General features: G+C 44.4%; 4 protein-coding genes across 15 annotated transcripts; 2 read left to right on the forward strand and 2 right to left on the reverse strand.

Moving 5' to 3' along the window:
* Positions 1-18,457: 18,457 nt before the first annotated feature.
* epsti1 (epithelial stromal interaction 1) lies at positions 18,458-30,890 on the reverse strand. Its single transcript, XM_010880167.4, has 10 exons — positions 30,512-30,890; positions 30,011-30,069; positions 29,644-29,727; positions 29,473-29,546; positions 28,746-28,829; positions 25,896-25,969; positions 25,477-25,561; positions 23,232-23,867; positions 22,761-22,966; positions 18,458-19,534 (listed from the first exon to the last, which is right to left on the reverse strand). Exons 1-8 carry the CDS (start codon positions 30,682-30,684, stop codon positions 23,685-23,687), a joined length of 816 nt encoding a protein of 271 aa, XP_010878469.2. The 5' UTR covers positions 30,685-30,890; the 3' UTR covers positions 18,458-19,534; positions 22,761-22,966; positions 23,232-23,684.
* Positions 30,891-32,423: 1,533 nt separating this feature from the next.
* Positions 32,424-43,497, forward strand: dnajc15 (DnaJ (Hsp40) homolog, subfamily C, member 15). The gene is made up of 6 exons (XM_010880168.4): positions 32,424-32,560; positions 33,565-33,616; positions 35,102-35,175; positions 38,517-38,596; positions 38,933-39,003; positions 42,819-43,497. Exons 1-6 carry the CDS (start codon positions 32,456-32,458, stop codon positions 42,887-42,889), a joined length of 453 nt encoding a protein of 150 aa, XP_010878470.1. The 5' UTR covers positions 32,424-32,455; the 3' UTR covers positions 42,890-43,497.
* Positions 43,498-56,550: 13,053 nt separating this feature from the next.
* On the reverse strand, positions 56,551-116,243 carry enox1 (ecto-NOX disulfide-thiol exchanger 1). Of its 9 annotated transcripts, none has more exons than XM_029113479.2 (16): positions 115,731-116,239; positions 90,652-90,750; positions 77,817-77,932; positions 77,529-77,678; positions 73,123-73,293; positions 72,793-72,999; positions 71,876-72,109; positions 69,409-69,621; positions 67,909-68,015; positions 65,829-65,946; positions 64,780-64,970; positions 62,612-62,719; positions 61,716-61,769; positions 60,695-60,797; positions 58,794-58,879; positions 56,551-58,701 (listed from the first exon to the last, which is right to left on the reverse strand). In XM_029113479.2, the coding sequence occupies exons 3-16, from the start codon at positions 77,824-77,826 to the stop codon at positions 58,570-58,572; spliced, it is 1,884 nt and encodes a 627-aa protein (XP_028969312.2). In that variant the 5' UTR covers positions 77,827-77,932; positions 90,652-90,750; positions 115,731-116,239; the 3' UTR covers positions 56,551-58,569. The 9 variants fall into 9 exon arrangements, with proteins under 9 accessions (XP_028969312.2, XP_028969310.2, XP_028969311.2 ...); XM_029113477.2 differs by having other exon boundaries at positions 77,529-77,681; XM_029113478.2 differs by having other exon boundaries at positions 77,773-77,932.
* A 3,822-nt stretch (positions 116,244-120,065) lies between these two features.
* lacc1 (laccase (multicopper oxidoreductase) domain containing 1) lies at positions 120,066-125,013 on the forward strand. Of its 4 annotated transcripts, none has more exons than XM_020054557.3 (6): positions 120,066-120,712; positions 120,797-121,280; positions 121,377-121,555; positions 121,663-121,831; positions 121,931-122,156; positions 123,014-125,013. In XM_020054557.3, exons 2-6 carry the CDS (start codon positions 120,995-120,997, stop codon positions 123,228-123,230), a joined length of 1,077 nt encoding a protein of 358 aa, XP_019910116.2. In that variant the 5' UTR covers positions 120,066-120,712; positions 120,797-120,994; the 3' UTR covers positions 123,231-125,013. The 4 variants fall into 4 exon arrangements, with proteins under 4 accessions (XP_019910116.2, XP_034153540.1, XP_019910115.2 ...); XM_034297649.1 differs by having other exon boundaries at positions 120,802-121,280; XM_013137804.4 differs by having other exon boundaries at positions 120,068-121,066; positions 121,163-121,280.
* Positions 125,014-144,179: the final 19,166 nt, after the last annotated feature.

The following is a 144,179-nucleotide window of genomic DNA, read 5'->3' on the forward strand; positions in this document are numbered from 1 at the left end:
ACACGCAGTTTGGTTATTTCTTTGACAACAAAGAAATAACTTCTGAGCAACAATCCCATGAATGCCATTTACGTTTAATGTTCTTCTCATTGTTAAAGCATTCACAGTAACTTGAGGTGCATGAAGGTCTTCAACTAATTCCTTTTTGGAGGTCTTTAACTAATTTCTACATGCATGGTTTCCTCTAAACCAAAATATGGAATTGGTAACTATAAACCTGTTACTGTATGTCAGATAAAACATGTTGGTTCTGATTAAATAAAGATGCCACAGTGAACATTGAAAACTCATAATTTAAAAAATCATAATTTTTACCCCAAACGTATATTACCCCAAAAAGCATGCACGGATGAGTACTTCGACCATCCACCAAAAAACAGTCGCCATAAACAGTTTTATTTTAGGCTTGCTATAAAGTAGCTACTGAAGGTTGTAACCAGCGAAGCTTTTGTCTGTCCTGACTCAAAAAGCGTGCACAGATGTGTAAGTTGAAAATGAACCAGAAATAGTCGCAAAATAACGGCAAACAGTTTGATTTTAGGTTTACTACAACATAGCTACTGTAGGTTGTCGCCAGTAACGTTTTTTTTCAATCCTAATGCATCACTTGTTTTGAGGCTCAAACATGGGACCTCTGGGTTGATAGTCCGCATCTCTAACCACTACGTAATTGAACCAGGGATAGCCAGTCAGTCAGTCACTCACCCACTCACTCAGTAAGAGACATTCACTCTTCTTGGCTAGCTCTGCTTACGCGGTCCGGCAAAAACAGAGGAGAAAGACAGATGATGGTGTTAGATTTGAAATGTAATGTTGTTAGATTTAAAAGATGATGGGGTAAGATATAAACAGAAGATGTTGTTCAATTTAGACAAATGATGGTGTTAGATATAAACAGATGACTGTGTTTGATTTAGACAAATGATGGTGTTAGATATAAGCATATGATGGTGCTAGGCTTAGACGAATGATGATGTTAGATTTAAACAGAAGATGGTGTTCGATTTAGACAGATGATGGTGTGAGATTAAAACAGATGATGGTGGTGTATTTAGACGGATGATGTTTCTAGATTTAGACTGATGGTATTGGTGGCTGTAGACAGATGATGGTGGTAGATTAAAACAGATGATGGTGGTGTATTTAGACAGATGATGTTTCTAGATTTAGACTGATGGTATTGGTAGCTGTAGACAGATGATGGTGGTAGATTAAAACAGATGATGGTGGTGTATTTAGGCAGATTATGTTTCTAGATATAGACTGATGGTATTGGTAGCTGTGGACAGATGATGTTGGTGTATTTAGACGGATGATGTTTCTAGATATAGACTGATGGTATTGGTAGCCTTAGACAGATGATGGTGGTGTATTTAGACGGATGATGTTTCTAGATTTAGACTGATGGTATTGGTAGCTGTAGACAGATGATGGTGGTAGATTAAAACAGATGATGGTGGTGTATTTAGGTGGATGATGTTTCTAGATTTAGACTGATGGTATTGGTAGCCGTAGACAGATAATGGTGGTGTATTTTGACAGATGATGTTTCTAGATATAGACTGATGGTATTGGTAGCCGTAGACAGATGATGGTGGTGTATTTAGACGGAGGATGTTTCTAGATTTAGACTGATCGTATTGGTAGCTGTAGACAGATGATGGTGGTAGATTAAAACAGATGATGGTGGTGTATTTAGACGGATGATGTTTCTAGATTTAGACTGATGGTATTGGTGGCTGTAGACAGATGATGATGAAAGATTAAAACAGATGATGGTGGTGTATTTAGGCGGATGATGTTTCTAGATATAGACTGATGGTATTGGTAGCCGTAGACAGATGATGGTGGTGTATTTAGACGGATGATGTTTCTAGATTTAGACTGATGGTATTGGTAGCTGTAGACAGATGATGGTGGTAGATTAAAACAGATGATGTTTGGTGTATTTAGACGGATGATGTTTCTAGATTTAGACTGATGGTATTGGTAGCTGTAGACAGATGATGGTGGTAGATTAAGACAGATGATGGTGGTGTATTTAGACGGATGATGTTTCTAGGTTTAGACTGATGGTATTGGTAGCTGTAGACAGATGATGGTGGTAGATTAAGACAGATGATGGTGGTGTATTTAGACGGATGATGTTTCTAGATTTAGACTGATGGTATTGGTAGCTGTAGACAGATGATGATGGTAGATTAAAACAGATGACGGTGGTGTATTTAGATGGATGATGTTTCTAGATTTATACTGATGGTCTTGGTAGCTGTAGACAGATGATGGTGGTAGATTAAAACAGATGATGTTTGGTGTATTTAGACGGATGATGTTTCTAGATTTAGAATGATGGTATTGGTAGCCGTAGACAGATGATGGTGGTAGATTAAGACAGGTGATGGTGGTGTATTTAGACGGATGATGTTTCTAGATTTAGACTGATGGTATTGGTAGCTGTAGACAGATGATGGTGGTAGATTAAGACAGATGATGGTGGTGTATTTAGACGGATGATGTTTCTAGATATAGACTGATGGTATTGGTAGCCTTAGATAGATGAAGGTGGTAGATTAAGACAGATTAGTGTTTTAAATTTAGACAGTTGAATCTTCTAGTCAGATAATGGTTATACATTTAGCTGTTTCCAGTCAAAACTAGTCTTTGACGGCGCATTGCTCGGAAGAAGTGGAGGTGGTAGGAAGAGCCTTGTCAAGTAGATAATAGAAACATTTGCCTGTACCTCTAACCACAGAAATCCTTTGAAGATAGCTGGTAGATCCTGTGGACTAAATTCTAGTAAACCTACCCCTCAGATGAGCAACAGGTCGGGAAATGAGTGTCTATGTATGTCTGTGTGGGTGACACCGCACATTCTTGTTCTTACAACATCATTAGAAATTAATCTCCACCGTGGGTGTGACATTCACATCCGTGTCCCTGGACTGCACCACAGACAGACACGTCTGCACAGACACACATAGACACAAATGAACACTCCGGACACACTCACAAATACACCCAGACGTGACTGAGTATCAGTCTGTGTTCGGAAACCCTTCTTTTCCAAGGTGTGCCTGAGTGCTTCTCAGATCCAGACATCCAGTGAAGTCATAACAGCAACTCCCTTCATCATTTGGATTAAGAAAGACTGATTATCGCCATTGGAACCGGGTTTTTTCCACTGCCGTGGACTCACTTTGAATGGAAATACAATGATGATGGTGTTGAATTTAAGTCTTAAATTCCCCAAATTGACATCACATCAACAGCAGTCCTCAAGAAGCTTGACCCCAGCCACACCAGTTTGCTCTTCATAGATATCTAAAACCTTTGGTGCTGGAAGAAATGTCTGTCTGCCCCACTTCAGCCGCACCCACTAAACAGTAAGCCTTTGGGCTTAGAGCACTCACACAGAACACAGAGTAAGAAGGGACCATACAAAACCTCTTGGAGGGGCATCGTAGGGTTTATTAGGCACAGTGAAGAGTTGTAAAAATGTGTCTCCTTTGTTTTCCTACACAATTTTTTTAAAGATTTACAAACTGCATAATCGATTCTTCTTTGTTAACCTAGCATCTTAATGAATTATTATTTATTTACAATACGCTCAGCAATGTGCAACGCAGCATGACAGTGGGACACATTGCACACTGCAGTTACATGAAACGTCACTTCAAGAATGTTAAAGGATATTCTGAAGGTACAACAATGAGCATGAAATATTGGCAAAATTATTCCCCATTTCTATGGCATATTTTGTCTGGTCTACTTGTAATAAAATGAGGGCAAACCTATAGGTTTAAAAAAATCACTGACAGATTCATGTTTTCAAAATGTAGATGACCAGGTTGATGATGTGTGGTGTATAACAGGCACTGGCCTCTCCGTCCGACCATCGGGAGTAATGACACGAGGCAGGAGATCGAGCTCTTCCATGGTGGTCGGCAAACCACGTCTACAGACACAGTGTTGCCCACCCTCCCCCCAAAAAACATTTTGAACTGTCTGTTACTGTTTATGAAGATCCAAAGGGTTTAAACCAACATGATCTCAGGCAGAACCAGAGCGCCTTTTTCTCAGAAAATAAAATGCATGAACGGAAGACGTGATCCCTGCGGTGTTGTCTTTCTGAGGAGCCAAAGTCTGCGCGCGTGTGTGTGTGTGTGTCTGCGTGCGCGTTTGTGTGCGTGTGTGATTGAAGAGAGGAGTTGTGTTTGTTTAGACAAACGGATTATGGTACAGTCTCGATCCAACACACAGACGGCACTAGGATCTGTGCAACACACAGACACACAGAGGGAATCTGCAGCTAATTGAAGCAGAGAGGAGACACCCACAATGTAAACACAACCAAAGGAGAGGATGGAAATCAGCCGTAACCTAAGAACTGAAGTAGACCCATTAAGTTCACTGTAAACACAATTTGAACACTGGCTGAATTCCGATTCGCCAAATGAGCGCAAGTCCTCCTCACATGCTCAGTTCTTTTATAGACTGGGGATGTGACGGACGCTGGACATTCAGATGAATAGCCTTGGTGGATTGTGGGCAACCTGGTTGTAGACTGGTTGTGTGTGGGGAAGAGGACTTGGAGAAACATGGTAATTTCTAAGGAGGTTTTACATGCCGCAACAGCTGTAAGGGGTGCAACGTTTACAAGGTGCCAGTGGGTGCTAGCCTATTCGCATGTTAAGCGCATGTGTTTCCTAGGCTCCCAGGCTTATTAAGCTGGTACAAACCAAAGCCTTGTCATGAGTTCAGACTCATCAGCGAGGATACAACAGAGACAGAGAGACCACAACCTTGGTCAAGACACGGTCAAGTCACAGTCCTGTGGGGTGGATAAATGAAGTCAGTGGGTTTATTGCATGGGATGTTTTGGTAAGAGCAAGCTGACCCGTGCTTGTGGGTTCATAGTACTGTCAGCTGTTTATGTTGTTGTTTTCTTTTAGCCTTCAGTTCTGCATGCAGGAGAGAATTCAGATTCCTGGGGTCATAGAGTGTTTGTTTTATTTCAAAGTTCAGTGTGAAAGAATGTTTGAGGACTAATTTTACCTCTCCGTGACTACTAGTGTAAAGCTAACCCCGAAACACCGGGGCGTGGAGCTGCAGGTCGTGGAGGACGTCAAACCCTGGGCTTCGAAACGAAGTTTGGGTTGCTGGAGGATTTGAATGGGTTGCATGTGTCAAAAAACTAATAATTTGAACAATGAATATCAGGTAGAAGGTGTGTAGAAATCATTATGAACGTATGAATGTTTACATCCAATATATTTATTTTTTATTCACCCGCAATATGTGAAATATAAAGCAAAACTTTTGGGCAGCAATATTTAGCATATTTTGTGGTCTAAAACCACTGAGCTTGCCAGCATTGTTAATCAACAGCCTGAGCAATATGGAGTTATACACAGTGTAGGAGGGAATGTTTAATTCCATTGTTATATTTACCCTCAATGTGATGTTTTATTGAGACAGCACATACACAGTAGATACTGTGAATATTTAGAAATTTGCCAAGTAATTGTTGGGTTCAATTTGGGTCCTGAGGTCAAGCGTGGTGAGAGCTATTGCTTAACTTCTGTCTCGCTATCTTTTCCTATCTCACCAATTATCGCTCCACATCTCTCTACCTCTCTCTACCTCTCTCTCTACCTCTCTCTACCTCTCTCTACCTCTCTCTCTACCTCTCTCTACCTCTCTCTCTACCTCTCTCTCTACCTCTCTCTACCTCTCTCCACCTCTCTCTACCTCTCTCTACCTCTCTCTCCACCTCTCTCTACCTCTCTCTACCTCTCTCTACCTCTCTCTACCTCTCACTCTACCTCTCTCTACCTCTCTCTACCTCTCTCTCTACCTCTATCTACCTCTCTCCACCTCTCTCTACTTCTCTCCACCTCTCTCTACCTCTCTCTACCTCTCTCTACCTCTCTCTCTACCTCTCTCTACCTCTCTCCACCTCTCTCTACCTCTCTCTACCTCTCTCCACCTCTCTCTACCTCTCTCTACCTCTCTCCACCTCTCTCTACCTCTCTCTACCTCTCTCTACCTCTCTCTACCTCTAACTCCCTCTCTACCTATCCCACTATCAATCTCTCCAACTATCTCTATATTTCTCCCTACCTCTCTCACCCTCTACCTCTCTCTCTACCTCTCTACCTCACTCACTCCATCTCTCCACATCTCTCTACATCTCCCCACCTCTCTCAGAAATAACAAATCCATCATTCAGTTCTTTTAATGTACGTACCTCATATGTGGGGAACCTCCGTTACTTCATTAAATTCAGCCTTATATGAGAGCCGTAGGCCCTATCTGATATTCATGGATCATTGCAGTGAGGGATTAACAGTTTTTCCAAGTTGTGTACACTGTGACCGAAAAACATACACAGAGTGATCAGATGTTCAAGCTAAGATCCCAGACCAATGAACCATTTATGTAGAACCAAGCATACATCCTAGTTGCTTCAACTCAATTTGTGAGTCCAGTTCACTCATGTTGCAGAACAATACACACAAATCTCAATGTGCGAGCACAGTTGTCATTGAGCAAACACCTTTGCCTTTTGTGAGAATACATTTTGTCACTAGACAAAATTCAAAGTGCCAATGAATACAACATATTTCAACTGTGCAAACCCAACAAACCAAGTTGTTCATTCAGTTCTCTTCATTCTGTCAAGTATGAAAAAAGGCACACAAAGACTCATGACTGTACAGGAAAAATGGAGCAACAAAGAACATGAAGGGGAAGAGGTGGGAGAAGACACATAGGACAAGGAAAGATTCAATCTGACCAAGAGGAAGTGCTGGGTAAGGAACTAAGGCTACCAAGCAAGGGTGGACCCTGGCCATTGCATCACCATGTATGGAAACATCACCATGTATGGAAACATCACCATGTATGGAAACACCACCATGTATGGAAACACCACCATGTATGGAAACACCGCCATGTATGGAAACACCACCATGTATAGAAACATGACCATGTATGGAAACACCACCATGTATGGAAACACCGCCATGTATAGAAACATGACCATGTATGGAAACACGGCCATGTGTGGAAACATGACCGTGTGGAAACATCTCCATGTGTGGAAACATCACCATGTATGGAAACACCACCATGTATAGAAACATCACCATGTATGGAAACACCACCATGTATGGAAACATCACCATGTATGGAAACACCACCATGTATAGAAACATGACCATGTATGGAAACACCACCATGTATGGAAACATGACCATGTATGGAAACATCACCATGTATGGAAACATGACCATGTATGGAAACACCGCCATGTGTGGAAACATGACCGTGTGGAAACATCTCCATGTGTGGAAACATGACCATGTGTGGAAACATGACCATGTGTGGAAACACCACCATGTATAGAAACATGACCATGTGTGGAAACACCGCCATGTGTGGAAACACCACCATGTGTGGAAACATGACCATGTGTGGAAACACCACCATATGTGGAAACATCTCCATGTGTGGAAACACCACCATGTGTGGAAACATGACCATGTGTGGAAACACCACCATATGTGGAAACATCTCCATGTCTGCTGCTGTCAGTTAGCAAAGGGTTGTCCATCACCATGTCACTCTTGGCCTCCTTACAACACAACACTCCTTCTGCAGTTCCTTGAAGCAGTGTCTGACCTTTATTTCCACCCGCAGAAAGACAACAGAGGGTCCCAGGCTCATCAACAACCCCCAGATCCAAATGGTTCTCCTTCAAACATTCTCCCTCTTCCTCTTTGTGTGTAAGGTTTTGGAGATGTGACTTTTTAATACGGGCTTGGTGTGAACAGTGTAGGGATATTGGGGTATTATTCAGAGAATAGTGTGCATTCAATTGGGGAAAACTATAACAGCATTTTCAGTTTCGGTTTTTCCTTGATCACACGCATTTGCTGAAACTTTGGCACAGTCCCTAAAACTTTAAACCAAACCACAAATACAAAATGCAAAACTCTGTCTACCAACCAACAGCATACTGATGTGCTCAACACAAAACATTACTATGAATATCCCCTCAGTAGATTTATGCCTTGCATTATCATTGTTACACTGTAGCCGGTTGTAAAAGATTGTTTCAGTCGTATATACATACTCAAGTACACATAAATAAACACCCACAAATGCAATAGAGTAATAAAAACATTGTCATTTATTTCCAAAATGCTATATTTTTGAACACTTGCGTTTTATATGTAACACTTTCCATATCCAACAGGAGAAAACAGCCTCCTAATTTGGATCACATTCATTTTAATCATATCGCTTGTGATTAAAATTAATCACAAGCGATGTTCTCCTTGGCTAAACATCAGGGAAAGAATCTCCTGGTGTCACAGATACGGCCGCTGAAAGACCCCAAATCAACTTCACCTCATGCATCCTTGACTGCCTGGAGAAGAGGCATGCATGCTAGGGGATGGTGGTCATAAACCTAACATCACCATGCTAAAAATAAATTCAATTTGGGGTTAAGAATGGGGAATATGGTGGGAGGTATAAAACAATAAATTGTGGGTGGTCGATGAACCAGTTGCAGACCAGAGCAGCCTTGTGGAGACTCACGTTGCCCCTGATGACAACACACCTGGGCTTCTCTGGTCCACCCCTCTGCTTGACTGGACTGAGGTTGCCATATAATGTGTCCAGGAATGTGATGAGATGGGCAGTGTTGTAGGGACCATGGTTGGCATAGTGATGGAGGATGCCTTACTGCCTAACGGCTGTGAAATGGTGATATTCCCTCCACACTCTCCAGGGACATTCACATGGTGATATTCCCTCCACTCTGTCCTGGAACATTCACATGGTGATATTCCCTCCACTCTGTCCTGGAACATTCACATGGTGATATTCCCTACACGCTGTCCAGGGACATTCACATGGTGATATTCCCTCCACGCTGTCCAGGGACATTCACATGGGGATATGCCATTCACCTTGGCCTGGCCGTCTCTCAGTTCTGCAGAAAATCCACATATATGATATGACAGGGTTACAGTAAGCTAAAACAATCAATAAAATAATCAATTTATTTCGATATGATATGACATTACTGTAACACGGGGTTACAATCACTGAGCAACTTAGGCCTACTGACATGTCAGACTGCAGTACTCTACGGTATACATAAAGAGCGTGGTGTAGATCATAGGTCATTTACCGGTTCTCATTTTTGAATGTGTGGGTGAGAGATGCAACACTGTTGTGGCTCAGGTTGGGCTGAACTCTCTGTCCCGCTTCCTTCATACTCAATCCATGGCTGAGCACATGGTCAACCAGTGTGGCCCTGATCTCATCTGAGACACTGTCATTCCTCGTCCTCTTCCTCCTCTCACTCGCATTCCTTGCCCTCTAGCTCTTGCTCTTGCTTCACCATTGACTTCCATTTTCCACCAGTCCAGGAAAGCTCATCTGTGGCCTTTTATATAATGCTAAAGCTCTGATTTCTAAGTGAACAATTCCCCAACAAGTGTTTACACCTGGGAGGAGTGGGCGTTTCCAGTTGGTGTGTTGAGCTCGGCATTGTGATTGGTGATGCTTTCCAAAGGGCCTAAAGAGATTTCAATTTTGAATGTTGTGTCTAATGTAGAGGACTGTGTGCAGTGTTTTGCAAGAAGTCCGACTGAGTCTAAAGCAGGAATTGCAATTCTGTTGACTTCTGTTCTGTGCTTGCAATTCTGTTGACTTGGTGGTGATTGCGTTTCAAGTTCCAATATCAGTGTGTAAACAACTGGGATTTCTTTTTTAAAGAGGCAAGAACCATCAGAGAGTTCAAGAACTCACACTCACACATAGTACCAGGAGTGACTCTGTACTCTACAAATCGATGTCGTCACAGAGTGCAGAGTCAGTGTTAACTGAGATGAACACAGGACCAGTGGTCATGCACTGTATGTATGTTCGTTAGTGTTTGTGCGACTGCATGTCTGTCTGTGATGTGTGTCTAAAAGCCCTGCTGCCAGTGGAGTATCTAAAACAACTCTACTTCACTGAGGAAAGTGTACTTGCTATTTTTTGGTCATGTGCATGCCCTCTACTGTAGCTATCTAAAAGATTAATGCATTAGCTGTTATTTGCTCTGGATAAGTGTCTACTAACTGATTAGAATGTCTCACGTCAGCCATGAGCTCATGTTGTCATCTGATTCCTAAAAACATGAAGCTAAAAGCCAAAACTAAAACTAATGAAAACATTTTCCTACACCTGTATTTCATAGATTATGGTGTGTTTCTGAAACTGTCCTTTACAGTTAGGTCAAGTTTTGTTATTTGGGATGTTTATCAAAATATATTCAAGTTACAGTTAAATAATGAATATGGACTTAATTTGAGGTTATTCACATCCAAATTGGAGGACAGGTTTAGGAATTACAGCTCTTTAATATGTAGCCCCCTCTTTTTCAAGGGACCAAAATAATTAGAGAATTGACTCAAAAGCTGTTTCATGGACAGGTCTGTGCTATTCCTTCATTATTTCTTCATCACTTAAGTAGATAAAAGGTCTGGAGTTGATTCCAGATGTGGCATTCGCATTTGGAAGCTGTTGCTGTGACCCCAGAACAAAGGAGCTCTCAATGCAAGTGAAACAGGCTATCCTTACACTGCAAATAAAAAAAAGAAATCCATTAGAGAGATAGCAGGGACATTAGGAGAGGCCAAATAAACAGTTTGGTACATTCTGAGAAAAAGAGAAAGCACCGGTGAGCTCTGCAACAAAAAAAAACCTGGACGTCCACGGAAGACAACAGTGGTGGATGATCGTAGGATCCTTTCCATGGTAAAGAAAAACCCCTTCACAACATTCAGCCATGTGAAGAACACTTTCCAGGAGTTAGGCATATCATTATCCAAGTCTACCATAAAGAGAAGACTTAGCGAGAGCCAATACAGAGGGTTCACCACAAGGTGCAAACCATTCATAAGCCTCAAGAATAGAAAGGCCATATTTTGAAAAGAAACATCTAAAAAAGCCAGCCCAGTTCTGGAACAACATTCTTTGGACAGATGAAACTAAGATCAACCTGTACCAGAATGATGGGAAGAAAAAGTATGGAGAATTCATGGAACAGCACATGATCTGTTATGGAAATTCTTGAACTAAGGTACATTTGAGAAATGTCTGCTTTTCTATTACATGGTATGTAACTCTTTTCTTTGTTTGTGACACACGTCTTTATAATACCAGAGGATTATTAGGTACTCTGACCATCTGTTTATCAGCTTAAACCGATAAGGGTGTCTGTCCTTTGTTCCTTAGGAATGTGGTCCTTGGGGGAAGTAGGGGCAATTGGCTCATTTGGGTATGACCAACAGTAAACATTATGGCAGGAAGGATAAGGTGGTGGGGGACAGCCCACCATTTGGGTAAAACCTATGTGACATAAGACAGCAGGGCAGTAACTTATCACACCCCTTTTAACTGTAATAAATATGGACTGTTCATGTATCGACCTCAGAGATTCCTCAGAGGATTATTCTGTAAGCTTTTGACGTGTCTCTATTTGCAAATAAACTGCTAATTGTGCCAAGAGAATTTTGTCTCTGTACTTACTGCTTTAAGTTTCTATCAATGGAATTATCATCACAGATCCCAAGCAAACCACATCATCTGTAAAACATGGTGGAGACAGTGTGATGGCATGGGAATGCATGGCTTCCAATGGCACTGGGTCACTAGTGTTTATTGACAATGTGACAGAAGACAGAAACAGCCAGAAGAATTCTGAAGTGTGCAGGGATATGTTGTCCACTCAGATTCAGCCAAAGTAGAATCTTCTGCAATGGCTTAGTCAATCACTTGATCTCAACCCGACCAAGCATGCATTTCACTTGCTGAAGACAAAACATAAGGCAGAAAGACCCACGAACAATCAACAACTGAAGACAGCTGCAGTAAAAGGCCTGGAAAAGCATCACAAAGAAGGAAACCCAGTGTTTTGTGATTTGTGATGTGTTCCAGACTTCAAGCAGTCATTGCCTGCAAAGGTTTCTCGACAAAGTATAAAAAATGACCTTTTTTTTTATGATTGTGTTAATTTGTCCAATTACATTTGAGCCCCTGAAATAAGGGAACTGTGTATGAAAATAGTGGCAATTCCTAAACGTTTCATACGATATTTCTGTTCAAATATCTTTCCGGACCTAACTGTATGTCGGGGTGTACCTTTGTTTTACAGTAATGAACTAAAACGAATGAAAACATTTTCCAACACCTGTACATTATACCGTGTTAAGTTTTTCCTTTAATATCATCCAGATATGTAGGGGAGCATCTGAATCTGTGTATTCATAGAGCTGGTGTTTTCCACAGTGTACCACTCTGACCTCATTCATTGCGGGAACCACCCACAGGGAATCCCCCAATACACTGACGCGTCTGTGCGTGTGTGTGCATGTGTGTTTGTGGGTGTGTGTGTGTGTCAGGTCATGGGTGTGTGTGTCAGGTCATGGCTGCGTGTGTGTTAGTGCATGGGTATGTGTGTGTGTTAGCGCATTTGTAATAGCTAATATCGAGGTGAATTAATACTGATTGCTGTGCTGCACCTTCACCCAAAAACAGGCCTGCAGACGGTTAAGATGACCTGCCCTCCCTGGTGTGTTAAACAGCTGCAGTGGATGAGACAAAAACATGGATGTGACACCTTTCAAGTTCTCTCCAGTTTATTAGAAATAATTTCTATCCTGATCCTGATTCTTCGGAATAAACAAACATGCATATAAACACACACAAACACACACACATTTACACATGTATTCAAATGGGGACACCTTAAAAATCCTACTCATATTAATCCTAACCCTAAATCTAACCCAGTATGAACCCTCTTCACACCAGTCATCAAGGTCTGATCTCCTATCCATCCAGAGGGTAAAGACAAAGGTTTGTAGTCCTAACTAGTCCAAATGCCTAAACCTAACCGGTAATGCTTAACCCTAATTCCAACATTACTCCCAATGTTGATTTTTGACCAAAACATAAATACTGAAGCCAAATATCATCATCATCATCATCATCATCTTCCGCTTATCCGGGGCCGGGTCGCGGGGGCAGCAGTCTAAGCAGAGATGCCCAGACTTCCCTCTCCCCAGACACTTCCTCTAGCTCTTCCGGGGGGACACCTAGGCGTTCCCTGGCCAGCCGGGAGACATAGTCCCTCCAGCGTGTCCTAGGTCTTCCCCGGGGTCTCCTCTGAAACAGATGCCCAAGCCACCTCAGCTGACCCCTCTCGATGTGGAGGAGCAGCGGCTCTACTCTGAGCTCCTCCCGGGTGACCAAGCTTCTCACCCTATCTCTAAGGGATCGCCCAGCCACCCTGCGGAGAAAGCTCATTTCAGCCGCCTGTATCCGGGATCTTGTCCTTTCGGTCATGACCCTTGCGGCTCAGCTCTTTCTTCACCACGACAGACCGATACATCGACTGCATTACTGCAGAAGCCAAATATCAAAATCAAAATGGCCACATAAGTCATGGTTTTCTGATTTAACCAGTTCGTGAATATTCTATTTCTCTGTAATATAGTTGTCCCAGTGGGTGTGTTTCCTAGCCATAATATAGGTTAGTAATGCACACACACACACACACACACATACGCACACACACACGATGGTTGGACCACCAAAGGATCCCAGTCACCCACTGTTCCAAATTTTTGGGGCAGGCTGGGTCAACAATGAATTTAATGAATCCTAATAAATCCTGCCACCACCTGCAAACCATCCTATAGCCCACAGCAACTGACAGAGTGGGAGAGAGAGAGAGAGAGAGAAACAGCAATAGAATGACCAGGGTATAATAACAATTGTAAATGAAAACAGTATTTAAAGAAAACATGGTTTGGGTGATTTAAAAAAACACATCTCCAACCCCTCCATCATCAGATCTCCTTCATACTCAACACTTGGTAGTGATAGCTAGATTCCCCTCCACCATGTCCACGAACCCCTGTCTCTCTATTCATTTTTGTCCCTAGACTTCCAGATCAGCTTGGCTGCCCCTTACATAATAATAAGGACTACCACAACCCCGAGAGAAGCCAAAAGCCTGTTTAGGAACTCTCCCTGTCCATAGCCCTCTGCACAACTTATTAATTTCACCCCTTCTGGGAAGGAGACATGCAATCCCTTCACACACAACATTGTTTCTCACTACTTGGAACCAATTCTTAGGTCATGAAGGAAATCAGAAATCCACATACCACACCCACGTGACCTTCAGCTTGTGGGCAACATTACCTCTGCCCTCCTTCCATCAGTTATTGTATGACATGTTAGTAATTGAAGATCAGTTGCTGGCAAGGAGGACTCAGTAACAACCTGCTTCAGGTGATGATCAGGTCCCCAGTTGCTTCATCACCTCATCTTCCTCCGCTCACACTCACTGAAAACAAAGACACTCACTGAATACAAAAACACACACTGAAAACAAACAGTTTTACTGCAGCATGGGATCATGGATTATGAAGCAATAGCTCTCAAAATAATCACATCCTTGTGGATGAACTGGCCCTCAGAGACATTAAAAACACTTTGTATGACAGACTGACATAACTGAGGTTCGATTCAACACGGTCTAGCTGTCAGAAGATCAGTCACATGTCCATACCCAGCAGGCCCTCCCTCGACAGCAGTGAGTACACTGTATCCATCCAGCCAACATCTTCCTGACTTACGGTATCTCACAAAAGTGAGTACACCCCTCAAAATTTTGTAAATATTTGATTGTATTTTTTCATGTGACAACACTGAAGGAATGACACTTTGCAACAATGTAAAGAAGTGAGTGAGTACACCCCTAAGTGAAAATGTCCAAATTGGGCCCGAAGTGTCCACCATCATTTTCCAGCACTGCCTTAACCCTCTTGGGCATGGAGTTCACCAGAGCTTCACAGGTTGCCACTGGAGTCCTCTTCCACTCTTCTATGACGACATCACAGAGCTGGTGGATGTTAAATACCTTGCGCTCCTCCACCTTCCAATTGAGGATGCCCCAAAGATGCTCAATAGGGTTTAGGTCTGGAGACATGCTTGGCCATTCAATCACCTTCACCCTCAGCTTCTTTAGCAAGGCAGTGGTCGTCTTGGTGGTGTGTTTGTGATCGTTATCATGTTGCGGATCATGCTCTGCTTCAGTATGTCACAGTACATGTTGGAATTCATGGTTCCCTCAATGAACTGTAGCTCCCCAGTGCTGGCAGCACTCATGCAGCCCCAGACCATGACACTCCCACCACCATGCTTGACTGTAGGCAAGACACACTTGTCTGTGTACTCCTCACCTGGTTGCTGCCACACACGCTTGACACCATCTGAACCAAATAAGTTCATCTTAGTCTCATCAGACCACAAGACATGGTTCCAGTAATCCATGTCCTTAGTCTGTTTGTCTTAAGCAAACTGTTTGCGGGCTTTCTTGTGCATCATCTTTAGAAGAGGCTTCCTTCTGGGACGACAGCCATGCAGACCAATTTGATGCAGTGTGTGGAGTATGGTCTGAGCACTGACAGGCTGACCCCCCACCCCTTCAACCTCTGCAGGAATGCTGGCAGCACCCCTACGTCCATTTCCCAAAAATAACCTCTGGATATGACGCTGAGCATGTGCACTCAATTCTTTGGTCGACCATGGCAAGGCCTGTTCTGAGTGGAACCTGTCCTGTTAAACCGCTGTATGGTCTTGGCCACCGTGCTGCAGCTCAATTTCAGGGTTTTGGCAATCTTCTTATAGCCTAGGCCATCTTTATGTAGAGCAACAATCCTATTTTTTAGATCCTCAGAGAGTTCTTTGCCATGAGGTACCATGCTGAACTCCCAGTGAGGGAGTGTGAGAGCGTTAACACAAAATTGGGAGTGAAAATGGCTAATTGACGCCATTTTGGACATTTTCACTTAGGGGTGTACTCACATTTGTTGCCAGCAGTTTAGACATTAATGGCTGTGTTTTGTCTTGCATGTGAAACAAAGGCTTTCAGCAAATGTTATACAAGCTGTACACTCCTACTACTTTACATTGTAGCGAAGTGTCATTCCTTCAGTGCTGTCACATGAGAAGATATAATCAAATATTTACAAACATGTGAAGGGTGTACTCACTTTCGTGAGATACTGTAAACTGGCTGTGGCCCTTGAAGGATTACTCACTAGACCCCTGCAGTGGAAGGTAGGGGGCCGCAAATTGCAGACCAGATGAATTGTCAAGCTTCCATTCCACCTCCTGTATCAACCCTCCAGGTGGCTATAACACTGTTCGTCTGTCTCACTGAACGGAGGCAGCTGTGTTGTCAGGGAGAATGAGGGAGAGAGAGAGAGAGAGAGAGAGAGAGAGAGAGAGAGAGCAGCTCTATGTTGCAATTGAACAGAGATGAATCACGCTAGAGTACTCAGGAACCCAGGAGGGTCTGGTCACATTTTAGAACCCCAGTACCTTACACTGTAGACCTTCTGTTATTCTGTTCTGTCCACACATGTAGTTTAAATATGAGAGAGGGAAGGAGCTCAATCCACTTTAAAGCGGTGGGAAAGTCTCGCACTGTCGGGTATAAGGGTCAGATTGGGCAGGAATATTTTTTTAATGCCTCCCTCCCCAAATCTCTCCCTTCCTGCTGGTTCTGGAACTGTCTGGCTACCAGTCACTTTATTTTTCACCTCCTCCCACAATAGGGAGTAATTTGTCATCCGGTTCCTATGTAGTCGAATTAAGAGTTTCTAAACAATTGTAATTTTTTTTTGAATGTATGTCTATGTACCATATGAATTTGAATCTGAATTAAAAACATGGATGGGTGGATTTATAAAACAATACAATGCATTATACTAATGAGGATATGTTTGTTCACTCAACAATAAATGTCTCATTTCAGCTCTCAAACTGGAGCAAGCAGACAATAGGAACATACCCCACTGACCTTTAAGTCCACAGCTTCCTCGTGTGTCTGCCACCTCTGCAGGTTGTCCACTCTCCATTGCACAGAACCAGGTCCCAATCCAGCAACCGCACTAATCCCAGATCCCAATCCAGCAACCGAACTAATCCCCGGTCCAAATCCAGCAACCACACTAATCCCAGATCCCAATGAAGCAACCAAACTAATCCCAGGTCCAAATCCAGCAACCACACTAATCCCAGATCCCAAATCCAGCAACTGCACTAATCCCAGATCCCAACGCAGTAACCGCACTAATCCCAGATCCAAATCCAGCAACTGCACTAATTGCAGATCCCAAATCCAGCAACTGCACTAATCCCAGATCCCAACACAGCAACCGCACCTATCCCAGATCCCAACATAGCAACCTCACCAATTCCAGATCCCAACGCAGCACCCACACTAATCCCAGGTCCCAGTTCCCCTCCCTGTCTCCAGACCCATGACCAGACAATTCACCAGCCGCAACACCAACACCACATGTAGCCGACCATCCCACGTTTCCTGGGCATGCAAGGCCTGTCAACGATCATACACACTCCACCAGTCTGCTGGTACCAGATGAGCGTCATCTAATGCATTATTATGGCAGGGTCTCAACAAGACAATGCTTTTCCAGTAGTAATGGTTTGATTATACTGTGTGCTGGTTTCTATTACCATGTATTCATCCGTGTATTCACACAGTCTTCTTGTAGGGAGAGAATTTGTTTTCCACTCTGCCACTAACACGATATTACCGCCCACAGCATTTAAAAGCATGTTGCAAACTGCAAACTGGACAAATATGAAAGGTGTATTCAGCTGGCTAAAGAAAACGGAAATATAATTTCCGTCTCCACTCCCCTGACGGTTTTACAAAACTGTTCAAGCTTGGTCAAGTTTTTTTGGGATTGTTGTTGGACAGTTGTCTTGTCAGTGTTGAGATTGGTTACATGAGGACGTTCACCTTTTTATAAATCAACAACTCCACTGTACAAGGTTGTCCATATGTGTGTAGGAAAAAAACAACATTTGGCAGAGTGATGTTGTTTGGCATGATATGCCTCCAAAAGGCTAGAGGCAGCACTGTCGGACTTAAACTGGCCCAGTTGAGCATTGAGAAGAGGAAAATGTCCAGATTATCTCTAAAGACTCTGTGGTGTCACATTTACCACACAGTAAATAATTCCATTACAACTAAGGGCGGATTTGGTTGGCAGTAACACAACACTGGTCCATGCAAAAGTAGGCCTATCACTCTGTTCTTTGTCCTGTTCATTTATAACGACGCCTTTGACATCCTTATTGTCTGCTAATCATTGTTAAAAGTGACTTAAACTCACCTGTGTTTCAGTGGCTTTTCCCCCTGCCTGTAAGCTGTCTACATATATTGTTACACATATTGTATGCTGTTCAATACTGGTTCAACAGACAGATTGCTTTGGGAGTACCCTTAAGTAGCCTCAAGCATCATTACAAAAAGATAATTATTAATTTCAACCATAAGTAGTATTATGTTATTTATTAACCAGCTCTTCATAGCTGACTCACAACGTAAAATACTGATTTTAAACCAAGGAGGAATTGGAAAAATACAGTGAAACGTACAACAACTCAGTGAAAAGGCAGGTCACACAAATCATCAATACTAAAAACATAGCGCATTTACTGGGAATGTCAATCTCTCCAAATGTTTTTTTAATAAAAGCTGTATTAGCTTCTTCCAAATTGAATCCAGGCCTTTATCATATTATCTAATTGGATACATCAGGGGAGATGACTGTCCATTCTTCCAGCTGGGAAGTCCTTGTCATGAATAGCCAGAACACGCTATAGTGATTAGCCTTTATGAACACAAACACAAAAACAGTCTCTCTCAACAGATGTTTCCATCACAACACATTGAGCAAAATGAAAAATAGTCCCAATATATTATTATTAGGGCTTATGAAGCGAGAGTGCCCAGTTTTAATCTTGAGTTCCTATTTTCATGCTTTTATGTGTAGTTGAACACCTAAAGTCATGGTCATGCCATTATGCACATGGATATTATGAAGCGAGTGAAAGTCACAAAGGCAAAAACCACGCCCTGCTTTAAACATCAGTAATAATCTAGATTCTAGCTCACACATTTAGAGGTTCATAAACAATTTTTAGAAGGTAGTTGTTATCAGATCTTCAAACGACGCTGCCCCTTTCAAATCAATGCATGAATATATCCAGAGACTTGCAAGAGTGAAAAAAACAAGACAATTCTACTATCAACACAGACAAAGTTAAAATGTTGATGTCAGACCATAACATATCATTGAGTACATATCAAATCAAAAGAAAAGTAATTGTAAAAATTATCCATTATATGTCCCCTTCATGCTGAATAACAGAGTAGGTGCCATTAAAGTTATAAATGGGCAGTACATGTTGAATAAGTGTTTTCAATGGAATACTCTACAGCACTAGTTCAGTAAGTCATATGCTTTTTGGTAGTCTCCATCACACTGAATTACAATGTCTTCTAGAAAGGGTCTGTCATACCACGAGAAGATGTTCTGGAGTTTCATCACCACCCACTCAAGGTCTGGACCTACAGGAGAGACGCGCAGACAGAGTTCAGTGTCTATAACATAGTTGTTCTAGCAAGGATTTGACATGTATCCATATGCATGGTTTTTCATGTCATGTTAGGACAAACAAAGAAAGCCTTTGTTTCACAATCTTGACACACCTGGAAAAGCAAGACAATTATTCTGAATGACTTTCAAATCACCCAAGTTGTGAATACATAAACGTCAGGCTAGTCTAGGCAAAGGCACCACATACAAATTTAAAATAAGGGCATTCAGTGGTTTCCACTTAACAGAAGTGCAAAGTAGAATAGACTATAGAACACTTCATGAGTTTTAAAACGTTCTGAAACTCAGATTTCGGATCACTGTTCGGTGTAACAAGAAACGATGAAAGACCCACTGTAGGCCAGCTTACATCCTCGCCCGCTCCCACACTGGCCCTGCCAACCGGATCCTCTAACTGACCACATTCTACCGGGCCCTTGTCGGTGTGACAAACACGTCTTGGCAGTGTGCGGAGCCTGGGAAGGATGGCCATCAGCCAGCGCCTCATCAAGACTGCTGGAGTGTCATCGTGGTGAAGGACCAACAATCCTCTAACATCGACATCACTGCAGCCAATCAGTCAATGGAAGCTTTCTTCCAAAGCAACTTCCACTTGACATCTGTGCGTTACCCCGTAATTACTGTGAGGTGGTTGCCAAACACGGCCATTTAAAACAGCCCTGGCCTCGAAAAAAAGCCGCGACGCTGGCATTTCCATAGCCACTGCTCCAAACCACGCAGCCACCCGAGCCAGTTCACACGCCGCTGCCAACCGGACGGAGAGGACGAGCAGGGTCGAGGGCTGCGTGAGTCGAGGCGGGGCCTAAGGTAACGCGCGTGTTTTCGCGGCTGTACCGTGGGAGTGATGTGGATGTGGTGACAGGCAGCAGTCGGTTGGACCTCACCGTTCCTAAAATGAAGGGTGAGGTCCAAAAACAACATGGTCACAACACCAACAACTACGGAAGCCTGAGAGCACGGGAAGGGAATCAAAGCATACCTTTAGCATGCGGTAACTTAGTAAAACAGCTGCCGAACAGCTGCCGTGTGGGCTTTGGCTGCACAATTAATGGGTTCAATTAAGGGATTTTGTGCCCTGCACACGCACCTACACACAGGCATTCTCACACAAATACACAGGCTCACACAGACACACGCACATAGACACAGGCATTCTCACACAAATACACAGGCCTTCTCACACAAATACACAGGTTCACACAGACACACGCACCCAAAGGATGTGTCCTATCTGATTCTGAGGCCTTCAGGCGTTGGCCCAGGGAACATAGCGGCAGTAGGAAGCATCTGTAGGGAGAACTTTTAGTTCTTTCAGTGGCCTTACTGTCACTGCTGCAGAAATTAATTAAGGATTATATGTTGGCCACACTGCATGACTGGCATTTTAATGAGGGGAATTACCGGTCCAAACACTCCATGGGGGGGGAGTTGACAGCCACAGGTAGGGCATAGGAAACCAATCCCAAAGCCAATTGGCTCAAGCACACACATACAGTATCCAGCTGTCAATCACACAGCACACCTGGCATTCTCTAACAGAGTCACACTAAAAGAGCTTTCTTACCGACAGCCTGGCTCGGAGCCAGTGTCATGGCACACTGAATGGCAGAGAATTTCCCTTCCTTACTGAAGGAACACAGAATATCTGTTTCATGTATCTGTATGAGATAACTATCACTATTCCTCCGTTTCCATGGAGACGGATAAGGTACCAGGCACCACCATCCTGGGGGGACGACCTGCCACTCCTGCCATTACAGTAAATGAAGTGATCACTTCTCTGTCTGACGACTTAAGGGAAAAATCTCAATAGGACAAATGTCAGCAGGACATAATAAAAAAATATGACATAAATTGAATTATCAGGTATTTAAACAGCCTGGGGAAAAATACAGAGATTGTCAAACTCTTCACCCAAAACGTTTTGGATTTGCCTGTTCTGGCTGAACTCAGAAAAAGAGGTGATAAGTACACGAGAGAGTCACACGAGAAAGTCTTGAAGAGGGAAAGAGAGAGTGTGAGAGCGTTGGCTGAACAAAAGCAGAACAAAAAGCAGCAAGGAAATGAGAAGATAAGGAAACAGCAACTGGAGGTGGTGTGAGGAGAACCGTCTGTGCTACAGACTCCAGTATCAACATATCCTCAGGTCACATCCATGTATCCTCACACAGAACTGAGGAAGACTGCTGAGAGTGCATCCCTGTGGGACCCAAGATGGGAGGAGCCAACAGGCTACCCATTGGATGATGATGATGATGGTGATGATGGTGACGATGAGCACACAGATTATCGTCTCAGGCCTCTGTGCAAGACTGTGGTGAAAGAAGATAAGGACTGTTGTCATTCTAGCACAGCCAGACAGAGACAAGAATCTGACTCATTGCTCATCTGTGATCAGAGTCATTCAAACGTCTGAGGATTCTACTGATTCTGAGAAGAATCAATGAGAAGACAACAAACAAATCAGGACAAAACAACAGAGGAACCAGTTCTGATGACATCACCTTAGTGCAGCAATACAAGACACTCTTGTCGTTGGGTGTGGCCTAGAAACCTAGAAGACTCCCTCTTGCGCGCTATCCCTGCTGGTGTACGTAGAAAATCTGATGGCATTCATGCTAATTCTTCTGATAAACAACGTTGACATTGAGTTCCTGGTGAACACCAGAGTTGAAATTACTGTGTTGCCAGCCCAGATAGCTGAACTAATACTCCCACAATACATCAGTAAGACGAAGAAAGCGACAGGAGTTGAGGTGGGGACAAGCATGATACCAACTAAACCGTTAACGATTTCTATTGGACCATTGATAATTGAATCCAACATGTGGGTGGGGCCATTTGAAGAACCTTTTCATGGCCTTGATCTCATCATGCAGCTTGATTCCACGTTGGAATTCTCCCAAGGTAAAGTGGCATGGAACATCAGGAGAACAAAGATGTGCACCCTAAAGATGTGGTTCAAGGGTTGTGGAGGGGGCCCAAGCATTCTATCCAAGTAGCAACAGATCATCGTCAAACGGTTTCCAAGATGGGTAGAAGCCTATCAAACAAAAAAAGGAAATGCAAAACACACAGCAAAGATCTTGGTCCTGACTGATTAATAGTGTGTGTGTGTGTGTGTGTGTGTGTGTGTGTGTGTGTGTGTGTGTATGTATGTATGTATATGTGTCTTACTTGTCTCCTCTCCCCATTCTGATATGTCGTGTGCCGGGCCAGTTCCTGGAGGCGCTGAAGAGTCCAGTGGTCTGGAAGACTGGCTATGGGTCTGCCAGTCCGTGCTGTTCTCCTCCACGACCACAGGGGGGTGCTGTACCTCCCCCTGCTCCACCGCAACCCCTGCGCCTCCGCCCTGCAGTCGGTTGAGAAACGCTAATCGTCCCCTGCAGCCACATAAGCACGTGTCAATGTCAGGATCACTCTGTTATGTATTCAGTATGATAATGTAAGGCTGCATGTCATATATCCTCAGGGCAATAAAAAAAAAGGTATGCTAAACTCATAGTGCATGCAACCTTAAGATCAAAAACAAATTATTGATCCTACTATTGAAGCTAAACATACAAGGAATCAAATCTCCAAACTGATTAGTCAAAATTAAATTAAGTTGATAATGGTGTTGTTTCATTGTTGATAATGGATGCAAACCTTATCAATTCTTTCCTCCTTTCCTCCTCCTGATCTCTCTCTTTCACCTCCAATGCCTCACTCTGAGGGGAAGAACAGAGAGAGAGAGAGAGAGAGAGAGAGAGAAATGCAGACAAGCAATAAGGACTGAAGAAGGGCAAGGACACTGAAATACATCTATAAAGGTAATAGTTAGGGAACTCCAGCCTCCAAGCCATCTGATCGACTCTAACAAAATGATGGAAAAAGCACATAACATAACAGTGATTTATGACCCTGTCATTCAGCAGAAAGATTTTTGTCTCTTCATTCATAAAGCTATCATATGATTACAAGACTAATAAAACAATGATGACAGACAGATTATTCCTTAATTGTTGTGCCTGGATGGTTAGTTGTTTGTTTAGTATTGCTCAGTTTTGTTTGATTCCTGCTCTGACTAAAATAGCATTTGTTAGCAATGGCTACCAATAGCTAGAGTAGCCTGTTTGTTTGCTGTATGGGAATGAAACTGGTTATTGACCACATCCTTTTTTCACCGGTAATGTAATCAGAAAAGCAGATATATTTCACCATCATCCTCTGTTTCTCTTTCTTCAACTGTAGTTCAGCGTTCTCCTCCTCTTTCCTCCCCTCCCTGTACTCCTGGGACTTGGCCTGCAGGAGAGGAACATGAGTGTTCAGGATTTAGGGCTTCTATCTTATCTCTCTTCTCTGTCCTCAGGATTCAGGTCACACACACACACACACACACAGGATATTCAGAATATGAATTGGCCTTAAGGTACCATATCTCTGACAGAGCAACAAATCCCCCAGACCACCATAATAACCACATCAACCATGCTCTTTCCTCCCTCTCTCTCCATGGCTCTTTCCCCCTTTCTGACCGGAGGCTTTGATCACTAGGACTATGACGCTGGTTTAACTCGGAGGGATCCATTACCTCAGGCTGGAGCACCTCCAGAGAACCAGGTCAGTGAAGAGAGAATCAGGAACACAGACATCCTGCCACTCCTTCACTGCCATGTTCTCAGGGGAAACCAGCAGAGACTAGTAATAAAATGCAAGTTCTTTATGGCAACTGATTTCGTCTTTGTTGTTCCACAGACATTTTAACTGAGTCATGTCTCTCTCCCCCTCCCTCCTGGAATTGCTAGTTTTCAAAATAATATTAGGACTATGGGTCAAATAAAAACTTGCACTTTGAAAAGCCACACAAGTAAACTTTTCCTCTGTCTATTTGTGTGTCTGTCCATCTGCCTTTCAACCACAGGAGCTTAGAGTTCGATTTCCATATAGATGTCTGTTGCCATGTACTGTAAAACTGTCATTGTCTGGTACCGTAAGAAACCCTGACACATAAATCCTCAAACCCTGTGGCCATAGCCCTGCCACTCCCATCGTTCTGCTGTCTGCAGCATCACCACGACACGACACCATTGAAACCAGACTAATGTTGAAAGCAGACAGATCGAATGTACTATTATCACCAAGACATATATTATACATCGTTAACTATAATGATTTATGGTCAAAAAACATTTCTCCTTCCTCACAGAGTGATTGGTTATTCTGGAGCTTGTTGACATAGCAACCCGGATGACATAGCGAGGATGACCTTTGGCAGGTCTATTTACACCCTGGCCTCTCATTGGCTGTTATCTGGCACTCTTCCAGGTACTTTCACCAGAGCTACGCAGGTTATCCCACCCTTGGTTTGCCTGCAGTGAACTCCTCCTCTATCTCTCGCTTCATCTCTCTGTCTTCTTCTCTCTCCATCTCTGTGTACTTTCAGTGAACTCTGGGAAGTCCCTTGAACTCTGTGAGCCTCTCAACTCACCAGCTTCCTTCCTCTAATAATGAGGTTTTGGGGGGGATGAGAGAGACGGAGCGAGATAGAAGACAGAGAGCGGGGGTAAAGACCCACAGAGACCGAAAGACAAAAAAAAATTGTCTGCACCCCGACTGTTACTCACACACACACAGTGTTCTCTGTACTGCTCTGACCAGAGGACAACAGAAAGAGGATGGGTCCACTCCCTGGACTGGAACCGCCGTTCAAGGGGTTACGTGTATCCCCACTCTCAACCCAGTGGATCAGAGCTCCAGAGCCGGCCATATTTATTTAGAAAACAAGGTTCACAGGGAAGTCCGTTGGTGTGAATAATCCCGGACTAAAGCCTGAATCAGGGGCCCTTTCAAGGATACACACACACTTAAGCACACTCACACACACACACACACACACACACACACGACCTACCCAGGGTGAGGCACGTAAGGGCAAAGTTGACGCCACTGGAGCTGTTTCTGACCTCTCCACCCTTTGAAGGAAATGCTCGGTCCTCCTGCAGACATATAATACACACACACACACACACAGTGTTAATATTCTCCTCAGAGTCTCCTGTTTCCTCTCCACAGCGGGAAGCCGATTCACAGTAGAGTAAGCTAGCTCCTTTATCCTGGTCTGGGACGCATTCGGTCTTCATCTTTTGTGTTAGCTCTGTTTACCCATCTCTGTCCTCATCTATAACTCCCAACTGTCTCTCTCGCCTCATACTCTGTGCTTGACCCCTGACTGACCCCAAATGTAGGTTTTTCATTCTCCCGTGCACCTGTAATAATAAGTTAAATGATGAATTCATGAGAGGAAAAAAAACACCTCTCAGAAGTGCTGACCTGAGATGGTCCTGTTGGAGTACTTCTCTCCTCTGCCTCTCCTCCTGTATTCTCCTCTCCTCCAGTCTCTCAGCCTGTAACACAGTTCAACTTTTTCAAACACATCAACAACATACCACTGCCTAGTGGTAGTGCCGAACATTTTCTCTCAGGTCACGGCAGAAGACTGGGTTGTGATGAGAAACATGGCTAACTTTATTAGTTCTTGAAGTTTTATTCAGGCCACAGCCATTCAAAGGCTTGACAGCTAAAGTACAGTTTAAGAGCTACTGAGAAATATCCAGCTGGAGTGTTGTTATTTTCCCACCCTTTGGATGCGCATTAAAGATAAGGACCTATGAAATCCAATGCCTTTTTTGCCTGATACAAAACCTCAACAACGGACGTTGTAAGTCCACCACCACACCTAAACCACAACAGGAGATGACCTGAAGAGCTCCAGAAAAATCATAGGACTTTTGAATGCTCGGTCTGATCATTAGAAAACCAATGTAAAAATCTTTCTAGCAGCCCGGATTGGCTGACAGGATGGTCAGGAGCCTAACCCCTTATTACCATAGAGACACTCAGCGAGGCATTGATTAATATGACCCCCAGGTAGAGTACAGGCCTCATGTTAAATTGCCTACTGTACTGTACTCATAAACCAAAGGTGTGTTGTTTTTATTGGATATGGTTCTATAATGTGTTTGATAAGTTGGTATTTTTTTTAAACAAACCTTCATGTTGTCTCAATCAACAAACAACAGTACACTAAAAAACACTAATTTTTATCACTTTACAAGGGTAAAAATGTCAGCAAAAAGTGCATAAAATGTATGATACAATGATCAGTTGAATAGGCAACTGCTCCATGTTTTCTGGTTACGCACCATAACAATGATAAATGTATGTGTTTGAAGCACTTTTTTGCCTGTCTTTCTTTGTCAACACTGAGCCATAAGTCAGCAAGAGACCATTACATGCTGTGTTTCTGTAGTGTGCATGCAATTGCAGTTTTTGCTTTATAAATTACACTGTCCTATTAAATTCAATACATATTTATATGCTGATGAATTCTGTATAACATCTAGATGCTGTGATTCAGTTCTTGTTATCTGCAATGCAGATTTCCTAAATGGCACTAAAAAGGGTTATTTCCTTAATTTTGACGGGTGTGTATGTCCCTTTCTCTCCCCCTTTTGCGTTCTCTGCTTTGCCCTCACTCACTACGCATTGAGTTTTGTGCCAGCTGTCTGCAGAGACCTCTGGTGGTTCTAAGTGGTATTACAGAGAGAAAAACTGAATTAAACAAGCAATTTTAGACCACTCAGTGGTTGCAAAATGGATCGCCCCTCATGTTGCCATGGCTGAACAAAATTATAAATGTAACCCTTTAGTTTTTGCCACCAATCATGAGCTGAACTCAAAGATATAAGACTTTCTCTAAGGACACAACAGGCCTATATCAAATATTGTTCACAAATCTGTCTAAATCTGTGTTAGTGAGCACATCTCCTTTGCCGAGATAATCCATCCAACTCACAGGTGTGGCATATCAAGATGCTTTTTAGACAGCATGATTATTGCAAGGTGTGCCTTAGGCTGGCCACAATAAAAGGACACTAAAATTTGCCGTTCCATCACACAGCACAATGCCACAGATGTCGCAAGTTTTGAGGGATCGTGCAATTTGCATGCTGACTGCAGGAATGTCCACCAGAGCTGTTGCCCGTGAATTGAATGTTCATTTCTCTACCATATGCCGTCTCCAAAGGTCTTTCAGAGAATTTGGCAGTACATCCAATCGGCCTCACAACCGCAGACAAAAAACAAAAACAAAAAACATCCAGTAAATATAGTTGAGGAGACAGGTCGAAAAAGAATGGTAAAAATCGCACAAACACACACCAAAAACAGGACAGTAAGAATAATAATGGTGAGATATAACAGTGGGATGTGGAGCAGTATCCCTCAACGGCAGATTACCAAACCATGTGCCACTTCTTTTAGCTAAAGACAGGAACAACTTGTTCCAGCGGGGCACGTGATTACCAAATACTAGATCATTTAGGATTGAAAAACATTGCCCTTTCCCACGATTCCTAGCTCCTGTTGCGTAATGCTGACAGCAGAGTTATGACTGGAGAAAGCAGCATGATCCTTGGACCCACTCTGTCTGGTGTCAACAGCACAGGCTGGTGGCTTTGGCGTGGAAAAGGTTTTCCTGGCACACTTGAGGTCAGCGGTTCCCAATCAGGGGTACTAGGAAGACAAGGCCTATCTACAGGAGGAATTTGAGAAGAGTCATGAGAGCATGGGCTTACTAGAAAGATTAACATGGATAGCAAACTGGTGGTAAGGTAATCGCAAAAAAGGTTGGGAACCAGCGCTCTAGGTCCCTCGGCACCAACTGAGCGTCATTTGAATGCCACTGCGTATCTGACCAATCTTTCTGACAAGTTGCGACCCTTTGTGTCCACAATTTCCCCTCTTCCCACATGGAAACTTTTCAGAAGAATAATGAGTTGTTTCACTTAATATGTCAGGATAGTTTCAGGGACATGACAGCAAGTTCAGTTTACTTAAATAGCCCGCACAGTCCTCAGACCTCAACCCAATGGGGCCTGTTTGAGAAGACTTGGATGGGGCTTTTCCTAGCCTGACTGTAACATCCTCCTCCAATCTGCTGCAGCAGTGTGAACCTGTGGCGTCAGCCACGAATCTACACTACCTTGTAGATTCCATGTCCTGCAGAATGCAGGATGTTCTACAAGCAAAGGTGGGTCCGAGCCAGTGCTAGATGGGGATACGTTATAAAATGGCTACTCAGCATGTTTAATTAGTGCTAACACTCTATGCCTCTTGTACCTTCTCCCGCTGTTTAGCCTTTATCCTCTCATTCTCTTCTTCCTCAGACTTTCTCTGCTGCTGGTCCATCTCTTCTTTTCTCAGCTTCACACACGTGTACGCACACACACACGCACACACACGCACAAACACACACACACACACACACAAATAAGTCGAGAATTAAGTCTGTAAAGGGCTATTTAGAACGCATTATCAAGAGATTACCTGATAGATCTGGTAAAGGGGTCAATGGAACTTGATCAAAACAATGGAAATACCATGGAAATGAGTGTGGGATATATGTCATTGAGGAATGATGACATCTCCTCATTGACCCATGTCAAAATGTTGAGATAAAAATCGCATTTCAACGTCAATAAAATGTATGTTCATGTCATTTCATAAATGAACTGAATTGAATAGACAAGATTACTTTCTACCACCAGTGACTTGACTTAAACCTGAAAAACACAACTACTAAATTACAGTAGCAACATTTTGATTTATTGCTAATTCTAAACTGAGTAATAAAATTCTGAATGCTGTTGGTTAATAAAAGCTGTGGTATATGACAATGTATTCCAAGGTTATGACAAAGTATCACTTTTTAATGTTTTAATTATGTTGATAACCAGCTCATTAAGAAATAAGGCATCTCTAGGAATTGTTTTCTGTTACCAAAATACCGGTGTTAAATTCTGCATCCTAATTGTATTACTTTAAAATGTGAAGATGAGGTAGCTACCTTTTTCTGCAATTTAGATTGACGTAACTCCACCTGTTGCCTCTGCCTCACCTCAGCCAATGACACTTCACCACCTAATAGAGATACATGTGTTATAGGATGATATTGCATGCATGTGGGAAAGTGTGCCTGCATCCGTGATCAAGCACATGTGAGGGTGCTGGCGTGTACCTAGCTTAGATGGGGCCAGCTGAATGGGACCAGGTCTGTTTTCTTCCTTCCATTTCAGGTAGTCCTCCTCTTCTTTCTGAGCCACTGCAGGTTTAAAAAAGACATATGATATTCCAGGTATATTATAATATTTTATTACTAGTTTTACTACTTGGGAACCAGAGGGAGTGAAGGAGAGTGAGGGGAAGAGAAGGATGCATTAAGGAGTTGAGGAAGGCCCAAAGAGCGCGCTATGTGGAGTGCATTGGCCACATACCACAACAGTAAAAAGTAGTTCATAACATAACCGTTATACACCGTCTGATATTCCATTAGCAAATCCCTTTAGCAAATCAGCAACCAGGGCCCAGTTCATAATGATACTTACTACTCTGCAGTTTTCTCCGTCGCGTTTCAATGGGTGTAATCACGGTAAATCCTTCTGAACTGAGAGAAGAAAAAAAGGGAAATGTAAATGCATTCACCTGATTTTAGTAAGGCATTTCAGTAAGCTTCTTAATTGCCCGCGTCAATGGCTTATCAGGCGTAGCGCTGAAAGTTATAAATGCTCACTAGCGCACCCAAAAAACAAGCGTTTGTCAATGCGCGCATGCGTGCGTCTCTTCCTTTTCCAAAGCCGAGGGACAAGAGCATGAAACGAAACTGAAACTTACATTAAACTAGAATATAATTTTCCATACATATTTCTTTTAATAAACTATTAATTTTAATTATATTATATGACACATGTTTTGATATCAAATTATATTGGCGAGAAAATAATTTTGCCGAGAAATGCAGGTGAAAAAGAATATTCACAGCCCGAATGACTACAATTTGAAAACGTATCTTACTGAAAAAGATAATAAAGATAATGCACACTACTCACTATTGAGGTTGAGTTGGATCCTGCTGTATTTCTGGGTCGGTATTTTTTACGGGGACTGGTGGTTCAGCTTTGGCATCAGGTTTGGGTTCTTGCCATGAGTTATTACCCGACAGCCTATTTGTTCTCCGATTGTCATTATTTATCCCATTTCTATAATGTTCTTGGTCGTCCATGGTAGGCTATCTTCCTGTGTTACTGATCGGAGATGCAAGTCCTGTGGCAGACGTGTGGAGGGATTGTTACAGTACAGGCTTCCCAAAGGACACCACTTCACCCAAGGCAGACACATTTGCTAAGAAGTAATCGATAGGCTCTCACAGAGAAGCGTCATATGTTTAAAGGAAGAATACACAAATCGTTAACTTGGTGTTGCTCTGAAGACTGCCTTTCATTCAGAAAAATATCTTACACTTTCCTCTATAAACGCTAAAAAAAAAACGAGTGACCCTACCCCACGCCCAAAATATTAACTTCACCCAGAACTTAGTCGCTATAGTTTACAGAACCAAAAATTAATGTGGAACATTTTTATAAAGCACTGCATGCATATTATTGAATTTAAATACCATAAAGTTGCTCTGAAAAGGATTCAACCCCACCTGGACGTTTGCACATATTAATTTGTTAAATGAAAATGAATTTAGGGTGGTTGCGGTTGGTGGGTGTCCCTTTGGTTGATGCTTGGCAATGTGGCTGGTTTGATTTCCTGCCTGTTGGGCCCTGTACGGGGCCTCCCCCAGATAGGGCCACAGTGTCACCGGACCCCCTGTTTCAGTCCCATGGTCTTATGCTGCTATATTATTGTGCTGGGGGAGTAGGGTCAGTTCTCCTTCTCCACTATAAATCCTTGTTGATATGAAGAATCCATTTTCTGAATTTTCCCAGTCTCCTCCCGTTTTGAACTTAGGAGGTCCTGGCCCACATCTGCGGAGTACTTGGCTTGGGGGACCTGTTGCTGTCCCTGTCCAGAGTCCTCCTGTTTCTGTTGCAGATCGAGACGATGCCTGACGATTTCAGCTGCCACTGTGCTAACTCCTCCCCCTCCCCTGTGTTGTCCCTGTCCTTGTCCATCTGGTCAATGCTTCCGACCTGGACTAAGTTTAAATAGACTATAGACTCAGCCCACTTGCCTTTATTAATTATTACAATTGTAATCTTAATATGTTCACCTGGCACAGCCAGAAGAGGACTGGTCACCACTCTGAGCCTGTGTCCTCTCTAGGTTTCTTCCAAAATGTTGACATTCTTAGGGAGTTTTTCCTAGCCACTGAAATTCAACACTACTGTTGTTTGCTCTTTGGGGTTTGAGGCCAGGTGTTTTGTAAAAGCACGTTGAGGGGTCAGCTGAGGTGGCTTGGGCATCTGTTTTTTCGGATGCCTCCGAAACGCCTTCCTGGGAAGGTGTTCCGGTCCCGTCCCACCGGGAGGAGACCCCGGGGAAGACCTAGGACACGCTGGAGGGACTATGTCTCCTGGCTGGCCTGGGAACGCCTCGGTGTCCCCCCGGAAGAGCTGGAGGAAGTGTCTAGGGAGAGGGAAGTCTGGGCATCTCTGCTTAGACTGCTGCCCCCGCGACCTGGCGGAAGATGATGATGATGACAATGTGACATCTGGTGATATAAAAAGGGCTTTATAAATACATTTGATTGATTATAAATACATTTTATTGATTTAAGTTTTTGCCACTAATCAACACAAAAGTCAAATATAACAAATATAAAACAGAAAATAGTTACATACATATTGATGAACATAGTAATTTCCTGTATTTATTTTATTCCAGGTGAAGCGCTGAATGTTTTTGTTTGTTTAGTTCATTTATTTATTGGTATTTTACACGTTTATGAATGTTTCGCAAGGTTGACAAACAATGCATTTTCATTACGACAATGCGGCTTGTCCACTTAAGCGACCCGTAGACGTCCTTCAAGTGTCAGCAGAAGCATGGCGAACGCTAGTGGTGTAACCATGGAAGGAGAAACTATGCGCAGTACTGACTATAATCCTCAGTCCTACATCAGGAGTGACACAGAAATCGACAAACGACTTGTAAGTTTCGCAGATATGTACTTAGCTGTATAGTAAACAAGCGCTTGTTACACAAGCCTTGCTGAACATGCCAAGTTAGCTAGCATGCTAATGTTACTGCAGAACCTTCTCCCTCTTGGCATTTATTGTTGTAGAATTAACGTTAAAGTTAGTGGATAGCAATACAAAGCTCACCATTAGGTGGTATACATTTGTAACCTGTTGGTACAGGTCAACAAACTATAACGTTACAGATATTGGATAGAAAATGCGCATTAAATGTGTACAGTAATGACACCACTCCGGCATCCTTGGCTGTTTATCCTGGTGCAGCGCATTAATGACGCCGGGCTGTTTTGGTTAGACTTGTGATGGAATGGGCATCGTTGAACAGTGGCCAAACAAGCATTGAAGTGTTTGATATTAACAACCGCTGTAAAAAAAACAACAATACGTATTTTATGTATGCAATGTCTCGAATATTGCAAACCCCAGTACTCTGTCCACTTATTTTCGCTTGAACGCTGTTCCCGTGTTCTGTCCTGTTCAATTCGCTTGAACATTTAGCTTGAACGATATAGAGTAGTCGTGGACATCCGTTGTCCATAGCTTGGAAGTTCTTGAACAGACTTTGTGGTATAGCCTTTTCTCATTTGTGTTTGTTGCTTTCTTTTCACACCACTCATTGGTAAAGGATAGAACGGGGTAACATCTAGGTTTGAGAAAAGGCCAATGAGTGATTCTGCTATAGACAAGAAAAACTGAATGTGTATGCGCAAATATTGACGTACTTTTTTTTAGTAAAACACATTAATCGAATACTTCTCTGGCCATTCCTGACAACCCAAACAATGCCCATTTCATCGCAATTGTCTACTGATTTTTGATACCCATATTAACAATATAATGTACCACAAACAACGTCTAGCTGTAAAAGGCAAAGCATAAGAGAGTGGCGTATTGTAACTCGAAAATACACTTCTTATTGTTGTTGAAGTGGTTATATTTATATTATGTTTTTTCAGGGTGGCACTTTGATTGCGGTTGGCCTTGGTGTTGCTGCCGCCAGCTTTGCAGGTAAGATATGACAAACACAGTACACTAGCTTTGTTTTAGTTTGTGCTTAATAATAAAGCATGTTATACGTTGAAGAGCAATGGAAAAACACTATCATTTTCAAACTGCAGCAAAACAGTTGTTCTTATAGAGTAATACTGGCTAAGCCCCAGATGTTCTGAATTTTTTGTCATTAGGAATATGTGTGCATTACATAGTTGTATAGATATTAAGTGCCATTTAAACAGGCAGACGAATTCTGATCTTTTTTTTTTTAAACTACTTAGTCTTGACCAATCACGCATTTTCCGTCAAATCCAAGGAAGCCATTTGATTGGGTTGACATGTTGTGAGTTTTTGAAATGTTTTGTTTACAGTATGTTTGCAAGGCCTGGTCTAAGAGGCAACCAAAACCCTAGAACTATATCAGGTTGTGTTACTGTCTTAGCATCTAGCTAAGTCAAGTAACTTGTCAGAGATGTGATCTGCATCAACAGCTGGCAAAGTATAATTTTAGCCACAACCTGCTGAGAAAATACATCACAGCTGTTTCAGTAGAGTTTGTTTGGATTTGTAATAAAATAAGCCAGTGAGAATGCAGTTACCTTGCAGAGTAAAAAGGGAGTAACGGGACAGTGTGGGAAGTAGCATGTGAAGGACGATTTATATAGAAAGCAGAGTCACTATGGACATTTATTTAGAGGGATACTATGGGATTTTGTGGTTTGGGATAATTTCCTACTTCGAGTTAGACATACTGATGCATACCATTTTCATTTCAAAAGCAGGGAAATTCTTCAGTATTTTCAGGCTAAAAAAATATTCCACCTCAAAGTCGCCACCCACATTCTTGAAAATATTGAGGCAGTCACTCAATGATTTATGTTGGATGTAGTGATTACAAAATAAATGACATTGTGGTTTTACCAGTGGCTTACAACACTGTAAAAACAAAAGGTTTTGTTTTTAAAAAGAGTGTCCTTTAGTTTGAAACTGTGGTGGAACTCCTATAGGCTGTTCATGGAGAAAGGTGGAAAGGTATTTTGAAAGCTATAAATACTGGTTACTAGCTAAAGAATCTACCACAAAAGATTATTCAAATTCATTTGAACACAAGGTGAATAATTATTAAATGCGCTGCATATCAATGGGCCCATTCACAGTTCTTTTCAATTATCATTCAGATGTACAAGACATTTTGTGTGATTTGCTTCTAACACAGACAACTCAGCTTATTTCATAAACTTGTAAACATAACTGCTCCAAAGTAATAGTGACTTTTATAGGAAATAATTTAGGCAGGATCCAGCTGCTTTGTGACACCTGTTGTTAGTCACTAACTTGGTGAAATGAAGCTTCAGGTGCAACATATTAAACTTTGTTTGCAGCAGTGTTTAGTAGCATCTCTATTTCCTAGTTGGAAAACTGAAGGCACCCACAGCATGGTTCCACTTCTTTGCTAAGATTGTACAAGTCCTGCTTCAAAATAGTCTGTTTATGTCTCAGGTCGTTATGCCTTCCAGTTGTGGAAGCCTTTAGGACTGGTCCTGTCCCAGACCGTTAAGAAGATGCCCACCTCAGTAAGTAACTAAGCCCCATTTCAAACACTGCCCCATCATTGCACAAAACTGGTTCAGGCCTTAATCCAATTGTGTTTGAGTGTCTGGGCACGGGCTGGGTTTGCCATCTCTCAGCCCTTTGTTGCTTCCACTTCTCTCTTCAACATCTCCTAATTCTCTCACGGCGCCTACCGGACCAGGATCCCGCACCTTTGTTTTGAACTGTTTTGTTCCCAGACTTATTTACCAGGATGTTGTACATCTCCTGGCATGGAAAATGCATTCATGTTTGCTGTGTAACCATTAACAACTGCCATCTCTCCACACTGGCTCAGTCAGTGACACTGGAAAGTGTTTTTAGGTCTATCATTTTCTCCTCATAGTGTTTATGTCTCCAAATAGGCTATTGAGGTATTAAAGATATGGTCCTTTTTCTGATGTCAGATTATGTTTGCAACTGCCATAGTAGCCTGTCATTTTAAGGTGTGTGGCGTTAGAATAATTCTGCAAATAAAATCTGATAAAATGCATTCAAAAAAAGGCATTGTGTTCCCCTCATCATGGTCATATGATTTTTCCTTTTGTATACACCTTCTACAGTTAGCCCTGAAAATATTTGGACACTGACACCATTTTTATTATTTTGGCTCTGTACTCAATGGATTTGAAATAAAACAACCGAGATGCAATAGAAGTGTGGACTTTCAGCTTTAATTCAAGGGGTTGAACAGAAATATTGTATGAAATGTTTAGAAATTGCAACCATTTTCATACACAGTCCTCTTATTTCAGGGGCTCAAATATAATTTGACAAATTAACGCAATCATAAATGAAATGTTCATTTTTAATACTTTGTTGAGTATCCTTTACAGGCAATGAATGCTTGAAGTCTGGAACACATTGACATCACCTATCACTGTTTCCTTCTTTGTGATACTTTGCCAAGCCTTTACTGGACCGGTCTCCAATTGTTTGTTCATGGGTCTTTCTGCCTTAAAACTTTTGCCTTCAGCAAGTGAAATGCATGCTTGATCAGGTGATTGACTTGGTCATTGCAGAATAATCCACTTCTTTGCCTTAAACTCCTGGGTTGCTTTTGCAGTATGTTTTGGGTCATTGTCCATCTTTAAATTGACACGCCATCCAATCAACTTTTCTGAATTTGGCTGAATCTGAGCAGACAATATATCTATGAACTTCTGACTTCATCCGGGTGCTTCTGACTTCTGGCACATCATCCATAAAGACTAGTGACCCAGTTCCATTGGAAGCCATGCATGCCCATGCCATCACACTGCCTCCACCGTGTTTTACAGATTGTGGTATGCTTGGGATCATGAGCCGTTCCAAGCCTTCTCCATACTTTTTTCTTCTGGCCTATTCTTGAGGCTTATGAATGGTTTGCACCTTGTGGTGAACCCTCTGTATTTGCTCTTGTGAAGTCTTCCTTTTTATGGTAGACTTGGATAATGATATGCCTACCTCCTGGAGAGTGTTCTTCATTTGGCTGGATGTTGTGATGGTTTTTCTTTACTATGGAAAGGATGCTACGATCATCCACTTCCATGGATGTCCAGGACTTTTTGTGTTGCAGAGCTCATCAGTGTGTTCTTTAATTTTCTCAGAATGTACCAAATTGTTAATTTGGCCTCCTAATGTCCCTGCTATCTCTTTTTTTTGTAGCCTAAGGATGGCCTGTTTCACTTTCATTGAGATCTCCTTTGACAAAGTTGTGGGTTCACAGCAACAGCTTCCCAATGTTAATGCCACGCCTGGAATCAACTCCAGACCTTTTATGTGCTTAATTGATGAAGAAATAGCCCACACCTGTCCATGAAACACCTTTTGAGTGAATTGTCCAATGACTTCTGGTCCCTTGAAAAAGAGGGGGCTACATATTAATGAGCTGTAATTCCTAAACCCTTCCTCCAATTTGTGAATACCCTCAAATGAAAGCTGAGCGACTACACTTTAAGCCCATATTCATTTTTTAACTGTAACTTGAATAGATTTTGGGCAACCGCCCGAAATAACCAAACTTGTGTCAGTGTCCAGTTATTTCTGGACCTAACTGTACTTAACGCTGTATGCCACTTGCGCAAAATTGTAATGTAGGCTTTCCTGTACCTCTGTACCCCCCCCCCCCCCCCCCCACAATTTTTATATCCATCCAATCTCTGAGCCATGCCTGACCGCTCTTGATTTCTATCCGCTTGGACTCACCATAAGTTTGTCGTCTTAATTGTGTGTAACGTGGTTATGTGGTTCACCACGGATCTTGGAGAGTACGAAAATCCTTAACCAATGCGTGGGATGAGAACACGTTGAACCATGCATGGTCAGTTACAGGATGTCCCCCCCTAGCCTGGCTGAACACTCCACCACCCTAAACATGCATGCATTGGCCAATTGGGGGGTTTCATGCATTGCCCCTTTAAGACAGTCACCAGACACCGATGTCTGGTTGCGTGTTTGTGGTGTATTATTTATCCCTCTGGATTGCTGCTGGGTACCTAGTGGGTGTACTGACTCATCACATTTCCTCACTGCACCTGAGTTATTTTCCCACTAAAGGTTCTAACATCAGCTTCCCACACAGGTTGATACAGCCGCTACCCTGTCTCACCTCTCTCCGACCCTGTCTCACCTCTCTGTCCCCCGTCCCTGTCCTCTACCCTTGTCCACCACCCCTGTCCCTGTCCTCTACCCCTGTCCCCCGTCCCTGTCCCCTACCCTTGTCCACCACCCCCGTCCCTGTCCTCTACCCCTGTCCCCCGTCCCTGTCCTCTACCCTTGTCCACCACCCCCGTCCCTGTCCTCTACCCCTGTCCCCCGTCCCTGTCCTCTACCCCTGTCCCCCGTCCCTGTCCTCTACCCCTGTCCCCCGTCCCTGTCCCTGTCCTCTACCCCTGTCCCCCGTCCCTGTCCCCTACCCTTGTCCACCTCCCCTGTCCTCTACCCTTGTCCACCTCCCCTGTCCTCCACACCTGTCCACTGCCCCTGCCCTCCACCCTTTTTCCTGTCATGTTTTATGACCGTTTGATTGGAGTGCACCTAGGCTGGCTCTGGCAGTGAGGGTCAGAGAGGTTGGAGAGACTGCTGCACTGCATGATGACTTGAGTGTGTAATTCCTTTTCCTGTGTGTGCACGTGTGGGCATCTGGGGAGGTGTTTCACCCTAAACTTGTTCACCATGCATAATTATCTCCCAGTTTTGTTATGATATACTGGACCACAGAATGCACTTCACATCTGTCACTTTAAATATTTACACTGTGGGAAAAATAATAGGCTTGTAAACATTCAGTGGGTGAGTTGACGTGTGTGAGTTTTCAGTTCTTACGTCTCTCCTTTGTCTCCAGGCCTTTTCCTCCCACTTCTATAAAGGAGGGTTTGAGCAGAAAATGACAAAACGAGAAGCCAGCCTCATCCTTGGGATCAGGTAAGACTGCTGAAATCTTGCAAAGGTTTGCGTGCGCGCGCGCGCGCACACGAGCGCTACTCATGCTGAACTGTATGAATGTGTGCTCACACTAAGGATTTATGAATCTGTGTCTTTGATGGGTTTATATGAGTCATTTCTCTTTTAATTTCACACTCAATCATATTAGGGATAGAACTGAACGCCACTGAAGTGTTTAGTGGTCAGAACTGGATGTTCTTACTGCAAATTGTCAGTATATGATGTGGCCAGTAGATGGGGGTATAGTCTTACTATAAATCTGTGCTGTTGGTCAGTGTCCCAGGCATTTCTCTGACCTCAAACCTTTGTCTCTAGCCCAACTAGTGCCAAGTCTAAGGTCCGAGATGCCCACCGGAGGATCATGGTCCTGAACCACCCAGATAAAGGTTAGTGGACGTGTCGAACCCCTCTGTTGACATGGTAACTGAGCGTGAGCCCTAATAACACATTAGAGATGACTGACACCACTGGTTTTACCTGCAGGATTGTGTTCCTCCCTGCATCAGGCTTATCCACTGGCCTCCTCTCTCCACTCCCCCCTCCTATACTCAAGGTTAATGGCCTCTCTCAGTTTCCCTCGGTGTGTTTGTGTGTGTTTAAACACACCCACACACACGGCTGCTGGTTTACTCCCTCCTCCCTACTGTGTTTTTCCTTTTCTTCGAGGAATGTGTGCACACCAACACCCAGTAGTTTTACTCAGTGTGAAATGAGAAATGGCCTGTGGGATTTCTATCTGACTCTGGGCGATAAGCGCTCAGGTGACTTAGAGAGAGAGGAGAGGGAGGGAGGGAGGCAGGGAGAGAGAATAAATGGGGGGGGGATGAAATATTGGGCTATAAGCTCTGTAGGGTCACCTTCTGTAGTTACATCCATCAACAATGTCACCCTTGGAAACTGCTTTTTTGGTCCTTGGGGCACAGTATCTATTCGTTTGCATGTGTTGAAGTTCTGTGTGGATATTGAGTGCACATGGAGTCGAGGGTAATTACCGCCTGTCTGTCGGAAAAGAAAGGTTAACTGATTCCTGGGTGGAATGATTGGCTAATTAATTCCTATTTCCTGTCTGTGAGCCAATGAGATTCAGTGGGCAAGATTGAAAGAGTAATTTGAAGGTCTGCCCTTTCTTTCTGCTGCTCTTTTCGTTTGGCCCATTTTCTGAGTGTAATTACCTGAGTAGACCGTCCAGACCTGTGGTATCTCCTCCAGAGAGCCTCCTGTAGGCCACGAGCCCCGCCGGCTCCGTTTGTCTGTCAGTGACTGATTAGCAGACTAGTCGAGGCCGTTGTCAGGCCTTGCTCTCTGCCACTGCAAACACTTTATCTCATTTATTACCCTAAACACACACAGTACTCACCTCCCAAAGTATTGGCACCCTTGATAAAAATGAGGAAGTAAAAATGGCTGTGTAAATAAACATCTCTGGTAATGAGCGCTGTTGCAATTTTCTTCTGTGGAGTATTGTTCCTAATTCATATTTTAAGGGAATTAGCCAAATCTACAAATTTCTCAGTTTTAAACAGAGAAATTGGCACTAAGCCTTTTCCTAAAACAAATATGAGATTTGAAAACACATTGGGAGGGATCTTCTCTTTTTACAGAATCTCTCCAGATCCTTGCAATCCATTGTCTACCCCTCAAGGACTGCCCTTTTTAATCCAAACTACAGATGTTGCCACTGCACATTTGTATCTTGTTGTGTGTATGCGCGCATGTTCAGTAAAACCATTTCTTTGTAGATTTTAACATGTTCTTGGGACAATACAGAAAAGTTTCAGCCTCCTGACAAAGGCAACCAGGGTTTTTTGTGAAATGTCCTGGTGTTTAGAGTTGATCATGGCTTGGACCTTAACAGGCCCCTCAGGCCAGGGGAGGCAGAACCGCCCTGTAACTGCAACACTCCACCAAGCGTGCAGTAATTGTAACATTCTTTTCTGAATAATGCATATTTCCTTTGGCATAAATCCTACCGCTGGTGTGCGTGGCCAAACAGCTGTGTTTTCATTTCATTGGATCGTATCGCCAGCTCCAATTCAAGTGCCAATTTAGAAAACTCCATGCATTTATATTTGATGGTTGCTCTCAAATATATTTTCTCTGGAAACCCTTCCCAGTAAGCTACTGGCATGGAGGTGGTCAACCCAATATAAAACAAGTGCTATAACTCTCCAAATGTGGAAGACTGGAAGTCCAAAGGAAGACTGGCTAGGGTTTTTTGATTTAGGATAATGTGTATATTTTCAATTGTTTGTGCTATGGAATGTAGTTCTACTATGTGCTGAATAGTTTAACTTGAAATTGTGTATTATCGCCTTTGAATAAATGAACTAATTGTTTTTCGCTGACTCTGATGTCTCGTTCAATGTACTTGCTGTTACTTAGTTGCGATGTACCTACAGTAGCTATACCCCTACAGTACTACAAGCCTGGATAAATATACAGGTGAGCACAGAACGTGCTGAAACTCAAATGAACCCTTCTGCCCTCCGTTTGTGCCTCTTCCATGTGCGCTAGTGTCCCAAAGCTGACCGACTGAAAATGATGAAGAATGTCATGGCTAATTAGGCCCTCCAGTTGCCCTCCCACGGTGTGTGCAACCAGGAAGTGGAATCTCATAAGGCAATGCGTTTTTTTTTTTTAGCTTGCCTCTTTTTACACAAAATAAACGTATAATAGTGCCTAATTATGAAACATGTATTAGTTTGTCTGATTTCCGGGCTGTAAAATATTAAAATACCTCTTCGATTAAATGTTTCAATCTTAGAGGTTTATTTGTAATAAAACACCAGGAAGGACTAGTTACTTTATATTTCATGCTAGTTTTGTTATTTAAGTTGAAGAGGAATTCCCGTCCTATTGAATTCTATTGTATGTGTCCTGAAGTGAATGAGTTTGTTGACCCACCTCACCACCTTGTTTATCAGCCACACATGATGGTAGAGATTCAGACAAAATGGGGAGTGGTTAGGGGCTAGTTTTGGATTTATGGATGGTTGTTGTCTGGTCTAGCTGATAGGTTGAGACAATGATTGACTAATGAAAGAGGAACGAAAAAGTCATTTAAGAGTTGTAAACTGCTTTTGTTATTAACTGGGTAATGTGGTAAACGTATGGTAGATAAACATGCAGTAATGGCTCAACCAGTGAACCCATGCCACACATCATTTCATGTAGTTATTTCCTTTTATAGAAGTAACTCCCTACTGAGAAACGGACAATATTGAAGGTAAATTCACTCAAACCGTGTACTTGTCCAGACCTCTTATTTGCGGCCAGTGCATAAAAACAGACCACAAAATCTAAAAATAAACTAGAATTTTCCCTTCAAATCAACCAATTAAAAAGCCATAGAGTATGATATAACCTGGGTAAGCTGACCAATCAGTCCCATGGATGTTTTTACTGACCATTATACACCAATACCATTCTTCCTCTGGGCTACTACAACCACAGCAGAAAAGCCTGCCTAAATTAATTTAGCTCTATTAAAAAGGAAAACTTACTCCCTTATACTAAATAATTCTGGGTTTCAGTTTCATAGATATCTGGAACATTGGACAGCTGCTTGAATTAAATATATACCAAACTTCCAAAAACACTAATCGCTCAACACACCTTCATTTTCCAGCTGTAGTGAAAGGGAGCTGTAACCCCAGTATGGACTGAACCTGTACTGGATGTTACTCCCCTAATTGTATTAAAGGCTAGAAGACGAGGAGAGGAAGTATATGAACACTAATAGGATGCATCCCAACCCTAGTTTTTGCTGGCTCACCACACGCCTATTCCCTTTTCTCCATTCTCATTAATGTTCCACAGTGTTAACGCACAGCTCAGACAGGCAGGCCAAGCGGCTCTAGGAGGTGATTGGATGTGACTGAGACGGCTAATGACTGAGCCTGCTGCAGTCCATCCACACCTGACCCCTACACAGTGGATCTGTCAGTCAGCAGACGTCTCGGAGGGGTTTCAGAAGGTCGTGCGTCATGTGACTGAACGTCTGGGGGGAACAGCTGGCATGGCGTATGCGGACATGTGTTACTTTGTTCTCACCTGAAATGGAAGAGGGCTGAGCGAGATGGAGCAGGAAGATTTTAATGTAGTGATGTGGAGGACAGAGGTGGGAATAGGCATGGTGTGGGAAGATACTGAGAATGAAACAGGCTGGTGTTGATGATTAAAGGGTGTGTTCTCTCTCCAGGTGGATCTCCTTACATGGCCGCCAAGATCAATGAGGCCAAGGACCTGCTGGATAAAGACCTACGTCACTGATTTATAAAAACGACATCACACACAAGTCCTCTGACCTTCCAGATCCCAACATGGGCTGTGACCTTGACTCCAGGCCTGTATAGATGTGGTTCCAGACATTGAGTATTGCGCCAATGTACCATTCCCAATCCTTGTTTGTTTTTTTCTTCTCTCTTTTCAGCTGAAGTGGACTTTTGTTAATCCTAAACTGTTTGTTTATTGTGTGTGTAAATATAGTTGTAAATACACTATATTGTAAGATCCAAGAGTAATATTCTATAGAATAATGAATTTAAACATTGTTACCCTGTCTTTCTGGGCAGGAAAGACATTATGACCTCTTTTTAAATGAAGGCTATGATTGGACTGCACAGGAACAATGTCTATCTGACCAAGGTGGGGGGATGGGGTATTACTAAAGACTAAAATGTTTAGAGTTAGAATTGGGGTTAAGGTCAGTTTTAGGTGTTTGATGAAATAGGATTTTTACGGTAATACATTTTGTTCTCGAAGAAAATCCTTTCATTCATAGTAAAACGCGTGTGTGCGTGCATGTGCGTGGTTACAACACATTGAACCATTTCTGAAATTTGCGGAATAAAGCATTTTATGTCATGATGATCAATGAGTCATTGTGTTTCTGCTTTAATGTGTTTCTGTGATTAGTCTGCCTCCTCTCCTGAAACACCACTACAGTACTAACTAACCCTACTGCAATGTCTTGATCACATGGGCAACGCTCACTGCCAGCTGTTTTTCAAGCCCCTGCAGTGGATAATGATATTTAGTGAATTCAAATGAATTACCTTTTCACGGCGCCCTAAAAGGTTTTTCCACATATATACGAGCAAGGCTGGACAAATCTGCCCTGCGTTCCACGCTTGTGGAAGAACGTTGTTCCCATCTGATGTCGCGGATAAACGGCAGTTGGTGTGATCCCTCTGAAACCACTGAGTCTGGCTATAATGCGCTGCCTCTCTCCACCGGGGTTTGGGTGGTTTTCGCCTCTCTACGGTCAGGTGTGCTCTTTAGGAAAGTGGGTTTAGGTGTGTGTTTTAATATACGGCCAGATGTCGTCAGTTGTTTTATTACCCGCTGGGAAATCTGGCGAGGTAAAGGCGGTTTGACAGTTCTCGCTTTGGAAAAAAGGCTGTTTGAGGATTATGGTTAATGGTTAGATTGTGTGTGTGTGGGGGGGGGGGGTTAGGTCTTACTGAACGAATGGGGACCAAATGTCCCAATGAGTATAGTAAAACCAGAAAAAATTGACCTCATTAGGACCTTTTGCCGGTCCCCGTGAGGCAAAAGTCAATTTCTGCCTCAGGGTTTAGGTTTTGGGTCAAACTTACAATTGATTTTATAGTTAGAATTGGGATTTCTTTTATAGTTAGAATTGGGATTTCTTTAAGGTCCAGGCGTTGTTGATTAAGTTTAGGGTTAAGGTTAGGCATTACATCAAGGTAAAGTTTGGGCATAAATGTTACTTTATTGAGGTTAAGGTTAGGGTTAGGGTTAGGTTAAGGTTAAGGTTAGGGTTAGGGTAAGGGTTATGGTTAGGTTAAGGGTTAAGTTTACGGCAAGGGAACATGCAATTTCTATTTTCTGGTCCCCATGAGGGTAGCTGTACAAACTTGTGTGTGTGTGTGTGTGTGTGTGTTAGGTCTTACTGAACGAATGGGGACCAAATGTCCCAATGAGTATAGTAAAACCAGAAAAAATTTACCTCATTAGGACCTTTTGCCGGTCCCCGTGAGGCAAAAGTCAATTTCCGGCTCAGGGTTTAGGTTCAAACTTACAATTGATTTTATAGTTAGAATTGGGGTTTCTTTAAGGTCCAGGCGTTGTTGGTTAAGTTTAGGGTTTTGGTTAGGCATTACATCTAGGTAAATTTAGGCATAAATGTTACTTTATTGAGGTTTAGGTTAAGGTTAGGGTAAGGTTTAGGGTTAGGTTTAGGGTTAAGTTTAGGGCAAGGGAACATGCAATTTCTATTTTCTGGTCCCCATGAGGGTAGCTGTACAAACTTGTGTGTGCGTGTGTGTGTGTGTGTGCGTGTGTGTAAAAAAAAGATCTTGATTTTTGGCTGACGTCTGCTCTGCTGTCCCTCCTGCGGATCTTTTTTTTTTTTAGCCATTCCCCCTGTAGAACACACTTGGCCCTCCTGAGCCAGCCTCCCTGTCCCCTCCAGTCCGGTCCTATGGGATATTTTTCCATGAGTTGGAGGGGAAATTACACATTTTTGTAATAAGTCATTTTTTTACTAGAGCCTGCCTCCTGCTGTCCAAAATATTTGTTTTGCTGGGCTTCTGCGTCTGTGCTACTGCAGTGCCAGTGAGTTATAGAGTAGAAATGACATGCCTTTATAATTCCCACCTTGTAAAAGCACATTTTATCAGCTTGTTCACCCTACATTTTCAGGGCTCTGAGAATTTTCAGGGCTAGAAATGCAATGCTTTCCATATATATTTCAGCTGATATGAAGTAAGATTAGAATGGACTTAGGAATGTGTGGTGTGTCATGCCATGTAGAATAACACCTTTCATAACACTCTACACTGGATTGATTGAATTCACTTCTAGAATTCCATTGCTTTTGCCGTTCTGCTCTCATTGGATACATTGATTCCTCAGGTCTCTGACGTTTTCGTGTGTAAATGTGGAATCAGACCTGGTTTCCTTGCCTTGATGCTATGAATAGACATTGACGGTGTGACAGACAGACAGGCAGGCAGGCAGACAGACCCACAGACAGACCAGCAGACAGGTCTTTGATCCACATGTTGGGTTCCTCTCCTCTCAGACTAGCGATCACAAAAACGTCCTCCACATGTTCCCGAGCAGCGCACACCATCAGATCCAGTCTATCTCTCCACCCTCCACTTTTAAGAGCACAATAACATGACCCGCTCCATATGGCACAAGTCACATTTAATATTTCCCTGTTTTTTTACGGACTGGCTTCAGAATGCGGTCGACGACAGAATACGAGCGAGAACAAAAGATTGAACTCAGGGTAACTACCCCAGCCAAGATCGACTAGATTCCAGACTATTCTGGCTGGGTTTGTTTGCATGCATATTCAACTTCTGTGATGATATGATGTCAGTCTCATGGTCTATTTGTTATTACTGAATACTTTATTTCCCCCTAAAAACATTACCATAACTTTTATTCTGCATTTAGCATGCAGTCTCTGCAAATGAGAAATGTTACCTATTTAATTTGTGCTGTAGAGCAGATCTTATATGGATTGAATCTAAGCCCACATTTCAATCAGTCTATACCACTCATCTTCTCCAATGCAGATTGAATCTGGGCCTGTATTTCAATCAGTCTACAGATCTTTTACGATAAGGACTGGATTGAATCGAGCCCCTAGCTTCTATTAGGAGATGTGGTGTCATCATTTACCAGTGACTGCACAGGTCTCTGTTCACAGACACTAGACAGGCCAAGCGCTCTGTTTTAGCATTCTGTCTGACCTGACACAGGTTGCTAAGCAACTATTATTCAACATTCTGTTTTTGTGTTACACACAATGTTAAAATACACTTCAATTTATAACCAACTACCAAACTGCAATCAGAGAATTTATGAAATAAAGATATTTGACAGTTAATTCAAAGCGTAGTTTTGCATTTAACTCACCTGAATTAAGGGATATTTTTTAATCCGTGAAGCTCAAGCATTACAGTTTCTGCTCTAGAAATGTAAAGGTAATTTTTGGATTGAACCAATGACATGTAGCGCTATCCATGAATGATGTCTTCGCTAATTCGGTAACAATGCTCTTCAATATAAATGATGCTGCCCTTCTAAAATAAAGCCCTCAGTGTTGTGGAGCACAAATTACACAGGTTCAACTACTCACAAACACTGCAGTCTCTCGTCTTTCACATTTTGTCATATGGATTTTGTCAAGAGTTCACTAGGGTTAAGTGCCTTGCTCAAGGGCACCACAACAAACGTTATACTTAGTTGGCTTTGGGATTTAAACCAGTGACCTTTTGGTTACCAGTCAAAAGCTCTAGCCACTTGGCTGCCACCCTTTTGACATTGAACTAAAATCTCTGATCTGTTGTACCATTAGTCCTCACCGAATAGGTCTTTGAGAATCCCTCTTCTCCTGTGACTGTGCTTTCAAATAAAAAACTTGACATCAGCCCTTAGGGTGTCAACGGTAGGGCTGGGCGTGTGAGGTTTCTGTCTGGCAGGGAGGGGGCTGGATTGGCAGCCATTTTGGTGAAGTCAGTGGGATAACTATCAGGAAGGTGACCTGTTGATAAGACAACAGCTTCAGCTGGGTGCATTCAGGCGGGCACAACCAAAGCCGTAGGTTACTGTCAGTCATGTGACAACAAGGTGGGAAGACAGGAGGCAGGCCTAGAGAGTGACAGACCCACAACCCTCGATATTTCCTGGTACAAACGCAGCAACATCATAATAAGGCCATTACTCAACGCACACTGGCCCCCAGGCAAGGATAATTCCAGACACATGCGACGAGGCCTCAGCGAAGAGGCATGACATTAGACGGGCTGTGAAACAGGGGGAATGTGAAACGCCTCGTCGCTGTAAACAAAGAAACACAAAGGCCCTTGGCTAATTACCGCTGTCAACAGACGTCATTAGAACAGGCTGCCTGGCTTCTGCACTCCCTCTGCTGCTTTACACTGCAGATATTTATAGACACCACTAGCTGATGGGGCCCTCATTTACACACACACACACACATACACACACACCTCTAAGCGGAAAGAAACAGCAACAGAATTCTTGGCCTAGAGGCATGCACATTGGCAGTCTAGCTGACAGTGTATAGCTCTTTCATTTTCTCTAGCTGTGAGTTGTTTATTAGCATTTTGGAAACGGGAGACTGTAAATAAATACTATGTAATCGAAGGTCACATGACGCAGTATTTCAGCTGTTGTCTATTATTTTAAGACAATCATTTCTTTTTGTTGACTTGTTTCTGTCGTATGGACCTAATCAGAACTGGAGTTCATAAATCACACTTTCTGAAGCGTTTGTCTTAATGATTTGGAAATATGCCCGCTGTCCCTAGACACTTCCCAAACGCTTTCAAATGCTATTGTTTTGTGTTGTCTTCACCTTTGGTTCATGTCAGCTCATGTGTGTGATAGAATGTTTGGGCTGCTTTCCACTATATTGCCTCAATCTATCCTGGGTTATTAGAACAGATCTAGAGGAAAGTCATGAAAATACAACTTGATATTGAGACAAAGTGAAGTGAGTGCTTATCCAAAATACTGAGTCTGTCTCTCATAGCCATTATTTTCTCAGACCTGAGGCATAGGAACTAGTCTACCAATTTGCTTGGGGGTCTGGGAGCATTCAACCTCGAGAAAATATCATTACTAATTATTTTAAGAGTTTTAAATGGTTATTTCTAGTGACTTTTGAGATAGACACTTCTTAGCAACAAACACTTTAACACTAACATTGAAGTCCCCTCTACTATTAAAAGTAACTAATATGCTGTATAGAATATATTTCTTCAAATATACTGTAGACGGGATAGTCTAAAGCCATAAAGAACAACCAAACAAATCTTAGATTTTTTTTTTTCAGGTCTAGTAAAATTTGGATCTCTGCTTGGGTTTCACAGGTAAAGAAACATTATGTTTTCTTTGTTTAGTCATTAGTAGAAGCTCTTATCCAGAGCAACGCAAATGCGACAGACAATTCAGAAACAACAACAGCAAATGTGGGGGAGGGGCTTCTAAGATTGAGACAAGGGAGAGAGCAAGAAGAGACGGACAGGGATTCTAATGCACACTTCTAAAACAGGAAGTCATTTAAGTCTGTCGGTCAGCATATGTAAACATAGTGTTGTGTTAGCCCTATTCTTATTGGTCCGTCGTCATTTTCCAAGAATTCATCATCATCTTCCAGGCCCAGCCGTTCAGTACCGGATGGCAAGATGGTATTTATGAGGTACCAGAACACAGATTAGAGGAGGCACATGCATCACGAACCACTACAGCGTGCAGGATGTGTACGAACACAGGGCTGACATTAAACAAATGTCTACCACTTCCTCTCAGGCCCAGAGAGAGTTGACATGAGGAAAATAAACATTTATGTGAATACTGTCCCACTAGTTGTGGAGGAAGTGGTGCAGCTTTTTCCAATGTGGTCTCTGCGGAATTTGTCACCTTGTTTACGTGAATCTTTGATGGACATATTTGGATGATACGTAACGTTAGGGTACAATGTGCTACTAAAACATAGAATATGTTCCGAATTTATGAAAACGTATGATGTGTTACGAATTTGATTTTAGGTCATGGTTAAGATTAGGCATTACAGTACTTGTGTTAAGTTTTGGGTTAAGGTTAGAAAAATGAATGACTCTTCATGGATTCAAACCTGCAACCATCAGAGTGAGGATTGTGGGTGTTCTCACCCACCCACCCACCAACCAACCCTGACCACTAAATGGCCAGTCTGTACCCTAACATAACATATCTTACAACATAGCTGTCAAATATTTACACATACTAACTTATGTTATTCTCCTGAGAGCAGCCTGCATTTTTTTTATTTACTGATCCCCTCTAGCGATTTGGTTCTTGCACAATGTCATATGAGATTTAAGTATGCTCCTACGCGTTGACTCGTGACTTCCTGGTTGACTTGGCATGGATTCCGTTGAGAAAACACTCCTGAATTTGTTGGAAGTTTCATTTTTGTGTTTAAAAACGCTGTGACAGTACTATTTTGCAATCTGTACACGCCATTTAAGCAGACTTTACTGTGCTGTGCTGACTAACAGAACCAACTGGAGCTTTGAGATGATTCCTTTTCAATATACTGTGGGGAGAACAAGTATTTGATACACTACCGATTTTGTAGGTTTTCCCACATACAAAGCATGTAGAAGTCTAATTTGTATCATAGGTACTCCTCAACTGTGAGTGACGGAATCTAAAACAAACACCCAGAAAATCACATTGAATGATTTTTAAGAAATTAATTTTCATTTTATTGCATGACATAAGTATTTGATACATCAGAAAAGCAGAACTTAATATTTGGTACAGAAACCTTTGTTTGCAATTATAGAGATCATACATTTCCTGTAGGTCTTGACCAGGTTTGCACACACTGCAGCAGGGACTTTGGCCCACTCCTCCTCAGGTTGTTGGGCTAGATCTCGCAATACATGGCCCCATCCGTCCTCCCCTCAATACGGTGCAGTTGTCCTGTCCCCTTTGAAGAAAAGCATGATGATGTTTCCACCTCCATGCTTCACGGTTGTGATGGTGTTCTTGGGGTTGTACTCATCCTTCAGACGGGCCTGGACATGCGTTGGCTTGAGCAGGGGGACCTTGCGCGCGCTGCAGGATTTTAATCCATGACGGCGTAGTGTGTTACTAATGGTTTTCTTTGAGACTGTGGACACAGTTCTCTTCAGGTCATTGACCAGGTCCTGCCGTGTAGTTCTGGGCTGATCCCTCACCTTCCTCATGATCATTGATGCCCCACAAAGTGAGATCTTGCATGGAGCCCCAGACCGAGGGAGATTGACAGTCATCTTGAACTTATTCCATTTTCTAATAACTGCGCCAACAGCTGTTGCCTTCTCACCAAGCTGCTTGCCAATTGTCCTATAGCCCATCCCAGCCTTGTGCAGGTCTACAATTTTATCCCTGATGTCCTTACACAGCTCTCTGGTCTTGGCCATTGTGGAGAGGTTGGAGTCTGTTTGAGTGTGTGGACAGGTGTCTTTTATTCAGGTAACAAGTTCAAACAGGTGCAGTTAATACAGGTAATGAGTGGAGAACAGGAGGGCTTCTTAAAGAAAAACTAACAGGTCTGTGAGAGCTGGAATTCTTACTAGTTGGTAGGTGACCAAATACTTATGTCATGCAATAAAATGGAAATTAATTATTTAAAAATCATACAATGTAATTTTCTGGATTTCTGTTTTAGATTCTGTCTCTCACATTTGAAGTGTACATATGATAAAAATAACAGACCTCTACATGCTTTGTAAGTAGGAAAACCTGCAAAATCGGCAGTGTATAAAACACTTGTTCTCCCCACTGTAGATGTGGGGAAGTAATAGGTCATCACACACTGTGTGTGCGGGTGTGCATGTTTGTGTCCATCATGGAAGTGAAGGTAGAAGGCTGTAAAGATATCATTGCTATTCCAATTGTTTCATACCCAATATGTTTTAATGAAGTTAATAACATATAAAATTGTCTTAGTTTGAGAAGAATGTTCCCATATCATACATCATTAAATGTCTTACTCTCACATGGGTCAGAACACATAAAGAAGTTACACCCACATTTACCTCCAATACACGGGATTCTTAGGGATATATAACCCACCGACATGGATTTAAACTAAAAAGGAGACATTGCATCTTTTAAGTGGCCAGATTTGGCCCCTGGAATGTGTCCTATTACAGCTAATCTGGATGTGTCACATGTCATTACATTCATGACAATTGTAACTGACTTCACTGTGCTTCACTGCAAAATTAGAACAATTATATTTGTCAGATTAAACACTAAACGTTCTACTTAGAGAACAATTAGGGTTAAATTGATCATTTCATGTCAACAAAAACAATTACTTTTGAGATAGATAAGTTCATAATCAACATAGGAAATCAAATGTGGAAAATGTTAATCTTATGATCATTTTCTGAATTTATATTCAAAAGCCATCACAGGAACGTCTAGACAATCAGGTTCTTTTAAAAAAAAAGTAATTATAATTATTGGGGAATTATGTCAAGATTAATGAAAAAGGCAGAATCTGCTAAAATGACATAATTCATTTCAGATCTGTATTCAAAGATAAATTTTAGTCAATATTTTTTCTGGTCAGGTGACAAGGCAAGTATAAACATTGTTTAATTGTCACGGTCGTGGGGTGGAAAGGACAGAGGCGCAGACTGAAGGTCACAAGGGTAATCCATGTTTTATTCAAACAAAAGAAAGAAGGACTCCAACAAAACAAAAAGGCAGCAACCAGTGACGTGGGTATTCCTTACACAGGACAAACAAAACCAAAATGAACCACGCCTTGGGGCCTACAAACTAAACTTAAATAGGGTCCCCAATTGGAGGCAATGACTAACACCTGCCTCCAATTGGGGAAACCAAAAAAAGGAGTAGAGGTGGCTAAAGGCCACCTCCTGTCCTGTCCTGGCTATGCCCCGAGCCCAGCGCAGAGATGGCTAGGGGCACAGCCAGGACGTGACAGTACCCCCCCCCAAAGGTGCGGGCTCCCGACCGCAAGACCGGGACGACCACACCCGGACCGGCGGAGGCTCAGCGCCCGGAGCCGCCGGCACAGGCCGGGGAGGCGGAGCTGCAGGGACAGGCCAGGGAGGCAGAGGGTCAGGAGACGGGAGAGCCGGCGGAGGGACAGGAGCCGGCAGGAGAGCCGTCGGCGGGTTGACAGCCGGCGGAGGAACAGGAGCCGGGGGAGCCGGCAGAGGGTCGAGAGCCGGCGGAGGAGCAGGAGCCGGGGGAGCCGGCGGAGGGTCGACAGCCGGCGGAGGAGCAGGAGCCGGTGGAGGAATAGGAGACGGGGAAACCGGCGGAGGGTCAGGAGCCGGCGGAAGAGCCGGCGGAGGAGCAGGAGACGGGGGAGCCGGCGGAGGAGCAGGAGCCGGGGGAGGCGGCGGAGGGTCCGGAGCCGGCGGAAGAGCCGGCGGAGGAGCAGGAGATGGGGAAACCGGCGAAGGGTCAGGAGCCGGCGGAAGAGCCGGCGGAGGAGTAGGAGCCGGCGGAGGAGCAGGAGACGGGGGAGCCGGCGGGGGAATAGGAGCCGGCGGAGGAGCAGGAGCCGGGGAAGCCGGCGGAGGGTTCGGAGCCGGGGAAGCCGGCGGAGGGTCCGGAGCCGGCGGAAGAGCCGGCGGTGGAGTAGGAGTCGGGGGAGCCGGCGGAGGAATAGGAGACGGGGGAGCCGGCGGAGGGTCAGGAGCCTGCGGAAGAGCCGGCGGAGGAGTAGGAGACGGGGAAACCGGTGGAGGGTCAGGAGCCGGCGGAAGAGCCGGCGGAGGAGTAGGTGCCGGCGGAGGAGCAGGAGCCGGTGGAGGAGCAAGAGCTGGGGGAGCCGGCGGAGGGTCCGGAGCCGGCGGAAGGGCCGGCGGAAGAGCCGGCGGAGGGTCCGGAGCCGGCGGAAGAGCCGGCAGAGGAGTAGGAGCCGGGGGAGCTGGCGGAGGAACAGGAGCAGGCAGAGGAATAGGAGACGGGGGAGCCGGCGGGGGAATAGGAGCCGGTGGAGGAGCAGGAGCCGGGGGAGCCGGCGGAGGGTCCGGAGCCGGCGGGAGAGCCGGCGGAGGAGTAGGAGCCGGGGGAGCCGGCGGAGGAATAGGAGACAGGGGAGCCGGTGGAGGAACAGGAGCCGGCAGAGGAATAGGAGATGGGGGAGCCGGTGGAGGAATAGGAGCCGGCGGCAGGTCGGCAGCCGGCAGAGGAGCAGGAGACGGGGGAGCCGGCGGAGGAATAGGAGCCGGCGGCAGGTCGGCAGCCGGCGGAGGAGCAGGAGCCGGGGGAGCCGGCGGGGGAATAGGAGCCGGTGGAGGAGCAGGAGCCGGGGGAGCCGGCGGAGGGTCAGAACCCTGTGGGAGAGCCGGCGAAGGAGCCGGAGACGGGGAAGCCGGCGGAGGGTCAGGGAGAGCCGGCGGAGGAACAGGGAGAGCCGGGACAGGCGAGGGCGCCGCTGAGGCCGGGACAGGCGAGGGCGCCGCTGAGGCCGGGACAGGCGAGGGCGCCGCTGAGGCCGGGACAGGCGAGGGCGCCGCTGAGGCCGGGACAGGCGAGGGCGCCGCTGAGGCCGGGACAGGCGAGGGCGCCGTGGGACGATGCGGGGGCTCCTGGGCAGGTGAAGGCGCTGCGGGACAAGGCGGCCAGTCAACCGCGGGCTCGGGCGGCGGCGGCCAGTCATCCGCGGCCTCGGGCGGCCAGTCAACCGCTGGCTCGGGCGGCGGCAACCAGTCATCCGCGGGCCCGGGCGGCGGCGGCCAGTCATCCGTGGGCCCGGGCGGCGGCGGCCAGTCATCCGCGGGCCCGGGCGGCGGCGGCCAGTCATCCGCGGGCCCGGGCGGCGGCCAGTCCACGGCGGGTCCTGGCGGCGGCGAAAACAGGGCAGCGGGAGGAGCTGGCGGCTGAGGCCACTGGGCAGCGGGTGGAGCTGGCGGCTGAGGCCACTGGGCAGCGGGAGGAGCTGGCGGCTGAGGCCACTGGGCAGCGGGTGGAGCTGGCGGCTGAGGCCACTGGGCAGCGGGTGGAGCTGGCGGCTGAAGCCACTGGGCAGCGGGAGGAGCTGGCGGCTGAGGCCACTGGGCAGCGGGAGGAGCTGGCGGCTGAGGCCACTGGGCAGCGGGAGGAGCTGGCGGCTGCGGCCACTGGGCAGCGGGAGGAGCTGGCGGCTGCGGCCACTGGGCAGCGGGAGGAGCTGGCGGCTGCGGCCACTGGGCAGCGGGAGGAGCTGGCGGCTGCGGCCACTGGGCAGCGGGGGGCGCTGGCGGCGCTGGCTGCGGCTCCCAGGCAGCGGGGAACGCTGGCTGCGGCTCCCAAGCAGCGGGGGGCGCTGGCTGCGGCTCCCAAGCAGCGGGGGACGCTGGCTGCGGCTCCCAAGCAGCGGGGGGCGCTGGCTGCGGCTCCCAAGCAGCGGGGGACGCTGGCTGCGGCTCCCAAGCAGCGGGGGGCGCTGGCTGCGGCTCCCAAGCAGCGGGGGGCGCTGGCTGCGGCTCCCAAGCAGCGGGGGGCGCTGGCGGCGCTGGCTGCGGCTCCCAGGCAGCGGGGGGCGCTGGCTGCGGCTCCCAGGCAGCGGGGGGCGCTGGCGGCGCTGGCTGCGGCTCCCAGGCAGCGGGGGACGCTGGCTGCGGCTCCCAAGCTGCGGGGGGCGCTGGCTGCGGCTCCCGAGCTGCGGGGGGCGCTGGCTGCGGCTCCCAGGCAGCGGGGGGCGCTGGCGGCGCTGGCTGCGGCTCCCAGGCAGCGGGGGGCGCTGGCTGCGGCTCCCAGGCAGCGGGGGGCGCTGGCGGCGCTGGCTGCGGCTCCCAGGCAGCGGGGGACGCTGGCTGCGGCTCCCAAGCTGCGGGGGGCGCTGGCTGCGGCTCCCAAGCAGCAGGGGGCGCTGGCTGCGGCTCCCAGGCAGCGGGGAGCGCTAGCTGCGGCTCCCAGGCAGCGGGGAGCGCTAGCTGCGGCTCCCAGGCAGCGGGGGGCGCTGGCTGCGGCTCCCAAGCAGCAGGGGGCGCTGGCTGCGGCTCCCTGGCAGCAGGGGAAGCAGGGCGCCGCGGGGTAGGCCGCGGGGTAGGCCGCGGGGTAGGCCGCGGGGTAGGCCGCGGGGTAGGCCGCGGGGTGGTAGCAGGCTGCGGAGTAGGGAGTGGGGCACGCCGACTGGACAGGGGACCACTCGTACCATCCAACCCGTGGCTGGTAGGAGGCACGGGCTGCTGCTTCCTCCTCTGGCCTCCCCTCCTACGGCCCGTCCTCTCCGTCCTCTGCATCTCCTGTAGGAGCTCCTTGACGACCCCCTCCTCCTGCCGGCTGAGGGGCTTGACACCACCCCACTGGTCCACGCCCCATAGCACCCCCCCAAAAAAGTCTTGGGGCGACCTCCGGGTTTGCGCCACCGGGGGGTCTTCCTCCACTCTCCCATACACCACATCCTCGTCGTCCGGGGAGAGGGAGTCAGCCCCCCAATCGCCTCTCCAGGCATACTCCCCTCTCAACGGGTGTACCGGAGGGGCGTAGCCGGAATAAGCGCAGAGACGCCGAGCTTCCTCCTCCGGCGTCTCTGGCTTCTCCCACAACCACAGGGAGTTGTCCCTGTGGCCATGGCGGGTCTTCCTCGTGCGTCTGCGGTTCCTTTTTTGGTGGTTCATTCTGTCACGGTCGTGGGGTGGAAAGGACAGAGGCGCAGACTGAAGGTCACAAGGGTAATCCATGTTTTATTCAAACAAAAGAAAGAAGGACTCCAACAAAACAAAAAGGCAGCAACCAGTGACGTGGGTATTCCTTACACAGGACAAACAAAACCAAAATGAACCACGCCTTGGGGCCTACAAACTAAACTTAAATAGGGTCCCCAATTGGAGGCAATGACTAACACCTGCCTCCAATTGGGGAAACCAAAAAAAGGAGTAGAGGTGGCTAAAGGCCACCTCCTGTCCTGTCCTGGCTATGCCCCGAGCCCAGCGCAGAGATGGCTAGGGGCACAGCCAGGACGTGACATTAATTCTATATTGTCCTATTTGTTAACTGTTTTACAGCTATGACTTTTCAAAATACAACCCTTTTATCTATGCATATATGTGAGGTCAACAAGGTCCAGATGTAAGCAGAGTATTCAGGTTAACATGATATTGTTCATGGACTGGTCTGTGGTCTGTTAGTTTGCCTTAAGTGGAATCATATGGAGAGCAAGGCTGAAGGATTGAAGAGACTCAGTGAGGTTGAATATAATGCACGGCAATCTCTGGAATGGACCACACTCCAATCACATCCGGCCAGCCGATCTCTTTGTGGACCGGAGTGATTGGAACTTAACGTGATCGGAACTTAACATGATCGGAGCAGTGGTTCTAGAGCCACGCATACTGTCCTACAGCGTCTGCTGTGGTATGACCCCCCCCCCCCCCCCCCCCCCGCCCCCAACACTGATTACGACTGACCTACAACCCTTCGTACTGCTGTCTCCATGGTGACCATAATTCTTTGGACCATGAGAGTTCAGAAAGGGGTCAGCTCAGAAGAGACAAGACCGGATCCTGACATATACTGGCCTGCTTACCCTGCTGTTGCATCACACAAACCGAAATGTGGTGTGTTTCCTGTGTGTTCTTGTGCATGAGTGGCGCTTTGCGTCATGCTGTCAGTGAAGATTTACCAGCGCAGACTATAGTAACATACCATGTGAAACTAGAGGAGGGGAGAAGCTAAGATGGAGCGTACAGGAAGAGGAGAAGACCTAGAGTTAAGGGGGTGTACAGGGGGAGGAGGAGAGAGGAGAAGCTAGAGTAGAGGGGGTGTGCATGGGAGGAGAACAGAGGTGAAGTAAAAGTAGAGGGGGTATACAGGGGGAGGAGAGAGGGGAACCTAAAGTAGAGGGGGTGAACGGGGGAGAAGAGAGAAGCAAGAGTATAGGGGGTGTACTGGGGGAGGAGAAGAGAGGAGAACCTAAAGTAGAGGGGGTGAACGGGGGAGAAGACAGAAGCAAGAGAATAGGGGTGTACTGGGGGAGGAGAAGAGAGGAGAACATCTAGTACATTTCCATTACATGTGAGTAATTTAGCAGATTCCTTTATCCAGAGAGTTGCACCGTCAGTACATTCATCTGAAGACAGCCAGGTGGGACAACTACACAACTCAGTCGGAGTAAAACGTTTTACTCAATCAGGTAGCTCTCAGCAGTCGATGTTAAAGCTGTCTTCTATCCTCTGTCATCATCCAGCACGCAATATAACATCACAATCTGGATCACAATCAAAAGACCTTAACACAGTACAGGGTTTCGGTCTATGCACAAGCTTGGATCTTCTGTTGTTAACAGCCTTTTCTTTGCGTTACCAGTTTTGCTGATATGAATATAGTTTCTTGCCATGCCGATAAAGCTCCTTGAATTGAAAATGTTGAATAAAAACATTTTATTACATTAGAAAACAATTTAAATGAGCAAGACACCAGTTAAACAGTGAAAGAATGCACAGCACATACTGGACACAGTGCCAGAGCAGAGGGGAAACAAATGTCCACAGATGAACCAATGGCCTACTGTCTTAAAAGCAACAGTATAACTACCAGTCCTTCGTTGGCTACTGAGACAGACAGACACAGAGAGACAGACACAGAGAGACAGACAGTGTCTGGATTAAGCTGCAGTATGTTGGGTAAAATACAGCAAACCACCCCATAGTACATGAGGGCTAACGTGGGTTTCAGACTTACATTGGTCCTCTGTTCATCCCTTCGCCTGTTACAGAATTATCAGATCATTCAACTCCCCTCATTCCCCTCCATGTTTCCACAGCAGTCCTGGATTCCGCCCATCCTAGTGGGGTCAGTTGATGACAGGCCACTTACACAACCGCTCCAAGAGCCTGGTGTCTCCAAACCAGTCCAGGCCATGACAGAGAGGGATGTTAAGAGGTCTGTTCAGGTTCTGTTGGCTGGGTTCTTTTGGCTGGGTTCTTTTGGCTGGGTTCTGGGTCACTATGTAATCGCAGAGAATGTCAGGTCTATGAACACCCCTGGCTGCCATCAGTGGATTTATTTCCACACCTTAGTCTGATGACTCACGAGGATCCTACTGCTTCAGTCAGCAGATCCTTCGCAAACAGGTCAATCTGAAAGATCCATCAGGGGATCAAGGTGGTTTGTTTTTCCAGTGTCTGAGTTTGAGTATTATCATAACAATGCCCAGTGGATGTCTATGGAACCCCCCCCACACACACACGCACGCACGCACGCACACACACACACACACACACGCACGCACGCACACACACACACGCACACAGACCTTCTTCATGTGTCCACCAGACTTTAAGGCAGGTCAGGAAATCTGGTCCTGTCCCATACATGGTCCATTTGGCCGTGTGTGTTGTGGGTCATCCAATGCGTGTGTGTCCTGTTCCATGGGCTGTGCGTGTGTGCGCGTGCGCGTGCGCGTGTTGGTGTGTGTGTGTGTGTGTGTGTGTGTGTCACACAGCGCCAAGGCTCTGGAAGCCACAGAACTTCCAGCGTTTCTCCAGCGTGGCTCCAACGCCGCTCAGTTCCTGCCTGAAGACACAGGGCAAACGGCCCATCAGAGACTCCAGCTCCGTCGCCGACACCTGGGCGGGACAGGGACACGGGAGGTCATTTCACATCCACTCATTCCATTGCTTCCCTTCCCCCTATACTCATCATTGTTTCATGAAGTGACCTTGGTGTCCAGTCTTTGTATGTATGACCACAGGTAGTCGATGTTGGCTCCAAACGGATGGACATGGAGGAAGGTAGAGATGATGCCTGCAGAGACGGAGAGATGGAGAGCGAGAAACAGAGGGAGAGGGGAAAGAGGGGTTAGGCAGAGAGACAGATACAGAGAGACAGATACAGAGAGAGACAGGGAGAGAGAGAGAGACAGGGAGAGAGAGAGACAGGGAGGAAAATGAGAAGGGAGAAAACACATTCTGTTGAGCTGCAGCACTCCTGCAGAGCTCCAATCTGCATCTTGACATCGTGCTGTGCAATAAATGCGTCCCGGGCCATCGTAAAAAACGCTGGTCCGAGCAGAAACAGCACTTGTGTTGATTACTTGTGAGAGGTCCTGCAGTGCGTCGAGACTCAGGGGGAGAGAATATACTCTAGTGTGGTCCTCTGGGAGCGCAGGGCCAATATTTATCCCCCTGATTTATATGAGGGAACATTGCCCATTACAGACAGGATTAGGACACAACTCAAATGACAAGCTACTGCAGGATACGGGAAAGGGGGAGGGCGTCTGTCTGGGGAGGGGCACAATCTGAGCATATGTGTGTTTGTGTCTGGATGTGTTGTGTGTGTATACATTCATGCAGACGCGCGCGCGCGCGTGCGTGTGTGCGCGTGTGCGTGCGTGCGCATACACGCGTCCTTGACAGATGCCTGTGTTGGTTATTAAAGGTCCAAGATGTGTGGTGGCTGTGGCATGCTGGGATGCCGGCAGAGTGGCTGGCTGGCAGGGAGATAGAGAGCTCAGCCTCTCCTCTCCTTCATGTTGGCTTTCTGTGGGCAGCGCTAAAAGAGATAAATGTTGTACTCCCTGCTCCTCTATACCTCCGCTCTCCTCTGCTCAGACCTGATTCTGGCTCTGCTTAACACCAAGCAAGCTGCTGTTACGTCCCTACAGCCCCGAAGGGACATTCGCTTTCCAGCTGCAAATCTGCAAATTGGCACAGCGCTACATTGTGCTTGTACCTACAGAATGGTTATCCATACAGTTAACACAAACAAAAGACAAGTAGGATAATATAACCACTGACTGTAGTAAAACAAACGGAATAGTGGCTGCTTTTCTTATGTGATCAAACTACATTTCTGGAAACTGAAAGAGTGGGAGAGAAGGATGGGGGGGGGGGAGAAGGGCAGCAGGGCAGCAGGGCAGATGAGAGAGGGAGAGGAGGAGAGGGGAGAGGGGATAGAGAGCCTCTGGAGAAATAGGCAATTTGTGTTCTACAGTCAGTTTCTTTCTCTCCTCTCTCCTGGAACCAGTTTGTCTTTCAGTTGGTTCTGGCTGATGGCATCCTTGTCTGTCTCTGTGTCTTCAGTGCTTTGCCATAAAGTGGCTGTGTGTGAGCACAACCCCAGCACTGCAGAGATAGTGTGTGTGTGTGTGTGTGTGTGTGTGTGTGCGGGCGTGTGTGCATGTGCCCACGCTCGTTGGGGGATTAGAATATGTGTGCGGCCAGCGCCAGCAAAGTACTGCTCAGAAACCTCCCAGCACCTCTCCCCTGAGCCCCCCAACCATCCAAACCTTCATCCCAGTTCTGCATCCAAGATGATGACAGGCAGCGTAGGCTGTTTCAAAACCGTTTCACCCCATTAACAACTGCCCCCCCCCCAGACAGAGGACATGCAATGTTGAATGCTTTCTACATCAGATGGAAAACACACATGGCACCCTACAGTCTGAACTGGGCCGGGGAAATGGTTCAGCTCGATGAAGGCTGCATATTTGCAGGAATTTCTAGTGATAAAGGACCATTAGCATTTCTATATACTGTATAGTTTTATGTTCACAAGTGGTCTGAGGGTGTTGTTGTTTTTCTTATTTTCAGATATTCTGTATGTAGCTGATGTTACCCAGTAGCAGGGCTTCTCTCTCTGAAGTGACAGGTCCTCTCATGGCTGCTTCACTCCTCCTGTCTCTGCTGTGGTACTGAGAGGTTGTACACCCATTCACTACCTATAGACACATATATATATATAAACACACACACACAGAAACAATGCTGGGTTAGTCCTTATAGACACAAACACAGAGAGACAACACCGTCCTAATGCTTGAACACACACACACACACTGAGACAACTCTGTGTTAGAACTTATAGACACACAGACACACACAGACAATGTTTTCGAAGACACACAAATGCAAAGGGAGTTGCTGCCAGAGTGCTGTACTATAAATAAAGATCATAAGCAGGGATCAGTGTCCCACAGAACGTCGGGAGTTGGGAATATAACTTGTGTGTGTGTGTGCGTGTGTGTGTGTCTGCTTCCAGGGTCCAGTGAGGATTTATTATTATTCATTATTATTACAGGAGAGGAGAGTGGCTGGAGCAACTGATTTCAATCCTCTCCCCAACATTCAACCTCTTCCTGACACTAGGAACAGCAGAAATCCACACACAGTAGGCCCAAACACACTCTAATGAGACGGACCACTTTACTGGTACCACACATCAGAACCGCCCCTAATGCACATCAGCCCCAGCCCCGCCCTTAACACATCATCAGATCTCACACTGGTTGGCTGGGTCAATAAAAGCACTCAAGAAGGCTGCTACAGAGATGTTGAGTGTGTGTGTGTGTGTGCGCATTCACATTTGACTAACAAAAATCCCCACAAGGACAGTAAAAGAAGGAAAATGTGACGCTTTTTCCAGCCCCCACAAGGAAAATTGCTATTTCTGGATGTGGAAAACCTGTAAGTTACAGTTCGGGTTATGGTTTGGTGGTTCAGTTAGGATTACAATTACGAGTTTACAGTAAGGGACAGCAGGGTTCGTGGTTGGTGTCAGGAGCTTCCGGGTCACGGTTAGGTTCAGGGTCAGTGTGTGCAGTATTGTGAGTACTGTGTAGCGGTGGGGGCAGACTGACCTTAGCAGGTGACTCTTTATTGGTCCCTTCCAACACATCCCCATTAATCAGCATCTGAAAAGAGACGGTCAGAGCTCAACCCCACTTGGTAACCCTCAGCAGTTCAGAAAGCATTGTCTTAGTAACAGTACCCAGGTAACTGTAGAGACTGTATGGACAACACTGTCTCTTCCCCGGTGGTTCTCTCTCTCTGTTGGTTCATGTATCTATCCATTTCATCCATCTATCTGCTAGCAGCTCAATACACTCGTTCTCCACAGGGGGGTTGTTCCTATCGATGTTCCCATCACAGCAGTCCAATAGCAGTCATGCAACAGTAACAGTTAGCATAAACACATGGAATCACCAAGGTTTTCATCCATCCACTCAACAGTCGGGACGGTTCTGCTAGAACATGACACTTGTTTAGTGTTTTGTGCAGCACGGGGGTGCAGAGATGGGAGGAGCGATGAGAGGGATGAGAGAGGGCAGGAGAGACGAGAGGGATGGGAGATTAGAGGGATGAGAGGGATGAGAGAGGGCAGGAGAGACGAGAGGGATGGGAGATTAGAGGGATGAGAGGGATGAGAGAGGGCAGGAGAGACGAGAGGGATGGGAGATTAGAGGGATGAGAGGGATGAGAGAGGGCAGGAGAGACGAGAGGGATGAGAGATTAGAGGTATGAGAGGGATGAGAGAGGGCAGGAGAGACGAGAGGGATGAGAGATTAGAGGTATGAGAGGGATGAGAGATGGAAGAAGATGAGGGATGAGTGATGGAAGAAGATGAGAGGGATGAGTGAGTTGGAATGTTGGAATGTTTTCACCTGAAGACTGATGAGTGGTGAGAAGTTGGGGATGCATTGTGTGTGTGTGTGCGTGTGTGTGTGTGTGTGTGTGGGTTGTCTAGGTCATCTACCTTATCTCTCAGGGCCAGGACCTCTCCCTCCAAGTATCTGTGCTGGTCTCTAGCCTGCTCTAGCTCCACCTCCTTACTCCTCAACTGCTCCTGCAGAGTCAACAGTTGCTGGAAGGAAAGAGAACTGTGTTATTTACACAACACAGTTTGGCAGTTAATTATATAAAACAGTGAGAAAGTTAATTTCACAACACAGTCAGACAGTTAATTACACAACACAGTCAGACAGTTAATTACACAACACAGTCAGACAGTAATTTACACAACACAGTCAGACAGTTAATTACACAACACAGTCAGACAGTTAATTTCACAATACAGTCAGACAGTTAATTAAACAACACAGTCAGACAGTTAATTACACAACACAGTCAGACAATTAATTAAACAACACAGTGAGACAGTTAATTACACAACACAGTCAGACAGTTAATTGCTGAACACAGTCAGACAATTAATTAAACAACACAGTCAGACAGTTAATTTCACAATACAGTCAGACAGTTAATTAAACAACACAGTGAGACAGTTAATTTCACAACACAGTCAGACAGTTAATTACACAACAGTCAGACAATTAATTAAACAACACAGTGAGACAGTTAATTACACAACACAGTCAGACAGTTAATTACACAACACAGTCAGACAATTAATTAAACAACACAGTGAGACAGTTAATTTCACAACACAGTCAGACAGTTAATTACACAACACAGTCAGACAGTTAATTGCTGAACACAGCAACATAGTTGGACACAGAGAAAACCAGTGCTTGGAGGAATCCAACAAGCCAGCAGGTGATGAACACAGAGGAGACACACAACAGTTTGAAGGTCAGACAGTCTGGTGTGTTTCCTGTGTTCTGGTGTGTTGGCTCATTCTGAGCAGGTTGTGAAAAGAGGGAATTTAAATCTGGCGGACAGGAAGTCATAATACATTGATGTCGAGCTGCACGATCACTGATGCTCCATTCTGTACCTCCTGTACAGTGGCTGTGACCTTTAATGACCTCCCGTTATTCAAACACAGGTCCAAATTTCTACAACTTGATGGCAGTGTTTACACTCATTTTTATTGGTGTGATATTACTTCCTGTTGTCACAAGCACCATCATATCAGTGTTATCGCAGGTAGAGGATAACAACCGTGTTATCGCAGGTAGATGATATCAAAAGTCTTATCACAGGTAGAGGATAACAACCGTGTTATTGCAGGTAGATGATATCAAAAGTCTTATCACAGGTAGAGGATAACAACCGTGTTATTGCAGGTAGATGATATCAAAAGTCTTATCGCAGGTAGAGGATAACAACCGTGTTATTGCAGGTAGATGATATCAAAAGTCTTATCACAGGTAGAGGATAACAACCGTGTTATTGCAGGTAGATGATATCAAAAGTCTTATCACAGGTAGAGGATAACAACCGTGTTATTGCAGGTAGATGATATCAAAAGTCTTATCACAGGTAGAGGATAACAACCGTGTTATTGCAGGTAGATGATATCAAAAGTCTTATCACAGGTAGAGGATAACAACCGTGTTATTGCAGGTAGATGATATCAAAAGTCTTATCGCAGGTAGAGGATAACAACCGTGTTATCGCAGGTAGAGGATAACAACACTGTTATCGCAGGTTGAGGATAACAACAGTGTTATCGCAGGTAGAGGATAACAACAATGTTTTCGCAGGTAGAGGATAACAACAGTGTTATCACAGGTAGAGGATAATAACAGTGTTATCACAGGTAGAGGATAACAACAGAAATAACACAGGTAGAGGATCTTGATCGTGTTATCGCAGGTCGAGGATAACAACAGTGTTATCACAGGTAGAGGATAACAACAGTGTTATCACAGGTAGAGGATCTTGATCGTGTTATCGCAGGTCGAGGATAACAACAGTGTTATCACAGGTAGAGGATAATAACAGTGTTATCACAGATAGAGGATAACAACAGTGTTATCACAGGTAGAGGATAATAACAGTGTTATCACAGATAGAGGATAACAACAGTGTTATCACAGGTAGAGGATGACAAGTGTTATTGCGGTTAAAGGATTATAACAGTGTTATCACAGGTAGAGGGTAACAACAGTGTCATCACAGGTAGAGGATAACAACAGTGTTATCACAGGTATATGTATAAGTGGTGTAATGTTGTACCTGCTGCATATTGTGCATGCTCTGCTGTAACAGGTGTGTGTGTGTGTCGAGGGAGTTTTCAGGGTCGTCGGGGCGACAGGCCTTGCCCTGCTCCTTCCTCAGCAGCTCCACTTCGTTCCTGTAGGCTTCCAGCTGCCAGCGTAGAGAGTCATTCTCCTCCCTCAGAGAGGCCCCAGACTGGCCACACACACCTGGAAAGGAGGGGAGAGAGGATTAGACACACACACACACACACCAGTGAGTCAACTGTCTACACTCTCTCTCTCTGTAGCTGTGAGCCAGTGGAAGTGGAGGTATCAATTTATGCCTCTCCTCCTGACATGTTCCGTTCTGACGACACATCAAAGGGAGCTGTTCAGAGCAGCTCAGTAAAGCATTGCTGCCTTTTCAACAGGCTCCTTCTGCAGACATTAGACACAGGCTGAGGCTTTGCAGCAGAGCAGTAATAGCTTGTGAAGTGTTCTGAGCAACATGGCACCACCACGGCCCATCCCGCTTGCTCTATTGGATACTGTTCTGCCTTTTGACTGGTCCGGTCCAGGGTTCTGGGCTTGTGTACCTGGTCAGGAGAAATCCCCCATTGCTAGGCAAAAATTGGCCACCAATATATAATCTAGCATTTTGGTGATTTGTGAGCTACAGTGAAATTATATAATGAACATATACAAATGTCTAGTGCCTAGAAGATAGGGTCCAGTGCATGGGGCTTAGTAGATAGGACATAAGAGATAGGGCATAGGAGATAGGACCTAGTGGATAGGGCATAGGAGATTGGGGCCTAGGAGTTAGGGCCTAACAGATAGGGCCTAGTGGATGATGGACAGGGCCAAATGCCTAGCGTATGGGATCTAGGCCCTATAGGATGGGGTCTCAGTCCTAGGTCCTAGAGTATGGGGTCTAGGTCCTAGAGGATGGGTTCTAGGTCGAAGAGGTTTGGGTTCTAAGTCCTAAAGGATGGGTTCTAGGTCCTATAGGATGGGGTTTAGGTCCTAGAGGATGTGTTCTAGGTTCTAGGAGTCGGCATGGCATAGGGTCTGTGTCTGCTGTACCGTTGTCCTCCGTGCGTATCTTCTTACAGGGGCTTTCATCCAGGTCCTCGTCAGACATCTCCATCTCCTCCTCCCGGCGAATTCCCATGATCTCCTCACTGTGAGCATTCCGCAGCTCCTGTCACATGACAATCACACACAGGGCTCCCCTCAGTGACTCACACCACGCAGCCCAGCAGACAAAACAGACGCCTAAAACTGGCTTCAACCAGACCGCTCCTCTAAAAGTGGTGCTGTGGAGTCAGTGGATCCCGTAGCCCCTGGACACTCATCCACCACCTTTTTTTTTTTTGTCTCCTTCCCACAATGGTTCTGCTTAGGATTTACGCAGTACAGCGAACCCATCCTAGATCTGTGCCTATTGGCAGTTCTTAAATGCTTCCCTTTTCTCATGTTATAGACAGCGTGGCATGGAAATCATTTCATAGCAGCGATGCAGTGATAACCAATACCATCTCAGCCATAAAGCTGTGTCTAATACCACCACTGTGAAATCCCTCCTCAGATAAAGCAAATATGCTTAGCAATGACTCAGCTAGGGGAGAGACGGGTGGAGTTACGAGAAGAAAAGAGAGGGAGGAGAGGGTTGCGGGAAGAGCGCTGTTGTTTGACAGGGAGCCTCAGTTGCAGTTCTAACTCCTCCAGAGCCTTCCGCTTAGAACAGCAGGGCATGAAGATGGAGGAGGGATCCAATGGGGTTAAGAGCCTCATCTGATCTCCCGATTTCTGCTGTCTCCATGATTGGCTCACAATCATACTACTGTCGCGGAAGATGTGGATACTGACATCAGCAGTGAATTAATTCACAGCCATTTGTCATTCAGTTAATCTACTACGGTTCAGGCTGTAGAGTGTCCTTACTGAAACACTTACCAAGCACGCCACTGATCCTTAGAGGATTTCACAATGGCGGCATGCTAGCAAGACTCCCTCCATAGACATGTGCTGTTTCTGTGTCTCTTCTCCCAATACCTTACCTCTGGTTGATCTGAGAGTGACTGGCATGACTCCTTTCTCACTGACTCAAGCACACGCATGGCCCAGGGAGGGCTTACAGTGTGAACGGCTGTTCTGGGTTAACATCTGTCCTGGTAATCCAGACCATGTCTCACGCCTGTTCATGACTCACTATTCACCTTCAATAAGTCATCGTGTCTTCAAATGGCCAAGTCAAGACTGGCTTTGCCGCTAGATCCCAAATGATTCCACCCATGACACTTTGCTGCTACATCCCAAATAATCCCACATTCATGACACGTTTTTTTTTCTCTGTTGGGCATATTCATACACACACCGGCTCGTTATGCTCGTTATTCACCACTGATCTGTTTTAAATCGGAAAGCCCCTGTTGCCATGGCACCAGCTAACACTTTCTATGAAGTATCAGATTTGATGTTACATCGGATCACAGAGTACCAGTCAAAAGTTTAGGTACACTTACCTGTTTATAACTTGAATGGGTAAATGTGCCCAAACTTTTGACTGGTACTGGATGTTTGATTTAGTGGTTTAGTGGTGTTTGTTTTATTAATGTGAGGGAAAAAATATATAGTACTATAAGAATGGAACCTATAGCATAAGGAAATCAAATCAACACGTCTGACTGTATCTGCCTCTCTGTATGTCTGTCTGTCTGTGTATCTGTCTGTGTGTCTGTCTGTGTGTCTCTTCTGTTTCTGCAGGGGCACAGAAGTCTGCATCAACGACAACATGAAACCAACTAGAGTGTCTCTGTGTCTTTAAATATATTAAACTAACTTGATTTTCTCTGTGTCTTTAAATATATGAAACCAACTAGTGTCTCTGTGTCTTTAAATTTATGAAACCAACTAGAGTGTTTCTGTGTCTTTAAATTAATGAAACCAACTAGAGTGTCTCTGTGTCTTTAAATATATGAAACCAACAAGAGTGTCTCTGTGTCTTTAAATATATGAAACCAACTAGAGTGTCTCTGTGTCTTTAAATATATGAAACCAACTAGAGTGTCTCTGTGTCTTTAAATATATGAAACCAACTGTGTCTTTCAACCTGTTCTGGCCTGAGGAGTCCCAACATGACAAGGAAAGAGAGAGTACCAACCTCACACTGCTTTCTCCAAATGTCTATGTTCTTGCGCTGCGCTTTAGAGAAATGGTCCCATGCCTTCTGCCTGCAGGCAGCGGTGAACACAGCGGTGATCTGCTCGACTTGGGGTGAACAGGGGAGTCAAGACAAGACAGGGCTTTATGTAGCGCTTAGATTCTACTGGACCACCCAGACACAACACCAGACAGAGGAGACACTGGGGACCTGAGATCAGCCTGGACCACACTGCCTGTCCCTGGACCGCACTGCCTGTCCCTGGACCGCACTGCTTTCCTCAGACCTGTTATCTTATGTACAGAAACATTTTGGCAAACTGAAACGTATCAAAGCGCCAGTCAGGAAATGGTCAGAGCGCATTAAGGGAACATTCGAAATGAAAATGGTATAAAAAAATTGTTGCATACAAAGTTTTCCTCCTGACAGGGGCAGTATTGAGAATAACTCAATCTGTGTTAAACTAACACAGTTTTTGTTGTTTTTGTAGGTAATCTGAGTAGCAGTCTCTTTAGCTATTTTGTTAATGTTCCAGTCCTTGCCACTCCTCAAAGGCCAGGCTCTATGCCACATTCGATGTATTATAGGGTGTTGAAGGGAAGAGAGCGGTGCTCAAAGCAGTTTGCAGGGCCTCAGGTTAAATGTTTGTCATTGTATTACCTAGTGTCTCCTCCATGGTGTTGTATAGTACTTACATCTCATACCGGCTGATTCATTTCCTTTAGGACTGGTAAAGACAACATTCAACAATGGGTGGCTATGTGTCTACATGGACCTTATATACTCAGTAGGTTTGGACAATGAAGATTGAAGATAGTAAATTAGTATTTGTCATCACAAATAGCCATCTATTGTAAGGTTCCATTTACTGGAGTCATCCATATTCTACTCCATGATTCTCTCCACCTGTAGAGGAATGTTGCCTTAAAAGGTTTGATCTGTTCTGACTGCTTGAAGTCAGAGCTGCTCACATTCAACATGTTTCAAAGGTGTCATTAATACAGGGCAAAGGTACTGTGACCCAGTTTGCATTAAAAAGAAATTTCCTCATTTGAAACAATGTCTCTAATGATTCTCACCATTATCACTGGACTTTCAAAGATTTTCATATCAAAGTAACTCCAGAGAAATCTGTGTCTCAGTTTAATCACATCTAAGAAGTCCATAACAAACACTCCAAAAAACATTACTAAAAGTGTAACTGACAGTTAGTCCTTCCTAAAAGTCTATGGGGTTTCAGTAAAAACTCAGCCAGAGGCTGACAGAGGGACATGGTGCTGTAATGTCATCCTACCTGTGAGTTAGGTGGATCACCTGTTCCTCTCCTGCAGAACGCTCCTGACACCCAGACAGACAGACGGCTCCCCAGGACAGTGGACTCTACTCACCCTGCCGGAGACCGTTCTGTCTGGCCTCTGACTGCTGTCACTCTCCCTTACACACAACATGTAGAGAGACAGAGAGCGTGTATGCGTGCGTGTACCGTCGTTGGATGCTTACACTGATTCAGAATGGCTAGCAGAGCGTTTTTAAACTTCTCCTTCGCCAGCTCCATCTCCTCCTCGTGCTGTGCCTTCTCACTCATCAGCCTCCGGACGTGGCTATTGGCCGACTGGATCATAGAATAGAAGTGATTGGCCGACCGCCGGTTGACCTCACCACGATCAATCCACGTGAACAGGACTGCAGTCGCCTCGCTAAATTGATGGTCATCTGGACAGCGAGAAAAGGGAGATGAAAGGAGGTTTGTCATCCGTGAAGCTTGAAAGACCACCAAGATACACCTGGGGAATCTTGGAACAAGAATATTTCTATGTACTATGAAGATATTCTATGTCTATCTTTCCACCATGCATCAGTTCACGGGAACAAAACAGCATGGGGAACGATCAGACGGTTTCATACTATTCTGACTGACTGGATACTGACACACAGCCTGTTGTAAACACAAACTGCATTTCTGGGTTTGAATCAGCAGAAACTGGTTACTTGGTTGTTATAAGCAACTGAATTGTTACCTCTTTAACTCGCTGTCTCGGTGTGCTTTTTTCAAGTGCATTCTTCAAATTTGAATAATAATTGAAAAGTGGCACAGAGCAGCGTCCGATCGCACAGTGCATAGAGAATTAGAAATGGTTTAATGAGTTCAATACCAGCTTCAGCATGACCTGAGAGCACATTCACTTGGCTGAAAACACTTTTCAATGTGCAGCTATCGCCCTATTCAGCCAAGGCAGCAGCGAACGCTCATACATCTTATTACAGAACAGTCACATGAAGGTATTTTTGTCCAGCACAGCAAATGGAATAATGGATTTCCCCAGCCTTTTCAATGTACTATCAAACCCAAAGATCTCTTGGCGTGTCGTTATTTGTAACATTAATGAACAACTAAGACCTTAAAACATCTCTAGACAGAGAGGCCTTTTCCAAGTGTGCAAATTTGACTGGGTATCGCGTCACGCATGTGACACACGAACACACACACACACAAACACTTTTGCTTGCTCTCTCAACACTCCACTCCTCCCTCTCCTTCATCTGCTGTGACCACCGGTGTGTGTGTGTGTGTGTGTGTGTGCGCGCTGCAGCGTGCAGTCTGCAGTGTAAAGGGTACAACCGTCCCGTTGGAGCAACAGCTGCCGTGTTTGAGTTGAGAACAGTAAGAAGAGTAAGAGTAATTCTCTGTAATGTGGTAATGAACATGATTAAGGTATTTACCCGGCTGAAAATGGAGAAGCATTAACCAGAGGCTGTTTGAATGAATATGATTATGGAGAAACCGAACCCATTCATACACGGCACTTAAAAGAAAGCAGAGGTAACTGAACAACTAGGATCACGGGGGGTGGTGGTGGTGGTGGGGGGGGGACCGACGGAGGGAGATGGGGGGAGAGAAAGTGAAAGTAAAAGAGAGACAGGGAATATACCAAGGAAGCACAGAATGGAAGAGGATTTGAAGCACCAGTGAACGGGAGTGACGAGGACACGTGATGTCACATTCCCCACCAGCAGAAGATGAGGAAATCCAGGAAGTCTGAGCTCCAGGGATGGTGGTTACACTGACAACACAGTATGACATCCCCAGCTGTGACCCATCACATTATCATACGCTTCATTTAGGGACCATAGAGGAAAACACTCTGCCTCATATCTATTTCATACATGTGCCTCCTCCAATAGTTCAAGTCTGAATGTTGCCTTTTACTGGGACGCGTAGGGAGGGAAGCAGGAGTGAATGGGGGTGGGGGTTTGGTGGGGCGTTGTGGAGCTGTGGGGTCTCTCTAGGGAGGGCTGTACGGACAGGTTGACTGACAGGAGAAAGAAAACTCCAAGGGAGGGGAGGGATGAGAGGAGGTTTTGGAGAGGTTGACCCGTGGCCTCCGCAAACATCTGCAACAGTTCATCCCTTTTCTCACCATGCTCCTTTCTCATCTCCACACACCATCCCTCTCTCGCCCCCTCTCGCTCTTCCAAGCTCTACCACCCCCCCCCTTCCATTTGCCTCGAGGTATTTCTGTCTGTCAGTTCAGCAGAGAACAAACGACAACACGGCAGAATGTCACATGACTAGTTGTCTGTCAAGGAATGTTTTTTCCGATCCACACAATTAACTCATGCAGCTGGGCAGGCTTTAAAAGAGAGTGAGGCGTAGAGGATGCATACTTTGACTGTTTATTAATTAATTGCTCATTTAGATGAGGTGAGAAGTGATCACATGGAAAAAAAAATTTTTTGGCAACAACCATTTTCCTACCTAATCATGTCTGAGACCTCTTAATAGAAATGTATCAAATACAGCGGACACGCAAACGTCACCACGGAATATGTTTGATGCTCTCACACATGGAGGAGGACCGCGGTCAGAGACACAGCTTCTTATTGTGACAGAGGGTTTGGGGAGGGGACCACGCTCAAACAGACAGGTGCACAGACACACGCGCGCCATCCTCATTGGTCCACTCACCTTTCAGCTTCTCAGCCAGTTGCCCCGCCTCGTGTTCTGAGAAGTGCATGACGGGAGGCGGCGAGGGCGGCCGCAGGAAGTCTTCGTGGATCTTTCGCCTGTGTCGTTCTTCCCTGGCCAGCAGCCTCTGTTTGCATTCCCACTCGTACAGGTCGTCCCTGGCCTGGGCGAAGTCCACGTGAATCCTGCCAGAGTCCTTCTTATCGGTACTGGAGCCGATACGCATCCGGTAGCCTGGGGGGGGGGCAGGTCAGTCAGAGGTCAGTTCCGCGTCACAGGTACACACACACACACACATACCCAGACAACCCAATACATGCATAGACACACATTACACACGGACACATGGATACACAAGCGCCTACCACCTACACTCCTCGTGCCACCACATACACCAACAATCCAACAGAACAAAGTACATCTTCAAGTGTTCATAATGCTGAAATATTCATGTATTCACCTCATCCATATTCATCGATCCAGCCGACTTGGTTAGTCTATTTTGGCACTTGTCTCCGCGTAACAGCTCAAAGGGTCGAGCTTCAGGACAAAAGGTCCTTGGTTCCGCTCATCTACGGTGTTCAGAACTTCAATACGCATTCTACTAAAACGGAATACCTTAAAACTGATGTAAAGACGTGCTCCCGCTGAGTGCCGACCAGAGAGGCAGAGGTCCATGTTTTAATGTGTGTATAAGATAGTATTGTACAGCATATTGTGGTATTGTACAGCATGGTGTGTTGGGGTTGTGTTTCTGCTGTCCTAATTACCCTGGTAAGTTTGTAATTGCAATATGGCACCTCAGGGGTTTGTGACACGTGACCAATATACCACAGTCTTGGTCATGTTATGTTGGCCATATACCCTCAAACAGTGTTGCCAAACTGAACCCACATGACAGTACAGTCAGCACTGACCAGATAGGTACAGGGCCTTGTCCACCATGAACTCCTCGCTGAAGCGGATATGACAGAAGTTCTTCTTGCTTTTCCTGATGGCGATGACCTCGCCGCACTGATCGAATAGCTCCCTGATGATCTCCTCGCTGGCGTTCTCCGGCAGACCCCCCACAAACACCGTCTTACACCCCGGGGGGCGCTCCCGTGTTGAAGGAGGGGGCAGGTCTGGAACAACGCAGAATGTGTGTTCAAGTCAGTGACCCACGCCTACAGTCGTCATGTACATAGATTCATACTGATTCAGGTTGAATGGGTAGAATAGCATGCAGGTGTGTGTGTGTGTCTCACTGGGGTTCTGGGGGAACAAGGTACAGCTCTTGCAGTGGATGATCTCCTTGATGACAGGCAGGTCAGGCGGGCCAGGAGGAGGAGGAGGGACCAAGCTGATACCAGGCATCATGGGGTTGATGGGAGCGAGGAGACCGAGGCCTGGGTCAAAGCCTTGGATACAAATAGAGTCTGGGAGACAGTGAGAGAGAGAGAGATGCATCAATTAAAGGACTTAATTTATTCAACTTCAAGTTAGACGGTTCCTCAACGTGAAATTAGAGGAGCTGTAATAAATTATTTCGGTTCTCTTTAAGCAGACATTGAGGCAGTCAGAAAGATCCCGGTGAAGTCCCTCTGCTACAGTATTTGCTGTTCTAAAGAGCCTGCAGAGCAAAGAATCATAACTGCCTCCACTGACTGTCTGGCGAAGCCTCGAAGGGAATCTAGACCTACGAAAGAAGCCAAGTGTTTTTTATTACAAAGAGGAAGTTTAAGAGAAGCTGCAAGTCCTTAGGCTGGAGAGAAAAAAGAGGGAACAGTTAAATGAAGATGAATTCTGTTAGATTCTGTCCAAGTTTGATCCATGAACAAAATAAATGCAACCGGAAGTCAGGGGAGAGCCATCTTTATTCAGCATGAGTCTATGATGTTGACCTTCCATTTTTCTCTCATTTTCTCTCTGTCCAATAATTACAAAGTTAAAATAGTCCTTTATATACATAGGAGGTGGCCCCTTGTCATAACCAGCCATTACACATTCCAATACCCTCCAATAAGAAAGGTTTATCCTACAACAGACCCTTGTATGGTATGTTCCAACCTATGGTCAATGGACCTATCCATATAGCCTATGTCAGTCACATGGGCAACTCCTAGCAGGAGGAATGGACAGAATGTATGGGGCCCTTCAGTAACAGGCATCATTCCCTATCTAGCCTAGTCAGCACATGTGTGTTGTGTTAGGTTTCTCATACCCATTTCCTATCAATTCCCATAAATCCCAATCATGTGTGATCTGAGATTGGGTGGATCTTTGGAAAACTTGGTTTGGCTGTGATAATGGTATAAGGTAAATTCCATGTCTTCTCATGCCACATTCATCCTCTACTAAAGCCATTTTCCTTTTCCACATTTATTCTGCACTCTAGTTCGCTCCTGGTGAGAAATCAGTCAAGGCAGCCATATGGAAGAGTTCACACTTTTTCATACATTTATTTCTTTTCCTCCCCGCCTGCCTTCATCTGTTCCCTCCCCTCAGCAGGTTTGTGGGGTTTGTTTGGCTCTGGATCTTCCATCAGGAAACAGCTGCTCCTAATTACCGCAAAGGTAAGATGCCATCCATCAAAACACTCTGCAACGCCCATCATCTTTCTCCTCTTCTCTCTCACTCTGTTTTCTTTGTCTTCACCCTGTCCCGTGTTTCCTTTCCCTCACTCATTCCAGATCTCTCCGTTTCTCTCACTCATTCCAGATCTCTCCGTTTCTCTCGTTCTTGGACCTGAGCAGACATAATCTGTCTTTTGCTTGACTAAAAAGGGGAGACACAGCGAAGCTGTCCAGCAGTCCCTGCTCTCTCCCAGATCATCAGGACGTGAAAGGCTATACAGAACTGATCCAATAGAACCTTCATTTTTCCATTCCTCTCCTGGAGTAATCCCATATCTAGGGTAGGAAATAACAGGGTTGGAAAGATAAAAATCTATCAAATCGACCAATAAAATCTGACTTGGCTTTATAGCGACACACAGATCCTTGTACAATATGGTGTAATTATTGTCCTGTATACACAAAGCTTTATATTACTATATTTTTTCCATACAACTCTCAGCTTCTCTGAGTTAAATCCATGTATTCAGTAATTCAGGGCTTACTCAAACTCAGCCTCCAAATCTCTCTGTGTGCTCATTTAATGAACTTCACAATACAGCTCTAACAATGAAAATACAGAGCACAGGGAAATAGCTAGCTATTTATAGGGTCTAATCACTGCCAAGCTATCCTAATCCTTTGAAAATAAATGCCATGAAACAAGTTGAAATTAAGTCCAACTAAAAGGCTACAGTACCTGTACGTTTGGAACAGCTTGGCACGTTATTATCCATTTATCCAGAACAGAAAATATTATACTAATAGTGAGATGAGGGGCTCCATTTCAACCTCAGGCCAGTCAATACTGTACGTCACACTTTTATAGTAACTCAAACATTTCCATATACTGTAATTGCCCATAGAGTGGTTCATTTGTTAAATACAGGAATAACATAAGAGAGGACTGAGGACAAAACGTTAATAGCTATTAAAACCAGATGTTGGTGATATTTTTAAAGCAGAGTTTTTCCAGGCACAGTTATAATGGTCTTATTGGTCTGAGGAACTGGAAGTTCTCACTGTGAGTGTGTTTTTCTGTGTTTTTCCAGTCATTGCCACACCATACATAATACTGTTATTGATCTGGAATGTTAGTGATCTGTTAGTTCTCAGAGGTCTTTCCTCCTGATGTAAACCCGACTGGGTGTGCATTTGTGCTGGTACACATGTAAGTGGCAATTTGGCTTGGTGTGTGTGCGTGTGTCTGCATGGGTGCGTGCTGGTCGAAATTTCATCCAGGGAAGAGAATGCCATTTCTCCCAAGTGAATATCTATTGAGCAAAGTCTCCTGATTTAGAAGCTTAGCTAATCATCCTGAAACTCAGTCCTGACTGATTTCTCATACTGCTCAAAATTCAAAATTCAGGATCTACAATTCAAATGACAGACTCCCATCCTTACTTCTAACAACTCCATAAATATGCATGCTCTAAAATCTGCTCATGAATTTTAATCATCTGGATCTCTATCTATCCTCATTGGCAACCCAGTCATAATGGTAATTAAAATAACATTACACACGCACAAACACACACATACCAATATCATTAGCAGAGAGAGTAGAGGATTCTGGGTAATCTTCCTGCCATCCTATTAACATGTTGGTTCTTTAGCTGACAACAGGTAGAACAGTTCCATCGGTTTATTGGCTTAAAAGGAATTGTCCACTGACCTGAGAAAATGTTGGGATTATTAATTCTGATTGTCATAAAAACTATGGAATTGTAATGTAAAAACATTTGGACAATGTTATGCAGATAATGACTTGCAACCTAAACTGTCATGGTTTCCTCTTAACAAAGACAACGAGAGCCTTGAACCATATGTTTGTGTGGAACTAACAAAATTAAAATGTCATCTTGTGAACGACTGAGATCAGCACCCTGCCGCAAATACTACAGACGAGTAGGTAAATACTGCAGACGGGTTGGTAATTACTACAGCCAGGTTGGTAAATACTACAGACGAGTAGGTAAATACTGTAGACGGGTTGGTAATTACTACAGCCAGGTTGGTAAATACTACAGACGAGTAGGTAAATACTGCAGCCAGGTTGGTAAATACTACAGACGAGTAGGTAAATACTGCAGCCAGGTTGGTAAATACTACAGACCGGTAGGTAAATACTGCAGACGGGTTTGTAAATACTGCAGATGTGTTGGAAAATACTACAGACGGGTTGGTTAATACTACAGACGGGTTGGTTAATACTACAGACGGGTAGGTAAATACTACAGACGGGTAGGTAAAAAGAGAACCCCTTAGGAGGGAAGATACTGAGTATTGTGTATTTTTAGCAAATAGAAACTGAAGTCTATTTTGTGGTTTCCAGGCTTCTGTATGATGATTTAAAATGTTGTGTTTGGTAAAATGCTCTTCTGGATGAGCAGAAACTAGAGATCTTTTTTCAAAAACAGAGCTTCTGACATGGCACCGTTTATTTTGTTAGCCTGGGGGAGAAGTAGAAGTGTTTCATTTACACAGACTCCAAGGTCCTACCTCCAGATTTCCCTGTATGAAAGGTGAATGTTGTATTATAGGTAAACAAAGGGAACTGAATGACCCTGGACTCAGCACACCAACCTCAAACTATCCCCCAGTGGCTCCTGGGGAACCCAGTGGACTAGATCACAGTTTAATAAAAACAGTGATGGCCTTAGAAGAGTTGGTTTGACAGAGCATGGCTGCAGCCTGGTTCCCCACCGCTGGGACAGAAATGTGGGTATCTAATCTAGTTCCACATTACCATTGACCTGCGAAACTGTAGGATAGATTTCCTTATCTCAATGAGTCTTTCCTGTCTAAATAAAGGTTAAATAAAAATAGAAGCGCTCAGTGTCCGCTAATTACAATCTCCTCAAACGTTTCCAAACACAGTCCATGGGGGTTAGTTTATTTCTTCTGAACTCAACAACATTGTTGACCTGCAAAAAGCCACAACATACAAAACCAATACAGATATCACACCCGGGCCCAACACCAGGTGACCACTTCGGCAGCAGGCTCTGTGTGGGAACACCAGAGAGGGAGGGTGAGGAGGTCTGCCAAGGCCTCACCTGAGACCAGCTGCTGCCCACTGAGGCCCATGGGTACGATGCCCAGGTTGTTCATGGCGGTGGCCCAAGCTCCGTGGTCATTCACCACGTGGTCATGGACAGCGAGGTGCTGCTCGGCGCCCAGACTCCCCATGCTCCCGACACCGTCTGCTGCTGCGGGACAAACGGGAGGTTAGGAGCAGGAGGGACTCACAGGACAGTGACTTATGGTGACCAGTGTAAGAGTCACTGTTACAGGACGTACTGCTGGTCATAGCAGGTCCTGTGTGCTCCCCTCTCTGCCTCTACCTCCTCTCATCAGAACCACAGCTCCCCGAGGCTGAACACTAGACCACGCCAGGACTGGTCACAATGGGGGGGGATCCCAGGTACAAGACAGTATCCCTTCTCTCTGCTGGTCAACCCTGAGGAAAGAAAATGAAGCAGTTCAGAAAAGCAGCTTGAACCGGTGTTTTTCGATCCAATAGTTCCCGCTATGTTTAGAACAGTGCAATCAGACAGACACTATTCAGGTTTTGTTGCTTCTAATTGCCCTCATCCACCCAGACAGAACTGCCATGTACAGACACAGCAGCGTGTGGAAGTACCCAAGAGATCCCCACCTCTCTCTGTCTCTGGCCCTCCGCCTCTCTGTCTCTATCACACAATTCCAGTCAGGACCAGGCTGACCAGCATCTCAGTTGCCGTGACAACACCCGTCGTCCTGCTTTGTGTCAAACGTCTTGGGTGCAAGTGGTCTGATATTTAACTCCTTATCCTCCCAGCTACTGAAATCGTCCACGGACCCCTTAGCGGTCCCATCTGGCCCAGCCTAAAGCACAGTGTAATGCAGAAAATCAATGGTTCTCTGTGAAATGTGTCAGATTTCTGACTGGGATTTTATCCCTGATTAATAAATTGAAGGGCACATGAGAATGTGACTTTCTGTATTTCAGTGAGCACATACCTATACAGGATGCTTTTCAAGTCAGTTATTTAATGAATGCTGACTACCACGCTGTTCATAGTGTGAGAAAGTTACACGTATTCCATATTCTCTATTACAAGTGTGATTTCTCTGTACAATTTCCTGAGGGTCTGTGGTTAACTGCAGTGTGATCAGTATTCCTGTCACGCCTACTCCGTCTCAGACCGCCCCGCAGTAATCATCATTATTCAGCGCTGACACCAGGAAATCAACTCAGCGACGCTACACCATCCAGCTGTAATTAAGACACAATCATATCAATACTTTTTCATTAACAGCAGTTCCCTTATCCTTTCCAATCGTACTGAATTTGTTCAGTTATGGGAGTTTTCCGGATGTTTCCTCCATGCTAGGCTGACAGTTATTAAATTTTTTTTAAGTAAGCTGTAGTGTGCCAAAACTTTACTTAGGCTGAAAGGGACTGACACCTTTCTCTTCCCAATCATAACACAACAAATATTAAGCTGCACTAGGACTCGTAATAGCATACAGACACACACACATTACCATCAGGCCTGTAAGGGACCTGGATATTAATGAAACCCATCTGTCTCCTGATACATTATGTTCTAACAGCAGTTCAAGTCAGCAGCTCAACTGATTTTCTGTCCATAGAAAATCATGTTTCCAATGAGCCAAAGCAGACTTCAACTCTTCTGCCACACAGGGGTAAACCTCCACAGCCTGTTTCTCGGCTCTTCCTCTCTCTTATTCTCTCTCTTTCTCCCTCCCCAGGTGGTACCCAGTGTGGGGGTGAGGTAATGTAGCACCACAACATGAAGACGTACGCCCTCCCTTCTCCACTCCCTCCCACTGCCTCCTGTTCTCTCTCCTCTCTGTCTTCGCTGCAGTCTGATTGAACAGCTTACCCACAAGACAAGTGACAAGGCTGCTTCTCCTCACCCCTCTCCATCACTCTCCCTTCGATCTGTCAAACATCCTCTCTTCTCCCACCACTGCCCCCCCCACCCAAGTGTCACACCTCGTTCTCCATCAATCCCTCGCTCCTCTCTCTGCCAGACCTCTCCTGTCCCTTCATCCCTTTGCCCTTTATCCACCCCCCCCCCCACTTGACCTCTCTCCTTCACATTTCCACCAGGGGCTGACATAAAAGGGGGAGAAAGCTCCAGTTTCCATGGTGTCCTCTCTTTACCAATAAACTAACATGGTCCACACATCCCCCAGTCTGCGGTGAAGAGAGACCGTCAGGCTGAAACGGTGAAGCTTGGGCCCCTCCGGTCCTCTGAAAGTTATATGGCGGCACCGTAAACAGCAAACCTTATTATAGAAAAGACCCAATAACCGGCATTTGTCTCACATTTGTCCCACTACTCTTTTAGTATTTGCTATATGCATATTCATAGACTCTACCTCTCCTGGTAAAAGATGCGCTGCTGATCCAAAATCACGCATGTCATGTGTCCTATGTCATGTGTCCTTTGTCATGTGTCCTATGTCATGTGTCCTATGTCATGTGTCCTATGACATCACAACCCCTTACTTTCAAACTTAGAATTTCATGTTTAACTGAGTTATAATAGTGATTCAACTTATACGCTATGCACATATAAACAACATATTACACAACATTATAGCTTTAAAAGATATTTCCCTATCTGCAAAAATGTCTCAGACTGCATCTTTAAGTAAGAATTTATTTTATCTGATCCATATTCTCTCCTACTGACTTCTACAACTTTCCTCAGTACAACCTCTCACTTCCTCTCTTCCTTATATCAGAACTCTGTCTCTCCCTCCAATCCCAACTCTTCTTCCTCTTCTTCTACTCCCTCCTGCCTTTCCTAATCTCTCATGATCATCCATGCCCAACCCCACTGAGTATTTCTGCTCACTTTCACACAGCATTAAATATTCACAGCAGAATGTGTTTCCTGTTCATTATTCAGGAGCTTACTTGACATCTCTGAATCTTTCACACATAGACTCAACATCACTCAGAGCTGGAACTGCTAGGCATACACACATATCCTTACATCTACACACACACATACATATACACACGTTACTATCCTTGTCGAGACCAGAAATCCAGCAATCTATGTTAACAATCCCTAAACCCTAACATAACCCTAACGTAAATAACCTAGCCCTAACTCGAACCATAAACCATAACCTAACCATGATTTCATTAACCTAGTCCTGATGCCTAGCCCTAAACCGTATCATAACCTTAACGTAAATAACCTAGCCCTAACTCGAACCCTAAACCATAACCTAACCATGATTTCAATAACCTAGCCCTGATGCCTAGCCCTAAACCCTATCATAACCTTAACGTAAATAACCTAGCCCTAATGCCTAACCCTAAACCCAAACCTAACTTTGATGTCAATACCCTATACCCCAATTTTATTTTACATTAAACCTAACTGCTAAGCCAAAAAAATCCTTATAGAGACTGGCTAAAATATTTTCATTTTTAACATTAACAGTAACTTCAAAACCAATCACCAAAACTGCACACACCCATTGTCTCTATGGAAACTAGCATTGCGTCCAGTTGAACAAATCAGATTTGGTTCCTTGACTTACTGTTCAGAAAGTCAGTATTGGGTAATTCCATAGAAATTTAAACCTAGAATAAAATGCAATCATTTTTAAATGGGAAAAAAATACAAACCCAACTGAAGGGCTTGGAATTTTTAAGGTTTTCTATCACATTGTAAAATAGGCAACTAGGAAAAGCAATTCAACTTTCAAAATATTTTTTGAAAGGTTTGGGTACAACATACATTGTCATTGCAATATACGGTAGGTACCATCAGTAGTGGATAATGTATCATATGTTTACAGAGTTGCATATCCATAACCTTTCATGTGCTTGTTCTAGAATGTATTCTTCAGACTTTTACAGAAACAATTGTAAGCATTTCGTAAACTAGGTATTCCAATTAAAACTCTATTGAACAATATATGCTAAAATATATTTTGAATACGTGGCTGTTCATTTTGTTTATTACTCATCTGAGAATACTTCAAGTAAATATGTTGTCTATATTTGCATATTGTATTACATTATTGAAGAAAGAAACAAATGCCAAATGTTTTCATTTTGTGTTTACATTCCTTGTTTCTTAATCTAATACTTACAAATTCACAGAGTTTTGCTAATATGTTCAATCTCCGACAAGCATCCAAAGGGGTACGATAAATTAATACAGACAATAAAAGTTTAATTTATATTTTGTTTGTGATTCTGTGAGACATTTGTGCTTTGCATGCAAATTACATTTTTGTAATACTGAACACTTTCCCAAAGCTACTTTCAAACTGTTTTTTAGAGCCCGATGGTATGTAGTGTGAACAAAGCTTCAATGTGCTCCATGTGTCCAGTGCTTATCAATACCAAATGTTACGCAGGATGTGCTAAGACTAATATAATACTCGTAAATAATCATCACAGTAAGAAGCTTCTCACTTGTTTCAACCAATCTGATCCCACAGATGTGAGGGTCCCATCATGTCCTGCTGGATTGTCCATAGACTCCATATGTCAGGAGAAATACAAACTTTGTTATCATGTCAGAAAAAAATAAAATAAAAATGGTCATATGTCAGGAAAAATACCCAAACCTTTTGTCTATGTCAGTTTGGCAAAAATACAGAGGGAAGGACATGGCCCTCCCTCACCTCATCTGTACCATCACTTTTAAGGTCAGTTTCACCATTGACTTCAACCAACTTCAACCAACTAACTCATTCCAATCTTTTCCATTGACACATTTCTTGGAGAAGATATGGAAAAAAGCCCCCGCCAATGAGTGGCACACTCCTTCTCAAACCCAACTGCAAAGCATCACAAACCATGTGCTCGTATTCATAAGCTCATCTGCTATGTCACACCAATTTTAGCAGTTAAATTTTTTATTGACCCCAGTGCATATCAAGCTATAAACTTCAACATTGTCTATGAGGAGTTCAAAAGGCCTCATAAATATATTCATAAGATATCATATCAAGCTCAGGATTCACTGGAAGTGTCAGGAAACAATCCTGTGCTAACACACACACACATAACACTCCTGTTAGATCCCTCTGTACACACACTGTACACTATATTAACGGCCATGAACTCTCATAGGAGTCTACATAACACACAGTGCACAGTGAGTTGCAGTACACGAGCTGCAGTGAGTCACTACTCACTGCAGCTCGTGTACAACGCACCGCTAGGAGGGCCAGGGTTTTATATGAAGTTATTTTCGAGATAATAAAATAAACTGTTTCTAAAGAAGTCCTACCAAAAGTCCCATTCTCTTCTGTGTCCTCTGTAGAAGACTGCCTGCGTTAGCCTGACAGTCCTGTTCTAGCCTTCAGCACAGACAGGGTCATGGTACGCACATCAGCCACTACTCACGGCAAATTACCTCTAATAAAGAGTTTAGAAAGGCGCCATTAAACATGACAAGAGAGAAGGAGGGAGAAAAGGAGAGTGAGCGTAAAAAAGGAAGAAAGAGAGAGAAAGAGAGGGAAAGAGAGATCAGACGGAGAGCACTGTGGAGGACGGTCACAGAAGCAAAGCCAAGATTCATTTAATCCCATTGAAAGCAGAATCAGTGGAGCTTTGTGAGGAAAGCTCCTATAAATGATTCCAGGCTTATCAAATTTAAACACTGTACAATTCAATTTATACTGTATCTTAGGAAATACAATAAACAATAAACATTGTTCAAATTAAAAATGTGATTAAAGGGTAGAGAGGCTTGGCAGGGCTTGGCACATCTATAGCCTGTGTGTAGGCCATGCCATGCTCCTGTGATGAGCTGGTGTTGTCTGTATTCTGGGTTTTGTTGCATCAACACTGTTATCAGTTGATCAGGTTACAGTAGTGTGGCACGACTCATAATTAGCCCTGTCTATTATTAGCACTAAAACCGAGTAGCATCAGCCTCTCATACAAACAAGCAGCGCTACACAACAACCAGCAATTAATACCTTCTACTGGGGTCAGCTCTGCGTACTGCAGAGAGACAGATCGAGAGACGTACAGAGAATGAGAGGCAGAGAGGGGGGAGGGGGGGGAGGGGAGAACAAGGGAGAGAAAGTAAAAGAGAGACATAGAATACGAGAGAGGGGGAATGCGATGTGGAAAAACTCTTTCAAGCTCCAAATTTCTATTTTGGGTTTTTGTATTTGTCCTTATTCTTTTTCTTTTTCTTTCCCTCTGCCTCCCTCTTTCTCTCATTCACTCCCTCTGTCTGTCTCCTAGTCTGCCTGCCTACAGAGCTGGATTGGAACGTGAAGTCTCTGAAGAACAAAGGAGTTTCCAAGCTCACTGCTTCCCGGGAAAGACGGATTTGGGATTCAGAAGCACTGTTAGCTGCAGGGCTGAACTACCACGCTGTGTGTGTGTGTGGGGGTGTGTGTGTGTGTATGTGTGTTCTGTTTATGCTAACACACACAGATATACATACAAACACTCAACAGAGAGGAACTAACCAAGAAGGACAGAGAATTCATGAGAATATTAAAACACAAACTCAGGCTACAACTGCACACACACACACACACACACACATATAAACATAAGAGCAATGATGTGGAACCAACAGAACACATTAGAAAGCAGAACACACACAGGGATGGGTCATGAATGGTGGCATCCCAAATACCATGAGTTCATATATTCTGAAGTTATGTGTGTGTGTGTGTGTGTAATCATCTAAACCCCTCCCATTTCTTAATGTGTATTTTGTAAATACAGTCCAGTGGACACCCAGACATCATTAGATAGACTGTGGACACACTGCTTGTCTCCGTTACAATAACAGCCTCTTTACTGTGTGAATCAATCCAGCATGGCACGCTTAAAATTCAAGAAATGCTATTAGCAGTGCTCCAGCTCGCATTTCACATCCATTTAATCCACTTAGGGCTGAGACTGAGGAGAGCCAAGGGAGGGGGAGGAGATGAGGGGAGAGGAGAGGAGATGAGGTGAGAGGAGATGAGGGGAGTGGAGACGAGGTGAGAAGAGATGAGGAATGAAGGGAGGACATGAGGGGAGAGGAGTTGAGGAGAGGGAAGATCAGCAGATGAGAGGAGAGGAGATGAGGGGGAACTTCTTAGGGAGCCCTGAGAACCCAAACAGGGCTGACTAATGAGAACCTTCTGCCAGATCCTGGCAACTGGCAACCTCAGCAGACTGACCTGTTTCAATTGGTTTATTGTCTACGTATTACCACTAAAGGTCAAAGATCACCCACACGTGCACAGACACAGATTTATTCCTCATGTGACGTGACAGTCAGAAGGCTGTTACTATTCTCCCTAGATCCGCAGTGCTTCTGAGCTGGACACCTCTGTCTGTGAGTGTGTGTGTGTGTGTGTGTGTCTGTGTGTGTGCCTGCGCGTGTCTGTAAGTCTGGCTACGCTACTCCTCTCTGATGTATCGGAGCCCAGCTGGCAGGATTTCCCCTTGCACCCCAGGCCTGTCCTGGGGAGCGTCTCCACAGAAGAGCCCAGGAACAGACAAGCTTCCAAAAAACACATTCAGTGCAGACACAGATCATCATCAGGTAGACCACAGCTGGCCGATAGAACACCTAAGACGGATGCGATTGATCCAAACAGCCCTAATGTGGAGATCCCGCGTGAACCAGGATCGGCACAGCTCGTCCAGTGTGTAGCTTCACGACAACGTGGTCTGAGGAATGTTCTCAGTGTGAGCAGGGCCTGGGAGATACAGCCCACAGCATGTGAGGGGGTGAGGAAGGTTCTCAGTGTGAGCAGGGCCTGGGAGATACAGCCCACAGCATGTGAGGGGGTGAGGAAGGTTCTCAGTGTGAGCAGGGCCTGGGAGATACAGCCCACAGCATGTGAGGGGGTGAGGAAGGTTCTCAGTGTGAGCAGGGCCTGGGAGATACAGCCCACAGCATGTGAGGGGGTGAGGAAGGTTCTCAGTGTGAGCAGGGCCTGGGAGATACAGCCCACAGCATGTGAGGGGGTGAGGAAGGTTCTCAGTGTGAGCAGGGCCTGGGAGATACAGCCCACAGCATGTGAGGGGGTGAGGAAGGTTCTCAGTGTGAGCAGGGCCTGGGAGATACAGCCCACAGCATGTGAGGGGGTGATGGCTCTTAGTCACACAGAGAATGACCAGATGGCTAGGGAGAGGGGGAGAGGGGAGGAGGGGGAGAGGGGGAGAGGGAGGATAATGCCAGAGTGTGTGTATACCTTGTGTGTGTGTGTGTGTGTGTGTGTGTGAGAGAGCTCTAGCGGTCCTCCAGCCATGACTGCTCTGTGCATTTTAAACACCTCTTCTGTCGCTCACAGCTCCAACCCTGCTGGACTGCCCAATTAGCATTACTCTGCATTTCTCTCTCTCTCTCTCTCTCTCTCTCTCTCTCTCTCACACACACACACACGCACACACATGCATTCTCCCGCCCACACACCACACAACACGCACCAAACTGGGCTATGAATATTCACACAGTGGAGATACGGAGAGAGGCGGGATGACGTAGAGGACAGCGATATCAAATCAAGTTCAGGCTACTGAGAACAGCCCCTGGATTGTAGCTTTGGCCCTGCAGACGGATGCCCATGATGACAGTGAGAGCTTTAATCAACAGACTGCTCCTTATTGTGACGCTGATACAAGGATTCTGACGACAGTCAAAACGGCCCTGATGATACGGTAACGTATGGCTGGTTGGACTTGCTGGTTGGACTTGCTGGTTGGACTTGCTGGTTGGACTGACATCGGCGCTGACAGCGACCAGGCAGTGTAGGACAGTCGCCACCAAAGACACCGCGCTGCTGCGTCCCTGACGGGAGGGAGGGGTACAGCCCGTCACGGGCTTTTGTTCGGAGAACCGCCCTTCCTGACGATGACCCGCGGGGGGGGGGGGGGGGGTTCTTGTTAAATCCACCGGCGTGTGGAATGAAAACATTCAGTCAACCAGGGGTTCGGTCTGACATTCCAGACCAATTATGCGGCATTTCGGAAATGTTTCAAATCGAGATGGCTAATTGTAAAATTACACCCCTGTTTTTCCCTCGTCCTCACCGCGCTCCTGTGTTGCAGCTGTGAGCACCCAGCAGCCCACGGTGGGTTGCCTGGCAACCAGCAAACACAGCCCTGGCGGAGCTGTAGGTCCTGTTCCAGAGCATCAAAACCCTGTTCCAAGGCAACAAACACTTTCTAATCATTAATTTACTTCTTTTGGGTTTTGTACATGTAGTATATCTACTACCTGAAATAAAGTTGACACACAACGGAATTAACCGCATGCCCACTGTTTGGAGCTATAGTGTAGCTTCAAAAAACATCCCAGTGTGGGACTCCACGACCCACAGGGGGACTCCAAGTTAGGGGAGAATAATGGTATTGTTTTATTGGGTGTCGGGGACAAGAGGGTCTACCAGGGAATATGTTCTGTCAGATGGCTGCAAGACATTGACAGGAAGGCCAGCTAGCTCCATTAACAGACTGACAGAAACATCCAGGGAGAGAAGAGCGAGAAAGAGAGAGAAAGAGAGAGAGAAGTGAGAAGTGAGAGAAAGAGAAGGACAAAATACAAAGACAGACCAGATAAGAGACACCTAGCTAGGCAACACAAAGCACCATTAGTTTGATTCATGTTATCACTGAGGAAATGTTAATTCAGAAGCTAGCTACAAATATTATGGTGAGGTGTGTGTCTATGAGTGTGTGTATGTGTGTCTGTGTGTGTGAAGCAGTGAATGTGAGTCTGTCTGTGTGTGTCTGTGTGTGTGAAGCGGTGAATGTGAGTCTGTCTGCGAGTGTGTGTGTGTGTGTGTATGTGTGTGTCTGTGCTTGTGTGTGTGTGTTTGTACTGTATATCAGCTTTCTAATCAGGCTGATTGACAGACTCAGTGAGCTAAGGCAGCTCCGTATGTTTCCTTCCCATCTAATTATAATCAACTTTTAACTCAAACTGCAGTTACACCCACACGCTCAAACACACACACACACACAAACTCACTCATTCAGAGGCTTAACACAAACACCCCCCCTTCACACACACACACACACACAGTGTAGAAAACGGTGAGTTGCGAATCACCCCCGGTTGAACACATGTAACCAATCACACAAATAATACACAGTGTGACCCGCCCCAATTCTAAGGAACAGCAGAGAGTTCAGGACAGTGGACACCAGGGACTCAGCCTGACTGCAATCACAAGGAATTTGGACACACACACACACACACACACATGCCCACGCCTACCCAAACGCACACACACATACATATACAACACATACATATACCCCCATTACATTCTGGACAGGCAGAGCGGTTCAGGTTCCAGAGCTCTGATGAGAGTTACAGATGCTTTGGCTGCACCAGATTCAGTGGGGAGAACAAGTATTTGATACACTGACGATTTTGCAGGTTTTCCTACTTACAAAGCATGTAGAGGACTGTCATTTTTATCATAGGTACACTTCAACTGTGAGAGACGGAATCAAAAAAATCTAGAAAATCACATTGATGTTTTTTATAATAATTTGCATTTTATTGTATGACATAAGTATTTGATCACCTACCAACCAGTAAGAATTAGTTTTTCTTTAAGAAGCCCTCCTGTTCTCCACTCATTACCTGTATTAACTGCACCCGTTTGAACTCGTTACCTGTATAAAAGAAACCTGTCCACACACTCAATCAAACAGACTCCAACTTCTCCACAATGGCCAAGACCAGAGAGCTGTGTAAGGACATCAGTGTTAAAATTGTAGACCTGCACAAGGCTGGGATGGGCTACAGGACAATAGGCAAGCAGCTTGGTGAGAAGGCAACAACTGTTGGCCCAATTATAAGAAAATGAAATAAGTTCAAGATGACGGTCAATCTCCCTCAGTCTGGGGCTCTATGCAAGATCTCACCTCGTGGGGCATCAGTGATCATGAGGAAGGTGAGGGAACAGCCCAGAACTACACGGCAGGACCTGGTCAATGACCTGAAGAGAGCTGGGACCACAGTCTCAAAGAAAACCATTAGTAACACACTACGCCGTCATGGATTAAAATCCTGCAGCGCAAGCAAGGTCCCCCTCCTCAAGCCAGCGCATGTCCGGGCCCGTCTGAAGTTTGCCAATGACCATCTGGATGATCCAGAGGAGGAATGGGAGAAGGTCATGTGGTCTGATGAGACAAAAATAGAGCTTTTTGGTCTAAACTCCACTCGGCGTGTTTGGAGGAAGAAGAAGGATGAGTACAACCCCAAGAACACCATCCCAACCGTGAAGCATGGAGGTGGAAACATCATTCTTGGGGGATGCTTTTCTGCAAAGGGGACAGGACGACTGCACCTTATTGAGGAGAGGATGGATGGGGCCATGTATCGCGAGATCTTGGCCAGCAACCTCCTTCCCTCAGTAAGAGCATTGAAGATGAGTCGTGGCTAGGTCTTCCAGCATGACAACGACCCGAAACACACAGCCAGGGCAACTAAGGAGTGGCTCCGTAAGAAGCATCTCAAGGTCCTGGCCAATCTCCAGACCTGAACCCAGTAGAAAATCTTTGGAGGGAGCTGAAAGTCTGTATTGCCCAGCGACAGCCCCGTAACCTGAAGGATCTGGAGAAGGTCTGTATGGAGGAGTGGGCCAAAATCCTTGCTGCAGTGTGTGCAAGAACCTGGTCAAGAACTACAGGAAACGTACGATCTCTGTAATTGCAAACAAAGGTTTCTGTACAAAATATTAAGTTCTGCTTTTCTGATGTATCAAATACTTATGTCATGCAATATTTTGTTTTAGATTCCGTCACTCACAGTTGAAGAGTACCTATGATAAAAATGACAGGCTTCTACATGCTTTGAAAGTGGGAAAACCTGCAAAATCGGCCGTGTATCATACACGTGTTCTCCTCACTGTATCTATTAGACTTCTCAGAGCAGAGAGGAAGGGAGGGAGGGAGGGAGAGGAGATGAGGGGAGGAAGAGCAAGAGACCTTATGACGTTCCACGATCTCTCATCTCCTACTCTCCCTCACACAGACAGATGTGACTGACAGTCTCGGACAGTATTCGGAATTTGTCACCTTACCATTAAACTCTGACCTTATAGTCTCTCGTACAAAATGTATTTTGAATGAGCCAGACAAACCAAGGTTAAATCCTTGTTTCAGATAGAATGTGACCAGAATATGTCTACCTGCAGAAATCTTATTTGAACGTTTCTCTCCGAGTATTCTTTGTTCATGTTTATTGACCAGTGTTTCTCTCTGAGTAATGTCTGTTCAAGTTTTTTGACCAACGTTTCTCTCTAAGTAATGTTTGTTCATGTTTTTTGACCAATGTTTCTCTCCGAGTATTCTTTGTTCATGTTTATTGACCAGCGTTTCTCTCTGAGTAATGTCTGTTCATGTTTTTTGACCAGCGTTTCTCTCTGAGTAATGTCTGTTCATGTTTTTTGACCAGCATTTCTCTCTGAGTAATGTTTGTTCATGTTTTTTGACCAGCATTTCTCTCTGAGTAATGTTTGTTCATGTTTTTTTGACCAGCGTTTTCTGTTCGTTAATGACACTGAGTGTTGGTGCATGGGCAGGCTTACTGCTATGTGAGTACACTATTCGGCACAAAATCAGTGGTTGCAGGTTCAAATCTCTGAGCTCAGTTGGTTTCATTTATCCCAACAGCAAGACACCTAACTGTTAGCTCTCATGTAAGTAGCTCAGGATAAGAGCACCTGCTAAACAATTAAAATGTACACCCACAGAAGACTGAAGCATAAACAGATTAGCGCTCTGCTAGAATGCTTATTTTATTGCTAATGAATAGCCACGGGAGGAGACAGACTGAGGACAGGCTATGGTTCTTTATCGCTGAAACACACAGTCAACACCAACCCCTTACTAAACCAGCCAATATAATCCTGCAGCATATTGTCCTGCCAGCTAAAGCAGCGAACAATAAAGTTTATTTAATTCAGAATCTGAGACGTTCTCTTTTTAACACAGAGCTGAATCTATTCTGGGGTTCTGCTGCTGCAAGCTCCTAGTACTGCATTAAACAAACACACACACACACACACACACACACATGCACACACAAATTAACTCATGCACATACATAGGTATAGAAATATGCATGTGTGTGCGTGCACAAAAAACACAAACATACACACAGGCACGCACAGACACGCACGCACGCACATAGTCCTCACCTGTAGAGAAGAGACCGTGGTGATTAGAATGGAGGCGCTTATTCACCGTGAGCAGCAGAAACTCCTCATCTGATACACAGCAATTAAAGAACAGAAACCCTGCAGGCGAGAGGAGAGAGAGGAGAGATGAGAGGAGGGCTGGGTGGAGAAAAGGGGAGAGTGAGAAAGATAAGCGAGGAGCATCTCTTTGTGCTTTAAAAGGCATCTCTTCCTCTCCAACCATTCAGAATCTCTCTGTCATACATCGGTAGAGTTTGTCGGTGGCGGAGGGTAACCGTCTTCTATTGACACTTCGATAATGACTGTGCTGTTGGGCGGTAGGAATGTAAACCACAGAAGACCCCGTTGTTGTGACTGTTGTTATCGTAGATGGAGGACGATTATGACGAGGAAGATGTACACATCAAAGGCATCGAGTTGTAAATCACTACTGAATACTAATTTGCAGTTTCCACCCTCACAGGATGCTCTGGGCCAGAATGCTAAAAACGATATACTATTAATGAATGATATCTAAAATACACTTTATGGTAATAATCATTTAGCAGACCAAAAAGATGACCAGAAAGATGTTTCCTTTCTGGTATTAACGAATACTTGTTTCGCTAAAAGCGAATTCAAACTAAATTAGATGTGTCGTGAAAGCAGGTCCAAAGAGTAAGAACGTAGCTTGATCGCTAGGTGATTAGATTTTTGCTAAATCATATTTTTGGAGCAACTGCTGATGACATAATGGGATGAGTGATACATTCCCCCATCCACATGATGTCATCACTCAACTGGTGCCTGCGTTCAAATCTTCTCACATGTTGATAGATTCACCAGCTGTTTTCAGCAATTAGTTTTGTTGAATTTGGTTATTGTTTCCATAACAACAAATCATTCACTGTGTAAGTAGCATATGGATGTGCCTGAACATGAATTGTTCTGATTCTTTCTCAGTTATTTCCAAGGTAATGACCAGAATGTGGCTCTATATAAGTGTCTGCTAAATTACTTAAATATCAAATGTTAATGTACAGTATGTAGTTGAAAGACACAAAGTCCTGTAACACTCCCAATTAAACACATTTAGTCCAGTAACTCTAATAACAGATATTTAGTCACGTATAATAACAATTCTAATTACACATTTAGTCCAGTAACTCTGGTAATTTCACTCATTTAGTTCTTACTCTTCTTGTTACGCATATTTCTGTGTTCTGAGATTGTTCTGCCACTCTCTTAATAACACACCTTTAGTCCAGTAACTGTCCTAAATACACACATTTTGTCAGGTAACTCTCGCCATTGCACATATTTAGTCTATCCTAATTTCCTTGTGCTTCAGTAAAGCCTTTTCATCTGCAATGCTGACTGTTGCAACAGAACAAAGCCTCTAGTGTGACAGCTAGTCTGTGAACTCTGGTATGTGTAGGATAAATGGTCAAAAACACTCAACTGCCTCAAATCTTCAAAACATATTTCAGAGGGCAAACATAATTCAAAGAGCCGTTGGCAACCAACTCCATTTAACACAGCAGAAACTAAAGGTGGTGGTATGCATGAGAGCCAACATGGATATGACATGCCCTTGTCTGTTCCACTGTTGCTATAAACTATTCACACATAGAGAGAGGGCGACAGGATGGGTTTAGACTGTTAAGTAAAGTAGCGACACATTGGGAAGCCCTCAGAGAGAGAGAGATAGAACCATCTGAAATGTCATTCCTACATGGATGTGATGTTATGTCCACAGAGGGCAGGTCAAGTTCAGGCTTGGGGGCAGTGAATTATTAAAGAGAACAGAGTAGTCTCAAAGCCCCAGAACAATATTTTCTACCACACCTTCTCTCAAAGCTTTACTCTGCTCAACTCAAGACCATGATAATCTTCCGTTATTTTTCCACAGCTCTGTGATGGCAATAGAGCCTGCGTGCCCTGAGGGGGAGTTGAGCTAAAACAGCAACGGAGAAGACAATCCAAGATGTCCGCCCTCCGTGCTAGAGCTCAAATTAAACCAGCCGTCAATCCGTCCTTCATCACTGCAAGTCCCTGAAGACAAATGATCATCTACGCTGATTCCACACACTGGTCCGCATCATCGGAATGAGCCCTCTGTGACACGTCCTGACATCGCCGGCATGCTGGGGCTGAAATTCAACAGAGGCCCATTTTCTCATCAATTGATGTGTCGTCTATGCAATCAGCTGCAGTCTGTCCTACAGAGACAGGCCAGTCCTTTAATTTCCCCCTTAATTTGCCAACTGAAACAGACAAAAACACAGTGAGGGTATCATTAAAGCGCAGGGTGCCCACAACAGAAATGTTCTCCTAAACATACAAGATTTTGAGAAATCCAATTATGTTGGAGTCTTGTGTAGATAATGAAACAAAACATTGATGTCTTGCTGACTGAGATGAGAGAGACTTCAATCCTGTTGCCATAGTAATGGTATGGAGGCCCATACGAAATTATCTATGGGTTAACTCTCAGCCCATTAGTTCTCACATAAAGAGAGAGAGAATGATGTGTGGGAAGAGAAGAGTTAGAAGGAGGTGTACTTTTTCCTCCTCTTCCTCCTCCTTCTCCTCCTCCTCACATTCTCGGGTCTTTTGTAATTTTCCTATCTGTCTATTTCTCAGTCTGCAGTTCACACTTGCTCCCAGATCTCACATCGGTTTGAAATAATTACCTTTTAACGAAACGGTAGGGAGAGCGGGAGGGAAACAGGGAGAAGGAGACGCCAAGGGAGGAAGAGAGGTCATGTTTTTCCTTGACTCAGCTGTGGGTTTGATGACAAAGCGGAGAGGAGAGGAGAGTTGCTGGGAGCAGAAGACAGCTGGTCTAGACATGAGATCATGAACCACAGAACCCAAAAGAGAAGGGGGGTAGACCCATGCCTTCAGGCCCTAAATCCTTCTGGGGCAAGAAACGTGGACCACAGCTATGTTGCTATGGAGCCCAAAACCCCAGGAATCTGCATGGTCTGTGGAAATTGAGGAGGAGTCGGTTCACAAGGGCCAGTTCAGTATGCTGTTTGGAAACAAGATCCTAGAGGCTAAGTACAACGCGGTGGAATGGACCCTTGCTTTCCACACATCTACAGTACAATATTGACTGGAGATGAACTACGGAGGCATATGAGCTTCTTCACACATACAGTGGGGAGAACAAGTATTTGATATGCTTCCGATTATGCAGGTTTTCCCACTTACAATGCAAGTAGAAGTCCGTAATTTTTATCATAGGTAGTATTCAACTGTGAGTGACGGGGGAAAAATCCAGAAAATCACATTGTATGATTTTTGAGTAATGAATTTGCATTTTATTGCATGACATAAGTATTTGATACATCAGAAAAGCAGAACATAATATTTGGTACAGAAACCTTTGTTTGCAAGTACAGAGATCATATGTTTCCTGTAATTCTTGACCAGGTTTGCACACACTGCAGCAAGGATTCTGGCCCACTCCTCCATACAGACCTTCTCCAGATCCTTCAGGTTTCAGGGCTGTTGCTGGGCAATACTGACTTTCAGCTCCCTCCAAAAATGTTCTATCGGGTTCAGGTCTGGAGACGGGCTATGCCACTCCAGGACCTTGAGATGCTTCTTACGGAGTCACTCCTTAGTTGCCCTGGCTGTGTGTTTTGGGTCGTTGTCATGCTGGAAGACCCAGCCACGACCCATCTTCAATGCTCTTACTGAGGGAAGGAGGTTGTTGGCCAAGATCTCGCGATACATGGCCCCATCCATCCTCCCCTCAATACAGTACAGTGGTCCTGTCCCCTTTGCAGAAAAGCATCCCCAAAGAATGATGTTTCCACCTCCATGCTTCACGGTTGGGATGGTGTTCTTGGGGTTGTACTCATCCTTCTTCTTCCTCCAAACACGGCGAGTGGAGTTTAGACCAAAAAGCTAAATGTCTCATTAGACCACATGACCTTCTCCCATTCCTCCTCTGGATCATCCAGATGGTCATTGGCAAACTTCCGACGGGCCTGGGCATGCGCTGGCTTGAGCAGGGGGACTTGCGTGTGCTGCAGGATTTTAATCCATTATGGCGTAGTGTGTTACTAATGGTTTTCTTTGAGACTGTGGTCCCAGCTCTCTTCAGGTCATTGACCAGGTCCAGCTGTGTAGTTCTGGGCTGATCCCTCACCTTCCTCATGATCATTGATGCCCCACGAGGTGAGATCTTGCATGGAGCCCCAGACCAAGGGAGATTGAGCGTCATCTTGAACTTCTTCCATTTTCTTATAATTCCGCCAACAGTTGTTGCCTTCTCACCAAGCTGCCTGCCTATTGTCCTGTAGCCCATCCCAGCCTTGTGCAGGTCTACAATTTTATCCCTGATGTCCTTACACCGCTCTCTGGTCTTGGCCATTGTGGAGAGGTTGGAGTCTGTTTGTTTGATTGAGTGTGTGGACAGGTTTATTTTATACAGGTAACGAGTTCAAACAGGTGAAGTTAATACAGGTAATGAGTGGAGAACAGGATGGGTTCTTAAAGAAAAACTTACAGGTCTGTGAGAGCTGGAATTCTTACTGGTTGGTAGGTGATCAAATACTTATGTCATGCAAAAAAATGCAAATTAATTATTTTAAAATCAAATATTTGTTCTCCCCACTGTACATACACACACGCACGCACAATATCAACCACACACACACAATCACACACACACACACACACACACACACACACACACAATATCAACCACACACAATCACACACAACGTTTCTGAGCTTTTGCACTGCCTTGCTCCTTAAGACCTTTGGGATGATTGCATCATGGAAATAATATTCACGCCCGGGCCACACAACTCAAATCACGGACACACACCCACACACCCACACACACAGATCCAGAATCATCCTGACACCCAGGCCTCCGTTCCAGAAATATGCAGCAGGCTGGCAGAGATGCAGGAGTGTACGCTGTCAGTTGGCCCTCCAATCCTCCATCTGTCCTTGTTTCCATTTCTCCCTTCCCTTTCTCCATCCATCTCCTGCCCTGTCACTTACCATGCCTTCGTCCTCCACGGGCAGAGGACAAGAAACTGGAGCAACATCAAAACAAGTCATCGCCCCTTAGCCCCGTCTCTCCATGGCTGCAGCGCTGGCCCTCCTTCCGAATGCCTGTTTTTCCTCTGCCTTACATTTCTCCCTCTGTGTTTTTTCTCCTCCTCCTCCCTCTCTACTCCATACATCACTGTGATAGAGTGGACTGAGAGTGACCATCTCTGGCTGTAATAGCCACCGTAAATCACACTCACACCCACTCACACGGAGGCGCACACACACACACATGTACACACAGAGAGACAGCAACACACACGGAGACACACACACACACACACTCAGGCAGCGTGTAGCATTGCCAGGCTGCACCACACCATTCATCCATAGGGACCATCCATCACCCCCACTCCAGATACAGATACAGCAGCCAAATATATCAAGATGTAAATTCCACCACTATTACCACCTCTGCTCTTCGCCTGTCGCATGAAGTTGGAGAGAGAGAGAGAGAGAGAGAAGAGGGGATCCAAGGGAGGAGAAGAGGACAGACGATCCTGAGGAGTGAAGGAGACGGGGATCCTGAGGGGGGGGGGGGAGAAGGGGATCCTGAGGGGGGAGGAGAAGGGGTTCCTGATGAGGGGGAGGAGAAGGGGTTCCTGAGGAGGGGGATGAGATGGGGTTCCTAAGGAGGGGGAGGAGAAGGGGTTCCTGAGGAGGGTGAGGAGAAGGGCTTCCTGAGGAGGGGGAGGAGAAGGGTTTCCTGAGGAGGGTGAGGAAAAGGGGTTATTGAGGAGGGGAGGAAAAGGGGTTCCTGATGATGGGGAGGAGATGGGGTTCCTGAGGATGGGGAGGAGGTGGGGTTCCTGAGGAGGGGGAGGAGAAGGGGTTCCTGATGAGGGGGAGGAGAAGGGGTTCCTGCGGAGGAGGATGAGAGCAACCTGAACGACGGTGAGGCTGTTAATCCGTCCTTAATCCAGTGTTATTGTTGTTCTTCTAAAATACCGCCAACACACACATATACACACACATAGATAGCATTTACAGTGAGTGCATTCAGTATTATTTCTTCTTTTCACAAAAACTCAGGGAACAGTGGTTGAATGAAGCAGCAGGTGAATCTATTAGCTAAAGGAATCTACAACCGTGGATCTACTGTAGGTGAGTGTTCCTGAATCCAGCCGGGCTGACAACCATTGATCTACTGCAGGGGAGTGTTCCTTACTTAAAGCAGAACAGAGGAGGAAATATGACTAGTTTCCTGTCCTTTGTCACCTGTTTTCCACTATCCTGTGTTTTCCGATGTATACAGGATAGATGACGTAAAGCTCTGTAGATGCTAGAGGACTATTTGATCCAGATGTTAGATGTTTGGATCAGGTCACACCCTTTCCAATGAGTCAGACAGAACCAGAGCAGGACCAGGCCTTCCTGGAGGAACAGCAACACAGGTTGGGTTATGAAGAGTAATCAGACAATCACATAATACTCTCCCCCGGAGAACCACCGAGTTGACCCACTGGAGGCCAGGAGGTTTTAGAGTGTGTTTGATGGGTCTGGGCGTAACTCTACGAGGACCTCAACGGCTGAGCTGTAGAATGATTTACAATATGACTGGGACTATTCCATTATGCTAAAAGACAATGACAAGTACCTCAGTCCCCCACCCCCAAACACATCCAAACACCTGCTGCTAGACCAGAGATGACCCCGAGACAGAAGGAGGGAGGGGCTGTTAGAGAATAACCGGCTAAGTGACAGAGACAGACGGACCAATAAAATGACTGCATACATTCCCACCAGCCAGGATAAACCCCAATCAAACTCTCTCTAGCATGGCCCAACATATGGACAAGAACAGCAGGTGATCCATCTCGGCTTCATCTCATTAAAGTTTCTAAGATCGGACTCAACAACATGGAGTGGGTGTAACTCTGTTGTAATTCTTTATATATTTTTGATCAGTGTGACAGTGTAGAACTGTGTGGAACAGTGTGGAACTGTGTGGAACTGTGTGGAACTATGTAGAACTGTGTGGAACTGTGTGGAACTATGTAGAACTGTGTGGAACTATGTAGAACTGTGTGGAACTGTGTGGAACCGAGTGGAACTGTGTGGAACTGAGTGGAACTGAGTGGAACTGTGTGGAATTGTGTGGAACTTTGAGGAACTGTTTGAAACGCTTCCAGCGTTGCTGAATCCATTTGGTCTTTTTTTGCCAGAGCTGATCAAGCTGACTTGGGGAATGTAATGTAGTATAATGTCTAAAAAGGTTGACATTTCCCTATGACAGCCCCATTGACCACCCCTTCTGACAGCCCCAGTGACCACCCCAGTAACAGCCCCGTTGACCACCCCAGTGACCAGCCTGTGACCACCGCTTCTGACAGCCCCAGTGACCGCCCCAGTGACCACCCCAGTGACCGTCCTAGTGACCACCCCAGTGACAGCCCCAGTGACCGCCCCAGTGACCGTCCTAGTGACCACCCCAGTGACAGCCCCAGTGACCGCCCCAGTGACCGTCCTAGTGACCGCCCCAGTGACAGCCCCAGTGACCGCCCCAGTGACCGCCCCAGTGACCGTCCTAGTGACCGCCCCAGTGACAGCCCCAGTGACCGCCCCAGTGACCGTCCTAGTGACCACCCCAGTGACCGTCCTAGTGACCACCCCAGTGACAGCCCCAGTGACCGCCCCAGTGACCGTCCTAGTGACCACCCCAGTGACCGTCCTAGTGACCACCCCAGTGACAGCCCCAGTGACCGCCCCAGTGACCGTCCTAGTGACCGCCCCAGTGACAGCCCCAGTGACCGCCCCAGTGACCGCCCCAGTGACCGTCCTAGTGACCGCCCCAGTGACAGTCCTAGTGACCGCCCCAGTGACAGCCCCAGTGACCGCCCCAGTGACCGTCCTAGTGACCACCCCAGTGACCGTCCTAGTGACCACCCCAGTGACAGCCCCAGTGACCGCCCCAGTGACCGTCCTAGTGACCACCCCAGTGACCGCCCCAGTGACCGCCCCAGTGACTACCCACCACATCAAAGAGGGAATAAATATGGCCCTTGTGTGTCCAATGTAAGCAAACATGTTGGTCTTTGTGCGTGCAATTTTGTGTGTTGGTTTGTTTTGAAATATGTATATGTGTGTTTGTGTTGTTGTTTGTGTTATTGTGTGCGTGTTTATTTTTCATTCAGCAAGGCCAGTGGGTTGTGATAAATCAACCCCAACTGTTGAGAATGAGGGAGTGGTGAGGAGAAGATGGATGAGAAGGGGCTAGGAGTGGTAAGGAGAGGTGAGGAGAGGGGAGAAGATGAGGGGAGGGTAAGGGGAGGTGAGTAGAGGAGGGGAGGGTGTTGAGAGGTGAGTAGAGGACAGGAGGGTGAGGAGAGGTGAGTATTAGAGGGGAGGGTGAGAAGAGGTGAGGAGAGGTGAGGAGAGGTGAGGAGAGGTGAGGAGAGGAGGGGAGAGGTGAGGAGAGGAGGGGAGGGCGTGGGGAGGAGAGGTGAGAAGGGGGGGTGTGAGAGAGGAGTAAGGTGCTCTTCTGTGGTTAATACTGCAAACCCATTAATCACTGCCAGTACCATGGAGGTGGAAAATAATAGCAGGTTACAAGACAGCTAGTCTAGGAAACGCGACGCAGCTAGGAGCTAGGAGTGAAAAGGTATCTAGGACCTAGGAGATATAAAGTCTCTATGAGCTAGAAGACACAAGATAGCTAGGAGATATAAAGGACCTAGGAGAGGTAACAAGCATAATACTGTAATTGCCCAATAGGAGCAAGAATCCTTAATATTTTACACCCATCGTCTTGCTGAATCTGTCCCTCCTTATCTCCAGAGGGTTAAACGAGGTGAGTCCCTGCTCTCTAATTGGAGAAAAGTCTTAATCATTCTTCTGCCATGTGATCATGCCTGGCTTCAGCCCAAGGCATACCGTAGGAGTTACCACATCAGGAGCACTCAACCCCCCTGGCTGCCCCACTCCCTCCCCCGTTCTGTAGTCAGCAGCTTGAGGAGGAATCGGAGTTCTGGGAGAATGCTTCAGTTGACCGTTAGCATGTTGGGCTGCAAGCAACATATAGATGGCGAGAGAGTGCAATCCTTTTAATGGGAGTCGGTGAGAAATGGCGTGAATAAAAGCTTTTCCTCTAGGAAACAGGCTGCCCTGAATGCCCTCAGTGTGAAGTGCTACAGGGAGCCTGACAGAGGAAAACCCTGGGATACACTATCAACTTCTCAGAGCATATTTCCCCACAGCTCGCCAGGCGTGGGCTACATGCTTGAATAAAGCTTTTCCTCAATAAAAAAAAGAAATGCCAAATCCTTCCTCCAGTCTGTCAACAGAAGATCCGCACCACATTGATACCGAAAGGCTGAGGGACAGATGGGAGGAATTTGAACAGGGAAGGGGGAGGTGAATGTGCCAGAAGGTGACTGTGTAGTTCTTGGTCAGCAATACATCCAGGCTGATAAAGACTGAACACAAGCACATCTAGCACAGGCAAAGGCATTTATTTTCTTCCCACCCGTCATTAACTCAGAAACAAAAACAGATGAGTTCATACCGTGCCTGCTGAAAGACACAACACAATAACTCAATACATGCACAGACACTTATGAACACAGTCTCACACACACACACACACACACACACACACACACACACACACACACACACACAGGTGTAACGTGTTTTTTTAACTGATTGCATTAGATATCATCAGCAGGGTGTATCTTATGGTTTGAAATTCCACAAGAGACACAGTTCTAATTTTGCACGACTGTTGAAATGTGAGGTTTAGAATCAATGGAGTGAGCGAAAGGAAAACACTAACAGAGATTCAATAGCATATAGTGCATGTCCCATTCCCCCATCCAATATGATAATGTGTAGTACAGTTCCGTTCTCGGTTGTATAGCACTACAGCTATTCAGCAAACCCTTTGTTTCCGGATTGGACTCCAGTGCTTATTGATCTCTGCGGTGTCACCTGATTGGCTGTGTATAAATAGAACAAAGGCTTCAAATTCTACTGAACATAAACTGCCTCAGAGCTCCTCTGCCTCCCCCCCCCCCGTCTCCCTCTCCTCCTCTCATTTCCTTAACACCACCATCCCCCTCTCCTCTCACTGTCCTCTCCCCCTCCCCTCCCTTACACATCACTCCCTCCTCTCCCCCCTCTCGACACGTGTTCTCTTCTCGCTATGACACTCTCCTCGTCTATCTTCTGAAAACCATATTGTGGTTGTTTGTATGTTGTTACTATGTAGGATGAGGTGTACTGGGCCTACCTGCAGGACTGAGGCAGGCACAGCTGAGCCTGTTATATTTGAAATATTCATAACTATAGAGTAGATCAGTTACAGTACCATTACAGAAGAGAGAAACGGTCGCCTCAGTCCTGTTGCGGTCTCCTTAGTCTCCAGGCTGGACAGTCGTAAATCACAGTCTACTGTAAAAACGTAAAGAAATGTGGGCATGCATGTATAGTCAAATGCGTTTAACTGAATTAAATCTCTTACTTCAACGCAGACCTTAAGTAAATGCAGGACACTGATAAAGCAACAGAGACGTCATCACACAGAAACAGCTGAATGGCACATGCACTCTAATGGAACAAATACATTTTATGGCATTCTCTACTCCCCCTAAGACCCCACCCCCTCACAGGGGTGAATTCCCATGGGGAGCTCTCTAAGAGTCCCTCCAATGAAGGGGATTAGAGATTTTGCCCTTGCACACCCAACTGTTTCCAATGAAATCACAGCCTCCTTGCAGAAGTCATTAAATGTTAAACTATTCCACTTTCAGCAGGGTATCAGTGTGCAGCTCCTCTGCATTCATTACATTGGATTGAAAACATCTACCATCACCACAGACACCACAGTGTGTGTGTGTGTGTGTGTGTGTGTGTGTGTGTGAGTGTGTTTGTGTATTTTAGGTCTAACTATGCTCATGGGGAACAATGTCCAAATAAGTATAGTAAAACCGGATTTTTTTTTTGCCTCGGTCCCCATGAGGCAAAAGTAAATTTACGGCTCAAGGTTTAGGTTCAAACTTACCATTAATTTTACAGTTAGAATTAGGGTTTCTTTAAGGTCCAGGCGTTGTTGGTTAAGTTTAGAGTTAAGGTTAGGCATTACATCTAGGTAACGTTTAGGCATAAATGTTACTTTATTGAGGTTAAGTTTAGGGTTAGTGTTAGGGTTAGAATAGGGTTAGGTTATGGTTAGGATTAGGGTAAGGGTTATGGTTAGGTTTAAGGTTAAGATTAGGGCAAGGGAGCATGCAATTTCTATTTTCTGGTCCCCATGAGGATAGCCATACAAACTTGCGTGTGTGTGTGTGTGTGTGTGTTTTTGCAGACGTGAGGAGTGTGAGAATGTCTCCCTCTGTTATTGCCCTAGAGGCTCTCTGATGCGTTTTGCAGATTTCACACACACACACACACACACACACAGAGAGAGAGAGACATGGACTCACACAAACCCTCCCAGTGCCGTCGTGCTGATGGGGAGGGAAAGAGGATAATGTTACACTTACACTTCACAGGAGACTGATGCAACATTAATGAGACGCACTACTCACGAGACAGAACATACATACACATACACACACACACACACACTCCCTCACTGTCTCTAGTCCCTAGAGAGAGAGCAAATAATCACATGCGCACACGTACACAACAATCAATAGAAAAGTCACATACACGCATATTGGAATCCACACCAACTGGGACACACTGACATGCTTGGATAACATTCTTTGATATTTCAGAGAAATTAGCCAGAGAGTTAGTTTAGCATACCTGGAGCTGGAATGACAAAGAGAAGGCGGGGGGGAGAGAGAGAGAGAGAGAGAGAGAGAAAGACATCCAGTATCATGTCCACCTCTAGCTTTCAGCCCTACTCCAGTGTTTTTTTAAAAGGTGGGCTGGTAAAAGGTAAAGATAAATCAAATTACAAATTGAAGCGTCACAGCACACAGCACACGCCAGTCTCCAACCGTTGCTAAGCAACATTAATTCAGAGATTGTAAGAAAGGTGTGTGAGTTGTGACAGGTACACGTGTAAAATCGCCTCCCTCTGCCTGCTGAACCTTCAGTGACGGGAGTCTGTGTGTCTCACGCGTGACGCTGACACAAACGGTTGATGGCTGGCTTTAAGACATATACTGTAAATGCTGGTGAAGATGGTGGGAGATGTACTGTTATTGATCATTATCCGTTGTTTATTTTTCTTAAACGCTCTAGCTTTGAGTCCTCCGTCATGTCTCGATTTGAGGGCTACCTAGCTAACAGAACACAGAGGGATTTTATTAACGGAAGCCTCTGTTATAGATCACACCTGCCTAACAAGAATACATTTTGGATTAGTGTACCACTAAGAAGCCAACCTGGGATTTTCCTCTGTTTCCTGTCATTAAAGATGACCTTCCATTGACCCTAAATAAAAACCAGTGTATGCTGACGACACAACATTATGGACGTGTGCTAAAACATTAAAGGACATAACTCACATTGTCCCCTTTCCACAAGCCCTTCCTTCCTGTTCACTGTCTAACTGAATCACTGAGAGCTTACAGGATGCAAGCGTCTTCCTCTAACCTCAGGGAAGTCTCTGCAACCTTCTTCTCACTATCCCCCTTAACGTCCTCTCCATCTGTGGGTGACTTTGTCAGCAAGTTCGAAAAATAAGTTTGATGCCATCGGCACCTTGTTTGTGGAGCTTATTGGGTCCACTTGTCTCTCACGCACAACACATACATCAATCACATCTCCATGAATAGTGATATCCATTAAACCGATAACCTGCTCAGCACAGCGAAAGAACATCTCTGACCTGGCCAAGTTAAACCAGCTTCCTCTTGAAACTCGGACAGCAGAATCCCTTCACATTTGCTATGGTCAGATGACCTTTGGCTACAAACAATGGTTATGCAGAAAATAACCTATCCCATTGTGAAGTTTCGTGGTGCATGTAACGTTGTGGGCCCGTTCTGCTTCCAAAGGCTCTGGAAACCTTTTTACGATACATGGCGTCAGTTATTTTCTGCCTGGTTCACCGTGTTTGGGGGTAATGGATTTATCCCAGGTTAATAATCTATCCCAGGGTGATAATCTATCCCAGGGGCTAGTGTCAGTCAGTACTGTCTGGTTAAATTCATCTTTAACACTTATCAGGTATTCTCTTCCTAATTTGTGTACTGTTGGATTTTATCAGGATCTTAGCCTTAGATCATGTGATGACCTGACCTGAGTATTTCTGTCCACAAGTCCACAAGTCAAATTGCTGATCTAGATTCTGCCTGAAGACACCTGCTGTCGCTGGTCACTAGCCATCAGCCATCGTTGCTAGGGGCGGCATTGTCAGCAGGGATTTCATGGTCTTACTGCACTTGAAAATCTTTTTGTAATTGTTACCTATAACAGATGCAGCGTTGTGAACAGGATCCAGATGGTGGATCGCTACAGATGGAAATGTGTTCTCAAACACGCACGGGTTGAACAAACCCCAACATGTTGACTCACCTGGACTGGCATCCCTCTGGGCCACATCACGTGAGTTAATGTGCATGCATGTTTGCAGATATGTGGGTGTACCCATAACAAATATACTATTAACCAGGTGGTTTGAATCCTGAATTGCGTTAAAGTATATGAAACAGGCATGTTATATTATATGAAACCATTACATTTTAAGTTTTTGATTGTATTAGGAAACGGTTCATAGTATCAGTAAGGCATCTCAAGGGTTTTGTGATATATTGCCGGCAAACCCTTTATATCCCAGAGTACCATGGCTGAGTGTGTATCCAGGTGCTCTGTGTTGTGCCAGTGAAAAGCTCTTCGCCGTGGTATATTGGTCATACAGCACAACCCCTCGTGTCTTATTGATAAAAAGAAGAATACTACACTCTTTGTGGAACTGTGACTCAGTTTTACTCTCCTCCAGGTAAGGAGAATGAGTGCCCACTCTATTTTAAATATATATCATTCCATAAATAATGTGGTATTACTATATTTATACATATATTATTGGCAATGGAAAAAAGTGGGAATGTTTTTTCTTTGTATAATATACGATGAGAGGGGAAGATACAGGGGGAGAGGTACTGAGAGAGAAAGAGTGAAAAGAAAACGGAGAAAAGTCCAATAACACCTCTAGCCTAAAACAAAGGTTTACAGATATAATTTCAGCATAAAGAAAATGCAATGTGAATATTGGGTCACAACTGAGACACCCAGATTCAATTTGGATCCAGAGGCAATACCAGTTGAGAACCACTGTTCTCCAGTAAGCTACAAACTCCTATAGGAATTAGTACATGACTGAGGGAAGAAGGTGAGTGTATTTTACAGTATGCTATAATAGGTTCTATAGTAAACTGAAGTCTTTCTTTATGTGGGTGTGCGTGCTTGAATTCTTAAATACAATACAGTAAATAGGATAATAGAGCCTTAGCAAAGACTAACAAAGAGAAAGTATCTATCTAGGTTAAAACACAGAGCGCTAAGATGACCTATTTTATTCCATTAACAGTTTTGGGTCAAATCTCTTTTACTCTCTTATCCCCTCTGGTCATATCTTTCCTCCACTGTAATTCCATGAAGATGTTGGAAGGTTGGAGCAGGAAACAAAAACCTGATTCCTGAGGGGAAAAATAAAAAATAAACTTCTAACAATAAAGTATTTGAAGGTAAAATGATCGTCCTCTATTGTCCAACAGATGTCGATTCTTTCCTCATCCTCAGTGAGCGCCGTTTCTGAATGCTGGTTGAAGAGGCAATCATAGATTCTCTAAGCTGTCAAAAACCATTACTGTCACACACACACATTTATAGAAAACAGACAGCCACTCTGATTCCTGCCACTCTGATTCCTTCGTTTCAGACATCCTCTGACCCCACTAATTCTCACAGGGGGCTAGGATGAAAAAAATATGTTACAAGTTACAAGCATCACGCTTTTACCAAGTGAGCTACAAGGGATCCTGGATTTGAACAAATTCTGCAGGATTGTGTAAATCTGTAATCATCAATTATTATCAATAGATTATTTCCAAAAAGAAGATAAAATCAAGTCCGGACCACTAGGATGCCTCTAACTTAAGCCAGATGAAAGTGAGGTTATATATGTTAACCTCACCCTTGTCAAACATGTCGCTTTTGGCTTGGTTCGTGGAATAGAGCTTTGTACTCACTCAGAAACAATATTAGGCAATGGTTCTGTGCTGTGTAGTTGTGGGCTGGGTAAGATAAAAGCCTGGATTGAATCAGTTCATAAGCACTGCAGCTTTTCAATTTTGAAATGAGACATCGTTTAAATTCGAAAGACAAGAGGTGATTACAGTGGCTGGAGATCACCCTGCGTGGAATACCACACCATGATGATAATTAGGATTACCATTACGTAGAAGTGAGGTCAACATGCTAATGTAAATGCTAATGAAAATGCCATGCAAATAACCACTCGCAAAATCATATTGACTACCAATAATATTATGCTCCCAGCAGGTCTAGTGACAGGAAATCTGCACGCTCTGCCTACTATACCCTCAGAGCTCTCCATCCACCTAAGTAGGCACCCTGCTCCCCTCCAAGCAGATTTTTCTAACACTCTAATTGCCTATATATCTTTCATTTCATTTTTAAAGTGTGTCAGACCTACATTTTGTTAGCCGACTGCCCAGGGAGATTAAACCAGTAGACTAGACTCAGCCTTGTTCAGGACAGGAGTACCCATTTGGACATGGCAGTCAGAACCAAATTTGCGTGAGATGTGTAAACAATTTCTGTTGTAACCTAGGTGGTGCATGGTTTAGTGAATCAAATCTCTAGCCCTGGGGAGACTTTACATTTTAAACCTCTTGGCAAATTAACAACAATTCAATACACTGGTGATGAGCCAAAACATTATGACCACTCACAGGTGAAGCGAATGACGTTTATCATCTCCTTACAAGGACACATGTCAGGGTCTGAGTAGAGAAGATGTTAAGCGAACAATCAGTTCTCATAGTCAATGTGTTGGAGGCAGGAGAAATGTACAGGAGTAAAGACCTGAGTGAATTTGGGCCAAATTGTTATGGCCAGACGACTGGGCCAGGGCATCTCTGAAACGGCAAAGCTTGTGAGGTGCTGTGGCGCTTTTTTGGGGGCACACGGAGGACCAACAGCATATTAGGCAGGTGGTCATAATGTTTTGGCTCATCTGTGTACATTCTGTCATTTGGCAAATACATATTTGTGTTGTTGCAGCTAAAGCTAATATCTTGCAATTCTACACATTTTGCCATTAGGCAGGTAGAACATTTTGCAGACATTTGGGTAAAACAACGATATGTTGCCCGGGGTTAAGAACATACTATAAATTACCAATTAATATTTCATTGTATTGTATTATAGTCTCTGAACTAACTCTACAGATTCCTTGGCCAAAGGACCTGATGCAGTTCCTCCACTACCCTTGACACCAGTTCAGGGACCACTGGATTAGACCATTGGATTAGATCACTGGATTTGACCATGTTCATTTTGTAATGTAGAGTAGAGCTACAACCATTCTTACTGCACTATAACTCACCCAGGCCATAAGGTGCATATCTTTTCTGCTTGCCAATACTGACACTAGCCGAGTCAATTAGCCCGATGAAAACACACACCATGTTAATAAAGGATCACTCCATTCACATAATCGCCCCATTCGAATGGCCAAGCACCTTCAAAAACACACTGTTCTCAAACTGTAATCTCACCCTGTCTCAAACATATCAGCCCCATTTACAGTCCCAGTCAAAAGAGGGGTCAGGCCCCGGCAGTTTGCTGGGGAGGCAATGCTCTGTTCCAATAGGCTAGAATTTGGTCTGTATTAACCAGTGATTCACTTCCAAGGTGGGAAAATTCAGATGGAGAATCATATGGTTTGACTACCTCTTTAACGCAATGTCAGCAATGCTTATCAGCTATGTGGTGAATGGCACAGAAATCTGATGGACAAATTGTAATGTTTAAAAAATATATATATTGCAGAAAATGATTGGCACACAGATGATCATTGTCTGTTGCCAGCTTTGCACACACACACAAACACACACACACACAGACACACACACACACCACCTTTGGCTGCCCCTGTAGCAGTCCTCCTCTATATAGCATATAGCATATGCCATGGGCCTTCTCACAACCTATATATCTTTGTGCTTTCTCCCAGCCAGCCCCTGTCTAACCAAGGACACAGGGAAGAGGGATGGGCAAAAGAGGTAGGAAAGAGAGAGAGATTGGAGAAAGAGAGGGGGATGGGGAATGAGCAAAAGAGAGGAGCGAGAGAGGATGGAGAGAGCGGATGGAGAGAGTGTAGGCAGAGGGATGGAGAAGACAACGGGTGGGGGAGGGGTTGCAGAAGCAGGAGGAATCTGAGGAGAGCAGATCGGTTTGGCTGCAGGTTGCCAGTCTGTGTTTCTCAGGGTCCAGCATAACACCCTACAACCGCAGCTCTCATCCTCCTCCCTCAGCAACTCTGTCAATTAACCCTTCACCTCTCAACATACAGACACACTGATGAACATCCATCTTTTTCAGCTCAATATTAGTGCAGTGTAGAGAATGATGCAGAGGTTATTCCAGCAGTAAAGCTGTATAAGAGCAGTGTCTGTCTCTGTCAGGCTGACCGCGGCCATCGCTCTTGGTAGACTGGCTTATAACAATAATACAGCCTCTATACCGCCTCTATGCAGCCTCTAAACAGATTTTCTATACAGGCACCTCTATATTGCCTTTAAACCTTCTCTATACAGCCTCTATACAGCCTCTATACCGCCTCTATGCATCCTCTATGCAGCCTCTAAACAGAAACTATACCATCTCTTTACAGCCTCTATACAGGCTCTGTACTGCCACTATACCATCTCTCTACAGCCTCTAGATCTACTATTGATATGCAGACACATGCACACAGTTAAATACAGAATAATTCCCACACAGAAACACAGGAAAAACACATGCATGTCATGGCATAAACATGCAATACAAATGATCTATCCTATGGCACTAATATGTCATCACTTCTGTCACTAACATTGATCTTCACAGATGTTAGTGTCAAAAATGAATGACATAATATCTACAGGATGTGTCAAAACCTACTGATATAATATCTACAGGATGTGTCAAAACCTACTGACATAATATCTACAGGATGTTATAGTCAAAACCTACTGATATAATATCTACAGGATGTGTCAAAACCTACTGATATAATATCTACAGAATGTTAGAGTCAAAACCTACTGATATAATGTCTACAGGATGTTAAGGTCAAACCTATAATATCTACAGTAATGTTAGATCTCTATTAGTCTCTGTTTAGGTAATGTCAGATCTCTATTAGTTTCTGCCTTGGTAATGTCAGATCTCTATTAGTTTCTGCCTTGGTAATGTCAGATCTGTATTAGTTTCTGCCTTGGTAATGTCAGATCTCTATTAGTTTCTGCCTTGGCAATGTCAGATTTCTACTACCTTCCTTCTAGGTAACGTCAGACCTCTATTACTTTCTGCCTAGAGAAAGTCAGATCTCTATTAGTTTCTGCCTAGGTAACAGCAGATTTCTATTCGTTTCTGCCTGTGTAACGTCAGATCTCTATTCATTTCTGCCTAGGCAATTTCAGATCTCTATTAGCGTTGCCTTGGTAACAGCAAATCTCTATTACTTTCTGCCTTGATAATGTTAGATCTCTATTAGTCAGATCTCTATTAGTTTCTGCCTTGGAAATGTCAGATCTCTATTAGTTTCTGCCTATGTAATGTCAGATCTCTATTAGTCAGATCTCTATTCGTTTCTGCCTAGGCAATTTCAGATCTCTATTAGTTTCTGCCTTTGTAATGTCAGATCTCTTTTAGTTTCTGCCTTGGTAATGTCGGATCTCTATTTGTCAGATCTTTATTAGTTTCTGCCTTGGTAATATCAGATCTCTATTAGTGAGATCTCTATTAGTTTCTGCCTTGGCAATGTCAAATCTCTACTACCTTCTTTCTAGGTAACCTCAGACCTCTATTAATGTCTGCCTAGATAAAGTCAGATCTCTATTAGTTTCTGCCTAGATAACAGCAGATCTCTATTTGTTTCTGCCTTGGTAATGTCGGATCTCTATTTGTCAGATCTCTATTAGTTTCTGCCTTGGTAATATCAGATCTCTATTAGTGAGATCTCTATTAGTTTCTGCCTTGGCAATGTCAGATCTCTACTACCTTCTTTCTAGGTAACCTCAGACCTCTATTAATTTCTGCCTAGATAAAGTCAGATCTCTATTAGTTTCTGCCTAGATAACAGCAGATCTCTATTAGTTTCTGCCTATGTAACGTCAGATCTCTATTCGTTTCTGCCTAGGCAATTTCAGATCTCTATTAGTGTTGCCTTGGTAACAGGAAATCTATATTACCTTCTGCCCTGGTAATTTTAGATCTCTATTCGATTCTGCCTTTGTAATGTCAGATCTCTATTAGTTTCTGCCTTGGTAATGTCAGATCTCTTTTAGTTTCTGCCTTGGTAATGTCGGACCTCTATTAGTCAAATTTCTATTAGTTTCTGCCTTGGTAATGTCAGATCTCTATTAGTCAGATCTCTATTAGTTTCTGCTTTGGTAACAGTAGATCTCAGTTATTAGTTTCTGCCTACATAAGGTCAGATCTCTATTACCTTCTTTCTAGGTAACGTCCCATCTCTATTAGTTTCTGCCTAGGTAATGTCAGATCTCTATTAGTTTCTGCCTTGGTAATGTCAGATCTCTATTAGTTTCTGCCTAGGTAATGTCAGATCTCTATTAGTTTCTGCCTTGGTAATGTCAGATCTCTATTAGTTTCTGCCTAGGTAATGTCAGATCTCTATTAGTTTCTGCCTAGGTAATGTCAGATCTCTAATAGTTTCTGCCTAGATAATGTCAGATCTTTATTAGTTTCTGCCTAGGCAATGTCAGATCTCTATTAGTTTCTGCTTTGGTAACAGTAGATCTCAATTATTAATTTTTGCCTACATAAGGTCAGATCTCTATTACCTTCTTTCTAGGTAATGTCAGATCTCTATTCGTTTCTGCCTAGGTAACAGCAGATCTCTATTAGTTTCTGCTAAGATATTTATTAGTCGGATGGGCCTTTCCAAAGCATTTTCCCACTAGAAAGTATTTTCCGTCATTGGATGAATGCTGCCTTTTTCTGTCCGACAAAATAATAAAATAAATGTTGGCACAAATCACACTACCAAATGCTAGTTACCGCTGCATATAGGGCACTTAGTTCTTCCTCTTTCTAACAACATGCTGCCTTGAAGATAGGAATATGCAAAACATCTGGGATTGACTCTTATACTGAATCCCATGGAACAACCCAGAATATCATATTTCTATCTCTAGCATGTCATCAAAGGGAGAGGAGAAACATCACCAAGGCTCATCTGACTGGTGAAGTACATGTGTATGTAGAGGAGAAACACGCCCAAGGCTAATCCGACTGGTCAAAAACATGTGTATGTAGAGGAGAAACACGCCCAAGGCTAATCTGACTGGTCAAATACATGTGTATGTAGAGGAGAAACACGCCCAAGGCTAATCTGACTGGTCAAAAACATGTATGTAGAGGAGAGACACGCCCAAGGCTAATCTGACTGGTCAAATACATGTGTATGTAGAGGAGAAACACTCTCAAGACTCATCTGACTGGTGAAGTACATGTGTATGTAGAGGAGAAACACGCCCAAGGCTCATCTGACTGGTCAAAAACATGTATGTAGAGGAGAGACACGCCCAAGGCTAATCTGACTGGTCAAATACATGTGCATGTAGAGGAGAAACACTCTCAAGACTCATCTGACTGGTGAAGTACATGTGTATGTAGAGGAGAAACACGCCCAAGGCTCATCTGACTGGTCAAATACATGTGTATGTAGAGGAGAAACACACCCAAGGCTAATCTGACTGATCAAAAACATGTGTATGTAGAGGAGAAACACCCCCAAGGCTAATCTGACTGGTCAAAAACATGTGTATGTAGAGGAGAAACATGCCCAAGGTTAATCTGACTGGTCAAAAACATGTGTATGTAGAGGAGAAACATGCCCAAGGCTAATCTGACTAGTCAAAAACATTTGTATGTAGAGGAGAAACACCCCCAAAGCTAATCTGACTGGTCAAAAACATGTGTATGTAGAGGAGAAACATCCACATCCCAACAGCCAGTACCTGCCCTAGACAAGGGAAGAGGAAAATAACCCACCAAAGCACTAACATCCATTTTTTACCAAAGTATTCTCTCTACATCTAGATAGTTTAACCATATTTTCACTCCAATTTGGTGATATCCAATTTGAAATTAAGACCCTCCTTCATTGAAGAAACCCTGTTGACCTGGAACTGTCGATGTTGAGATATTTGTCTTCCGAAGCAAATCTGATTCCACTCTGGTTCTAATCACGCTGCTTGCTTAGCCTGGTAGTCTAATAATCAATCAATCAATTAATCAAATGTATTTATAAAGTCCTTTTTACATAAACAGTTGTAAAAGTTATTTTACAAAAGTTGAGGCCGGAACTCTCCAGAATCCTACCTTGATTGAGTACAAAAGCAACTAAGCCAACTAAGGAGTCACTACAGTGGGATGAAGTAAGGTAACCCATTCCAAATACAAACCCCCTGACCCCAGATGGTGCCAAACAATTGCACTCAGTGGGACCCCTGAGCTAATCCAAAAGCCAGATTCAAATCCTGGTCTCCCAATGACGTAGCTAACTGCATACATTTGGATTCAAACTGCAATGGAAGTGCTAGACAACAGCCATAAAGAAATAGCTAATCTACTCTGGTTACGGAATGAAAAACAACTTCAAAGAATGTGATGATTCAGGACAGGCATACTGAGTGAATGGAAGACTTGCTTTTACAGATTAAAAAAGGATAATGTTAAAATAAAAGATAGATTATGAAGTGAATGCACACCCTTCCACTTTCTACACACACACACACACACACACACACACACACACACACAGGGATAAAACCCCATTGATAGTCTGATACCGCTTAGCAGGAAGGGACTAAACTGATCCACACTGCCTTAAAAGCCTCAGAAAGGAGATTCTCTCTTCTCTCAATCCCTGTCTCTCTCTCTCAATTTCTCATCCCTCCTTCCTCGCTGCTTTTATCTCGCTCTTCAACTTTCTCCCTCAGAGGAAGGCAGGCAGGCAAAGAGGCTGGCAGAGAGGCAGCTAATTGTATTTCCTGCATGTTCCTCCATGGGCTTCAATCCAAATTAGATGTGCCTAGTCTGATCTTCTGCCAAACCTCCGCCTGACTGGCTGAGTTCAGTTCTACTTGAGTGACGGAGGCTCAGAATGGGGCACGTAGACACACTGACACGGTTACACAGGCCATCTTGGAGACCGATCACACATGAGAGGAGATTGTCCTGCCACACTGGGACAGGCGTACAGGGAGAAAGCAGTAGCCAGATCCAGAGGGGATGAAACAGTGTGACAGACAAGCTTTCTAATCCACCCAATGACCAGTGTGTGTCCGCGCGTGTGGAGACAAGAGACACGGCAAACACCATCATCCATAATGTACTCATCACTCCATACCTGCAGTAAGACAACAACGTGTAGCTAACACACTCATAGAAACACTGCGACACTCAGCAGGTGTACTCTGTACTGTAAAAGCCCAAAACTGTTTTACAGGACCCCACTGGGTGTGTTCATAAAATACAACACAAGAGGGGAATACTGAGGGGGAGAATGGGCAAAGAGAGAGAGATAGGTAGAGTGAGCTAGGTAGAAAGAGAGTGAGATATAGGCCAAGAGGGAGGAAGAGATAGGTAGAGAGAAGAAAAGATAGATGGTCAGTGAGAGATTGGTAGAGAGAGAGAGAAAGGTAGACAGAGAAAGAGTGACAGAAATAATTCTCTTGGCTTGGGATCGATGGTAAACACAGCTAGTATTTCTTTTAAACTTTAGTCCTAAATCAGGTCTCTAACGCAGACTTCAACACGAATTGAACCTATTTAAAGGGGCAGAATCAGGCTAAAATGTAACCTATTTAAAGGTCCGGCCTACAATGTAACCATCATCAGTAAATGCCACAGTATTCAGTTTCAGTGGCGTGTGTGTGTGTGTGTGTGTGTGTGTGTGTGCGTGTGTGTGTGAGGAGCAGTGTGTGGTCAGTAGAGAAATAGCAGTGCTCGTGTATACAGTATGAATAGCAGCATAATCCTCTTAGCCATGTGCTGTTGTATCATACACACACAGCCATAATAGGCACGACACACTCCGTCCCTTCATTAAATACACACAGATGTGAATGTAAAGAGGTGATAGAACAGATCTACCTAAACTGTCTCTCCATTTCTTTCTCTTCTCCTCTCTCACCCTCTCTGTCTATCTCGCCCCGTGCTCAGTGAGGCCTGGTTTATGGGTTGAGGTTGTTGTTGTTGTTTACAGACTTCAGTTCTCTGCTCTGAACTTATTCACCATGTTTTCCAATACAAACCCAATGTGGAAGTTGCCGTTATGGTATTAACTTCGTCCCCGTGTCTCCTTTCACTATTCCCTCCCTCCATTCCTCTCTCACGCTCTCTCTTCTCCCTATTCTGTTTTCTTTGTCTTAATATTCATTTTTATTTTAAGGGATTTATTGGTGAGTGAAACATTTGTGTTCATCACAAAAGCAAGAGGAAAATAAGGCTGATGAGATAAATAACAAAAGTGGAAAAATATATGATTACAAATGTTAAGTTATTATCCAGGTAATAGTTAAAATATATATCCCCCACCCATTCCTCCTCTTTTCTCGCTTTTCCCTCGCGCACTCCACTTTTCCCTCTTCCATTCCTCTCCTTAATCTCAACCCAATCTCTTTAGGTAATATATATATATGTCTGTTTGGTCACTGAAATGATAAGACCTTTTCATCACAAACCCATCTTTTATTAGTACATATAGCCTTCAACAATTCAATTTATAGAAGGGAATTGGAATTGGACACTTCAAAACCTCTATCTCACTACAAAGAAACATCTGTTTTCCTATTCAACTTCCAAAACCTATCCAACTTGAAAGTCCTGACTTGCCAGCATTGACTTCATGCTCTGTATTTGTCTTTTCATGAGATGCCATACCTAAAAGTAAAGTACATTAGGGTTCTATAGATATTCACTTGCATACATAGGCCTACTGTGGGAGTAAGCGACATATGGAATAAATATTTCCTTCTAAATGCACTTTAGTTGATTCCATTAGACAAACGAGGTTGTAATTCATGCGTAAGCTACATTCACTTATATTCACATTACTTACAGCGCTGACTGTTACCAGTCTAACCGTACTAACATTCCAGGTCCACCCGGTCTGCCCTCCTCCCACCCGCTCTCCTTGGTGCTGAACCCGTTGCCCAGGTGACGTGCTATCAAGGCCATCCGCCAGGCAGCGAGCTGTGGTGTTAGTTTGACTCACCATCACCTCAGCAGAGGAAAGCATCCACTTAACACAGGTGCTTTTTCTTTACGCTAAGGACAGCTTTCCGAAGGCAACCCAATAGTGGGCTTGAGCAATTATGGACTTCAACTTGCTTGGCTCCTATGCCACTGTTCAGACCTGTATTTTAGGCTATAAGTCTAGCAGCCTACAAAACATACAGCTATTTAAATAGCACAATTATCGACTACGTCTCCAAAACAATGCGTATGTCCATCAACAAATAGCCAGGAATAAATGGAAACATTCAACATGTCCGACTTGGATATGGCATGGAAGCATTATATTAGCGTACTCGAGGCATTATCTTTCTCTCAGTTTACCACAATACACAGGAAAATAACAGCACACTAAACCTGCCCAGCTGTTAATTATTATATCACTAAGTTCATGGTTGTAGACATAGTGGAAGGCATAAAAGGTGACAACGGTACCTTCAAATAATCAGGAAATTACCGGCAGCGAAACCTGAATAGCTACCACAAACACACACTGTCAGGAAAACAGAAATCGCAACGCATAAAATGTAAGTATTTCACAAGAAACCCTGCCCGTTTCTTACTGTTTGAACCATAAGTTTTTGTTGATTCTGGATGAGAAGAATGACAGTTGTAATCCTCTGACGTAAACCTCGAAAGACAGAGATGCGACGCCGCTGTCAAACCTCTTCTCTCTCCTCCCGCGAGCTCTCTGGCGCATCTCACCGAGTTGTGCGTGTGAACCGCTGTTTCCTCCTGCCTACCGTATAAAAAAAGACGAGTGGGGCGCGCACCAACAACGGTTCTTCGTGCACGACTCGACAGGCGGGTTGACTGTCTCTTAAACGAGCAAGGACATTTTCAGGTGCGGAAAATCGTTTTACAGCCAGGGACCAGAATAAGAAAAAGGAAAGCTGCGGTCGCTTCTGGCTGGGTAAAACAAAGGGCGGCCGGATATGCACTATTCTAGTGATGAATAACGGATAGCTGCAGATAGTGCAGCAGACTAATCGATCACTAAGGTTTATATCAGATCTGTTACAGAGCGCTGTGTTTATCATCATTAGATAATAGGCTAGCTGCTTATCTCGCCTAGGGGCTTCGATCTCTTTACACGCTGACATATCACTCGGAATGACAATTTCAGGTTTGCCGTTTGATCTTAAACTATTTAAGTGCATCTTTTATATCTGTCTAAAAAGGGTCACTTTACATTGACGTCGTTACTCATTCGAATGGCAAAGGCAACACTAATCAAGCACGCAAGAATACCTGAAACAATGTTTTTCCATACCAACTCTACTTTAACCTCTGAAGGAGAACATATGAAATAAACACACACAAACACAAACGCACACACACAAACACAAACGGACACACACACACACACACACACTTAGGTACTCTGTAGAAATTAATTATACACACAACATGATTCTATAGCTATAGAAGCGGTCGGTAGGAACTGCAGTTAATTATTTAAATATGGATTAACTCATAATAGGAGATGGTGATCAGAGATGGTGATCAGTTTTATCATGACAGATAAAAATACATAAATAAATAGGCCTACTTGTTAAAAAAGTAACAGCCACCTGGCAAATGTGAAAATATGGTAACTTGCCCCATCTGGTGGCAGCATTAAGAATAGTTTCATATGTCGGTTGGTCAGTTATGTTCTTAAGTCAGATAGAAAACGTATTGCAAAAGCAATGCTTGATATGGGATGGAACGATCGGAAATGGCGTTCCGGTACTTCTAATTTTAGGAAAACAGTGTTCCGGTTGATTTTATAGGCAAAACAGCCGTCTGGGACGTCTGTGATGGGCTAGACTTTAACGAAACAAGCCCAATTAATCCGATGTGCGATTTGTCAGTTGATGCCCTTTTTTTTTATCCCAAGCGCTGCTCTTAAGAATATTAATTACAATACCTTTAACTTAATAAAATAAAATCTGGTTTATCCATATTTATTCCCACCAGTGGTGTGCATCTAATAAACGATTAGTAAGCCTAGAAGATTAAACCAAAATTCCCAAACACAGTAGAAATCTTTGATTCCCAAGCATAAAGCAGAAAGCAGAAATGTCATGTTGCTGTTTTAGTGATGTTCATCAGTAAATACACTCACCTAAAGGATTATTAGGAACACCTGTTCAATTTCTCATTAATGCAATTATCTAATCAACCAATTACATGGCAGTTGCTTCAACGCATTTAGGGGTGTGGTCCTGGTCAAGACAATCTCCTGAACTCCAAACTGAATGTCAGAATGGGAAAGAAAGGTGATTTAAGCAATTTTGAGCGTGACATGGTTGTTGGTGCCAGACGGGCCGGTCTGAGTATTTCACAATCTGCTCAGTTACTGGGATTTTCACGCACAACCATTTCTAGGGTTTACAAAGAATGGTGTGAAAAGGGAAAAACATCCAGTATGCGGCAGTCCTGTGGGCGAAAATGTCTTGTTGATGCTAGAGGTCAGAGGAGAATGGGCCGACTGATTCAAGCTGATAGAAGAGCAACTTTGACTGAAATAACCACTCGTTACAACCGAGGTATGCAGCAAAGCATTTGTGAAGCCACAACACGTACAACCTTGAGGCGGATGGGCTACAACACCAGAAGACCCCACCGGCTACCACTCATCTCCACTACAAATAGGAAAAAGAGGCTACAATTTGCACGAGCTCACCAAAATTGGACGGTTCAAGACAGGAAGAATGTTGCCTGGTCTGATGAGTCTCGATTTCTGTTGAGACATTCAGATGGTAGAGTCAGAATTTGGCGTAAACAGAATGAGAACATGGATCCATCATGCCTTGGTACCACTGTGCAGGCTGGTGGTGGTGGTGTAATGGTGTGGGGGATGTTTTCTTGGCACACTTTAGGCCCCTTACTGTCAATTGGGCATTGTTTAAATGCCACGGCCTGAGCATTGTTTCTGACCATGTCCATCCCTTTATGACCACCATGTACCAAAGCTCGAATCATTTCAAATTGGTTTCTTGAACATGACAATTAGTTCACTGTACTGAAATGGCCCCCACAGTCACCAGATCTCAACCCAATAGAGCATCTTTGGGATGTGGTGGAACGGGAGCTTCGTGCCCTGGATGTGCATCCCACAAATCTCCATCAACTGCAAGATGCTATCCTATCAATATGGGCCAACATTTCTAAAGAATGCTTTTCAATGCCACGTAGAATTAAGGCAGTTCTGAAGGCGAAAGGGGGTCAAACACAGTATTAGTATGGTGTTCCTAATAATCCTTTAGGTGAGTGTATGTTGGTCTGTTTGTGGCTTGCAAAATGGTACTTCCTTCTCTCCTTTAATCAGTGCCCTGTGAATGGCATTTTAATTCAGCAGCTTAAAATCAACTGTAACATAAGACACGTCCACCTCAGGTGGTGGATAAGAGGAAGATATCCAACAGACTATGTAGGTCCTCAATTACATGCTAGAGCAGTCTCTGTCTGCTGGTTCTTCAAAGGTACCAGGGTAAGGGGGAGAGAGAAAAGAGCAGATAGAGACAGACAGAGAGGGAGATACAGGCAGAGAGAGAGAGAGACAACGAGAGAGAGAGAGTGAGGGGTTGGTTGTGCTCCAAACGCTATCTAATGATTGACGGCAATGGTCTGGGGTTGAGGCTGAGGAGAGAAGAGCGGGTGCTGGTTCATAAAGGAGGGAGATGCTGAGGCTAGCCATGCAATGACTGGCCACTTGGCTGAGCAATTTACCCAGCCACAAGAGATCTGCTCCCAGAAACGATGCTGTCAACTAACTACAGCACATCCATCTCTCATAAACACACAGGCATAGATACAGACACACACAAACACACACAAACACACACAGAATTCTGTCAGTTGGTCACATTTATTTGTCACATTTGCACAAAATCTACACTGTAGACACACTCTTATTCTACAGCTACGTTGTCCAGGACCACAGGGATGGAGCCAGCCTCTTCCACTGAACTAAATCTACAGTCACACCTAGTAAGGGGGAAAAGCAAACATGAAAACATTGCTATAGATTAATTGTTTTCCTATATCTGACACCTGTATCTGCGACCTGTTGACTGTGACACTGTAATTATGCCAGTTTCAAACTGCAGAGAGTATGGACGTTTATTGAAATCCATGCCACTTTGGCTGCATTTAGTGTCCAATGCCTTGACGTGTATCCCAGCATGTATTCAACCACGTCTTTGTACACTTCGGTTGAAATTCTGCTAGCAAGAGGGCCTTTATACTCACTAATTCAGCTCGAGGCAGGCTGTCGCTTCATGGCATTTATTAGTTATCTTCAATTTTCCACACATTTTCCAACTGTTTCTTCTTATACGAATACTGATTGTTTAGAAAGATAATCTCATACGTTCAACAATGTGTTAATCACTTTGGTTACATTACAGTGCGGTCAAAAACTTTAGAATCGTTCCACACTACACAGCATTCTTCTTTCTTCCATACATTTCCATTCACTCACACTGAACAATTTAACTACACCTGAGCAGAAGCTTTTTTGTAATAGCCCTACTGGGGATAGATCCGCAGGGTTACCACATTTGATTGAGAGTATACTTCACAATCATCCGCAAAAAAACAGACAACACAAAAAATGGCGCAAAAGCAATTTTTACTATGTAACCCAATCTGTAAATCGACCTGCCCAATCCCATTTTTGTTCGCACACTGTCATTAAAAATGTCCGGGAAACGACCCCATCTGGCAATACTACAAATGCGCAGTAGCTAAATTCCTACTCAGAAACTATCTAATCATATGCTGCATATACCTTTACCATTAATATTACAATGCTACAGCTATTAAGAAGATATCTATACAATTATATTATAAATCAGACATTAATAAACTATATACACACATATAATTTCACTGCTTTTGGCTCTCATATCCAGCATGCTCAACTGAAGAATTTTTTTTGTCCATAACAATAGCATTGGGACGAGAGGATTATGAATCTTTTTCTATCCGTTCGTACTTAAGGACACAATTGCAATCAACTCAAATATAATTAACGCAATATCTCGGGCATCGCTTGTGAAAATGGTGCGTTTTGCTATTAAATAAAATGTATTGCCATTATACCAACGATTCACTCAACAGGGGCGCAATACTTATCAACATATTTGTAAAGCATTTTCTATATAATATTTGAATATTCAGGTTATACAGTTTTCGATTCATATTTAATGCTTATTTTATTCGTTACACACAGGGTGGGCAAACGAGGGCCGGTGGGCCAGATACGGCCATGCATGCGTGTGTGCCGAAGGGGTTATGTGAAAGGTTTTCTAAACAATCAGTGCAAGAAGGAACAATCAGAAAGAGATAGGTACGGTTGTCAATGTGTACACCTAACCGTGTATCCTGCAGTTCAGCTGCGCGGGGAATTCCAACACGGAAAAGAACACGGAAGTTGTAACTTTCTGGAGTCACGTAATGAAACGTAATGAAACGATCGTATCAGCATTCAAAGAAACATCCACTCTGAAAGTAGGCTACTGCATTCAGACCGCATTTCGACGTATTGTTTAAGGTATTGTATTTGGATCATATTCAGTTTTCATCTGACATGTCAGTGGTGTTAATTATAGATCTAATTCACTGTCGATGTCCGCAGCACAGCGCTTGTGTGGAGAGGCACATACAAAGCGTCACAGATGGGAATGATGTAGGCTTTAAAATCTACCTACTATTTGGACCATACTGCCAACGTTGTAATGAGAAAAAGAACGAGCGCACGGTACCTTTCCTGGAAAGGTATTTCAGTGAGGAGACAAACGTACACATATTGGACTTTAGCACCATTACGGAGTCTATGTACCGTTTCAAACTAGCCATAGACAAACTGGACTTGCACACTGTTCGGGTCTCCACCACAACTAACAGGGTACATTTGTGGGAAGCATACCAGGAGCAACTTTTCACGGAGGTGTATTCATTTGATTATATTGTCTCATTTACTGAATTCCCGTGCCCTGGTCAGGTGGCCTGCAGCTCACATGACGAGCCTGTCAGTGAGGTGAAGGCTGAGGTCTGTAGCTTTCTGCAGCAGTTGCCTGCTCAAGGAGACATCACCATACTGAGATCTACTCTCATTTCCGGTGGGTGTGTGAAACCAAATTTGTTACAGAAGTGTAATGCAAGGCTAGGACTGTATTATTCAGCATCTCTCTCTCACACTCTTTCTCTCTCTGCAGGATGTTTCTCCCATGGCTTCAGCACACGTACAGGGGGCATCTCTTCCATCTCTACCCTCTTCTCACTCAACCTGTTCTGCAGTTCCAAACGCAGAGACCCCAGGACTCTTGTAGACGAGAACATTCGGAGACTAGCCCTCAAGGCTGGGTTCTACCCTCGACCACTGCACCCGGTCAAGGTGGGTGCCGTGTCCGTTTCAGTCATTTTAGCAGAGGCTGTTATCCAGAGCACAGTTCTACTTTTAAGTTGTAGTAGTGGCCGACGCTGATTGGTTGTTCCTGTCAGGTGGACCATGGCAGTGACGTATGGGCGATGGGGAAGGAGGAGGAGCCACAGGACTATGATGGAATCGTAACCAATCAGAGCGGCGTCGTCATCGCAGCGCCAGGAGCGGACTGCATGCCTCTCCTTTTCACTGATCCCGTGTCTAGGGTTATTGGAGCAGCCCACGCTGGTGAGCGTCACTCATACAAACGCGTACAGACAGACATTGGTACAAGCCAGTATGAATCTTGGACATGAAAGTCTGTTGTTCCCTCTTTCACTCTCCCAGGATGGAAAGGGACCCTGTTGGGCGTTGCCATGGCTACGGTCAACACCATGGTGATGAAGTTTGGCAGCAGGGTGCGTGATATCGTCGTAGCCATTGGCCCATCGGTGGGCGTGTGTTGCTTCACGCTGAACAGAGAGCATGCTGCCAAGTTCTACTCTGTCCACCCGGACTGTGTTTCTGGCATGGCAGAAACCAGGCCTCACGTCAACATACGACTAGCCACCAGGTGAGCGGGGACCAATGTGCGAAGCGTTAAAGGCAAGCATGAACAAAGACTTTACAGTCTGTCTCTGATGTATTGTTTTTCAACATTTACATAATAAAGAACATTCACTCCCCAGTAGAAATATAACCATAGTGTCAATATAATGAGGTCACTAGAAGGTCAAACTGTGCTGCTTTTTTTTTTTTTTTTTTAACGATAGGTGCTACTCAGAGAATCACATGATTGATTTTCTAAAAGCCATTGCCAGGAAATCGTTCTCCCTCATTCATTGCCATAGTTAAGCAAAGGTCATGACCTGTGAGCGATCTCTGTGATTGAATACTGGTTGTGTGGGGTGATGCTGACAGAGCCAAATTATCATTACTCCTATCATTTAACCCTTGTGGTGTACTGCTGACCACAGAATACAGACAGTTGAATCATCTCCACATGGTTTGGATCAGGGTTTCATGAATACATGGACAACGGAAGTGGATACAAATGCAGAGCGCAATGTTGTTTAGTAAAAATGCAGTCCAAAATCCAAAGACCAGAAACACAGGGCAAGCAAAAGGTCGGTACACGGGAAGGTCAGAAATGGCGGGAGCAAAGGTCTGTTACACTGGTAAATACTTAGAAATGACCAGAAAAAGGCTCAGTAGAGTTACACATACAAAGAAATGTAATGCTGAACAGAACTAAGAGACACTAATTGAAAACAGGTGAAACCAATGGAGATGTTAACAGACATGTCTAATTGAGGACCGAGCATAGATTTGTGATACTAGAACTGTAACTGAAAATAAAGAAATTCAAAATAGTAGAAAAAACAACAGGTAAGAAAAGTGAGGGTGTCCTTATCCTCACTTTTGTTTCAGAATACTTCTCGAAAGGGGTGGGGTCCTGCCCGAACATATCCACGATGACACTGTGATGGACAGGCCAAGCGTGACCCTGTGCACCTCCTGTCATCCTGAGGCTTTTTTCTCCCACGTCAGGGATGGCCCTAACTTCGGAACACAGTTGGGCTTCCTCTGGATGGAAGAAACTAGAACTACCGACGGAACACTGAGTGACTGTATGTTAGATAATTAAGGAATACACTTACATCCATATCTGTTGGTGGTGAAGCTGTACCCAAAACAACATTTGTATATTCCAGGTATTATTAAACTTTACTGTGAATATTCTAACACTGTACATTTTTATTTATTCTTTAATTATATTTTTCTTTGTAAAGCACATTGAATTGCATCTATGTAAGAGTTGTGCTATAAACTTGCTTGCTTGCAGTAACTCTAATGTACAAAAAGGTGGCAGGAGTGGCCTTCAATGTGCCATTTGTAAATGTCCACCATATAATAATAATAATAATAGAAACGTTCTAAATGTATGTCAAAAGGTACTGGGGAAAGATGTTATTTAAGATAGTGCCCTTCATTAACGATTTGTTTTTGTAGTCTTATTCCATTCAGGAGATTCTGTGTACATTTATATTTTGTATTCCATGTTTTGGACCTTGTTTTGGTATAGCGTCCCCTTTTCCCGAACATGGTGATGAATTTTGCCACCTCCTTTCTGCTTCAGTGTGAGCGTCCAGCACCGCCAGGGTTTGGCAATACTGCCCCAAAGAAGAAAAAAAACATAACCAGTCCCAAATAATTTGGCATAAAGCTTGAGTGAAAACTAAAATAAATATAGGCTGTACTTTTGAAAGATGGAGGATTACACAGACTGATTTAGACACATTGCGTTAAATGTGACAGTTGGCTGTGTTTCTTCTCGACACGTAAGCAAGTTACTAAGTGCTCTAGCAAGCTAATAGTAATAATTAGCAGGCGCAGTAGATAACTTTAGCAGCCATTTTGATTAACAAAAGTTGGTTACGGAATCATGACTTTGAAGAGGGGCTAGTTACTTTGTTGTTTATATAAAAATGTATGAGCTTGTAAATACGATGATGAGCTAAAATAGGCAAATATTTAGTGGAACGCAACGTTGCAATGATCATTTGATCAAAAAGAATAGCTAGCAGTCAGTAAAACGATACTAACTTTAACTGTAAATGCTAACGACGGGACTGTAGTGACTAACTGAAATGCTGTAAACTAGCTTAATTTCTAGCTTATGTTAATGCATCTATAATCAATCTGGTGACATGAACATTATAACAAATAGTTATAGCTATTAATGATTTGCATTTTTAGAGATGGTGTCAAGTTTTTTTTTACCTTAGTAGGTAATGTATTTAGCTGCTGTATATGCATTATGTAGTTGCTTTGTTGGTCATTTATTTCTACAATTCTACTTCCTGCTGACAGGTACCTTTAAACACTATGGTGCTTTGTTTTATATCTTTGTTCTAATCTCTGTTTGAAAGATCTCAGGAATCACACTTTATGAATAGCCCATATTTGAATAGCTGAATTTACAGGCATAGAAAGTCACTAGTTCATATCTTGTTTCATTTTAGTGTGTTTTATGAAGCTGTGCTCGATTACAGCTACTGTTAAACATGTGTTAACTGCATTGTGTAAGTTCCACACCAGATACTTTAATTAAACCTGAGTAATTAAGACCAACAGCTGTGCTTAATCTGTCTTAATATACACACAGAGAGGGGGGGTAAAGGAGTAAGGCAGACTGCGGTACATCTACAAAAAGTGTGTTGTTCCAGGTATTGGTCATTAGGGGGCAGTGTTGGCTGTTATAAGTCTAGGTGGGAGAAACACTGGGGGATGTAGGCCTGTACTCATACTCATATCCTCACTACACCAGCAATCACATCAACAGGATTGTCAACGGGTTATACTTCAGCTACGCTGCACAGGGCTGTCATGTCGCGTCACCATTCTCTGTGTGACACCACCTGCTAAAACTGAGGCCAAATCAATTTTTACATTTCACAAATGCAATAGACCTGTGCATGGACCGTTGACGGTTAACCCTAAGCAACCCTGGAGCTTGGATGCTGCCATTGACCGTGACACAACGCAATGGAGTACAGCAGCTTTCTCATTTTTCAAAGGAAGCGTTCCCTAAATGGCTGACAGCAGTGTCAGACTTCCACTGGCTGTAGAGTAGCAGGGCTCATAGGTGGTCCAACAATATACCTAATTGTGTGTGTGTCTCTGTGTGATGTGTGTGTGTGTGAGACCTGATCAGGCTTTAGCACCTGTGGTGTAATTAAATCTATCCAGGTCTTGAATCATTAATATGCCAGCATAATTACTTACCGCCTTATAGCTGCTGGACTGGACTGGTGTACTGAAGGTAGAGATGTGTTCTGTTAATATGCCAGTGTGTGCTGAATGTGCTTGTACCCTTGATCCCGGGCAGTTTTTACTGGTAAACGTCTGTATGCTCGGAATGGCTGCTGTTGTGATACTATAATTTCCATGTTAATATAGAATGATTGCTGCTTAGGCCACTGCTTATGCCATAGGATGTATCCGTTGTCCTGTCAGTGGAGCGGATTCATCACAGCACAGACTGATGTGTCCTGCCTATCGTGATCGTAACGATTGTCTTTCTATTCATAAGCTGGTCTCTTCTTGAATCAAAAATATGTGGGGTTATTGGAATCCCCATTGACTTGTTTTGCTCTTATGGATACACACCCAGAGGCCGCCCGTTGACATGTTTTGCTCTTATGGATACACACCCAGAGGCCGCCCGTCCTCACATAATGTCACCATGGTCTTGAGTGGGAACATCCGTTCTGTAACACGTGAACTCACATCTCTGCAGTAACGTTTATGATAAACCTTGCTGAGTGATGAAGGCATTGATAAAATGTCTGCTGTGTCTGCTTTTAATGTCTCTCTCTGTCTAGATTTCTCTCTTTCTGTTTGCACTTTCTCTGTATGAGTCTGAAGACTGTCATGGTACTGAGAGAAACCAACCCTGGCTGTCAAATGTGAGAATAAAGCGACAGGACAGTGAGGGCTGAGCAGGAATGGACAGGATAGGAGGAAGCAGATGAACAAAAGACAGGGGAAGGACTATGAACTCTTCAAATGTGAATACAGTCAGTCTGCATGATCTGTCTCAGTTGTTACTGCCAGGGAGCAATAAGTTCAAAACAAATTCAAAATCACTAAGTTATTTTCTGCAAATGGATAGTATTCTAAACAATCCAGACAGTGCCTTCTCTCCCTGGGTCATTTGTTTTCTCTTTGCTCTTTTTCCTAGAATTTTTATTTTTCCATCACTGCTTTAGCTTTTGCTTAGTCCTTCTCCTACACTTGTTTGCTTTTTGTCTTTCCATTTCACCTTTTGTTTTGTTTTCTCACTCTGTCTGTCTGTCTGGTTTGTGTTAAATGAGGTGTTTAGTACGGTTGTCATTGTGTGGGATGGTTAGAGATTTCTGTTGTGCAACTAGTACTTACTCCTTCAACTGAAAAGCCACATATCTCTGTTTTGGAAAATGTTGTTGATATGGTATTTTGTACTGTATTGACGAGTTGATCTGAATCATTTAGTCTTGATGTTACTTAGAGACCATAAATAGACAACATGTACTTTACATTTCCATGTCAGTTGACACCTCCGGTCATCACATGGAAGTAATAATAAAAATACTTTGAAATAAAAATCAGGTATAGCCGCATTGGCACCACAAAGACCCACCTAAATGGTTATTTGGTCAAAGGGTTTAGCACTCTGCTTACTCACACCATTTGCTGATGTGTGTCTTTCATAGGTTCCTCCCCTATCTCTATTCAGTCAGAACCACATTGACTCCCATAAACACTCAAACATATTTGAGTCTTATAATTGTGAGTTCATAGCCCATAAATGTTTATATACGGTAACTGCACACTGTGTACCTCCAAACAGGCCTCTTGACCCTGGCTGTGAGAGGACTTGGGAAATACACAGTGTTTCCTAAATACCAACCTGGTTTCTTTTGTTTTGGAAAAAAGTTGTGTTAGGAGGTTAGAATATGCAGTCACACACAGCCAATATGTGACAGCACCGGCCCGTGGCAAGCAACACATCATCAGCACACACACCCATCCACAGACAAACACACATATCAGTGTCTCGCAACTCAACATTCATTCATCCTGCTCTTTGAAACTTCTATATGTACTTCTGGTTTTATGTACGTTGACAGGTCCCGTGTTTTACTGTGCATGCTGCTTTCTTGGCCGGTGCTCACTTGAAAAAATAGGTCCAATAACAAATTAATAAACAAAAATAAAAACGTTATTGTGTTATTATCGATTAAATCTTGTGCGGCAGCGTGTCTGACTGTGCCACCTGTATGTGAAACATTATTTGAATCAAATAAATGTAGTAAATCAAGAGACCTAGTCAAAGGTTAAGATTATCAAGAGTCTGGGTTATTAAAATGGAGCTCGGGCCTATACGGTTTGAGGTTCAGGAATCATGCTGATACCAGATGATGTATGACTCGTCAGGATTGTCACTGGTTTCATTTCTGATGTTTATCTGGTCATCTGTCATGTCTGTGTTCATCTCATGTCTCTGTTAATAAAATGTCTCTGGTCACTTCCCAGGTCTCTGTCCATCTCATTCCTCTCCATTTGAGTCTGTGGACCGGGGGTCCTTATGGTTAGCATTTTTGATGTACATACATTCAACATACTTTAGTTTTTTCTTTCAACATACATTTGTAAATGTCATGACTTGGTTACATAAAAGTAACCAGCAGCACATATGTAAATCTTTTCCCTGCTCTCTCCCACCAATTCCCAGCGTTCTCACTATGCAGTTTCATAGAAATAACTGTCCTTTCTCCAGCCTTCCACTGCGGTCACACTGACAACAACCACGCATTTATTACTCCGCGTTCAGAGACACTGTCATCTGTCAAAACAAGACACCACACTGTGAAAACATGCTCACATCTGGGTCTTCTAATGAAGGCCTGACGTGCCAGATTAGAGAAGTTAAAATTGTCTTGTCGAGTTGTGAACTCCTCAGCATTCTTCCTGGCTGCTCTGTGCAGACAGGAAATGGCAGCCAGTGTGTAGAGCGTTGGTTACTGTTTGACTTTTAGCTCCCTCTTCCACTGAAAATACTGCCTGCGGCCCTGACCATACCCTGGCTAGGTATACCCTGGGCTGGGTCTGGAAGGAGGGAAGGAGGGCCTGGAGTCTAGGATAACGCTGCAGTGTTGAGCGATCTTGGAAGGCGCACAGGGCTACCTCGGTATAGATCTGTTGGCTGGGCTGCAGTGTGGATGGCTCTCTTTCCAACTAATGGTGAGGCAGCAGCCAGCAGCTGAAACACACTACTGAAGAGAGCAGCGATATATACACTAACACACTGACAATATATGTGGCTGAGAATTATGATTTCACTGGCGCAGATGACCATCCCACGCTTGTCTTCATGCAGGTTGCCCTATATCTTGAAGCGATGAAGTATGCTGTCTCTATTAAGTAAACTAGAGGATAAAACAGACACTGTCCCCTCTGTTTCTCTGACTGGCTCAAGTCCCAGATAGTCTCATCATCTATTCACTGCTGGCAGTCCTGGTTTAGAGGAAGGGAAGAGAAGAAAAGACAGAGGGGGTGTAGGACACAGTCTTAAAGACAGCGGGGATGTAGGACAGAGTTTTAAAGACAGAGGGGATGTAGGACACAGTCTTAAAGACAGCGGGGATGTAGGACAGAGTTTTAAAGACGGGGGGGTGTAGGACACAGTCATAAAGACAGCAGGGATGTAGGACAGAGTTTTAAAGACAGAGGGGGTGTAGGACACAGTCTTAAAGACAGGGGATGTAGGACAGTTTTAAAGACAGGGGATGTAGGACACAGTCTTAAAGACAGGGGATGTAGGACACAGTCTTAAAGACAGGGGATGTAGGACACAGTCTTAAAGACAGCGGGATGTAGGACAGTTTTAAAGACAGGGGATGTAGGACACAGTCTTAAAGACAGCGGGATGTAGGACAGTTTTAAAGACGGGATGTAGGACAGTTTTCAAGACAGAGGGGATGTAGGACAAAGTCTTATTGACAGAGGGAATGTAGGACAATCTTAAAGACAGAGGGGGTGTAGGGCACAGTCTTAAAGATTGAGGGGGTTTAGGTCAAAGTCTAATAGAGAGAGGGAATGTAGGACACAGTCTTTAGCCCGGAAACACAGCTGTGTCTCTCTTCTAGACTGTGTAGTAAAAGAAAGAGCAGAGAAAAAACAGGAGTGAGGAGAGAGTGAAAGAAAATGAAAATGAAAGAGAGAGAAGGGGTGAATTAGGTTGAGAGAAAGAGTGGAGATGCTGAGGTGGTGCGTGTGTCTGGATGCTGCCTGGGCTTTAAACAGTACAGTGCTCTGTTGAGGGCGAGAGAGCGTCTGGACTGACTCAGTAGCAGAGCTCATGTCACACGCCAACTCTGCAATGAGGATAAACACACCAGGGATGTTTTCCTCTTTCCTTTTCCACAGCCTCTTTCATACCTCTTATTCTGTCTGTCTCTGCAGCCTGTGACAGATGAAGGGATAAAGGTGTGGATCTGGTGAGGGAGGTGGCACTGGGGGATGGAGAAGGAATCAGACAAAAGAACAAACAAACCAAGTAGCGTCTCTCTGACCCAGTTTTCTGACACGTGCTGGTTTGTGCTCTGCCCTGTTTGCCCATCTGGCCAGGCATGTCCTCTAATATATTCTGTCTCCCATTTTCCTCGCCACCCATCTCCCCCTTTTCCCCAATACTCCCCCCACTTTTCCCCTAGTCCCCTCCCTTCTCTCATATGCCCCGCCCATGTATCTTCTCATCCCCTCCCTTCTCCCCTTTGCCCCGCCCATTTATCCCCTTGTCCCCCCCTTCTCCCAATTTCAACTGCTGACACATCATCACAGTAAAAATGTCACAGAGTTGAAAACAGACTCACCACGTAAACTGAATCTCCACACTGAAGGTTGAGATCTGCTCTTTCCGGTTCCACAATCCTTATTTGCACCTCCTCCACTCCTGTGGCCAAATATTCCACTCATGTGCGTTGTTAGTCTGTGGTAATGTGTGTGGGTCGGTGTAGTGGTCTGTTTAGAAATGTGTAGGTCCAAACCACTGACAGAAGTGTATTTATGAACAGCAGTGTTTGGCTTGACTCAGTGCTGTGTCTGATATGTCAGTAATGGATACCCCCCCATACACACACACACAAAACACCTCTGAACACAACACACACAAACACAACACACAGGCTGTACTGTCAAAAGTTCAGTATCCCCCAGGAGGCAATTATGGTTTACAACCACCTCTTTATGACATTTGTTAATTAATGTAGAGCAGAGATGGGCAAAGATACATCAAAATGTATTTTAAAATAAGCAAACACCTTAATTTTAAGTGAATCAAAATAAACTACAAAATACAGCAGCCACACCATGCATCAAAATTAACTACTGTTTTTTGTATTTAAAAAAAACTAAAAAGGAAACCTTCCATCTAACGGTCTATTTTATCTATCCCTTCACTAGTACATTCACTCAGTTGATTCCATCAATCAGTCTATTTGATCTATCCCTTCACCAGTACACTGACTCAGTTGATTCCATCTATCAGTCTATTTGATTCATCCCTTCACCAGTACACTGACTCAGTTCATTAAGTAGACAACATTTGATAGCAACAGCTTTTCTCTGCCTAACCAGTCATGCGATAATTCTGACATATGCAACCAGTTAACAGATAAAATATTCACACATCCCTGTAATCACCCAGATGAAGGTTAGTTTTAAAGTAACCAAAAGTTTAATGTTTAATAGTTTGCTAATGACTCATAATTGTATCCTAATTAATTACTTTGTGTTTGCTAATGAAGGGCCTGCTCTGCATCAGCAACACTGACTCAATGACAAACAAGTCATTCATAAGAAGACAACTGATGGCACCTTTATTCATAGCAACTAGTTTCTAAGTAATTAATCATTTGATTGTTAATCATAAATATAATAATGGAAATGGAAAGCTGGCAACCTACACATTTCTCACCTTGACCATCTTCAGCTATGGATACATTTTCTGTTCTGATCTCAACAAGTCTGGGCAAATTACTGAGTAGGCACCAATCAGAGGCAGCATTTTTATGATGTCATCATATAGACCTCTCCCAAAGTATTTTGCAGTATTTTTAAACTTCAAAATACAAAACACTAAAGTATTTTGATGCAAAACATGAAGCCATTTTCATCAACCCCATCAAAAATCCTATTTTGTATTTAAATTACGTATTTTAAATACATGTATCAAATACAGTGGGGAGAACAAGTATTTCATACACTGCCGATTTTTAAGGTTTTCCCACTTACAAAGCATGTAGAAGTCTGTAATTTTTATCATAGGTGCATTTCAACAAAAATCCAGAAAATCATATTGCATGATTTTTAAGTAATTAATTTGCATTTTATTGCATGACATAAGTATTTGATACATCAGAAAAGCAGAACTAAATATTTGGTACAGAAACCTTTGTTTGCAATTACAGAGATCATACGTTTCCTGTAGTTCTTGACCAGGTTTGCACACACTGCTGCAAGGGTTTTGGCCAACTCCTCCATACAGACCTTGTCCAGATCCTTCAGGTTTCTGGGCTGTCGCTGGGCAATACAGACTTTCAGCTCCCTCCAAAGATTTTCTATTGGGTTCAGGTCTGGAGACTGGCTAGGTTACTCCAGGACCTTGAGATGCTTCTTACGGAGCCACTCCTTAGTTGCCCTGGCTGTGTGTTTCGGGTCGTTGTCATGCTGGAAGACCCAGCCACGACCCATCTTCAGTGCTCTTACTGAGGGAAGGAGGTTGTTGTATCTCACGATACATGGCCCCATCCATCCTCCCCTCAATACGGTGCAGTCGTCCTGTCCCCTTTGCAGAAAAGCATCCCCCAAGAATGATGTTTCCACCTCCATGCTTCATGGTTGGGATGGTGTTCTTGGGGTTGTACTCATCCTTCTTCTTCCTCCAACTATTTTTGTCTCATCAGACCCATTCCTTCTCTGGATCATCCAGATGGTCATTGGCAAACTTCAGACAGGCCTGGACATGCGCTGGCTTGAGCAGGGGGGGACCTTGCGTGCGCTGCAGGATTTTAATCCATGATGGCGTAATGTGTTACTAATGGTTTTCTTTGAGACTGTGGTCCCAGCTCTCTTCAGCTCATTGACCAGGTCCTGCCGTGTCGTCTGGGCTGATCCCTCACCTTCCTCATGATCATTGATGCCCCACAAGGTGAGATCTTGCATGGAGCCCCAGACCGAGGGAGATTGACTGTCATCTTGAACTTCTTCCTTTTTCTAATAATTGCGCCAACAGTTGTTGCCTTCTCACCAAGCTGCTTGCCTATTGTCCTGTAGCCCATCCCAACCTTGTGCAGGTCTACAATTTTATCCCTGATGTCCTTACACAGCTCTCTGGTCTTGGCCATTGTGGAGAGGTTGGAGTCTGTTTGATTGAGTGTGTGGACAGGTGTTCAAACAGGTGCAGTTAATACAGTTAATGAGTGGAGAACAGGAGGGCTTCTTAAAGAAAAACGAACAGGTCTGTGAGAGCCGGAATTCTTACTGGTTGGTAGGTGATCAAATACTTATGTCATGCACTAAAATGCAAATTAATTATTTAAAAATCATACAATGTGATTTTCTGAATTTTTGTTTTAGATTAAGTCTCTCACAGTTGAAGTGTAGTTATGATAAAAATTCCAGACCTCTACATGCTTTGTAAGTAGGAAAAGCTGCAACATCGGCAGTGTATCAAATACTTGTTCTCCCCACTGTATACTGCCCATCCCTGGTAATGAGGGAGAGTGTAATTGGAGGGAGAACCTATCTGATAAGATGATCAATCAGAATGAGTCACATTTGACATTACACGCGTCACCATCAATACCTTGTTAGTCTGCCTGCCTGTCCGCCATACTGGTAAGGAACACCTTATTGTGTCTATGTTACCGAGTGTGAGATTGTATCTATGCAACCAAAATGTTACCAAGGATCTTGAATTTGAAATGTAAAGACAAACACTATGATGTCATATTCTCTGTTGACACTGTCAGGGAGGGAATGAGACGGGAAGGACGGGTTGGGCTGGGGGAAGGGGAGGGAAGGAGACGGGAAGGACGGGTTGGGCTGGGGGAAGGGGAGGGAAGGAGACGGGAAGGATGGGTTGGGCTGGGGGAAGGGGAGGAGAAGGAAGGTTTGGGCTGGGGTACCAAAGTCAAAATGTTACCAAGGATCTTGAATTTGAAATGTAAAGACAAACACTATGATGTCATATTCTGTCAGGGAGGGAAGGAGAGGAGAAGGACAAGTTGGGCTGGGGTATGGGGGAAGGAGAGGGGCAGGAAGGGTTGGGCTGGGGGAAGGAGAGGGGCAGGAAGGGTTGGGCTGGGCTGGGGGAAGGAGAGGGGAAGGACGGGTTGGGCTGGGGGAATGAGATGGCGAAGGAAGGGCTGGGCTGGGGGAAGGGGAGGGAAAGAGAGGGGCAGGAAGGGTTGGGCTGGGCTGAGGGAAGGAGAGGGGAAGGAAGGTTTGAGCTGATGTATGGGGTAATGAGAGGGGAAGGACGGGTTGGGCTGGGGTATGGGGGGGAGGAGCACTTTGGGAAAATGTAAGACGCTGCATGAAACACAAATTTAAGAGACTCTACATGATGTCACTGTTATACTGTCACGCCTCCATTATTCCTGACAGAAATTCATTGAGAAAGATAACACCACCATCTCTATGTATGGTAACCCTGGATACCAACACAGAGGTGTTAAACAGGTCATAAACATGTAACCAAGGGGTTGATTACCGCATGACCCCAGCAGCCTCAGAGATGGGTCACTGCAGGGCAGGTTTTTGTTCCAGCCCAGCACTAACACTGACTTAAATTGGATGTAACTGGTTCTCTACTCAGCAGCTGATAGGGAACACTGGTACAGTATGCTGGTTGGAGTGGCCTGTTAAGAGGGGGTCGGGGGTGGGCGGGGGGGGCAGTAGTGTCATGACAGACCCAAATATTACAGACAGGTATTACCCCCCATACACACACACACACAATGGAAATTTCCTGGGAACAATTCACCAAGACCCTGCCCCTTACACACAAACCTACACCCTTGGTTTGGAGACACAGTGGGCAACGATAGACTACATATGTGCAAGCCTACAATGGTGTGCACACACTTTCTCTCTTACAAAGACACACACACACACCCTACCTTATCCACACAGTGCTGTCTGACCCTTGGACTAAGGTGTCGGTAGTGCTACACGATAAGAGCAGTGTGTTTGTCGACTCAGTCAACTATATTACTGATAACAGTCACATATACTAGATGTCTGGCTACATGGTCCCTAATATATCCCATTGGACTTAGTTTCTCAATGTGCCTTTGTCTGTTCAAGGCAAACTAGGAGGCTGGGGGCGGGGGCTTAAGACAACAGAGCTACACATATTTCCCCAGAATAGACTCACCCTGATCTACCTCTCAGAAAATTAATAGCTGGAACAAGGTGTGTGTGTTTGTAGTTTAGTTGTCTAGCACTATGACTAACACCTTCCTGAAAACTAAGATTAAACGGTCACACCCAGAAAGCCAAACTGTTTTAATACTTTCTGAAACAATATGTGTCTGGTTTTCTGTTCAGGTGAACTTGCCTTTTTGTAAGTCTGGTTAACAAAAGGTTTTGGTGATCGATCGATCTAATACAATTTATAGAGCCCCTTTTACATCAGCAGTTGTCACAAAGTGCTTTTACAAAACACCCAGCCTGTTACCCTAAAGAGCAAGCAAGCACTGGGTTGGTTGGCTAGGAAAAACTCCCTAATAAGGTTGGAACTTAGGAAGAAATCTAGAGAGGAACCAGACTCTGTGTAGTGTCTGTGCAGAGTGAAGATTTTAAGAGTACAGATTGTAATAATTAATAAATGCATCTGGGCTATGTCCAGAGTTTATAAAACATAGTCCAAGACTGCTACTGTACATGACCAGGTGGACAAAGACAGGGACAATCAGGTGAGGAGAGACAATCAGCCAGCCGGAATCGTCAGACAACTACTGGATTGGCAACACAACCTGGAGGATTTGGACAGGGACAGCTATCAGTCCTTTGGCCTGGTGGTCCTGAGGTGTGGTCCAAGGGCTCATGTCCTCCTAAGAGTAAACAGAACAGGACACGAGGAAAGTTGGGGTTAGTATTGTGGTGGTGTCTGAGACATGGGACTGTTAGCTGGCCAAGTAGAGAAGAGGATACTCTACCTAATGCACAAGTCTGTTAGCAATTGTAAAGGAAAGCGTTGATGATTCCTTCAGGAGAATCAGATACAGTCCAGGTCTTATAGTCCTTGTTTGTCCCTCCCTGCCGCCATATCTGTCTCTGGAGAGCATTACAGGAAGGAGGGTGGCCATCTTTGAAGTTTCATTAATTTATGCTTTTTGTTTGTTTGTTTCTTCAGTACAAACTACCACTTACTTCTCTGTTCACATACTGGGAAATAATCAAACAAGGTCTCTGAAAGGGTTCAGTCTGAAGATTGTTTTAAATGTTTGGTTAAATCAGGTTTTAGTTTTTTTTGGATCTCACATTTGAAATATTCTCGTAGTGTCTTGGATGAATTGCATCGTGGCCAGGGATTCGGTTAACTTTCAGTGTGTGTGGGCCGGTGAAAGCTTCTTTATTGAGCGAGCAGTATGATGAGAAACAGCACGGTTTTTCAAGATTAAACTCTGAGGCACTTTTTGCAGGGCTCATCTGTAAGAAATTGTCTATAATTTAGTAGAGGGAGAGAGGCAGAGATCCATAGAAAAATGACCAGCCTATTTAATAGAACTCAATTAGAATTCAATCATTGTTCATGTTGACATACTGAACATCATCCATGTCAGTGCTGTCTTCTGTGTGAGGAGGGCAGTGTCACACCACACACACACACACACACACTGGCACAACGTGTAGGGCTTCTCTCTCACATCCCAATAAGGAATGGCCAGTTCAAACATTTCAAACACATGCACACTCACACAAATTGCTACCTTAAACATTACCTCATGGAAGTTCTGTTTAAAGCTCCGAACATCCTGGCAATCCCACGACCAGCCACTAAGTGCTGTTGGATGAGATGTTGTTGATAACTTGTGTCTGTTAGCTGAGAATGTGTGTGTGTGTGTGTTTGTGTTCATCACATTGAGGTGCTGTGGAGAGAATTACACAATGAATGGTAGGAGTTTGAGCCAGCCCCTAAGCTTATTTACTCATGATCCTGTCTAATGACATCATAAGGATGAGACTCTGTTTCTCCTGGAGCCTTTGAAATTCACACAGTTCTTAAAAAAAGATTATGAGGTGGAAATAGACATTAACTACAACTAGAATGTTAATGTAAATTTAATGTATATAGAAATTCATGGAAAGTGTACATCACATCACAGGAGTTGTTTTCAAAACAGGTCAGACATGACAAGAGACTATGTGAGAGAGACGAGACAGACACGCCATGAGAGGAGACAGACAGGCCATGAGAGGAGACAGACAGGCCATGAGAGGAGACAGTACGTGAGAGAGACAAGACAGAGAGGCCATGACAGGAGACAGTACGTGAGAGAGACAAGACAGACAGGCCATGAGAGGATACAGCGTGTGAGAAAGACGAGACAGACAGGCCATGAGGAGACAGCGCACGAGAAAGACGAGACAGACAGGCCATGAGAGGAGACAGCGCATGAGAGAAACGAGACAGACAGGCCATGACAGGAAACCGTGCATTAGGCAGGCGAGACAGACAGGCTGGAGACAGGCCATGAGAGGAGACAGTACGTGAGAGAGACGAGACAGACAGGCCATGGGAGGAGACCTGAGAGACTCTGCCTGACATGAAACATCGGACACAAACGGCTTTGGGGGTCTACAATGAAGATGCTAGAATGTCTGACTAAACCCCTCATCTCTCCTTGACAACTTCACGGTATAGGCATGCTTCACTCACCTATATCAAACTGGGAAATTCTGCACTTTTCCTGTGCGAGGCGAATGTGTGTTTAGCCTGTCAGTGTATAACCCAATTTCCTTGCTGTGGGTTGGCACCAAGGGTCAGCGCTAAGACGGACAGAAGGTCATTCACCAAGGCTGGAACTGATGTTTGTGTTGTGGAAACCTGACCACTGTGTGTGTGTGTGTGGAAACTTGCTTGATGTGTGTTGACCTTGGCTGCCTGTAAGAGATCCAGCTGTTTTCAAACCTGCTTCAGCGTTTTATAGTGGGGCGTGCGTGTGGAGGGAAGTCATTTACCAACCTGTTTATCCAAAACACACACACAGACTGTAACACACATAATCAAAAGGGAGGCCGGATATCGTCATCAAAGCCACTATCCTAAAAAGACATGAATAAACACACAATGAAACTAGACTGGCGGTTCTGTTTAAACACAACACAGGAGGGCACTGTAGAATCTCAATCAGGTCCTGTACCTTAATCAGCCATGCCTATTAAGCATATTTACTTCAAGAGAAGGAATGTTAAGCTGAACTCAGGACTTTGATGATACAGTAACAGTGAACGGGACAGAAAGTGACTCCAAGCCTCTAAGTATGTGACTGTACACTTCAATACAGTTGGCAGATTAATTGCGTTTGGCTGGGTTTGGTCCTTGATGATGCTGCATGCTTTCGTCTGGAATTATTTCAGACCGTTGTCGTGGATGGGGGTGACCACGGCCCCAGTGATGTGCTGGGCCATCTTCATCACGCGCTGGAGGGCTTTTTGGGTCACATACAAAGCAGTTCTCATAGCAGGCTGAGGTGCAGCCGTTCTGCTCCTCGCTCAATCAGCAAATGGTTTACCGGTGCAAATGCACTGAAGGGGAATGCATTCTCCAGCCTACAACCGCGATTGAGGTCACAGGTACCCAGCTGGCCACAGTGGGGCGCTATGCAACCCTTTCCAAAACCCACCTCGAGGGCCGCTCAGCCAATCTCCGCCATCCTCTGGTGGATCCCCGGGGCACTGTTTGGTAAGTTGCTACCAGGACTCCAACACTTGGCCACAGTGCTGCAGCAGCACGGCGCGGCGGTGACTCAACCTCTGCACCACCCGGGGAAGGACAGGGTTTATAGAGTGTTTTACTGATGCCCTTGGCAGAGGGGTGGCAGAGCGGTTGAGAGAGACTCGCAGCAAGGAAAGCTACATCCCTCCATGTGATTCTATGTGCATGTGGCATATCTTGCTGAACCCAGATGTCTGTGTGTGTGTTGCCTATGTGTGCTGCTGGCCTGCTGCCCTTCGTTCTTGCGTTCTCTGGGTTTTTCAGGGCTGTGGTCATTGTGGTTCTATTGTCCAGTGCTGCTTTGTTCCTATAAAGGTTAGCAGCTAAAACACCGACCGCAGTACTGCAGTGTGGACAATATAAGCTGAGCTGAGAGTGTGCTTGCATGCCTGCGTGTATGTGTGTGCTATATGAGCTGAATCTCACATACAGAACTGCTAGAAGTCATTGACAAAGAGAGAAGGGACAGATCACTAGAGAGAGTTAAGTAGAAACACGCACACAGTCGCCCCCCCCCCCCCCCCCCCGTTCTCCAAGGATCCTTTAGTTTATCACACCTCTGCTGCTGTCTGTCTCTCTCTCCCTCTGGTTCTGTCTTTCTCTCTCTCCCTCTGGTTCTGTCTGTGTCTCTCTCTCCCTCTGGTTCTGTCTGTGTCTCTCTCTCCCTCTGGTTCTGTCTGTCTCTCTCTCCCTCTGGCTCTATCTGTCTCTCTCTCCATCTGGCTCTATCTGTCTCTCTCTCCCTCTGGCTCTATCCGTCTCTCTCTCCCTCTGGTTCATTCTGTCTCTTTATCCCTCTGGCTCTATTTCTCTCACCCTCTGGTTCTGTCTGTCTCTCTCTGACCTCTGGTTCTATCTGTCTCTTACTATCTCTACATCTGCTTTTCTCTAGTTCTTGTGAGAGTCTAAAAACTGAGGACTGAGGCAGGGTTCTCTCTTGATATTCAGTATAGCTGTGCATGTACGTGTGTGTGAAAGCGAGAGAGAGAGGACAGGTAAATGTAAATGGGGGAGGGGTGGGTTGTCCCAAACTATGATTACAACAGAAAAATATCAAGAGAAACAAGTCTGGGGTACAAGCTACAATTGGGTTAGAATTAGGGTTCCACAAGTGGTTTTTGGAGTTAGAGTTAGGTTAGGATTAGTCAACACTGGATGTCACATTTATATAGCTAAGTTAGATGTGTGTGTTTGTGCTTGATGTACGTGTGTGTTTGTGTTTATGTTTATGCTCCCTGAGTTCCACTGAATGGATGTTTAATGATCCAGGAATTTCATACAGATCATTACAAGCCTGTGTTTAGCCAGAGTTAAGAGAGCGTGACAAGGATGAAGCCTGAGTTCCACCAACTTTAACATGTATATCAATGAATTGAGGAGGGTACCAGATCAGCCTGCAACATTGAGCTTCACCTTACTGGACTCTGAAAGCTTATGTGAACTATATTCAGAAGATCTGGCGCTTCTGCCCCAACAAAGGTCCTACAGCAGCAACTAGATGTTCTGCTCAGATTCTGTCGGAATTCGGCCTTGAGGGGGGATTTCAGTGAGATTAAAATGGTGTTTCAAAATAAGTCCAGATGCCAGGAACACAAACATAGACTAGACAACCACCAATGAACTACACCTGCTGTAACATGAACCGTAACAGCCCGCATGACTTTCAGAACGCTGTGAATGACCTGAGAGGCCAGAGGAGCCATCTAAACACCATAAAGATGAACACAACATTCCAATCAAGATTTGACAAAAAACTACCCCATTCATTTGTTGAAGCCATTGCCCTTTGTAGTTCCGGGCACCGGGGTCCGATTACCCACAAATCATTTATTTAATGGGACAAACACTTAATTGAAACTGCATGCACATATATGCAAGTACCTCCTGGAACCACAAATCCAGCACGTAGAGACAAATTAGGAACACACCCTCTAATCATAACAATTCAAAAAATAAACTGAAAACGACTACCACCTATAAGAAAGCAACGCCTGAACTTATGAAGCAATGAAGTGCAAAGAAATTATTGAAGAGAGGAGTCCCTTCTGACAGCTTTTTACAAACACAAACAGACCCCACAGACCACTAAGACAGCAACATAAACAGACCCAAATAAATCAGTTGATACACTGGAAAGAAACTAACAAAAACAACCGGAGCAAATTGCAATGCTACCTTGCCATTAACAGAGTACAGAGTATCTAAACAATGTGACTAACCAAAAAATGTAGATGAATAAGTGCATATAGACCTGTTATCAGGGGTGGGTAGTAACGCATTACAAGTTAGGCAAATGAGTAAAAGAGTAAAGTTTCAGAAGAACGATGAGGACTTTTCTAGTAACTTTCTGGGGCTGTACTCTTTACTCTTACTCAAGTATTTTAAAAAACGAAAAATCGTACTGTTTAGTCCGTTAAATTTCATCTACTCTTTCGTAACAACTTTATTTTTTCGTTTCGTGATATGATTTGAGTTTGGGTGTTCCCTCCCGCTCCTTAAAATTTGCATCAGAGTGCAAGCACAGGCGTAGCTAATTAATTGACAGACACCGACATGGAAAGTTGTCAATTATAGAACGTTGACGAGAGAAATTCCAATCCCTGGCCACAGTCGCACGAAATGTTTCGATTTAAATTTGAAATAGGCAACACGCAAGCACATAGAGATAAGGTTGGCGAACCGGCTCGCGCTACTTAGCCAGCTAAATCGTATTATTATAGCTAACTTTTTTGTCATTGAACTAGTACAAGTACAGTATAACGACATGTTATATATCCTAATGATAATGTAATATTCTAGCTAACCTACAATATATAATAACATTACAACTTAGTTAGTATATTTGAATTAGTGGTTCGTTGGGCTTGACTTGAATTGTATTTAGTAATGCACTTTAGTTAGCAACATACCCAGTCTAGCTAGCTAGATTTTAGTTGAAAGCAATTGCTGCTAACCAGATGGCTTAATAGTTGCAAAGCAGTCAGTAATTCCACCGAAGACCTGACTTACTAACAACAAATATTTTATTGACAAGATACTGAGCATTACAACACAAGATTAATCTTTCTTTACCAGTAACATGTATGATGGCCTTCATTTGCAAGAATCTTATTTGCAACACAGATTAATAATAGGAATACAGTATTAATTACTTTTGCAATGTATTTAGTTTTTCTATTCTGCATTGCTATGGGCTCTGGAAAACGAATGCCTATTCAAACATTAAAAATGCAGTTTGCGTTTGTACTTTCTTAAAAAAAAATCCTTGTTGTTACAATGGCTTTATAATGTCTTGAACAAAATATGTAACTAGTACTCAAGTACGTTTTTAAACCAAGTACTCTTTTACTCTTACTTGAGTAGTTTTTTCAGGTGGTACTTTTACTTGAGTACATTTTAGGACGAATAACAGTACTTTTACTTGAGTACAGATTTTCAGTACTCTACCAACCCCTGCCTGTTATTGGCAGAGACCTGCTGATTCAGCTACTGAGTGACGAAAATGGTGAATCAGTAACTAGTAAATAAGTAACTAATTCTACCCACAAACATATCTACCTCTTCCCTACAGACACGTATATACAACTTGTTGTTCAGAGGCCCGGTTATGTATACCTTCTTTAGTCCTTGGCCGACATCCTGTCTTTCCTACCCTGTTTCTCCTCTCTCCCCATTCTCGCCGTCCTTGCGTGACTGGTGTGTGAGGTTAGTTTCAGTCAAAATTTCGGGGGCTAATGGAGCACAAGGGTGTCTACTGTTTGAATGCCTGTGTATCAGTCCACATATAGCCTCTTTCAAGATTAGCCACATTCCTTGCTATCTGTCACCCAAACAGGCTAAAAAACAGTAGACTAATCATAAACGGCTTCAGCTATCAAAAAAATGACATTCTCAAAGGTTGCTATTAGGACTTAACTAAGATGAACTGTGTCTGTCAACGATTGAGCTAATTGTCAGTAGGCATACGGTACCTGTTTGTGTGTTTCAGTGTGTTATTGTTAACAATGTATGTGTATGTTGTTGTAGTCCCTGATCCATCTCCAATCCTAGATTAGACATCTCCAACCACAGCCTAGCTTTGTCCAGTCAGACATCTCCAACCACAGCCTAGCTTTGTCCAGTCAGACATCTCCAACCACAGCCTAGCTTTGTCCAGTCAGACATCTCCAACCACAGCCTAGCTTTGTCCAGTCAGACATCTCCAACCACAGCCTAGCTTTGTCCAGTCAGACATCTCCAACCACAGCCTAGCTTTGTCCAGTCAGACATCTCCAACCACAGCCTAGCTTTGTCCAGTCAGACATCTCCAACCACAGCCTAGCTTTGTCCAGTCTGACATCTCCAATCACAGCCTAGCTTTGTCCAGTCAGACATCTCCAATCACAGCCTAGCTTTGTCCAGTCAGACATCTCCAAACCTGCCCATTCCAGGTGCTGGAACAGGACATGGCTGTCCGCTCAGTCTATAGCTCTGAGAGTGAAAATGAGAAGATACAATCCACAGCGAAATTACAGCTCTGGGAGATCGCTGGGGACATGGGGATAGAGTGAGTAGGGGATGTGACAGAAATGGTTGGCCCACTTTCTTCTTCTGACCTAAATATCTTCATACAAAATTTCACTCTTTCCTGCTACATTCCAGTGGTTATTGGCATGAGACTCGAAGAGGGACTGGAGTGGAACAGAGTCTTTTCATGTTAGATGGGACAGCTGTGCTGGGCAGCAGGAAAGGGAAGTTCTGCAGTAGCACCGGATGTGGTTGAGTGTCTTGTGAGGAGGGACAAGTGGTGTCCTCTGGATAAATACCGTACATAAAGAGTATTTCAACAAGGGATTTCGACAGCAGGCACACAACAGTACATTTTCCAATTCATGTGGCATAATGAAGATGTAAAGGCTGTGTTGAAGCAATGTGTTGAACCGGGGACACCAGAGAGAGACTAGAAAATTTAGGATGGGAACACTGCATTTATAATTCATTACTACAGCATACCAAGCTGGGTCAGGTGTGTGTGTGTGGTATGGCAGGTGAAAAGGGGCTATTTTGGGCCCCATGACAAAAAATCTAATTGGGCCCCCTCTGCGCAGCTGTTACTTATTTTTTGGGGCCCTGTCAGTCATGGGCCCTTGGAATTGTCCTAACTTTCTCCCCTGTACGGCGCCCCTGCCTATAACCGCAACATATTTTTGGCTCATAATCTTTTTGTTTACTTTTTTTATTTTTATTACTGTCTTTGCTTTCTCTGTATATGTTTTAACGCAAGCAAGACTGGGTGGTCAGTTAAAACCACAGACAACACCCGAAGACATTAACATGTTTTTCATCTTTTTAATTTCAATTCTGCATCTCTCTCTCTCTCAGGTTTTCCCATGAATAATCTATTTTATTTTAGCCTTTAACAGGTCTTCTTTTTCTCTTATAATTTTTTTTCACAGAAAAATTTATTGTTGTTAAAAGTACTATTTATTTATACATAAGTTTGTACTCCTTACATTGTTTTCATTTTTTAAACATTTTGACCATTTTCTGTTTTATAAAGTCAATAGCTTTATATAAATAATAACAGCCAGCAATGAAGGCCAGCCATGAACGAGCAGCTTACCAACACCCGCAAATCTATTAAATAATGTATACTTTGTTTAAGAAGGTATTAAAAAAAACATGATATTAATAAAATGTATTTCAAAAGAGAAATATACAGTATAGCATATATTATTTTATTTCATTTGTGCTTAGGTAGGGAATGTATACGCTGTCTTCAAATATATTTTCCAAATCGTTACCATAGTGAATGCATATTTAACAGTAAAATGTAATATAAAAGAATAGGGAGGGTGTTGGATTATTATTTGTGGAGCCGTGATTATCTAGCACAAAGTTGTAATTAGCTATAACAGTCAACCGCAATTCTGAGTAGCTTAATGATTGACAATATTCTATGTACTGCTAAATCAATTAAACAACGGGACATTCGTTTAGGGACGTCATAAAAACAAAGCTATATAGCTTGCTAAGACTACTTAAATATAGGCCACGTTGCAT

This window comes from Esox lucius, chromosome 16, assembly GCF_011004845.1.
Source record: "Esox lucius isolate fEsoLuc1 chromosome 16, fEsoLuc1.pri, whole genome shotgun sequence".
NCBI lineage: Eukaryota > Metazoa > Chordata > Actinopteri > Esociformes > Esocidae > Esox > Esox lucius.

Bases quoted from the DNA above. Each gene is read 5' to 3' on its own strand.
- enox1 (XM_029113477.2), bottom strand. The intron at 73,000-73,122 runs GTGAGACACACA...GCGTTGTTCCAG, and splicing joins CTTGTTCCCCCAGAACCCCA to ACCTGCCCCCTCCTTCAACA. The intron at 60,798-61,715 runs GTCAGTCTGCCC...ATGTGTCTATAG, and splicing joins ATAAAGAGTCACCTGCTAAG to GTAGTGAATGGGTGTACAAC.
- lacc1 (XM_020054556.3), top strand. From the start codon at position 120,749: ATGTCAGTGGTGTTAATTATAGATCTAATTCACTGTCGATGTCCGCAG. The intron at 121,556-121,662 runs GTGGGTGCCGTG...TGTTCCTGTCAG, and splicing joins GACCACTGCACCCGGTCAAG to GTGGACCATGGCAGTGACGT. The intron at 121,832-121,930 runs GTGAGCGTCACT...TCACTCTCCCAG, and splicing joins TATTGGAGCAGCCCACGCTG to GATGGAAAGGGACCCTGTTG.
- dnajc15 (XM_010880168.4), top strand. From the start codon at position 32,456: ATGGCGAACGCTAGTGGTGTAACCATGGAAGGAGAAACTATGCGCAGT. The intron at 35,176-38,516 runs GTAAGTAACTAA...CTTTGTCTCCAG, and splicing joins TTAAGAAGATGCCCACCTCA to GCCTTTTCCTCCCACTTCTA. The intron at 38,597-38,932 runs GTAAGACTGCTG...CTTTGTCTCTAG, and splicing joins AGCCTCATCCTTGGGATCAG to CCCAACTAGTGCCAAGTCTA.
- epsti1 (XM_010880167.4), bottom strand. From the start codon at position 30,684: ATGGACGACCAAGAACATTATAGAAATGGGATAAATAATGACAATCGG. The intron at 30,070-30,511 runs GTGAGTAGTGTG...TTCTTCTCTCAG, and splicing joins GATCCAACTCAACCTCAATA to TTCAGAAGGATTTACCGTGA. The intron at 25,970-28,745 runs GTACAAGAGGCA...ACTGTGTTACAG, and splicing joins AGGCTAAACAGCGGGAGAAG to GCTGAGAGACTGGAGGAGAG.